Genomic DNA, 108,347 nt, shown 5'->3' with positions numbered 1-108,347 from the left:
CCTGTGCAATATTTCATTCATGTTGAACATGGGGACTTATTTAACAAAAAGAAAGGTTCTCTACGTTTTCACTGCGGATGACCAATTTAGACACCCATCAGAAAGAGTTATATTTGTGTGACGGGATTGCTTCCCTTAGAAAAACTTAGTAGATACTTAGTCAGCCGTAAGCGGTTGGCAAATTTTGGTTAATAAAGAATTGAATTCAAAAACGTCACATAATTGACATTCAAAACGTTCATTTTACTTCAAAGAAAATTACACTCTGTCATCCTAAGGCATCACAAATGAATCAAATTCGTGGCAGAATAGTTTCGAACTTGCATGTATACAGACTTAGCATTCGTATATGGGTTTTAAAAAATAATGTGTATACACGAATAAGTCAAAAGTTTAAAGACTTAGGAATTCTTACTAAGTTTCGCATTATGATTTTCTTGATCACTCATTCGATCAAGGTTATTCGACATTTGTCAAGATGACATGTGGTCTTAATAAAAGAGGTTATATATTTGTTCTACCGGTATGAGTGATTAATTATGGTTAAGCAGTTATTATGAAAGACACCAACAACAATATAATTGATTGTTTAATTGATTGATTGAGTTTTAACACCACTTTCAGCACTATTGTGTTATGTCGTGGCGGTCAGTTTTTTTTAGAGTGGAGGAAGACATTTGACCGAAGAGAACCAACGACCTTCGGAAGGAGAACTGATAATCCTAACCAATTAAGATTGGAGCCTAGCGCACCTGCCACATGCTGGATTCGAACTTACAACCTCAGTGTTGAAAAAAAAATAAAACTTTCACCTGGACATTGTTACAAATAAACATTATTTCGAAAATATATCAGTGATTTCATAAGAATAAAAATAAATGAACGCAAAAATTTTGATTCGAAAAATTGTTTGTCTATCAAAATACCATGGGAACTTTTCCCAACTTTCTATGATTATGTTTTGCCACTGGACGTTAAGTAACCAACAATCAATCAATCTATACATGCATATGTGCATTCAGTGTGTCAACGTAGTAATACTATCAATAACTGTGGTTTAGTTTAGACACTAAACACTGCATTTCATAGAAATATATAGATATTACGGAAAGAGATAATAGATAAAAAAATAATATTATTAAGTTATATTCTAACTTATGTATACTATTTTATATTCTTTAATCAATAAAATATTTGTAATGTTCAGAGCACATTGATAACATTATTTGTTCACATACCTGTTCTAACAACGTGAAATCCCTTCCGCGCGGTTGCCATTCGGTATTCGAGAATGAAAACTTGAAAGAATATCTAAACAGGCGGAAACCCATTTAAAATTAAATAAAAGGTAAAAGAAAAAGTTGTATATTTGAATTGTTTACATCTGTTTTTATGGGCTTGACCAGTTTAATAAAGATGCATAATTTAGGATTTTATGCATCTCATATAAGTGTATATACTTGAATTATAGTATGAACTTCGAGATATTTTCAAAATTTTAAATTTAAGACAAATTTTCATAAAACAGTCGATTGTGGCTGGTTCAAATCAAAGTGAATCTGTTTTGTTCATAGCTGAGACTACTATAACATGTGTTATATAAAGTAGTCTCAGTTCATAGGCATAAATTTCGTCGAAAAAAAGGATTACATAGATATAAGAAGATGTGTTATAAGTGCCAATGAGACAACTATACATCCAAGTCACAATTTGTAAAAGTAAACCATTACAGGTCAAAGTGCGATCTACAACAATGTATACATGTCAACTTTTATATATATAGGTAAAAAACGCAAATGTCTTGTCTTGTCAAATTTGTTCAGATCTATCAAAAGTATAGCACAAATGTCCGGATTATCTTTAACTGAGTTTTACTGTGCGTATTGTTGTGCGGTTTTTTTTCTTTCTACATTGGCTAGCAGTATAAGGGGAGGGTTGGGATCTTAAAAACATGTTGAACCCCGTCGCATTTTTACGCCTGTCCCAAGTCAGGAGCCTCTGGCCTTTGTTAGTCTTGTATGATTTTCAATTTTAGTTTTTTTGTGTATAATTCGTAGTTTAGTATGACGTCCATTATCACTGAACTGGTAATATATTTGTTTAGGGGCCAGCTGAACGACTACTCCGGGTGCGGGAGCTAGTTTCTCGCATTGAAGACCCATTGGTGGCATTAGGCTGTTGTCTCCTCTATGGTCGGGTTGTTGTCTTTTTGACACATTCCCCATTTCTATTACTAATTTTATTTAGTGTTTCGGGTAAAAAAGCACAAACGTTCTGCGTCCGATTGTCCCGCCTTGTCTCTCATAAGCAAGCAAATACTGTCTTTCACGGCAAATTTTGATGAAAAATCAACAAAATCCAGTGTTTTCAAAAACACAATGAACGGTTTCATAGGGGTGGGGGGCTGTATAATCTGACACAGAAAAGATTCAGTTTCATATACATCATTTTATGTTGGAATGTGTTCATTTTAGGTACAAATATGTTCTTTTTTTTAATAAATCCCATAGACTTGTGTTGCGCCTTTTGTGTTTTCTCATAAATTACTGCATATTTTATGTATGTTATTACAAGACAATATTTTATTTGAGTCTCACCTCTTATAAAACATTTACATAATATTACAATTTCAATTATAAAACAAGAGCCACTCTAATAAGAGTTATTAGAGACTTTAAAAATGGTATATACATTTACATATATACAACTCGTCTAAACTTCAACCCAACAATGTTAGATCTGTAAATTTGCTTTCGCATTTACATACATATATGTAAACACATAAAAATTACAGTGTTATTGAGATACTTAAATCACTTGGACAGACATGTAATTCTTTTTCGAATTTGTTCCATGTTTTGAAATTACAACAGATTGTTCACAGATTTTGAAGTAGACTTACAATTAATTACATTCACGATCCGATACCTGACCTTTCACGATCCGATCGCAATGTATGACCAATAACAACCTTTTAAAGGCATACGATACCGTTTTGATCCCATATTGACAGTTTGCTGACAATTTGCATGTAGGCTATTTTTTGCGGCCTGATTAAATCAAATATGTAATAAAAAAATATACCTTCATGTGGTACTTTTGGAGTAAAACGAGGTTGAAATTTTATATATTTGCTCAAAATTCGGATTTGTGGACGGTTTTTTCCCTTTCGACAGAAATACATGACTTGTTTGTTTTAAAAGATAAACACAAGCTGTTTGTTGTTAAATTATTTGTAAATTCTGTTTTATATAAATGTAGTTTAAATTTGTGCAATTTGTTTTTTCAAATAACTCATATTTATCAAATGTTCACGAATGTAAAAAAAAAACATCATTTTTTGCTGTATATTTATCTAATTTTCTAATTTAAAAAAATTGCACTATTTACGATTTCGTGAAAATTTGCACACACTATCTTCTTACGTAATCAAACCAAATGGAATTTTAAAAAAGAGGGGTCCATGAACTCGTTTTCAAGTTAAATAAGTTTGAATGATAAAAATCAGTCGAAAACTGAATCTTTTCCCGATAAGTCATAGAACTTTTGACTTCGCGAAAATAACAATTTACATTAGTAACGTCAATACCTCCTCTGTAACTGTAACGTATGCCCTTAAAGTTATTAACGTATTTTAATAAAGAAAAAGCCTAGTTTTGATTTGTAACTTAAATCTTATTGTTATGTTTCTGTTAGATTAAAAAGTCTGAGTGTACAAGAAAAGAACAACAAATCCTCAGTTTTGACAGGCTATTGATACAGTAGTTCAACCCGGCTTTAAGACTACTAGACCACAACACTATGAATAGAGATGTTAACATACTAGTCTTCAATAATAAACTGTACACCCTTAGCAATGGTGATTCGGACGACCCTCCTTCTTTTTTTTTTTTTTTTAACTCGGAATATAAATGACAATTAAAGACTTCTCAAGTTGATATTCAAATTAAGCGTTGAATATTAACGTCAGAGCGATCTGATCCTTCCAGACGTATCCATGCTGGCTTTGGACCTATCTCTTTTGTGTCTGAAAAAAAAATGTTATTTTGTTTTAAAAATCTGCAATCAATACAATTCTTTAAAAAGTAAAACCAACAACGTTATTTTTTTTACATGAGGCACCCATTGAAGATGGTCCTGACTTTAAGCAGGCACACGAATTTGTGTCATTGTTTAACTATTTTGGCTCGCCTGGCATAAAACGTGTGATGTGATTGCCAATGATCGAGACAACTCTCCGCCATAGACTGAATGACACAGAAGTTTACAACTATAGGTCCCCGTCACGGACTTCAACAATGCGCAAATGAAGCTATAAATGGCACAAAATAACAAATGAACAAAAAATTAAAATGAGAAAACTGATGACCTGATTTATGTACTAAACAATAAACAAAAACAAATATGATATACAGCAACACACTAAATGCTTCGGACTTGCAGCGATGGGATAGACACATACAAAATGGCAATATGCGGGTCATACAAAGCTTTTACACGTCTAACAGTGTATTTATACATCCCTACAACAAAAAAGACGCGTAGTACAGATCTGAGAGTATAATCGCAGTTTCTCACAGATAGTTCAAACCCAACTAGTAAGGCAACTCAGTAATAAAAAAAAGCATGCATCTAAAGACTAAAACCAATTTCAACCAAAAATAATGTTGGTAATAAACCGTGTGTTTTACCAACTTGGTTTAATCATGGTATAAATAAATTTGGTGTATTTACTGTCTTCTGATTGGTTAAAATTATTAGTTTTATTTTCAATGTTGTCAATTTTGAAGGGCTTTAGGCGACACGCCCACTCTGACGTTGTGCATGTATTCATACGCCAGCATGTGTGCACGTTGTTATTGTTAATATATATAATATAAAAAGTTCTTTGAGCTTTATTTTTGATAGAAATTTATTTATAATGAATGGCAATAATTTATTTTGATTTTATTGAACCATAAAACTAATTTTTGACTCTTCACATTTTACATAATCCGCTGTAAAATGTGAAGAGTCAAAAATTAGTTTTATGGTTCAATAAATTCAAAATAGATAATAGCCATTCATTAAATAGTAGTCATAGTAGATTTCAGCATATAACGCAACAAATGCTTGTGTTGTGATTACCCATTGTTTTAACTGTCAAGGAATTAAACAAAAAACACTCATTGTATGCAAGACACCATAAAGATCATTCAAACCAACATTATTTTTTATTTTTATTTTTTTAGTTGTCACTGAGAATTACAATCGTTGAAATACAACACATCAATTTTGAAACATACATACAACATGTACAATAGTATTAGCAATACATTTGAATATATATTTATTTATGACAAAAGACATTGTTGAAAATTCATTTTTTATATTTACATGAAAAGAGAACAAAAATATAAACTGAATACGGAAGAAAAGATTATAATTTGAGTTGAATGTTTATGTACCACTGTGTGGCACATGAGAATTGTTAAGTATTTAGTGAAAAAGCAGAGACTTTGTATACTAACTTTAGTATAGCATTGTATAGAAAGTTCCTGGAAAAAGGAAGAGGTTGAAAATATCCGGTAAGATTTTCAGTACATAATGAATTGTGCTATTAGATACAACAATGTATTATGTTAGTTGTGCCATAAGGATCTGTAACAAATAAACGACAAATTGAATTATAAAAATAATTCTTTAAATGCATTCCACATGGTATCTGGTACTAGTCCCAGATGGTATCAAAGTGCTCTTGTCTCTTATTTTTGAGTGCCCGGCATTATTTTTTCTAAACTGTAAATATAGTTTTGCATTTCTTTAATGGCCTTTTGAAAAACATCTGCTGTTGTATGTTTATTGTGTCATGTGTTTTATTGTTTGTCTGTTTGTCTGTTTTTCTTCTTTCATTTTTAGCCAGGCGTTGTCAGTTTATTTTCGAATTATGAGTTTGACTGTCCCTATTATATAGTTCGTCCCTCTTTTAGAACCTTCTCTACTGGCAAGCAAGCTGGACAACATAACTTATAATTATATGAATCTTTTTTGTAATTATTTGCTGCTTTTTTGATAGCAGAAATAACACTCATGTTATTCAAAAAGTTTACATGTCCAGTATCGTAACATTGCTGTAATAATTCAATGAAATAAAAAAAAATCTATTACATGTATACATCATGTACATATTGTAAACTGTAGAGCCAGTCTGTGATAAAACCATGCAAAATGGTCCAAATCCAAAATATTCCTATCAGACTGATATTTTGTATTTTAGATACCTTATATGTAATAACTATTTGTGCAAAATATTTTGAAAAAATATTCAGCCATTATTTGTGTATGACGAAGATTCGATAATTGTCTATTTCTGTACTGACAAATCGCCATTTCAAGCCTATTTTAGGGTATTTTGACCTGATTTGTTTTTGTTTTATAGAAAAAATACAGCTTAATGATAACACATATCTTAACTAACAACTTAAAATGAAAGGAAATTATGATAATTCAAAAAGTTGTGAGATTTCTCAATACCCCTACTAACAGGTTGAAATTGCATGGTTTTGAAAAAGTGCCGATTCAGCAAAATTTGTATATTTTTAAAGGCTTGAATCTTGTAAGATCATGTTTTATTTTCAATAAAATGTAATATTTCATGAAGCTTATATATTTATCTACAAAATGCAAGAAAATGGTGCTCGGCAAATGATACCTTCTTACGAGAAAATAATAATTAAAGATAGGCGTGATGGCCATTTTGCCGATTATTTGATTTTTTGATCTGTTTCATTAGAAACTTTTTAAAAGTATGTAATAGTCAAAATATAAGAAAAATAATGACTGAACTAATGTTTACTGGTTATATTAATTGAATAAACCAAGTTTAACTTAGTTTAAATTATAAAATATACTAAAGGAGTAAACCCGGGAAAACCGCTTTTTTGCATTTTTTGCCCCTAAACTGAGCATTTTTACCATATGTTTAAAATCTTAGCTTATTCAAAAGTAAATTACTTTAGTAACTTAAAATGGGCTGTTTTATTTACAATACTACGCACACTCATCAGGTAATATCATCATGAGTTCTTCACAATTTTAGCATTTTATAATAGTCTAGTTCTTAGACGCTTTTTTGTCTAAATTCAAAGTGGCCACAATTGAGTTCAGTCTTAAATTTTTAAAACATGTTGTATTTGATAATGATTCATAAAACTGTTTAACATATAAGAGATAGAGACTCAACATGAATGCAACACCTTGCAATTTAGACAAAAATACTATCATAAAAGTACTAAAAATTCTAAGCACGTCTCCTTCAGATGAAATCGGGGTATTTTCTTTTCTAAAATAGTATGAAAATGTAGACAAAATTGTACAAACTGCGCAGCCTTGTACATCCATGTTATCTATTTCCAGAAAAGAGGAAGATTTAATAGTTTTGTGAATTTCATAGAATTGTGCCTCTTACCTAGAAAAGTGCTATATTTTGTATATTGTGATAAAGCTTTATGTCAAATATAAAGAGACGACTCCTAGTAGTTCCTGATAAAACTGGAACTGAAATTTTGTGACGCTGACATGAACCAGTTCGTTATCCCTATGTCAACTCTGGGAGAACAGTGGACATAACAGTAATGTTAAGTTTCCTCCTAGAATGTAATCTCTAGCAATTTGAGGCTTGGGAATAAGACATGTAAAATACAGATGGCCTATTACTACCAGCTGAGACAAACCCAAATATTTCAAATTGCAATAAAATTTATTTCATAACCACATGTAATAACCAGATACTCCGCAGGGTGCAGCTTTATACGACCGCAGAGGTCGAACCCTGAACAGTTGGGGCAAAGTATGGACACAACATTTAAGCTTGATATAGCTCTGAATTTGGATTGTGATTAAATAGTTGACACAACAGAATGAGTGTGGTCTAAGAACTTAAACTTAAAAACTTTAAAAAATTTAATTTGACATTTACCTATTATGGTCCAATATCCAAAATCTAAATACATGGTTAGATTCAGCATATCATAGAACCCCAAGAATTCAATTTTTGATGCAATCAAATAATGTTCAATTTAAAACCCCATTAGACTTCAATGTGGACCAATTTGATAACCGGGCCCAAATATTAAAAATCTAAATACATGGTTAGATTCAGCATATTGAAGAACCCCATTTATTCAATTTTGTTGAAATCAAACAAAGTTTAATTTTGGACCCCGATTTGGACCAACTTGAAAACTGGGCCCATGATAAAAAAATCTTAGTACATTTTTAGATTCAGCATTATCAAAGAACCCCAAGAATTAAATTTTTGTTAAAATCAAAATAAGTTTAATTTTGGATCCTTTGGACCTTAATGTAAACCAATTTGAAAACAGGACCAAAAATTAAGAATCTAAATTCACTGTTAGATTTGGCATATCAAAGAACCCCAATAATTCATTTTTTGATGAAATCAAACAGTTTAATTTTGGACCCTTTTTGGCACCTAATTCCTAAACTGTTGGGACCAAAACTCCCAAAATCAATCCCAACCTTTCTTTTATGGTCATAAACCTTGTGTTTAAATTTACTTATACTAAAGTTATAGTGCGAAAACCAAATATCTTTGGATGACGACGACGATGTCAACGGCAACGTCATACCAATATACGACCAAAATTTTTCATATTTTGCGGTTGTATAAAAACAAATATACACAGATAAATGGTTAAAGTGTTGAGCAGACATACAATTACCCGGCCACGTCCACTTGTATTTTTGTCCATCTGATGAGTTAAGCCTTTTTCAACTGATTTTTATAATTCGTTCTTATGTTTTACTGTTATACCACTGTCCTAGGTTAGGGGGAGGGTTGGGATCCCCCGCTAACATATTTAACCCCGCTACATTATTTATGTATGTGCCTGTCCAAAGTCAGGAGCCTGTAATTCAGTGGTAGTCGTTTGTTTATGTGTAACATATGTGTTTTTCTTTCATTTTTTATATACATAAGGCCTTTAGTTTTCTCATTTAAATTGTTTTACATTGTCTTATCGGGGCCTTTTATAGCTGACTATGCGGTATGGGCTTTGCTTATTGTTTAAGGCCGTACGGTGACCTTTAGTTGTTAATGTCTGTGTCATTTTGGTCTCTTGTGGACAGTTGTCTCATTGGCAATCATACCACATCTTCTTTTTTATATTGTCATTAAAATGGTAAGATTTTACTGTTTATATACATGTAATATTATGGTGGTCTACCGTAAAGAAAAACGTGCAAAATGGTCTAAATACAAGTTTTTAGTCATGAACGAACATGTTGAAGGTATTAGCAAAAAAAAGTAAAAGTTTGATAGATCTGGAAAAAAAATTAACATAATAAAGTCATCAATATCTATTTTAACTAAATATTAAAGAATTTTGCAGCATCAGAATTTTTTTTGGATAAAAACAAGCATTCTGTGAGTAATACATAACAATACATAGTCCCCAACCCGTTACAAATTCATTGTAATGGAACAAAATTTTAACTTGATCTATAATTTGTCATGGTGTAAACTACATAAAAATATCGAGACAAAATCTTCAAGCAAAACAAAAAAAAACTTGTTGAATTCTGACTATCTAAGTGAATTTCCTATGTCCAAAGACCACAACTCTGCACACAAATATCAGACTGGAACAAAACTGAATCACTAAATACCAAAGAAAAGGAAAAACATTCAAAATGTCATTTTGTCTTTAAAAAAATGAGTTATTTCCGTTTGAACAGAAATCTTCTAATGAATAAGTATTTCATCAAAAATTTAATTCTAGAGAAAGGGCTTCAACTGAACAAAGAGAAAAGCTTAAAGCGTGAATAATGAATTCGACCTGTATCTTGTCATGATAAATCAATAAACCAAATATCAAATCAAAATCTACAAGCACAAAAAGTCTTGATTTGCCGAAATGACAGATAGACAGACTGACAGGCAGACAAATGCAGTGCAAACCTAAGTCCACATAGACGTTAGCCGTTAGGGGACTTAAAAATCAAAATCTCAAAGTATCAACAAACAGGAAAGAGATGTTCTTTGGAGAGGGAACATTCAAGATAATTTTGGAAAAGCTTTCGATTTTTGAAGAAGTAGGGTCACCTCAAATGTCTTTCTTTTATCTTTATCTAATCTGAGATGTAAATTAAAAACTTTTATATGGCACAATATATATGCACATATAAACTTTTTTCGTAGATGAAAAAAAATGGCCACATTTTTTACATACGCTCTTATAGACACAGATTTCGAATCTAGACACTCAATGAGTGATTGCCCCTATAATTGGTTGCATTCCAATCAAAAGTTTCAAAGAGGAAGATTTTTTGAAGTACAAGCATGTTCACAACTCTGTTTCATATAACAAGCTTTTTAAAAGACTGTCATCAATTGAAAGTATGTGAAAATCAGGTGCTCCGCAGGGCGCAGCTTTATACAACCGCAGTGGTTGGACCCTGAACAGTTGGGGCAAATTAAAGTTGGTCACAATGTTCAAGCTTGATGCTGTCTGAATTTGGATTGTGATTGCATTTTTGACAAAATAAAGGTTTTTGTTACAAAATAAATGTGGTCACAAAGATCAACAAATCTATTGCACAATACTGTGCAATTGAAGATTTCTTCTTGAAAATTTTCAAAATTTGAAATTTTCAAAATTTTGAAAAAAAAAGAAATCCCTCAAAAAATTGTTTACAAATCCCCCCTCCCCCATTTATTGAAACCCCCTTTAAGAAATAACCCTTAAACACAATCCAATCCTTTCCTTTTAAGTATAGAACCTTGTAGTACAATTACAGAGAGATCCATATACTTAAACCCAAGTTATTCTTTGGAAACTAGAAACATGCTTCTTTTTGGCCCTTTTTTGGCCCCTTATTCCTACATATTTTGGACAATTAATCCAAAACTAAATCCCAGCCTCCCCTTTGTTATATGGAGCATTGTGGTACAATTTGAGAGAGATCCATACAATTACACACAAGTTAGTGTCTTGAAACTAGAAAAATGCTTGTTTTTTGGCCCCTTTTTGGCCCTTAATTCCTAACTTTGAACCCTTGTCCCATTTAAATGAATCCAAACCTTCTACGTGTGATTTTAAACATTGTGATACAATATCAGAGCAATTGAAATACTTATACACAAGTTATTATCCTTAAACTATAAAATGCTTGTTTTGGGCCCCTTCTGGGCCCTTGATTCCTAAACGGTTGGGACCATCATCCCCAAAATCGATCCAAACCTTTCTTTTGTGGTATTGAACCTTCTGAAAAAAAATCATAAAGATCTATACACTTAAACTAAAGTTATTGTCCGGAATATAAGTCTACTTTGATCAGTTTTAGTTAAAATATTAAGGGGCAAAAACTATTACAATTAGTGCATTTTATAGATTTTTGGGAGCATTTTTTTACCAATTTCCCAATATTTGCCAGGCTAAATTTTTTTACTTGTCTTAGAACTGATATGCTCCTTTAAAAAAATCCTAAAAGTTGAAAAAAATAAATATGATCTTGAGAGAAAACACCTACTGAGTACATGTTCTACATGCAAGTTATCTAATACATCTGTTGCACGAACCTCTCGGGCAACCTGACAAAAGGTAAAAAAAATGTCAAAATGCATTTTTTCTTTTTTTTTATAATGTTATTTGCAAAATATAACAAGATAATGCTATATTTAAGAGATATATCAATTATTCAGACCTTTAAAAAGTACCTAAATATGGTGATATTTTTTGCATTTTTTTTTAATAATTCACAAATATGCAAATAAGGCTGTTAAATGAAAAATAGTGTGAATTTACAAAAAAATATTTTTTATCTTAACTCCTAAATACTCAAAGATTTTGGAAATATATATAATGTTGCCCAGTTATAACTACCAATTTGGACTAAATTTGAGATTTTGCATGGTTTTATGGCAGACTGGCTCTGTAGTGGCTTGAGAAATCATGACAGTCACTGAGGTACTAGTTCACAAAATGCCTCGCTTCATATTTTCATCGAACTATCACCAACTGACCATTACGGGCTATCGCGCTTAAATATGTAAATGACGATTATTTCACTCAAGTTATTCTAAAATATCTCAAAAACTTATATAAAAAAGATGTTGAGTGGTATAAGGCAGTGGCGTAGCTTGCATGTATGCTCAGATGCTCAAGCATCCACATCATTTTGACCAAAAAAATAAAATAGCAGACTTCAACTCAGAAGTATCCAAATGTATCAAGGCTGAGGTTAATATCCAGTCATTTTCGAAGCAGTATGCCTGCATGGTCTTTCATTCAGGATAAATTAGAATATGTAAACAAGATAGTCCAATCGCAGAATAGTGTTTCAAGTTAACTTTTGTTCGTCAAAAAAATCTACGTTATCGGCTAATTAAGGTAAGCGGAGAGGATGATGAAACGCAGACCCTTGGACATGTTTCTTCTGAAATTGAACCTAGTGAAGTGATGTCTTCTCATCTGACTATAGCAACTAACAACTAAAACACCATATCCTGACTCCTGATATCGTTTTTGTGACATGGTAAACGACGTGATAAAAAAAATCAATTTGTAATATACCGTGAAAATTCCTAGGCTTATGAATTCCCGTTTCTATCTAGGTTCAAATACTAGTTTTATTTTCAATTAAAGAAAAGGTCCATTGTTCCCCGTCATGCACATCACAAATGTTCATGTCATGTTTTATCTATCAAAGGGCAAGGAACAAGGGAATAACTAAAAAAGCACTTGTTTTCTTTTTCTTTTCTCTTTTCAATATCTTCAGAGAAATTAAAGCTTACAGCAAATGAAATGGGATTTCCATTACCATTTATATTTCAAAGGGTCATAACTGGTTAAAAATATTTGAATATTACTTATTTTTGAAAGTGTCAAAGACATTGCTGATGATATGAGTTTCACTTAATCTGACAAAAATTGTACACATGAGAGTGCTAACACGACCGGTTGGTCGGAGGCCCGGTATTTTTATGTCTCCTGCAACGCGTTTAGCTAAATACTAGTAATCAAAAATCAAAAACCTAAGGTTGTAGACGCAAATTCCTGGAAAGAAGAGTCACTTCAGTTCCTATATTCCGAAGTTCCTTAATTATACAAAAGTGCCGCTGTAATGGGGTCCGTTTTTGATATGTCAAATATAAAATTAGGTGGGAAACTTTTAAATGCAATATTCATGAATTAAATGAAGGTACTTTCGAGGAAACAATAAAATTCAGTTGAAAATATAAATATATGAAAAGGTGGGTATTTTGAATTTAAACAAAAATGTAACTAGTGTCGGATTCTGGGGGAGTACATGTGCTTAAATAAAAAATAATTTTCTGCATAAAAAGGTCCAAAAATTTTTAGCCTCGCTCCGCTCGGCGAAACATCCACATCATTTCAACCCTGGCTACGCCACTGTAAGGGAAGTAATCTCTTTTTGTTCAGACCGGAAGTGATTTGCATGTGGTTTCATCATCATACGGGACCGGTTAAAAAGGTAGTCACTGTCATACGTGCTCTACAGTAATAACAAACGTCAAGGAAAGCGATCATGGCTTCAACAGGCGGTAAGTGATAAAAGCAATAGTTTAAGACAACAAATTATTTGTTTATTTATATGAAGTTAAGAATAAAAATCACTCGTATCACTTAAAAAACAAGTCCATATTTTCGGCCCAAAATAATTAGTCCTAATAATTATGACGTCTTCGAAGGCTATTATAATTGTTTTCTTTGACGCCTTACTTCGACGTAAGCCGTCAAAGAAAAAAAAAATATAATAGCCCTTCAGGACGTCATAATTATTTGGACTACAAAATAATATAAGTCAGATATCTATGTCAGTTGAATATTAATGAATTGATATTCACTAATGCATAAATTTAATCACTAGATTTACAGGTTGGTAACATATGAGTAACTATTCCTCAAAAACGAGTCAAACATAATGTTATCATAATAAAAAGAAGATGTGGTATAATCTGATAATTGCTAATGACTGAATGAGACAACTCTCCACAAAAGATTAAATGACTAGGAAATTTGAAGAAACTCAAAGAATTATCAACTTTTTTTTTTACTGGAAACAATATGATGATCCTAACAATGTTTTACAAATCACATGAAAACAGACAGAAAAGAAAGAAAAAAAATTTGTGCAAATGCAGGAAAATATAAAAAAAAGTTAAAAAATAAAGAGTGAACAATTTTGAGTTCATTAGTACAAAATGTAGTAGATTGATTGATGTATTGTCTGTATTTTTTTATTTTATTGTTTTTTCTGTTACCTTTTTGAAAGAAGGGTCCAATTAAAAGATGTCCCCATATTTTTAATAATTGGACCCTTCTTTTAGAAGAAAAGTTGTTCCAAATATAACATTTCCATCAAACCACATAACTTTTCAGCAAAAAGGTGAAAATTATGCTCTAGACAAATAAAACACCTCTGTCCATAAACATGATAAACGATGTATAAATTTGGTGACCCAGAACATGATTATTTTATATTTTTAAATTTTAGAGGCAATTTATACATCTGAGACATTAGGTAATGATGAATCTGGTGATGGAACAGAGAGTAAGCCATACAAGACAGTAATACAGGTAAAATGATTAATGATTTAAAAATGGAAATGAAAGAAAGTCTTTGTTTAAAATTGTGTGTTTATATCTATGTTCTGGAGGTCAAAGGGATAAGTATTTTTCACAAATTATAAGTTTGTTCATTCCTTCACCAACATCTACAAGAACTTATTACTTCATTCAATGATAGTCTAAAAATGTTGTGCCTTAATCTTAAAAGTAATGTTTGTTTATTTTCAGGCAATGAGACATGCTGGAAAGGAACCATTTCCAACAATTATGGCAGATTGTGTGAAAGCAGAGGGAAAGGCAAGTTCATTGTCAGTTACAATATTATATTTCAATTAAATTCTTACTTACTGTGGATAAACAAACAAGTTTACATTTCTAGCTGAAGAGTAATAGATGTATATATATTTCTTAAAACCAAATATATGTACGTGTAGTCATTCATTTTGAGTCTTATCTTTACTATTAAAATTCAAAATAAAATTAACTCGTCTATATCAAACATTATGAAATATGATAGACCTGACTTTAGGACATGTCCAGGTATGATGCACATCACTCCATATCAAACATTATGAAATATAATAGATCTGACTTTAGGACATGTCCAGGTATGATGCACATCACTCCATATCAAACATTATGAAATATAATAGATCTGACTTTAGGACATGTCCAGGTATGATGCACATCACTCCATATCAAACATTATGAAATATAATAGATCTGACTTTAGGACATGTCCAGGTATGATGCACATCACTCCATATCAAACATTATGAAATATAATAGATCTGACTTTAGGACATGTCCAGGTATGATGCACATCACTCCATATCAAACATTATGAAATATAATAGATCTGACTTTAGGACATGTCCAGGTATGATGCACATCACTCCATATCAAACATTATGAAATATAATAGATCTGACTTTAGGACATGTCCAGGTATGATGCACATCACTCCATATCAAACATCATGAAATATAATAGATCTGACTTTAGGACATGTCCAGGTATGATGCACATCACTCCATATCAAACATTATGAAATATAATAGATCTGACTTTAGGACATGTCCAGGTATGATGCACATCACTCCATATCAAACATCATGAAATATAATAGATCTGACTTTAGGACATGTCCAGGTATGATGCACATCACTCCATATCAAACATTATGAAATATGATAGAACTGACTTTAGGACATGTCCAGGTATGATGCACATCACTCCATATCAAACATCATGAAATATAATAGATCTGACTTTAGGACATGTCCAGGTATGATGCACATCACTCCATATCAAACATTATGAAATATGATAGAACTGACTTTAGGACATGTCCAGGTATGATGCACATCACTCCATATCAAACATTATGAAATATAATAGATCTGACTTTAGGACATGTCCAGGTATGATGCACATCACTCCATATCAAACATTATGAAATATAATAGACCTGACTTTAGGACATGTCCAGGTATGATGCACATCACTCCATATCAAACATTATGAAATATAATAGACCTGACTTTAGGACATGTCCAGGTATGATGCACATCACTCCATATCAAACATGAAATATAATAGATCTGACTTTAGGACATGTCCAGGTATGATGCACATCACTCCATATCAAACATTATGAAATATGATAGAACTGACTTTAGGACATGTCCAGGTATGATGCACATCACTCCATATCAAACATTATGAAATATAATAGATCTGACTTTAGGACATGTCCAGGTATGATGCACATCACTCCATATCAAACATTATGAAATATGATAGAACTGACTTTAGGACATGTCCAGGTATGATGCACATCACTCCATATCAAACATCATGAAATATAATAGATCTGACTTTAGGACATGTCCAGGTATGATGCACATCACTCCATATCAAACATTATGAAATATAATAGACCTGACTTTAGGACATGTCCAGGTATGATGCACATCACTCCAGTATGCATTATGAAATATGATAGACCTGACTTTAGGACATGTCCAGGTATGATGCACATCACTCCATATCAAACATTATGAAATATAATAGATCTGACTTTAGGACATGTCCAGGTATAATGCACATCTTTAGTATGCATTATGAAATATGATAGACCTGACTTCAGGACATGTTCAGGTATGATGCACATTACTCCAGTATGATTTTCTTAATCAGTCTGTTGTTTTACATACATGTACATTTTGTCCTGGCAAAAAAATAACATTTCAGTTGGACAATATTTGTCAGTTTGTTGAAATTATTGTCAGATAACACAGCAGTATTTTGAAATGTTTGTTTACTAATAGTAATAAATGAGTACACCAAGGTTTATAAGACAGCAAGCCTGTAACAAATAAATTAATCATCACTGTAATAAATGAGTACACCAAGGTTTATAAGACAGCAAGCCTGTAACAAATAAATTAATCATCACTGTAATAAATGAGTACACCAAGGTTTATAAGACAGCAAGCCTGTAACAAATAAATTAATCATCACTGTAATAAATGAGTACACCAAGGTTTATAAGACAGCAAGCCTGTAACAAATAGATTAATCATCACTGTTATAAAAGTTTTCTCAACAAAAGGTGTTGTGTGCCTTAGTTTCAAACTTTGTTTGGTTCAAAGTATTTCTTTGGTACTTTAAGTCAATGAGGCACATGGATATACATGTAGCGCTGATTTCAAGTATACTATAGGATTAATTTCTTCATTTTCTTTTCATTATTCTAACAGCAGTTTGAGCCAGTATCAAAATCTCAGTTGAAGAAAGTAACAAAGATATGGCAAAGAGAACAAAACAAGTCTTCAGACAAAGAAAAAAGAGAGGTTTGTAACAATGGTTTATTATCTACATGTAGTTGTAATTTAACACAGTTCATGCTGTCCATAAATGGAATTAAGCTAACATTATATGTAAACTTTATGACAATTATATTCACTAATGGTCTTAACAGGTAACTAGTATAATCTTTTACATCATTAGTTATTATTAAATAATACCATTAAAACAGCCCTATACTACCACAACGGCATGTGTCATACTGGTGACATCGTCCTGGTTATATAAATTACGTGATCAATATTGCTTTTTCGGCCCGGTCCAATACGGACTGTCAATGAATCTTGAATTACATGTAAACATATATTGTGCATGTAATTCAGGATTCATTGCCAGTCCATATTGGAAATATTGGCCCTATATTCACATCATTGCAAGTCCGTATTGGAAAAATTGACCCTATATTCACATTTGATGTATGTAATACAGCATTTAGAACAAGTCTGTATTGAAAAAGTTGGATTATTTTATAAAAGTGTTATGGACTGGCTGTTTCTGTATTGGAACTGGTATAGATTCTCTGTCAGCTGTATTGACCCTCGACCCTATCAACATAATCAACAAAAAACTCGAGGGAAAAAAGAGGGAACAAAAAAGACAAACAACATCAGACAACTCATGGTACTCATGGATGGAGAGTCGTCTCATTGGCACTCAAACAACATCAGACAACTCATGGATGGAGAGTCGTCTCATTGGCACTCAAACCACATCTTCCTAAAGGTTAGACAAACAACATCAGACAACTCATGGTACTCATGGATGGAGAGTCGTCTCATTGGCACTCAAACCACATCTTCCTAAAGCTTAGACAAACAACATCAGACAACTCATGGTACTCATGGATGGAGAGTTGTCTCATTGGCACTTAAACCACATCTTCCTAAAGCTTGGTTCAGACACGAAATGTAGTAGACATTCCTAAGTTTTACCTTTACACAAGCCTCTCTTCCCCTATCTAAGACTGTCACACATGTTTGTAACTTGACTTTTTTTTTAATTATAAGTGAAAAAGATAAATGTTATGTATTTAACTGCTGCTTCTTTTTGTCAGATTGACTTATTTTATTTGTCCAAAATTGTCATACTGCATGTATATGTACATCTCTTTTTAGAAAGAAGATATGGAAAAAAGAATGAAGAATTTAGAGGAAGCTAAAGACATTAAAATTGCTCAAGATGCAAGTTTGCCAGCCCCCAAAAAGGTACTTTTTATTTCAGTTTTTAAGCTATCGTTGGTAATTTTTTTAACACAAATTTGTAAATGAGATTTTTTCATTTGAACAGAAATAGATTAATTTAGAAGTATTTCATTAAAAATAGAATTTTTGGGAGTTCTTTGATATGCCGATTTTAACAATGCATTTAGATTTTAGATATTAGACAATAAAAGGTAAATGTCAAATTTCAAATCTTTCAGATAAAGATTAGAGATACAGTTACAAACAGAAATACAAGAGTAAAAATTAGTGGCTGGGTACATCGATGTAGAAGACAAGGTAAAAAAAGTTTGTGGTGGTGATCTTTATTTTCAGTAAATCACATCTTGTTGTCTGAGCACAGTCATATTATATATTTTGATAAGACTTCTGTTTTAGCTTGAAATATATAGGTCTGATGTCATCATAAATGAGTAGTCATATAAATATCTCTTGTTTATTTTTATTTATAATAAATAATAAATTAGTTGGGTTTGTGTCTAATTAATTTGCTGTCTCAAAATATTAAATGATGATCATCCTTTATTTTGGCTGATCACAGTCCATTATTTCTTCAATTTGGCTGAGAAATTCTTATACTAAATGGTGTTTCTGGCACAAATAAGATACTATGAATTCTTATGACAATCACCTGTGGATAATATACTTTAATATAAGTTCTATAACTCTGTAGAGAATAGGGTAAATGTTTATCTGATATTTACTGTTTTGTTATTTTAAGGAAAAAATCTGATGTTTATAGTTTTAAGAGATGGAACAGGGTTTCTACAGTGTGTTTTATCTGATACATTGGTAAGAATAATTGTACATATACTTTTTATACCCCCGCTTTAAAAAAGGGGGGGTATACTGTTTTACCTCTGTCTGTCAGTCCGTCCGTCAGTCCGTCCATCAGTCCGTCCGACCATCAGTCCGTCAGTCAGTCCGTCCCATGAAACTTTCGTCACATTTTTCTCAGGAACTACACATCCACCCTTTCTGTAATTTGGTATCAACATTTATATATGTCAGCCATACCGTGTGATGCGTTTTCAGATTCATCACTTGACAACTTCCTGTTTACCGAACACTTGTCTGATTTTACACATGATAGCCAAGTTGAAAATTTTCGTCACATTTTTCTCAGGAACTACAATACAAGGATTTCTGAAATTTGGTTTCAGGATTTTTATAAGTCAGCTATACCGTGTGATGCGTTTTCAGATTCATCACTCGACAACTTTCTGTTTACCGAACACTTGCATATTTTTACACTATTAATATTATCCACTTGCGGCGGGGGTATCATCAGTGAGCAGTAGCTCGCAGTTTCACTTGTTAAAATTGTTTCAACTGCTTTGTTAGTATTAATGTTATTTATGATAATTTTTTAAAAAGAAAAGAATTTTCAGAAACACCATATAGAGGAAGCAGACACATCACAAAAGGCTTAAAAGATATTACATAATGATGAAGGAAAAACCTGTAATTATTTGTGTTCAGATTGTTTAAAGCAAAATAATTTGTTTACAAAATGCTTCAACACTTCTACGACATAAAATAATGTCAAATGTTTTTTACTAAGAATCAACAACCGCTTTCGGTGAGAAAATATAAATATGATTATTGTGTCATTGTTTGTAAGCTAATTTCTTTTTTTTTTCTTAGATAAATACCTTGTACATAACACTGTGGTGTAGACTGACAAGTAGAGAGTTTTAATCTGAACTCAAAAAACTTTTCATCAAACATCAAAGATTACTTTGTTGAAGATAATCTGTTAAATATAATAAATCTTATACTTGTATTACAGTGTCAGACATATGATGCTTTACTCCTTGCCACAGAGGCAGCTATTACTGTTAAATATAATAAATCTTATACCTGTATTACAGTGTCAAACATATGATGCCTTGCTACTTGCCACAGAGGCAGCTATAACTGTTTGGGGTGTCGTTCAAGAAGTTCCAGAAGGAAAGAATGTGAGTTTGCATCATAATGGAAATGTTATAAAGGTTGAATTTCAATAGAAAAATGACAAACTAATTTGTTTTAAGTGTTTTGTCTTGATGTGATATAGCCTTTTCGTCTAACTGCAATGTAAAACAAATACTTATCAAGTGGCGCAAAGTATATATTCATTATCACATGCGTTTGAGTTAATATATTAAGTTAGAATAAGCAAACTTATTTTTAGATTGCCTTTGCTATAATGAAATGTGTTTCTATTCATCAAATCATTTTTTGATGGTGATAATACATATTTGTCCAAAATATTTTGGTGTTCATTCTGAAATAAGACACTATTTATTGTAGGCTCCAGATGGACATGAATTGACAGCAGACTATTGGGAATTAGTTGGACCTTCTCCACCAGGTGGCGCTGATAACATACTCAATGAGGTAGCCATCTTTCTCTGTTCTCATTAAAGTAAAACCACAATAATCAGTATTATAACTATCTTAGAAGGATTGTATCAGTAAAAGTATGGCTGAAAATCTTAAATTGAAATAGTTAAAGTGCATTAAGTGAATGAGACTCAAGAAATGATACAAAATTTGATATATTTGTGCTACTGGACGTAATTAATTTCCATGGAAAAAAAAGATTTCCGTAAAGGGTTCAAAGTTGACTTAATAAGGTTTTGAATACAGGAGAGATGCAACTAATCGTCAGACCTAAGGGGCAGAATTTATGCAGGTCCGGCAAAACTTCTTGTTGTGCAGGACCTGATGACCGGCAATATTTTAGTCTGCTTGGATCAGCAAAAACTTAATTCCCCGTCGGTCCCTGCAGAGTATTTTGTTTATAAAATTGTGATTTTACAACCACGTTGCATGATTAAATAGAACAACATTCAAGGCTTCAATTACATAATAGAAATCGGGAGTTCTAACTGTTTTAATGATAAATATCATAGCCTGACACAACTTCCAAATATCCTTCCTTAAAAAATCAAAAGTAAACCCTTGGCAGTATAAATTTCAGTTTTGAAATCGTGTATGTTAATTTATTGAAATATTTATATCAAACGCAGTTGGTTAGCTGTAACAGATAATACACACCATTGGATTGAAAAATAATGTAACTTTGACCTCTGTAGCAGAGTTAAAAGATATATGGAGCACTGAATATTCACATTTCAGATCGTCAATTAAAGATTGTTTTATTTTTTAAACTTTTCTTTCAAATTTATTATTAGTTTTAATCAAGAAAAAATTAAAAACATTGCCTGACTGTACCTTAAGTTGAATATCTATATCCAAATTAAATTAATTAAGGCTGTAATCCATGATCACAAATTGAATGCTTTGTTTTCAATTGTTGAAAGCCATATGCTTTTTGGCGGGGAAAATCAGGAAACCCCCAGGAAACAGTTACATTTCATTGTTATTTATAGACAGTAAGAATTTCATTTTGATGAACTGCTAAGAATTATTCATGAAAAATTAACAATTTCTTAGGGTGAAACTGATAAAACATTAATACTCTACATCTAGGGATGTGTAAAATTGAAAAACAGATTATTTTGAGTAAAAATATAGGTCTGGCAGAAATGTGATGGGTCTGGCAAAACTTTGTACCCTTTAGGCCCCAATGTCTGAGAGAAAAAAAACTGTTTGCATCTCTGATACAGTTTAATGAACTATTATCTATAATTATAGGAAGCCCATGTAGATGTACAGTTAGACAACAGGCATATGATGATTAGGGGAGAAAACGTAAGTATTTCATATTCTCTGCGCCATATAAATGTGTATTACAGTTTTGATTTTCAAGTTAGTGTTCATTTAAAGATATTAAATTGTCATCAATTGAAATGAATGTGTATAGATACTAATATGAAACATGAAATTGCAAACGAAACCCTACTAACAGAGTTCTTTCCGCCATACAATTTTAGTTTAATAAGACAAGCACATGTTTTTCTAGGCAGTTGATGTATTTTATAAGCAGCTATATAAAGATATAACCACAGTTTGTCTTATAAGGGAAATAGATCATGTTTTTTATAATGAAATAGGTCATGTATATTGAAATCATTCTAACAAAGGCCATTTTGATTATGTTTACAGACATCAAGAGTGCTAAGAATGAGATCTGTGATAATGCATTGTTTTAGAGAATTTTATTTTGAGAAAGGATTTGTTGAGGTAAGTCATGGTACCCTGATAACAATTTGGTACATGCATTTTCTTATGAAGAAAATGGTGGATTAAACCTGGTTTTAAAGCTAGCTAAACCTCTCACTTGTATAACAGTCGCATCAAATTCCATTGTGTTGACAACGATGTGTGAACAAAACAAACAGAAGTAATACTGTGGATTCAGTAAACATGGCAATTTCGTGGATTCAGTAAACATGGCAATTTCGTGGATATTTAATTTCATGGTTTTGCCAAAGTCTGCATAAAAGCCTACAGAACATTTGTATTTCATTGTTCATTTTAACCACTAAATCAACAAATGTTGATATCCACAGTAGGTAAAAATGTCAAAAAATATTTGGTACAGCAGCAAACACTGCATTATAATCTGTAATCTTGAAGCACAAAATGGCATATAGACCAAGCATATTAGCAACATTTATGTAAAAAAAAATTGTAAGAAAACAAGAAATAATGCTGTGAAAACTAAAACAAAACACAAACTTGATATAAAGTAACTCACCATTATGCACTTAAAAAAAATATCAGCTAAATACCTACAGATACATGTATAAAAAATTAGTCCCACAGGGTCATAAAATGTCAGCTAAATACTTACAGATACATGTATAAAAAATAGTCCCACAGTGTCATAAAATGCTATGAAATCTCATTTCACAACAAATACAATATCAAATTTATGTATATCACTTTTACAATATTAGCTAGTAGTCACATAAAAGGGGATATGTAATCTTTGGTGAGTTCACACACAGTTGTAGCTATATAAAGAGTTCACTATTATATAATTTTAGGTAACACCTCCATCCCTTGTACAGACACAAGTAGAAGGAGGATCCACATTGTTTAAACTGGATTATTTTGGTGAAGAGGTAATTTAGATAACCGAGAAATTATTTTTGTTTACATCACTTAATTCTGGCCATGCGGTGATAAGAATAATATTGAGAATGATTATCATACTTCAGACTCAGATATCAACAAATTGAAATATCAGATTTGGTGTTTTGAGGCACAAATTTTGTACTCCAAGTAATGAGGAACATTTTATGACGGAGAGCATATGACATGATAATTTGAGAACTGTGTATGATAGATATAAGAAGATGCGGTATGAGTACCAATTTGTAAATAAAACCTTTAAAGTTCAAAGAAAGGATGAACATGATAGCATTGGTAGATATGATTAAGCTTGATGGAAGTGTCTGTTAGTTCCTAAATGTAGCTTCTAAAGATGTTACCAGATTAATATCTATATAACTAAGGAGTTCAAATTTTAGTTCTAATAAATTTTGTCCATTTGTGAAACTTTTTTTATCTAAAAAGGTATCATATAGTAATTGAAGGATAGCTATAGACAGTGTTTTTACTTTTAGGCGTATCTGACACAGACATCACAGTTATATTTAGAAACAGCTATACCAGCACTGGGTGATTGTTTCTGTTTCATGTGTGTTTTTACTTTTAGGCGTATCTGACACAGTCATCACAGTTATATTTAGAAACAGCTATACCAGCACTGGGTGATTGTTTCTGTTTCATGTGTGTTTTTACTTTTAGGCGTATCTGACACAGACATCACAGTTATATTTAGAAACAGCTATACCAGCATTGGGTGATTGTTTCTGTTTCGTGTGTGTTTTTACTTTAAGGCGTATCTGACACAGTCATCACAGTTATATTTAGAAACAGCTATACCAGCACTGGGTGATTGTTTCTGTATCATGTGTGTTTTTACTTTTAGGCGTATCTGACACAGTCGTCACAGTTATATTTAGAAACAGCTATACCAGCACTGGGTGATTGTTTCTGTTTCATGTGTGTTTTTACTTTAAGGCGTATCTGACACAGTCATCACAGTTATATTTAGAAACAGCTATACCAGCATTGGGTGATTGTTTCTGTATCATGTGTGTTTTTACTTTAAGGCGTATCTGACACAGTCATCACAGTTATATATAGAAACAGCTATACCAGCACTGGGTGATTGTTTCTGTATTATGTGTGTTTTTACTTTTAGGCGTATCTGACACAGTCATCACAGTTATATTTAGAAACAGCTATACCAGCACTGGGTGATTGTTTCTGTTTCATGTGTGTTTTTACTTTTAGGCGTATCTGACACAGTCATCACAGTTATATATAGAAACAGCTATACCAGCACTGGGTGATTGTTTCTGTATTATGTGTGTTTTTACTTTTAGGCGTATCTGACACAGTCATCACAGTTATATATAGAAACAGCTATACCAGCACTGGGTGATTGTTTCTGTATTATGTGTGTTTTTACTTTTAGGTGTATCTGACACAGTCATCACAGTTATATTTAGAAACAGCTATACCAGCACTGGGTGATTGTTTCTTTATCATGTGTGTTTTTACTTTTAGGCGTATCTGACACAGTCGTCACAGTTATATTTAGAAACAGCTATACCAGCACTGGGTGATTGTTTCTGTTTCATGTGTGTTTTTACTTTAAGGCGTATCTGACACAGTCATCACAGTTATATTTAGAAACAGCTATACCAGCACTGGGTGATTGTTTCTGTTTCATGTGTGTTTTTACTTTAAGGCGTATCTGACACAGTCATCACAGTTATATTTAGAAACAGCTATACCAGCACTGGGTGATTGTTTCTGTTTCATGTGTGTTTTTACTTTTAGGCGTATCTGACACAGACATCACAGTTATATTTAGAAACAGCTATACCAGCACTGGGTGATTGTTTCTGTTTCATGTGTGTTTTTACTTTTAGGCGTATCTGACACAGTCATCACAGTTATATTTAGAAACAGCTATACCAGCACTGGGTGATTGTTTCTGTTTCATGTGTGTTTTTACTTTTAGGCGTATCTGACACAGTCATCACAGTTATATTTAGAAACAGCTATACCAGCACTGGGTGATTGTTTCTTTATCATGTGTGTTTTTACTTTTAGGCGTATCTGACACAGTCGTCACAGTTATATTTAGAAACAGCTATACCAGCACTGGGTGATTGTTTCTGTTTCATGTGTGTTTTTACTTTTAGGCGTATCTGACACAGTCATCACAGTTATATTTAGAAACAGCTATACCAGCACTGGGTGATTGTTTCTGTTTCATGTGTGTTTTTACTTTAAGGCGTATCTGACACAGTCATCACAGTTATATTTAGAAACAGCTATACCAGCACTGGGTGATTGTTTCTTTATCATGTGTGTTTTTACTTTTAGGCGTATCTGACACAGTCGTCACAGTTATATTTAGAAACAGCTATACCAGCACTGGGTGATTGTTTCTGTTTCATGTGTGTTTTTACTTTTAGGCGTATCTGACACAGTCATCACAGTTATATTTAGAAACAGCTATACCAGCACTGGGTGATTGTTTCTGTATCATGTGTGTTTTTACTTTTAGGCGTATCTGACACAGTCGTCACAGTTATATTTAGAAACAGCTATACCAGCACTGGGTGATTGTTTCTTTATCATGTGTGTTTTTACTTTTAGGCGTATCTGACACAGTCATCACAGTTATATTTAGAAACAGCTATACCAGCACTGGGTGATTGTTTCTGTTTCATGTGTGTTTTTACTTTTAGGCGTATCTGACACAGTCGTCACAGTTATATTTAGAAACAGCTATACCAGCACTGGGTGATTGTTTCTTTATCATGTGTGTTTTTACTTTTAGGCGTATCTGACACAGTCGTCACAGTTATATTTAGAAACAGCTATACCAGCACTGGGTGATTGTTTCTGTTTCATGTGTGTTTTTACTTTTAGGCGTATCTGACACAGTCATCACAGTTATATTTAGAAACAGCTATACCAGCACTGGGTGATTGTTTCTTTATCATGTGTGTTTTTACTTTTAGGCGTATCTGACACAGTCGTCACAGTTATATTTAGAAACAGCTATACCAGCACTGGGTGATTGTTTCTGTTTCATGTGTGTTTTTACTTTAAGGCGTATCTGACACAGTCATCACAGTTATATTTAGAAACAGCTATACCAGCACTGGGTGATTGTTTCTGTATTATGTCATCGTTTAGAGCGGAACATTCTAGAACCAGAAGACATTTATCAGAGTAAGTGATTAAATACTTTGTTAACTGATGTATGGAAAGGCCCATTTTTGTACAACCACAAAAATGTTTTGGTCGTATATTTGTATGACGTTGGCGGCGTCGTCGTCCAAAGACATTTGGTTTTCGCACCAATTTTTCGTTGTATATTGCTATCACGTTGGCGTCGTCGTCGTCGTCGTCGTCGTCCGAATACTTTTAGTTTTCGCACTCTAACTTTAGTGAAAGTAAATAGAAATCTATGAAATGTTAACACAAGGTTTATGACCACAAAAGGAAGGTTGGGATTGATTTTGGGAGTTTTGGTCCCAACAGTTTAGGAATTAGGGGCTAAAAGGGTCCAAAATTAATCTTTGTTTGATTTCATCAAAATATGAATTATTGGGGTTCTTTGATATGCCAAATCTAACCATGTATTTAGATTCTTAATTTTAGGTCCTATTTTCAAATTGGTCTACATTAAGGTCCAAAGGGTCCCAAATTAAACATTATTTGATTTCATCAAAAATTGAATTCTTGGGGTACTATGATATGCTGAATCTAAGTATTTAGATATTGGATATTGGACCATAATAGGTAAATGTCCAATTTAAAAGTGTTAAGTTTATAAGTTTAAGTTCTTAGACCACATTCATTCTGTGTCAGAAACCTATGTTGTGTCAACTATTTAATCACAATCCAAATTCAGAGCTGTACCAAGCTTAAATGTTGTATTCATACTTGCCCAACTGTTCAAGGTTCGACCTCTGCGGTTGTATAAAGCTGTGCCCTGCGGAGCATCTGGTTTTCCATGAGAAATGACTGAAATAAATCTTTAATATCAGATCTGGCAGCAGGGTTTCCCCTGGGTCAATTATTTTTTTCGCCACCTCTTTCGCCAAAACAATATATTTTTCGCCAAGTAAGATATAACTATATTTTTCTTTAAAGATTTACCTTTTTTTCTTACACCCCACCCCCTTTTTCCCTTAAATGAGGTGATTTTGCCCAATTGTGTCTATGATTATTCTAGAGTCTTCATTTAATGAATAAACACTAAACATTTACTTTAAAACAACAGATTTTGTTTTTAACATAAAAGGGAAAAATATTCATTGTATTTTAAACAACTTTTCTAAATGAGGGGGCCACTATACTTTTAATAATAAAGAAGATATAAGTCCTGGAATACAACAAAATTAATGTCAGGTTTTGATTATATAATACCAGTATAGTTCATAGGGAAAGTTTCTTTAAAAGAAAAATATTGATGTGCCCTTTAATTTTGTACTAAGAAGTGGTTTTTACAACAAAACAAAAGCTTTTATCACATGATATTTTGATCCCTCATTTCATGTGTAGTCATAACATTGAAGGGCTACTCTCATTCAAGGGGTTGTTCCCAACCTTTTGGATAGATTTCTTCATAACGACAGGTTTCATTTTTTGACCATCGTAAATGAAAAAGTTGAGACGTAAAACTATGCTTGAAACACACGTGTCACTCAAACGACTTTAAAGTAGTCTCCCTAATCAAATACCTATATTAAAGTCAAAGGATAATTAAAGTTTTAAATCGGAGATTTTTCTTGTTTTTGAAAATTTTTCGTCACAACAACAGCTATCTTTTCTAAACTATCTTTAAAAAGAGAGGAGACGTCAAAAGTTTGCTTCAAACACGTGCGTCGTAAAGTGGTAAATAAATTCTGTATGTGACATTTAGCGGAAGACATTTAACCATATCATTTTGTCAAACAATTCAATCAACACCTTTATTAATTAGTCCTTTGTTGTTGATAGCTATAAAATGCAATCAGCTGATTATTGATTTTTTGTCCAAATCTTAATGATGTCAAGGTGAATTCCGAGAATTGTCTGATAGGTAAAGTCCGAGAAACTCGAAAAAAGAAAATAAACAAGATGGAGGAAAATAAATCGTTCTATATATTTCTTTCGCAAATGATGAATTTTTATCGCCACAATTATTATTTTTTCGCAAATTGCGAAAATGGCGTCCGTCAGCGGAAACCCTGTCTGGCAGTCACCCAAGGAGACCAGATTTTGGGCTAGGTGAATATATTTTGGCCTCCTCATTGCCCAGCTGGCAACTATCAAATATTTTGCGGTTAATCCCATTTCTATCCTTTCTTTACATCTTCAATGACAAAAATGAAACTCAAAATCTCATAGATAATTATCAAAATATCTAGTGTGTTGTCTTATTTTCAAATAAAAAGTAAGTGAAGAATATCTTGATCAACACTATTAGATTGGCTAGATTGATGTAAAATTTTCAAAGTGCTTAAATGTTCATAAAAGATATGATGGTAATATGAGACTCCATGGGTATAACTTACTTTTTAAATAACCCTTTAGAATGCCTTCTTGGAAAATAAAGTTTTTCATGTGAAATGTTTTGTTACAGGTACACTCATATAGAGGGTGAATTACCTTTCATAGATTTTGAGGATTTATTACAACATGTAGAAGACTTGATCTGTGGTGTGGTTGACAGAGTTATGGCATCACCATATGGGAAGATAGTAAGAGAACTTAACCCTGTAAGTCACATTTCATAAGAAATTGAGAGAACTTAACCCTGTAAGTCACATAAGATAGTGAGAGAACTTAACCCTGTAAGTCACATAAGATAGTGAGAGAACTTAACCCTGTAAGTCACATAAGATAGTGAGAGAACTTAACCCTGTAAGTCACATAAGATAGTGAGAGAACTTAACCCTGTAAGTCACATAAGATAGTAAGAGAACTTTATCCTGTAAGTCACATAAGATAGTGAGAGAACTTAACCCTGTAAGTCACATTTCATAAGAAATTGAGAGAACTTAATCCTGTAAGTCACATAAGATAGTGAGAGAACTTAACCCTGTAAGTCACATTTCATAAGATAGTGAGAGAACTTAACCCTGTAAGTCACATAAGATAGTGAGAGAACTTAACCCTGTAAGTCACATAAGATAGTGAGAGAACTTAACCCTGTAAGTCACATTTCATAAGATAGTGAGAGAACTTAACCCTGTAAGTCACATTTCATAAGATAGTGAGAGAACTTAACCCTGTAAGTCACATAAGATAGTGAGAGAACTTAACCCTGTAAGTCACATAAGATAGTGAGAGAACTTAACCCTGTAAGTCACATAAGATAGTGAGAGAACTTAACCCTGTAAGTCACATTTCATAAGATAGTGAGAGAACTTAACCCTGTAAGTCACATTGCATAAGATAGTGAGAGAACTTAACCCTGTAAGTCACATTTCATAAGATAGTGAGAGAACTTAACCCTGAAAGTCACATAAGATAGTGAGAGAACTTAACCCTGTAAGTCACATAAGATAGTGAGAGAACTTAACCCTGTAAGTCTTATAAGATAGTAAGAGAACTTAACCCTGTAAGTCACATAAGATAGTGAGAGAACTTAACCCTGTAAGTCACATAAGATAGTAAGAGAACTTAACCCTGTAAGTCACATAAGATAGTGAGAGAACTTAACCCTGTAAGTCACATTTCATAAGAAATTAAGAGAACTTAACCCTGTAAGTCACATTTCATAAGATAGTGAGAGAACTTAACCCTGTAAGTCACATTGCATAAGATAGTGAGAGAACTTAACCCTGTAAGTCACATAAGATAGTAAGAGAACTTAAACCTGTAAGTCACATAAGATAGTGAGAGAACTTAAACCTGTAAGTCACATAAGATAGTAAGAGAACTTAACCCTGTAAGTCACATAAGATAGTGAGAGAACTTAACCCTGTAAGTCACATAAGATAGTGAGAGAACTTAACCCTGTAAGTCACATTTCATAAGATAGTGAGAGAACTTAACCCTGTAAGTCACATAAGATAGTGAGAGAACTTAACCCTGTAAGTCACATAAGATAGTGAGAGAACTTAACCCTGTAAGTCACATAAGATAGTAAGAGAACTTAACCCTGTAAGTCACATATGATAGTGAGAGAATTTAACCCTGTAAGTCACATTTCATAAGATAGTTAGAGATCTTAACCCTGTAAGTCACATAAGATAATAAGAGAACTTAACCCTGTAAGTCACATTTCATAAGATAGTGAGAGAATTTAACCCTGTAAGTCACATTTCATAAGATAGTGAGAGAACTTAACCCTGTAAGTCACATAAGATAGTGAGAGAACTTAACCCTGTAAGTCACATTTCATAAGATAGTGAGAGAACTTAAGATAATGAGAGAACTTAACCCTGTAAGTCACATTTCATAAGAAATTGAGAGAACTTAAACCTGTAAGTCACATAAGATAGTGAGAGAACTTAACCCTGTAAGTCACATAAGATAGTGAGAGAACTTAACCCTGTAAGTCACATAAGATAGTGAGAGAACTTAACCCTGTAAGTCACATTTCATAAGATAGTGAGAGAACTTAACCCTGTAAGTCACATAAGATAGTGAGAGAACTTAACCCTGTAAGTCACATAAGATAGTGAGAGAACTTAACCCTGTAAGTCACATAAGATAGTGAGAGAACTTAACCCTGTAAGTCACATTTCATAAGATAGTGAGAGAACTTAACCCTGTAAGTCACATAAGATAGTGAGAGAACTTAACCCTGTAAGTCACATAAGATAGTGAGAGAACTTAACCCTGTAAGTCACATAAGATAGTGAGAGAACTTAACCCTGTAAGTCACATAAGATAGTAAGAGAACTTAACCCTGTAAGTCACATATGATAGTGAGAGAACTTAACCCTGTAAGTCACATTTCATAAGATAGTTAGAGATCTTAACCCTGTAAGTCACATAAGATAGTAAGAGAACTTAACCCTGTAAGTCACATTTCATAAGATAGTGAGAGAATTTAACCCTGTAAGTCACATTTCATAAGATAGTGAGAGAACTTAACCCTGTAAGTCACATAAGATAGTGAGAGAACTTAACCCTGTAAGTCACATTTCATAAGATAGTGAGAGAACTTAAGATAATGAGAGAACTTAACCCTGTAAGTCACATTTCATAAGAAATTGAGAGAACTTAAACCTGTAAGTCACATAAGATAGTGAGAGAACTTAACCCTGTAAGTCACATAAGATAGTGAGAGAACTTAACCCTGTAAGTCACATAAGATAGTGAGAGAACTTAACCCTGTAAGTCACATTTCATAAGATAGTGAGAGAACTTAACCCTGTAAGTCACATAAGATAGTGAGAGAACTTAACCCTGTAAGTCACATAAGATAGTGAGAGAACTTAACCCTGTAAGTCACATTTCATAAGATAGTGAGAGAACTTAACCCTGTAAGTCACATAAGATAGTGAGAGAACTTAACCCTGTAAGTCACATTTCATAAGATAGTGAGAGAACTTAACCCTGTAAGTCACATAAGATAGTGAGAGAACTTAAACCTGTAAGTCACATAAGATAGTGAGAGAACTTAACCCTGTAAGTCACATAAGATAGTGAGAGAACTTAACCCTGTAAGTCACATAAGATAGTGAGAGAACTTAACCCTGTAAGTCACATTTCATAAGATAGTGAGAGAACTTAACCCTGTAAGTCACATAAGATAGTGAGAGAACTTAAACCTGTAAGTCACATAAGATAGTGAGAGAACTTAACCCTGTAAGTCACATTTCATAAGATAGTGAGAGAACTTAACCCTGTAAGTCACATAAGATAGTGAGAGAACTTAAACCTGTAAGTCACATAAGATAGTGAGAGAACTTAACCCTGTAAGTCACATTTCATAAGATAGTGAGAGAACTTAACCCTGTAAGTCACATAAGATAGTGAGAGAACTTAAACCTGTAAGTCACATAAGATAGTGAGAGAACTTAACCCTGTAAGTCACATAAGATAGTGAGAGAACTTAACCCTGTAAGTCACATTTCATAAGATAGTGAGAGAACTTAACCCTGTAAGTCACATAAGATAGTGAGAGAACTTAACCCTGTAAGTCACATAAGATAGTGAGAGAACTTAACCCTGTAAGTCACATAAGATAGTGAGAGAACTTAACCCTGTAAGTCACATTTTATAAGATAGTGAGAGAACTTAACCCTGTAAGTCACATTTCATAAGATATTGAGAGAACTTAACCCTGTAAGTCACATTGCATAAGATAGTGAGAGAACTTAACCCTGTAAGTCACATTGCATAAGATAGTGAGAGAACTTAACCCTGTAAGTCACATAAGATAGTAAGAGAACTTAACCCTGTAAGTCACATAAGATAGTGAGAGAACTTAACCCTGCAAGTCACATAAGATAGTGAGAGAACTTAACCCTGTAAGTCACATTTCATAAGATAGTGAGAGAACTTAACCCTGTAAGTCACATAAGATAGTGAGAGAACTTAACCCTGTAAGTCACATAAGATAGTGAGAGAACTTAACCCTGTAAGTCACATAAGATAGTGAGAGAACTTAACCCTGTAAGTCACATTTCATAAGATAGTGAGAGAACTTAACCCTGTAAGTCACATAAGATAGTGAGAGAACTTAACCCTGTAAGTCACATAAGATAGTGAGAGAACTTAACCCTGTAAGTCACATAAGATAGTGAGAGAACTTAACCCTGTAAGTCACATAAGATAGTAAGAGAACTTTATCCTGTAAGTCACATAAGATAGTGAGAGAACTTAACCCTGTAAGTCACATTTCATAAGAAATTGAGAGAACTTAATCCTGTAAGTCACATAAGATAGTGAGAGAACTTAACCCTGTAAGTCACATTTCATAAGATAGTGAGAGAACTTAACCCTGTAAGTCACATAAGATAGTGAGAGAACTTAACCCTGTAAGTCACATAAGATAGTGAGAGAACTTAACCCTGTAAGTCACATAAGATAGTGAGAGAACTTAACCCTGTAAGTCACATTTCATAAGATAGTGAGAGAACTTAACCCTGTAAGTCACATAAGATAGTGAGAGAACTTAACCCTGTAAGTCACATAAGATAGTGAGAGAACTTAACCCTGTAAGTCACATAAGATAGTGAGAGAACTTAACCCTGTAAGTCACATTTCATAAGATAGTGAGAGAACTTAACCCTGTAAGTCACATTGCATAAGATAGTGAGAGAACTTAACCCTGTAAGTCACATTTCATAAGATAGTGAGAGAACTTAACCCTGAAAGTCACATAAGATAGTGAGAGAACTTAACCCTGTAAGTCACATAAGATAGTGAGAGAACTTAACCCTGTAAGTCTTATAAGATACTAAGAGAACTTAACCCTGTAAGTCACATAAGATAGTGAGAGAACTTAACCCTGTAAGTCACATAAGATAGTAAGAGAACTTAACCCTGTAAGTCACATAAGATAGTGAGAGAACTTAACCCTGTAAGTCACATTTCATAAGAAATTAAGAGAACTTAACCCTGTAAGTCACATTTCATAAGATAGTGAGAGAACTTAACCCTGTAAGTCACATTGCATAAGATAGTGAGAGAACTTAACCCTGTAAGTCACATAAGATAGTAAGAGAACTTAAACCTGTAAGTCACATAAGATAGTGAGAGAACTTAACCCTGTAAGTCACATAAGATAGTAAGAGAACTTAACCCTGTAAGTCACATAAGATAGTGAGAGAACTTAACCCTGTAAGTCACATAAGATAGTGAGAGAACTTAACCCTGTAAGTCACATTTCATAAGATAGTGAGAGAACTTAACCCTGTAAGTCACATAAGATAGTGAGAGAACTTAACCCTGTAAGTCACATAAGATAGTGAGAGAACTTAACCCTGTAAGTCACATAAGATAGTGAGAGAACTTAACCCTGTAAGTCACATAAGATAGTAAGAGAACTTAACCCTGTAAGTCACATATGATAGTGAGAGAACTTAACCCTGTAAGTCACATTTCATAAGATAGTTAGAGATCTTAACCCTGTAAGTCACATAAGATAGTAAGAGAACTTAACCCTGTAAGTCACATTTCATAAGATAGTGAGAGAATTTAACCCTGTAAGTCACATTTCATAAGATAGTGAGAGAACTTAACCCTGTAAGTCACATAAGATAGTGAGAGAACTTAACCCTGTAAGTCACATTTCATAAGATAGTGAGAGAACTTAAGATAATGAGAGAACTTAACCCTGTAAGTCACATTTCATAAGAAATTGAGAGAACTTAAACCTGTAAGTCACATAAGATAGTGAGAGAACTTAACCCTGTAAGTCACATAAGATAGTGAGAGAACTTAACCCTGTAAGTCACATAAGATAGTGAGAGAACTTAACCCTGTAAGTCACATTTCATAAGATAGTGAGAGAACTTAACCCTGTAAGTCACATAAGATAGTGAGAGAACTTAACCCTGTAAGTCACATAAGATAGTGAGAGAACTTAACCCTGTAAGTCACATAAGATAGTGAGAGAACTTAACCCTGTAAGTCACATTTCATAAGATAGTGAGAGAACTTAACCCTGTAAGTCACATAAGATAGTGAGAGAACTTAACCCTGTAAGTCACATAAGATAGTGAGAGAACTTAACCCTGTAAGTCACATAAGATAGTGAGAGAACTTAACCCTGTAAGTCACATAAGATAGTAAGAGAACTTAACCCTGTAAGTCACATATGATAGTGAGAGAACTTAACCCTGTAAGTCACATTTCATAAGATAGTTAGAGATCTTAACCCTGTAAGTCACATAAGATAGTAAGAGAACTTAACCCTGTAAGTCACATTTCATAAGATAGTGAGAGAATTTAACCCTGTAAGTCACATTTCATAAGATAGTGAGAGAACTTAACCCTGTAAGTCACATAAGATAGTGAGAGAACTTAACCCTGTAAGTCACATTTCATAAGATAGTGAGAGAACTTAAGATAATGAGAGAACTTAACCCTGTAAGTCACATTTCATAAGAAATTGAGAGAACTTAAACCTGTAAGTCACATAAGATAGTGAGAGAACTTAACCCTGTAAGTCACATAAGATAGTGAGAGAACTTAACCCTGTAAGTCACATAAGATAGTGAGAGAACTTAACCCTGTAAGTCACATTTCATAAGATAGTGAGAGAACTTAACCCTGTAAGTCACATAAGATAGTGAGAGAACTTAACCCTGTAAGTCACATAAGATAGTGAGAGAACTTAACCCTGTAAGTCACATTTCATAAGATAGTGAGAGAACTTAACCCTGTAAGTCACATAAGATAGTGAGAGAACTTAACCCTGTAAGTCACATTTCATAAGATAGTGAGAGAACTTAACCCTGTAAGTCACATAAGATAGTGAGAGAACTTAAACCTGTAAGTCACATAAGATAGTGAGAGAACTTAACCCTGTAAGTCACATAAGATAGTGAGAGAACTTAACCCTGTAAGTCACATAAGATAGTGAGAGAACTTAACCCTGTAAGTCACATTTCATAAGATAGTGAGAGAACTTAACCCTGTAAGTCACATAAGATAGTGAGAGAACTTAAACCTGTAAGTCACATAAGATAGTGAGAGAACTTAACCCTGTAAGTCACATTTCATAAGATAGTGAGAGAACTTAACCCTGTAAGTCACATAAGATAGTGAGAGAACTTAAACCTGTAAGTCACATAAGATAGTGAGAGAACTTAACCCTGTAAGTCACATAAGATAGTGAGAGAACTTAACCCTGTAAGTCACATAAGATAGTGAGAGAACTTAACCCTGTAAGTCACATTTCATAAGATAGTGAGAGAACTTAACCCTGTAAGTCACATAAGATAGTGAGAGAACTTAACCCTGTAAGTCACATAAGATAGTGAGAGAACTTAACCCTGTAAGTCACATAAGATAGTGAGAGAACTTAACCCTGTAAGTCACATAAGATAGTAAGAGAACTTAACCCTGTAAGTCACATATGATAGTGAGAGAACTTAACCCTGTAAGTCACATTTCATAAGATAGTTAGAGATCTTAACCCTGTAAGTCACATAAGATAGTAAGAGAACTTAACCCTGTAAGTCACATTTCATAAGATAGTGAGAGAATTTAACCCTGTAAGTCACATTTCATAAGATAGTGAGAGAACTTAACCCTGTAAGTCACATAAGATAGTGAGAGAACTTAACCCTGTAAGTCACATTTCATAAGATAGTGAGAGAACTTAAGATAATGAGAGAACTTAACCCTGTAAGTCACATTTCATAAGAAATTGAGAGAACTTAAACCTGTAAGTCACATAAGATAGTGAGAGAACTTAACCCTGTAAGTCACATAAGATAGTGAGAGAACTTAACCCTGTAAGTCACATAAGATAGTGAGAGAACTTAACCCTGTAAGTCACATTTCATAAGATAGTGAGAGAACTTAACCCTGTAAGTCACATAAGATAGTGAGAGAACTTAACCCTGTAAGTCACATAAGATAGTGAGAGAACTTAACCCTGTAAGTCACATTTCATAAGATAGTGAGAGAACTTAACCCTGTAAGTCACATAAGATAGTGAGAGAACTTAACCCTGTAAGTCACATTTCATAAGATAGTGAGAGAACTTAACCCTGTAAGTCACATAAGATAGTGAGAGAACTTAAACCTGTAAGTCACATAAGATAGTGAGAGAACTTAACCCTGTAAGTCACATAAGATAGTGAGAGAACTTAACCCTGTAAGTCACATAAGATAGTGAGAGAACTTAACCCTGTAAGTCACATTTCATAAGATAGTGAGAGAACTTAACCCTGTAAGTCACATAAGATAGTGAGAGAACTTAAACCTGTAAGTCACATAAGATAGTGAGAGAACTTAACCCTGTAAGTCACATTTCATAAGATAGTGAGAGAACTTAACCCTGTAAGTCACATAAGATAGTGAGAGAACTTAAACCTGTAAGTCACATAAGATAGTGAGAGAACTTAACCCTGTAAGTCACATTTCATAAGATAGTGAGAGAACTTAACCCTGTAAGTCACATAAGATAGTGAGAGAACTTAAACCTGTAAGTCACATAAGATAGTGAGAGAACTTAACCCTGTAAGTCACATAAGATAGTGAGAGAACTTAACCCTGTAAGTCACATTTCATAAGATAGTGAGAGAACTTAACCCTGTAAGTCACATAAGATAGTGAGAGAACTTAACCCTGTAAGTCACATAAGATAGTGAGAGAACTTAACCCTGTAAGTCACATAAGATAGTGAGAGAACTTAACCCTGTAAGTCACATTTTATAAGATAGTGAGAGAACTTAACCCTGTAAGTCACATTTCATAAGATATTGAGAGAACTTAACCCTGTAAGTCACATTGCATAAGATAGTGAGAGAACTTAACCCTGTAAGTCACATTGCATAAGATAGTGAGAGAACTTAACCCTGTAAGTCACATAAGATAGTAAGAGAACTTAACCCTGTAAGTCACATAAGATAGTGAGAGAACTTAACCCTGCAAGTCACATAAGATAGTGAGAGAACTTAACCCTGTAAGTCACATTTCATAAGATAGTGAGAGAACTTAACCCTGTAAGTCACATAAGATAGTGAGAGAACTTAACCCTGTAAGTCACATAAGATAGTGAGAGAACTTAACCCTGTAAGTCACATAAGATAGTGAGAGAACTTAACCCTGTAAGTCACATTTCATAAGATAGTGAGAGAACTTAACCCTGTAAGTCACATAAGATAGTGAGAGAACTTAACCCTGTAAGTCACATTTCATAAGATAGTGAGAGAACTTAACCCTGTAAGTCACATTTCATAAGATAGTGAGAGAACTTAACCCTGTAAGTCGCATTTCATAAGATAGTGAGAGAACTTAACCCTGTAAGTCGCATTATATATTTGTTGATGATGTATAGATATAAGAAGATGTGTTGTGAGTGCCAATGAGACACCTCTCTATCCAAGTCACAATTTGTTAAAAGTAAACAATTATAGCACAAAGTATGGTCTTCAACAAAGAGCCTTGGCTCACATCGAACAGCAAGCCTGAAAGGGCCTTTAACATAACGAGTAAAAACCATTCAAACAGGAAAACCAATGGTCTAATCTAAATCTAAATGAGAAATACTTATGAGCCACATCAACAAATGACAACTATTGAATATCAGATTCCTGACTTAGGAAAGATGCAATCAAATGCAGCAGGTTTAAACGTTTTAATAGGTACCTACTTTCTTGTATGTTCTGTCATTATAATTGTGTGGTGAAATTGATGTATACACAAAGATATTAGTGAAATGAACAAAGGAGTAGGTCCGGTAAGGACTCATTTTGGCCTCAAATTTCAGTTTCATCTGACGAAAGATTTTGACCACTTTTTAAACACTTAAGTGTCTATTTCACTTGATTCAATTAGTTTATGTGAAAGATTTTAACTGATTAAGTCATTAAAAACGATCCGATTGAAGCTCAAATATGAAAATCTCTCAAATATGCCAAAAAACGTCACTTTTCAGGTTGTTTTTGTCAAAAATGAAAGTGGCCGCATCCGTGTTCATCCACAACCTTTAAATATGTTATGTATTATCATAAAATACAACTTACATTGCAATATTAAGGATGAACACGAATGCGGCCACTTTCGTTTTACACGGAAACCGTCTAAAATTTAACTAAAATGATAGAATTTTGAAGATTTCAGTAATTTAGCATGACTTGATGGTGCTACAACCCGATATAAGTGCATTGTATTGTCAAAAACAGCCCATATTTATGTAGCAGAAGCATTCATCTGTCCAATAAATAACTAAAAGTTTACATTTTAACAATTTTGTAAAACTGTTATATTTTTGGGAAAAAAAGGGGCCTTACCGGACCTACTCCTTTAAAACTTATGCAAAGAATCTCAAGTGTAGTCAAAGTGATCATATTGTTATAGACATGTACTGTACTGTAGAATAAAATATAATTGTTATAATAGATTTTATATAAATGGACCTAAAACTTAATTATATTTTCCTAGCATGAAATGTAGGGCAAAATGACTCTAACAGAGATAATGAGATGATTCTTAGACAGAATAATAAAGAATTTCTATGGTGATGGGTGTCTGACCATTTTACCAAACACTTTCATTGAAGTTCATTTGGCTTGTTTAATTTTCATAAAATTTTGACAAAACATTTACTTTGTTCCTTTGACAATCTAAGTATTTAAAAAAACTTGAACCACACGCTTCATGGGAATATTTTCATTGTATATATAGCAGTTTACTAATACCAAATTTGATCATTGAAAAGCTTGATATTTGCTTAATAATTTAATGTGATTAAAACATTTAGCTGATTTTTACAGTGTTTTCCCCTGTAGTGTCATGTACCACCTTGAACAAACCCAAAGGATGAAACACAAATGTATTTACATGCAAAAATAAGTGTGAATTTAGATACTCTAGCTACCTTTGTTGCAGGTCATAGATATTTTTATGTGAAGTAAATCTATTGTATCGAACAATATATTTTTCAGGACTTTCAACCACCCAAGAGACCATTTATGAGAATGAAATATGTTGATGCTATAGAATATTTGAGGAACAACAACATCAAGAAGGAGGATGACACATTTTATGAATTTGGAGATGTAAGAATTTAATCTTTAAAACTTTTGTTTTAGTAATGGCAGACTTTAGATTCAAGAAAAGATTAGAATTACAGAAAAAATACAGCTTACCATCAGCATGATTTAATTGATTTTGAGACACAACAAAACTTAATAGAAATGATATAAACACTGTAATGATAATTTAAGACTAACTTGTGTTAGTGACCACAGTTGATGACACTTTTATGAGTCTCATTGTTGAATACTGTAAACAATGCACTGATCAACATCCATAGGACAAAGAAAATTTGACAACAATTTACATAGCAAGGGAAAATGTGTTATGATTGCCAGTAAGAAAACTTTCCACTAACAACTAAATAATGTAATCAGCTACATATATGCCTTAAATATATAAATATGAGATTTTCATCTTATTTATCTGAAATGGTAGAAAGGTTGTTTTTGAGAGTGTAATTTATAAATATCTTTCAAAATAAAATACAGTTTACAAAACTTCCCCTTGTTAACAATTACAGGTATTAATGCCCATACTCCTTTACATAAGACTGTTGAATATACCAATATCCAATCAAACTTCCTACTGACCACAGAACTGTACATATAAGTGTATATTTTCTAGGATATTCCAGAAGCACCTGAGAGAAAGATGACAGACAAGATCAATCTACCTATCTTCCTGACACATTTCCCAACAGAAATTAAATCATTTTATATGCAGCGCTGTAAAGATGACCCTAGAGTTACTGAATCTGTAAGTAATATATTACTATTATTTTAACGAAAAAGGTATTCAGCCTCTTTTTATACGACCCCGGTTGTATATTGGTATCACGTTGTCGTCAGTGTCGTCCGAAGACGGATGGTTTCCGGATAATAACTTAAGTATAAGTAAATAGAAATCAATAAAATTTTAACACAATGTTTATAACCACACAGGGAGGTTGGGATTGATTTTGGGTATTATTGTCACATCGGTTTAGGAATTAGGGGTCCAAAGGAGCCGAAAACATGCATTTATCTAGTTTCAGGACAATAAGATGTGTATAAGTATTTCGATTACTCTGAAATTCTACCACAAGTTTGGGATTTATTTAAAGGGTTATGGGGCAAACAGTCTAGGAATTAAGGGCCAAAAAGGGGCCAAAAACAAGCATTTTTGAAGTTTCGGGACTATAACTTATGTTTAACTGTATGGATCTCTCTGACATTGTACCACAAGGTTCCATATAATGAAGGGAAGGCTTGGTGTCAGTTTGGGGTTAATATCCCTGAACATTTAGGAATGGGGGGCAAAAAAAGGGCCAAAAAGAAGCATTTTTCTAGTTTACAGACAATAACTTGTGTTTAAGGTGGTATGGGAGTCTAAAATAAAAATGATAGAATTTGTCCATACTTTCTCGCTACATTGAAGACCTGTTGGTGACCCTCTGCTGTTGTTTTTTATTTGGTCGGGTTGTTGTCTCTTTGACACATTCCCCATTTCCATTCTCAATTTTATTTGCCAAAACGTAGTATCTATTGATATATGTTGAAAAATATAATAAAAATAATAGGTCACCGTGCATTTTCTCAAGCTACAGGACGTGACAAAATGACAAATTTTGTATGGATTATACAGAAAAAAACACCATTTTGTGATTAGAAACTAAACAAAATGATAGAATTGTTAAATACTTAAGGAAAAGATAGCTTTCAGATAATGCTTTGAGAGTATCAAAAGAAAAGATAGGGTCACCGTACGTTTTTTCCGGCTAAAATACAAAATAGGAAAATTTCATGTAGAATCCTTCAGAAAATGCACTGTTTTAGAGTTACCTCCCCTTGAAATGCCATTAAAAAATATTAAAAACAACCCAAACTAATCAATATTTGCAAACATATTAATATTTGTAAGTTATATTCTTATAAATTGGTTCTTTAAAATGAAAATTCACATTAAATATCTGCATTTCTGCATCACATTTTGCTAACTTGATAGAAAATATGGACCTTTGGTTCTCTGTTTTTTACAATCCAAGATGGAGGAAGACACCCATACCACCTTAAATGTATGGATCTCTCTGAAATTATACTACAAGGTTTCTTACTACAAAGGAAAGGCTGGAATTGAGTTTTGGGGTTCTTGCTCCAACGGGGGTTTCAGTAAGTGAGGGGCCAAATAAGGGGCCCAAATTAGCATTTTTGTAGTTGTCAGTCAATAACTTGTGTGTAAGTGTATAAATCTCTCTGAAATTATACCACAAGTTTTCATACTACAAAGGGATGGTTCTTCAAATAATTTTTTGGGATTTATATTCAACAGCATAGTGTATTGCTCAAAAGCTAAAGTCCATTATACCTCATTCATTCTGTGTCAAAAACCTTTGCTGTGTCAACTATTTAATCACAATCCAAATTCAGAGCTGTATCAGGCTTGAATGTTGTGTCCATGCTTGCCCCAACTGTTCAGGGTTCGACCTCTGCAGTCGTATAAAGCTGTGCCCTGTGGAGCATCTGGTTGGCACTTGTTATAAGAATCACAAATCATTACAAACTGGCCAAACAGATTTTTCAGTTGTTTAATAATATTTTAAATTTGTGATATATGTTAGTAATACATATGTATTTTATCTTACAAATTTGCCAATTGCCTTCAAACTTCTTCAGTTAAAAAAAAGTGCAAATTAAAAATCCAGCTTAGCATGTTTGTCTAGTAAAGAATAGATTACAAATGCATGTACTGAATGCCAATGGACATTAAAACCAACTAAGTATTCCATGATCTTTAATATATATATGTAAAAATTCTTTGATGAAAATGGTTGTTGTTTTAATGAATAAATCTCATCCAGAAACCATTTGATTAGGGAAAGAGTTTTCAGAACTTAGGCTCATACCATTTTTTTTTTATTGAATTCCATGTAATAGTTCAAAAGTGACAATGATCTAATATTTTAAATCAATCTGCTTGGTAGTCTTGTGGTAGAAATGGTTGAAATGTAGATTTAATGAGAAATTGAATAATGTTTATACACTGATCTATTAATAAACTCACCATACATGTATAAGATACCAGGATTTGATTGAGAACACAGACGTTCATTTCATATGCAAAAGACTAACATATATGAGATGAGAAAGCCAAGTTAAGTACAAATATGAAGAGCATTGTAGAACATGGGTTTTACCAAATGTTGTTGGAACATATTGTCCTAGATGTGTTTTTGGTTATTTGTGTCAATAGGTCGCTGTCTCACAGTTTTGAGAGTCCTTGGTTCCAATCTTAGCAAGGTCAAACCAATGACTCTAACTTGGCATCTACTGCTTCTCTAGGTAACTTGCAAGGTTCAGGTGTAAGTCTTTGCAGTGTGAAATATCTTCCTGTGATGCTTCAAAGAACACTTTATTTTGAACTATTAAAATAAAATAGAAAGATTTTTTGTTAAACTTGAATTCATTGAATAATTTGTTAAAAAAAATGGTTTTGTGTAATAACAGAAGATGCAGAAAATGAACTAGTACTTTTTTTTTTATACAGGTAGATGTATTAATGCCTGGAGTAGAAAATTAACTAGTATTATTTTTATTATACAGGTAGATGTATTAATGCCTGGAGTAGAAAATTAACTAGTATTATTTTTATTATACAGGTAGACGTATTAATGCCTGGAGTAGAAAATTAACTTGTATTATTTTTATTATACAGGTAGATGTATTAATGCCTGGAGTAGAAAATAAACTAGTATTATTTTTATTATACAGGTAGATGTATTAATGCCTGGAGTAGAAAATTAACTAGTATTATTTTTATTATACAGGTAGACGTATTAATGCCTGGAGTAGAAAATTAACTAGTATTATTTTTATTATACAGATAGACGTATTAATGCCTGGAGTAGAAAATTAACTAGTATTATTTTTATTATACAGGTAGACGTATTAATGCCTGGAGTAGAAAATTATCTAGTATTATTTTTATTATACAGGTAGATGTATTAATGCCTGGAGTAGAAAATTAACTAGTATTATTTTTATTATACAGATAGATGTATTAATGCCTGGAGTAGAAAATTAACTTGTATTATTTTTATTATACAGGTAGATGTATTAATGCCTGGAGTAGAATATTAACTAGTATTATTTTTATTATACAGGTAGATGTATTAATGCCTGGAGTAGGGGAGATAACAGGAGGTTCTATGAGGATTTGGCATGAACAAGAACTCCAGGAAGGTTTCAAACGAGAAGGAATAGATCCTAAACCTTATTATTGGTATCTAGACCAGGTAATAACTTTAATAGTACTGATTTTATAATTTTGAGATAATTGCATTGAAGGCAGACATATTATTTTAACAAAGAAATATTTGAAGGAAGCAAAGAGTATGATGGTTGGATTTCTTTATTTTCCCGTTATAACATAACAGAAAAACTCACTGAAGTCTCTCTACATATAACATAACAGAAAAACTCACTGAGGCTCTCTACATATAACATAACTGAAAAACTCACTGAAGGCGCTCTACATCAAGAATAACATTACAGAAAAACTCACTGAAGGTTCTCTACATCAAGAATAACATTACAGAAAAACTCACTGAAGGCTCTCTACATCAAGAATAACATTACAGAAAAACTCACTGAAGTCTCTCTACATCAAGAATTTCGAAATAATGAAAGGACACCATTTATCATTTGTAAACAAGGGCCTCATGTGAACTTATGCCATTAATTTGTGTTCTTTGTTGTTGTAAACTATGTCAAGAATCTTTTCTGAGTTCTTTGTTGTCGTAAACTATGTCAAGAATCTTTTCTGAGTTCTTTGTTGTCGTAAACTATGTCAAGAATCTTTTCTGAGTTCTTTGTTGTCGTAAACTATGTCAACAATCTTTTTTGAGTTCTTTGTTGTCGTAAACTATGTCAAGAATCTTTTCTGAGTTCTTTGTTTTCGTAAACTATGTCAAGAATCTTTTCTGAGTTCTTTGTTTTCGTAAACTATGTCAAGAATCTTTTCTGAGTTCTTTGTTGTCGTAAACTATGTCAAGAATCTTTTCTGAGTTCTTTGTTGTCGTAAACTATGTCAAGAATCTTTTCTGAGTTCTTTGTTGTCGTAAACTATGTCAAGAATCTTTTCTGAGTTCTTTGTTTTCGTAAACTATGTCAAGAATCTTTTCTTAGTTCTTTGTTTTCGTAAACTATGTCAAGAATTTTTTCTGAGTTCTTTGTTGTCATAAACTATGTCAAGAATCTTTTATGAAACTACTGGCCCATATACCTAAACATTTTTCACACATTTTCAGACCTTTCTCTCACCTAAATGCATTTATATCTATAGATATACCTTTTTCAATTCAATTAAAGTTTTATTTAGAGTAAATATTCAATATACTACATGAACACAAGCTCTAGTGAGCTTTTCAAATCAACTGAATAAAAAAATATATACACACATAATAAAGTCATGAAAACAACACAATTTTAAACATAGTGCATGGTAAGATACCATAGAAGACATATAAAAGTTAAAAGCATATTAAAATGATTAAGCACTTAAAACATAGCACAAGTTGATAAGTTTGCACAAATCTGTTTACAATTGTGTCTGGTTTTATTTCAACAGCTTCTAAAGTACAGGATTTGTTTTATTTCAGAGAAAGTATGGAACCTGTCCTCATGGTGGTTATGGACTAGGATTGGAGAGATTTATTTGTTGGTTGCTCAAAATAGACCATATAAGAGATGTGGTACTATACCCTAGGTTTACAGAGAGATGTAAACCCTGAAGAAATGACAGTTAAACTAGTAGACTTCAGAATAAACTTATTTATTTGTCAAAATGGTGCAATTTTTTAAACCACTTACATACTTTCTTTAATATTGATCTGTTTTATCTTTAGTGCTTAAAGTAATAATTATAGTCATAAATTTACAAATGCCAATGTCGGGTTTTTACTTTAATTATTTTCAGTAGCGGAAATAAAATTGGCATTAAGATTGAGTCTCAAAGAATTTGTCAAGATCATGCAAATAAAAATATAAATTTAGATATTGATGTTCTACAATTAGAAAAAGGAATTTAGGACTAGTATTCCACTTTCTTTTCATTATACCCCACGAAATGTATATTGTTTTTGACCCATCCCTCTGTCTGTCTGTCAGTCTTGTTTTTGTCATCATAACAGAATTTCATGAATCTTTGTAGATAATAAGTAGTATTATGAAGATGTGCATGTCAACAGGAAATTATGATTCAAAATTTTTTCTAGGAGATATGCCCTTTGGACTTTAATTTTTAGCTCACCTGGCCCAAAGGGCCAAGTGAGCTTTTCCCATCACTTGGCGTCCGTCGTCCGTCGTCTGTCGTCCGTCGTCGTCGTTAACTTTTACAAAAATCTTCTCCTCTGAAACTACTGGGCCAAATTACACCAAACTTGGCCAAAATCATCATTGGGGTATCTAGTTTAAAAAATGTGTCCGGTGACCCGGCCAACCATCCAAGATGGCCGCCATGGCTAAAAATAGAACATAGGGGTAAAATGCAGTTTTTGGCTTATAACTCAAAAACCAAAGCATTTAGAGCAAATCTGACAAGGGGTAAACTTGTGTAACAGGTCAAGATCTATCTGCCCTGAAATTTTCAGATAAATCGGATAACCTGTTGTTGGGTTGCTGCCCCTGAATTAGTAATTTTAAGGAAATTTTGCTGTTTTTGGTTATTATCTTGAATATTATTATAGATAGAGATAAACTGTAACAGCAATAATGTTCAGCAAAGTAATATTTACAAATAAGTCAACATGACCGAAATGGTCAGTTGACCCCTTTAGGAGTTATTGCCCTTTATAGTCAATTTTTAACCATTTTTCGTAAATCTTAGTTATCTTTTACAAAAATCTTCTCCTCTGAAACTACTTGGCCAAATCAATCCAAACTTGGCCACAACCATCTTTGGGGTATGTAGTTTGAAAAATGTGTCCAGTGACCCAGCCATCCAATCAAGATGGCCACCATGGCTAAAAATAGAACCTTGGGTAAAATGCAGTTTTTGGCTTATAACTCAAAAACCAAAGCATTTAGAGTAAATCTGACATGAGGTAAATTTGTTTATCAGGTCAAGATCTACCTGCCCTGAAATTTTCAGATGAATTGGACAACCTGGTTTTGGGTTGCTGCCCCAGAATAAGTAATTTTAATGAAATTTTGTTGTTTTTGGTTATTATCTTGAATATTATTATAGATAGAGATAAACTGTAAACAGCAATAATGTTCAGCAAAAAAAGATTTACAAATAAGTCAACATGACCGAAATGGTCAGTTGACCCCTTTAGGAGTTATTGCCCTTTATAGTCAATTTTTAACCATTTTTCGTAAATCTTAGTAATCTTTTACATCTTCTCCTCTGAAACTACTTGGCCAAATTACACCAAACTTGGCCAAAATCATCATTGGGGTATCTTGTTTAAAAAATGTGTCCGGTGACCCGGCCAACCATCCAAGATGGCCGCCATGGCTAAAAATAGAACATAGGGGTAAAATGCAGTTTTGGGCTTATAACTCAAAAACCAAAGCATTTAGAGCAAATCTGACAAGGGGTAAAATTGTGTAACAGGTCAAGATCTATCTGCCTTGAAATTTTCAGATAAATCGGATAACCTTTTGTTGGGTTGCTGCCCCTGAATTAGTAATTTTAAGGAAATTTTGCTGTTTTTGGTTATTATCTTGAATATTGTTATAGATAGAGATAACTTGTAAACAGCAATAATGTTCAGCTAAATAAGATCTAGAAATAAGTCAACATGACCAAAATCGTCAGTTGACCCCTTAAGGAGTTGTTGCCCATTTTATTCAATTTTTAACAATTTTCACTAATTTGGTAAATTTTTGTAAATTTTTACAAAATATTTTTCACTGTATCTAAAGGTCCAAGTTTATTATAGATAGAGAAAATTCTAAGTACCAAGAATGTTCAGTAAAGTAAGATCTACAAACACATCACTATCAGCAAAACACAATTTTGTCATGAATCCATCTGTGTCCTTTGTTTAATATGCACATAGACCAAGGTGAGCGACACAGGCTCTTTAGAGCCTCTAGTTTGCCTTAATGTACTTGTGCAAGTTTTTCATAGCAACTCCTTTGAATCTACACAACAGAATTTCATGAAACTTTGTCATAACAAGAGTGCATATTCTGAAATGTCTCTCCTGTTTTTAACTTATCATTGAATTTATGTTAGAAGTCGAACATGAAGGTTTACTATAAGTATCACATTATAAACTAAACATCATTAATGTTCTATGATAATGAGGTTAATGTCAGAAGAAACCGTCCCAATAGACATGTACACCTTACAATCATCCCATACACCCAATATAGTTAAACCTGCTACTTATAGTATCCAATATACTGAGAAAATTAGGAAAAACAAGAATGTGTCCCCAGTACACAGATGCCCCACTCACACTATCATTTTCTATGTTCAGTGGACCTTGAAATTGGTGTACAAACTCTAATTTGACATTAAAATGAGAAATATCATATCACAGGGAACATGTGTACTAAGTTTCAAGTTGATTGGACTTCAACTTCATCAAAAACTTTAAGCAAAACTTTAAGCAGGACAGACAGACAGACGACCGACCGAACGGACGAAGAGACGAACTAACAGACGCACGGACCAGAAAACATAAGGCCCTTCTATTGTAGGTGTCAACTGCAAGACCAACCTGTACACCTTACAATTATTCCATACATCAAATAAAGCTGACCACCATAAATTTAGGTCATGGTCAGATGATATTGGCTGGACAGACATACACACCTTACAACAATTTCATACACCAAATATAGTTGTCCCATTGCTTACAATACTTGAAATTATCAAAACACAAAAAACATAATTGACCAATAAGCCATGAAAATGAGGTCAAGGTCAGATGAAACCTACCAGACTAAATTGCTACAATCATTCTATACACCACATTTAATTGACCTACTGCTTATAGTATATGAGAAATGGACCTAATCACTGATCCATGAAATGAGGTTGAGGTCAGGTGAAACCAGCCTGACGTAAACAGTGTTTATATATCATAACTCCTTCGCTATGCCTGTGTCTGTTGTGATGTTTTAGATTTAAATGAACTCTCAGATCTTTACTTAGTGTCTTTATTTTGTTGGGATGTACAAGTACTTGGCCACGTCCACTCGTGTTCTTGTTAGGTGTATTTCATTTTGTTACGATCTGATGAGTAAAGCCTTTTTCAACATATTTTTATGTCCCATTTATTGGCATTATGTTTTCTGGTCTGCATCCGTTTGTTTGTTCAGCTTCAGGGTAAAGTTTTTAGTCAGGGTAGTTTTTGATGAAGTTGAAGTCCAATCAACTTGAAACTTACTTAACATGTTCCCTATGATATGATCTATCTAATTTTAATGCCAAATTATAGATTTTATCCGATTTTCATGGTCCACTGAACATAGAAAATGATAGTGCCGATGGGGCATCCGTGTACTGACACATTCTTGTTTAAAGTTTGTTCTTATGTTAAAATTGAGAATGGAAATGGGGAATGTGCCAAAAAGACAACAACCCGACCATAGAAAAAAACAACAGTAGAAGGTCACCAACAGGTCTTCAATGTATCGAGAAATTCCCGCACCCTGAGGCGTCCTTCAACTGGCCCCTAAACAAATATATACTAGCTCAGTGATAATGAACGCCATACTAATTTCCAAATTGTACACAAGAAACTAAAATTAAAATAATACAAGACTAACAAAGGCCAGAGGCTCCTGACTTGGGACAGGCGCAAAAATGCGGCGAGTTAAACATGTTTGTGAGGTCTCAACCCTCCCCCTATACCTCTAGCCAATGTAAACCAGATGCTCCGCAGGGCGTAGCTTTATACGACCGCAGAGGTTGAACCCTGAACGGTTGGGGCAAGTATGGACACAACATTCAAGCTGGATTCAGCTCTAAATTTGGATTGTGATTAAATAGTTGACACAGCATAGGTTTCTGACACAGAATGAATGTGTTCTAATGAACTTTAAATTTTTGTTTTCTCTTAGAGCAATTCACTATGCTGTTGAATATTAATCCTCTCAAAAAAATGTTTGAAGAAATTTTCTTTTTTATTTATGAAATTTCAAATGAGAAAAATTGAACCCAATTCTTTTAACACACCCCCCTTTCCCTTATTCCAAAACTAATCTCAATTAAAATTTCTAATGGAGTTTGCAACAATAACTACTCATTTAAATACATCATGAAATATTAAGATGTAAAAAAACTGCTTGTTATCACTGAATGGTAAAGATTATTTTAATTTATCAGTTGGTAGTAAAAAGTGAATATACATTGTATATTGTATATAACAAAGATTTAAGTTGATTCTGGACAAAGAAAGATAACTCCAATTAAAAAAAAATCTTGCTATTGCACAATATTTTGCAATTAGATATTTCTTGCTTACTATTCTGGACAAAGAAAGATAACTCTAATTAAAAAAAAATTTGCTATTTCACAATATTGTGCAATTAGATATTTCTTGCCATTGCGCAATACTGTGCAATTGAAAAGACTTGCTATTGCACAATACTTAATATAATAATTTTAGATCCTGATTTGGACCAACTTGAAAACTGGGCCCATAATAAAAAATCTAAGTACATTTTTGGATTCAGCATATCAAAGAACCCCAAGATTTCAATTTTTGTTAAAATCAGACTAAGTTTAATTTTGGACCCTTTGGACTTTAGTGTAGACCAATTTGAAAACAGGACCAAAAATGAAGAATCTACATACACAGTTAGATTTGGTATATCAAAGAACCCCATTTATTCAATTTTTGATGAAATCAAACAAAGTTTAATTTTGGACCCCGATTTGGACCAACTTGAAAACTGGGCCAATAATCAAGAATCTAAGTACATTTTTAGATTCAGCATATCAAAGAACCTAACTGATTCATTTTTTGTCAAAATCAAACTAAGTTTAATTTTGGACCCTTTGGACCTTAATGTAGACCAATTTGAAAACGGGACCAAAAGTTAAGAATCTACATACACAGTCATGACAGTTAGATTCGGCATATCAAAGAACCCCAATTATTCAATTTTGATGAAATCAAACAAAGTTTAATTTTGGACCCTTTGGGCCCCTTATTCTGTTGGGACCAAAACTCCCAAAATCAATACCAACCTTCCTTTTATGGTCATAAACCTTGTGTTTAAATTTCATAGATTTCTATTTACTTATACAAACGTTATGGTGCGAAAACCAAGAAAAATGCTTATTTGGGTCCCTTTTTGGCCCCTAATTCCTAAACTGTTGGGACCTAAACTCCCAAAGTCAATACCAACCTTCCTTTTGTAGTCATTAACATTGTGTTTAAATTTCATTGATTTCTATTTACTTAAACTAAAGTTATTGTGCGAAAACCAAGAATAATGCTTATTTGGGCCCTTTTTTGGCCCCTAATTCCTAAACTGTTGAAACCAAAACTCCCAAAATCAATCCCAACCGTTCTTTTGTGGTCATAAACCTTGTGTCAAAATTTCATAGATTTCTATTAACTTAAACTAAAGTTATAGTGTGAAAACCAAGAAAATGCTTATTTGGGCCCTTTTTGGCCCCTAATTCCTAAAATGTTGGGACCAAAACTCCCAAAATCAATACCAACCTTCCTTTTGTGGTCATAAACCTTGTGTTAAAATTTCATAGATTTCCATTCACTTTTACTAAAGTTAGAGTGCGAAAAACTAAAAGTATTCGGACGACGACGCCAACGTGATAGCAATATACGACGAAAATTTTTTCAAATTTTGCGGTCGTATAAAAAGTAAACGCATAACAATACGCACATTAAAATTCAGTTCAAGAGAAGTCTGTGTCTGATGTCAGAAGATGTAAGCAAAGAAAATAAACAAAATGACAATAATACATAAATAACAACAGACTACTAGCAGTTAACTGACATGCCAGCTCCAGACTTCAATTAAACTGACTGAAAGATTATGATTTCATCATATGAACATCAGGCACAATCCTTCCCGTTAGGGGTTTAGTATCATACCATCATAACATATATGAGAAGAACATAACCCGTGTCATGCCAACAACTGGTTTTTGAATAAATGTGTTTAGTTCCAATGCAAAGACCCTATAAGTGAATCAATATTAACGCCAAAATATGCAATCTTTAATGACCTGACAACAGTATCGTAACTATATCCCTTCTTAATAAGTCTATTCAAAGGTTTTGTTTAGTTTTTGAGGTGAATACTGACACCTTTGTGCTTTATAAAGAATATTTCCATAAAAAATTTGATGTGAAATACCTGAACGTATAAGAAGTCTGCATGTTGAGCTATATTTACGAATGATGTCCATATACCGATGATAAAATTTAGTAAATGTTTTGACTAGTTTGTGATATCGAAAACCCTGGTGTAATAATTTTTCAGTTATACATAAATTTCTCTCGTTAAAATCTAAAACATTGTTACATACAGGAGCGAATCGTACAAGTTGAGATATATAAACACCGTAAGATGGTGACAAGGGAACGTCACCATCTAAAAATGGATAATTAACGATGGGAAATGAAAAATCATCTCTTTTATCATAAATTTTAGTATTCAGCTTTCCATTAGTGATATAGATATCAAGATCGAGGAAAGGGCAGTGGTCATTGTTAGTATTAGCTTTATTTAAAGTAAGTTCAACAGGATAAATTTCTTTAATATACATACTGAAGTCGTCATTATTCTGAATGTGCCTGTCCCTAGTCATACGCCTGTAATTCAGTGGTTGTCGTTTCATGCTGTGTTACATATCTTTTTGTTCATCATTTTGTACAAACAAGAGTGCACAGGCTGAAATGTCTCGCCTTTTTTACTAATCATTGATATTATGTTGATAGTCTTAAATATAAAGCTTTATTACAACTGTCACATAAACTTAACATTAACCAAAAAAACTAAACATTGCTCAACGAACCATGAAAATGAGGTCAAGGTCAGATGAACCATGCCAGGCAGACATGTACAGCTAACAATTCTTCCATACAACAAATATAGTAGACCTATTGCTTATAGTGTAAGAAAAACAGACAAAAACACAAAATCTGAACACTGAGCAATGAACCGTGAAAATGAGGTCAGGGTCAAATAAAATCTGTGCGACTGTCATATAGATCATAAAATATTTCCATACACCAAATATAGCTGACCTATTGCATAAAGTATTAGAAAAATAGGCCAAAACTCAAAAACGTTACTTTGACCACTGAACCATGAAAATGAGGTCAAGGTCAGATGACCCCTGCCAGCTAGACATGTACACCTTACAATCATTCCTTACACCAAATATAGTAGACCTATTGCATTCAGTATAAGAAAAACTGACCAAAACACAAAAACTGAACTATAACCACTGGACTATGATAATGAAATCAAGGTCAGATGACACCTGCCAGTTGGACAGTACACCTTACAGTACTTCCATACACCAAATAAACTACACCTATTGCTTATAGTATTCTAGATATGGACTTGACCACCAAAACTTAACCTTGTTCACTGATCCATGAAATGAGGTTGAGGTTAAGTGAAAACTGTTTGAGGGGCATGAGGACCTTGCAAGGTACGCACATACTAAATATAGTTATCCTATTACTTATAATAAGAGAGAATTTAACATTACAAAAAATCTTGACTTTTTTTTCTCAAGTAGTCACTGAACCATGAAAATGAGGTCAAGGACCTTGGACATGTAACTGACAGAAACTTCGTAACAGGAGGCATCCATATACAAAGTATGAAATATCCAGGTCTTCCACCTTCTAAAATATAAAGCTTTTAAGAAGTTAGCTAATGCCGCCGTCGGATCACTATCAATATGTCGAGCCTAAGTCGCAGGCTCGACAAAATAAGGCCGTTAGATTTCTAGTCTGAATAATTACAATTGTCATTGCAAGGTCTTAAAAGCTGTATGAACATTGTTCATTGTTGAAGGCTGAACAGTGACCTGTAGTTGTTAAATTCTGTAACATTTGGTTTCTTGTCTCATTGACAATCATACCTAATCTTTTTTATATGAAGGCGTTGCAAGGAACCCATATACCAAATAAAGTAATCTTAATCCTTATAAGAATGATATTCACATGACAATATCCTAAATAATTGTAAGAAGCCGCTGAACAGAAACTTTATAACATAAGGTATCTGCATACAAGGTATGAAACATTTAGGTCTTGTTCTTTCAAAAATATAAAGCTTTATACAAATAGTTTTCTAGGCTGCCCTAATGAGCTAGTAATAACTTTATAAAATTGAGAATGGAAATGGGGATTGTGTCAAAGAGACAACCTGACCATAGAAAAAAGAACAGCAGAAGGTCTTCAATGCAGCTAGAAACTCCGCACCCAGAGGTGTCGATCAGCTGGCCCCTAAACAAATATATGTATGTCTCCCATACTGTGACTTATTGTAGGTGATAATAAACAGCTGCACCATTAGCTCATGATATGCCCTTCGTCTTGTGTGATGCAATAATCATGAATATTTTCTGAGATACAGTGCAACATGTGAATTTTTTTTTTTACAAAAAACTCAATAACTCTAAAATAAAATTTTGAATCATCACCAAAAAATATACAGATCTTTAGATTAATATAATTAAGAAGTGTGTAAAGTTTAAAGCAATAATCATAAATCATTTAAGAGATATGGCGTGACATGTGAAAACTCACCCACCTTTTTTACAAAAAAACTCAATTACTCTAAAATAGAATTTTGAATCATCACCAAAAAGTATACAGATCTTTAGATTAAAATAATTAAGAAATGTGTGAAGTTTAAAGCAATAATCAGAAATTGTTTTTGAGACACAGTGCGACATGTGAAAAATACATACCCCTGTTTTATTTATAAAGTCCTGTAACTCAAAAAGTTAAAATCCTATTATCACCAAAAAGTATACAGATTGTTTGACCATCATAAGAAACAACTATCTTAAGTTTCATGAAATTTGGATAAGCGGTTCTCAAGTTACGGTGCGACATGTGGAGGCCGGACAGACAGACGTCGGAAATTTGTATACCATAATACGTGCCGTCAAAATTTTGACGGGCGTATAAAAACAGGCAATTGCATCTCCTTTTTTCAAGCAATACACATGGTAGACTGCAGTGAAAAGTTGTTACTGTTTTAATTTTGAAATTCAAATTTTATTATTCAGTGAGAATATATAGTTTATGCGTCTACTTTTTCACAAAATTTAGGTAAAATACTTCTAATAAATATATGGAATAAGAAAAACAAATAACATGTTTCACATAATTTATAATGTGTTTCACTGGTCTATGACAAAATATTTCAGATTCTAGAAACAAGTAGAAACATTTAATAAATAAAATAACCAACAAGAATTACAAAATTTCTATTAAACCAATTCATTTTTACAGCTGACAACAGCTTAATAACCAAAGTAGTAAGTTATCTTGATGACACCCTCAAACTACCATAAAGTACTGTAAACAAAACTTGCATTCATCAAGTAATCAGAAAATCAATATTTTTTCAATGTTCCTTGCACACATACTTTTTATCTCTTTCTATAAAAAAACTTCTCATATGTCTTAGTTGATGTCTAGTAAATAGAGAGTAAAATCCTCTCTGATAGTGATGGAGATATTATCTGGCTTGATAGAGTAGCTATCTGACAGGTGCTTGTTTTAATTCACATAAAGCTGTATGCAGTACCTCCTAAGAAAGATCGTTTTGGAGCAGGTACAGGCATCATACCAGGCATCCCTCCTCCTCCTCCTTTGTTTACTGCCCCTCCTCTAGTTGATGAAGCAGCACCTGCAGACTTCTTTTTAGCGGACTTATTACCTCCCTTGAACTTCCACTGACTAAAGCCACCCCCACCAGATTTACCTGCTGAGGAAGCACCTGTTGCTTTACCTCTCCCCCTTCCACTAGCTCCTCCTCTCTTCTTTCCATATTTACCCTGAAAATATTGGTTTTATATAATTTAAACACATGTATATCAATATTAACGCTCATAAAACAATTAGCATGCTAATTATCAAGAGTTCAAATTCATATCAAACATAAAATGAATAAATTTTTGTTGTAAATTAACTTTGAAATTCTAGTTTCATTCCAAGACGTTTAAGAATAAAATGGGAGAATTCAAATATTTCTTTAATAAATAAGTGATTTTGAATTTGAATCATTTTTCATGCATCTTAAATAGGCCCCAAAATGCATCATTTATCATTCTGCCCATTATACAGTGGATGGACATTTATTGAATAAGTATTGGTAAACAGATAGTAGATGCTGATAGATCCTTACAGTTCATCACTGTAAAACCTGCAAACCAAATATTAAGTCATTCTGTTCAGTGCATACCCATTAGTTCCTTGGGGGGAAAAAATGCTTAATTCAACATATTGAAAAATTCAAAGTATGGGAATATTAATTTTATGTTTTACAATTAACAGCAATTGCTGACCTCTCTCCATTTTATTGGTGTCAGGTTGAAGTGTGATATTGAAAAAAATCATATAATCTCTATATACATATCCAGCAATAACCAGTTTATGTGAATAATAAATATGCATGGCTTTGTATTAGATTTACTAGGCAAAGTCACATTTTAATCATTATAGCTCAGAAAATAATACTTTTATTTCAATATTAAAGAAGTGAATACCTGGCAAATTCAAAGGATGTAGATTAAAGTAAAATCAAGTTCATGGCCATGTGATAAATGCCATATGAAGCAATACTAGTTACAATGTAGGAAGGAACCAACAGAATCATAATAACATGAAAGTCAGGGTCAGATGACCATTGCTGGCCAACTTGGTCTCAGCATAAAATAATCTTAAAACTGATTAACTTTAAGCAGTGACAAGATATAAATGTTGTTTAAATTATTGCTGCAGCCACAAGAAAATTCATAAGACAAAAATACTTTACATTATTTACCTTTTTGAAACCTCCTTTCTTTTTGGTTGATGATTGTGAACTTGATTCATCAACAAAATAAGGGGAAGACCACTCTGGTGGTAACGCCTCCTCCTCTTTTCTGGCTGAATATATTGTTTCTTCAATACCTGAAAAATAATGTATATCAAACATTGAATACAAGTATTAAAAACATTTTCTGTTTCATGGTTCCTAAAATAAATAAACAGCTTTATCAGGAAAGCAAGATATAGCTATCCATAGTTCATTTTGTAGTTAATTGTTTCAACAATAAAATGGAATATTGAAGAAGGCTTCAAATAATGTTAATATATATTATAAGAATATTAGACTATTTTTATTTCCCAAATTACAGGTCCCATAAAGTGCATATAATCAGGTGCAATTGATTTACATAATTGGTAACAACAACAATAATAGTTCCATGTAAATATAAATTTAGTATATATGCATTGGTCAGAATCAGAGTCAAAAACCACATATATATTGTGAATAAAAGAATAAAATTACATTATATGCATAAATTATAATAATTGTTAGAAATGTATTGAAATTTTGTTTGTTTGTTTGTTCAAAAAACGCCCTCTTGAACAAAAGATCATTATTTGACTGTCGATTTATTATCATTTAAAAGGGAGTTTTTAATTATTTGCCCATTTTATGACAGGCATATAAAACTTGGGTTTTTTTTATGCTGCAAGTTCCAAGACCAACCTATATCTTACCCACTTAACCAATTGAGGAATGCAAAACAAGCACTCTTGGTTTAGGACATATTATTTTGTTGTGATTCTAAAAGCATATAGTAGACTCTTCTAATCTCAAGTCAGCTGGACCATAGGACATTTCAACTCAAAAGAATACTGGAAGTTTGACAGACCAAGGGACACAACTCTTGCATGGCTTGGTCCAGCTTAATAGAATCCAGATGAATATGGGAAGGTGATCAATATTCTGGTCTGAGATCATTGTATTTGCATGTAATCCATCTAAATCCCAGACATCATGGAAGGTGATCGATATTCTGGTCTGAGATCATTGTATTTGCATGTAATCCATCTAAATCCCAGACGTCATGGAAGGTGATCGATATTCTGGTCTGAGATCATTGTATTTGCATGTAATCCATCTAAATCCCAGACGTCATGGAAGGTGATCCATATTCTGGTCTGAGATCATTGTATTTGCATGTAATCCATCTAAATCCCAGACGTCATGTTATGATATGTGTACTGTATTGTTTGGAGATAAATAAGTCAATTAAAATGCTTTTGTTAACCGTAAGACCCTAAATTGGTTCAGGTCAAACAGCCTGATCTATACACCTTATCGCTTTTTGGAAATCTGTCCCACTTGACCTGAGAATCTACCCGCTTGAACTTTTGACATCATTGTCAAAATTTGACTGGAACTTTTGTGATGTCCAGTAATGGCAGACAAATAGCAATCATCACCCAATCAATCAAAGTATAACAATAAACTTACTGTCAATCATGCACTTATAATTCCTTGTAATATCTAAGAATCTCTCTGCTTTGTATTTGGTGACCTTTGCCCTTGGCATATTGTCTATTCCCGTCACCATTTCATCCACTGTTGTGGGTGTTCTCTCAGCCATTTGTCGTAAACAATTGGTTGGAAATATCATCACAAAGTTTCTAACAGCATATTCAGCAGCTGAAAAACAAAAAAATAATGTTACCACATTTTTTGGATAGACTGCAACATTGTAAAGAAGAGCACATGTAATCATAGATGATGCATTTAAAATGATTAATTGATTAATTGGTGTTTAATGCCACTTTCTACACTATTGTGCTATTTAAAATGGAAATAAAATAAAACTTTTAGATTGCCTCAGCTAATCAATATAACAGAACAATATGAAACTTCTATGCAATGTAATTATGTAGAAATGAAGGTGTATAGTTCAAATCATGGTTAAGAATGACAAATTCTTGCCCATTCCTAAATCAACCAGGTGCTCCGCAGGGCGCAGCTTTATACGACCGCAGAGGTCGAACCCTGAACAGTTGGGGCAAGTATGGACAAAACATTCAAGCATGATACAGCTCTGAATTTGGATTGTGATCAAATTTTTGACATTACATGGGTTTTTTTTACACAAAACAAATGCCAAGATTTTACAAATCAATTAAAGATTTCTTCTTCAAACTTTTTAAATCTAAAATTAAATAGTTGACACAGCATAGGTTTCTGACACAGAATGAATGTGGTCTAATGAACTTAAAAGGTTTTTTTTGCCTTTGAGCAAATCACTATGCTGTTGAATATTAATCCTCTCAAAAAAATGTTTGAAGAAATTTTCTTTTTATTTATGAAATCTGAAATGAGAAAAATTTAACCCCCCCCCCCTTTTTTTTCACATCCCCGTTTCCCTTTTTCAAAACTGATATCAATTCAAATTTCTAATGGAGTTTGCAACAATAACTACTCATTTAAATACATCATAAAATATTAAGATGTAAAAAAACTGCCTGTTATCACTGAATGGTAAAGATTATTTAAATTTATCAGTTGGTAGTAAAAAGTGTATATACATTGTATATTGTATATAACAAAGATTTAAGTTGATTCTGGACAAAGAAAGATAACTCCAATTAAAAAAAAAATCTTGCTATTGCACAATATTGTGCAATAGGATATTTCTTGCTTACTATTCTGGACAAAGAAAGATAACTCTAATTAAAAAAAAATTTGCTATTTCACAATATTGTGCAATTAGATATTTCTTGCCATTGCACAATACTGTGCAATTGAAAAGACTTGCTATTGCACAATACTTAATATAATAATTTTAGATCCTGATTTGGACCAACTTGAAAACTGGGCCCATAATAAAAAATCTAAGTACATGTTTAGATTCAGCATATCAAAGAGGCCCAAGAATTCAATTTTTGTTAAAATCAAACTTAGTTTAATTTTGGACCCTTTGGACTTTAATGTAGAATTTGAAATTTGAAAACAGGACCAAAAATGAAGAATCTACATACACAGTTAGATTTGGCATATCAAAGAACCCCAAGGATTCAATTTTTGATGAAATCAAACAAAGTTTAATTTTGGACCCTTTGGACCTTAATGTAGACCAATTTGAAAACTGGACCAAAAAACTTCAATAATCAAGAATCTAAGTACATTTTTAGATTCAACATATCAAAGAACCCAACCGATTCATTTTTTGTCAAAATCAAACTTAGTTTAATTTTGGACCCTTTGGACCTTAATGTAGACCAACCCTTTGGGCCCCTTTTTCCTAAATTGTTGGGACCAAAACTCCCAAAATTAATACCAACCTTCCTTTTATGGTCATAAGCCTTGTGTTTAAATTTCATAGATTTGTATTTACTTATACTAACATTATAGTGCGAAAACCAAGAAAAATGCTTATTTGGGTCCCTTTTTGGCCCCTAATTCCTAAACTGTTGGGTCCTAAACTCCCAAAATCAATACCAACCTTCCTTTTGTGGCCATAAACATTGTGTTTAAATTTCATAGATTTCTATTTACTTAACCTAAGGTTATTGTGCAAAAACCAAGAAAAATGCTTATTTGGGCCCTTTATTGGCCCCTTATTCCTAAATTATTGAAACCAAAACTCCCAAAATCAATCCCAATCTTTCTTTTGTGGTCATAAACCTTGTGTCAAAATTTCATAGATTTCTATTAACTTAAACTAAAGTTATGGTGCGAAAACCAAGAAAATGCTTATTTGGGCCCTTTTTGGCCCCTTATTCCTAAAATGTTGGGACCAAAACTCCCAAAATCAATACCAACCTTCCTTTTATGGTCATAAACCTTGTGTTAAAATTTCATAGATTTCTATTCACTTTTACTAAAGTTAGAGTGCGAAAAACTAAAAGTATTCGGACGCCAGACGACGACGACGACGACGACGACGACGACGACGCCGACGCCAACGTGATAGCAATATACGACGAAAATTTTTTCAAAATTTGCGGTCGTATAAAAACTTGTTGATTCATGCACACAGAAAGTTTGTACATGTATTTAAAAACTCAGACAGCATAAAAAGTTAGTCTTTTTAAGTATAAGTATTTATTGCCAACATGTGGCAATGTGTATTTCTACAATAAACATAATCTATTGTTTTGCACTATTTTTAATGTACATCTTGTTGTTTTGATCTCAATTTTAAGTGATATTCCTTATTAGTTATGATAAACTTTCATATCTTGCAAAACTCGCAACATTTGACTTTACATGTATGATCTGTTTAGTTTTAACCATACGAAGTAAATCCATTTAATTGGACCATTTGAAAATCACATATAATATATTCTGCACATGTATTGTCCAAATATTTATATGGCGATTAAATATCAAAAACTCATTCTCTGTAAGCTTCAAAATGAATTGGTCACAACTATCCTCAAAAGTTTGATATTTCTGTAAGCATATATTGTACCTTTTTAACATAAGTCTAGTTATGTATCACACAGATTTTCATACTATCAAAGAAATTTCTTTAGCTGAAGTATAACAATAGACATACCAATTTCCTTTGCCATTTCCACCAATTCATCATAGCACTTGTCAATCAAGTTCTGTTTCTCACTGACTGGTTCTCTGCCAATCTTAGCCACCTCAGTTCTTCTACCGCCTCCCTGGATAGGTAGCTCTACCTGGAAATAGGAAAGCATCATTGTACATTGAAGTCAGCGTCGTCCGAAGACGGATTGTTTCCAGATAATAACTTTTGAATAAGTAAAAAGAAATCAATAAAATTTTAACACAATGTTTATAACCACAAAAGAAGAAAGCTTGGGATTGATTTTGGGGTTTATGGTCCCAAAGGTTTAGGAATTAGGGGCCCAAAGGAGCCAAAAACGGCATTTATCAAGTTTCAGGATAAAAAGTTATGTATTAGTATTTCAATTGTTCTGAAATTGTACCACAATGTTTAATACCATAAGTAGAAGGTTGGGATTTATTTTGAAGGGTTATTGGGCAAATAGTCTAGGAATTAAGGGCCAAAAAGGGGCCAAAACAAGCATTTTTCTAGTTTCAAGACAATAACTTGTGTGTAACTGTATGGATCTCTCTAACATTGAACCACAAGTTTTCATATAACACAGGGAAGGCTGGGATTCAGTTGGGGGTTAATTTTCCCGAATATGTAGGAATAAGGGGCCAAAAAAGGGCCAAAATGAAGCATTTTTCTAGTTTACAGACAATAACTTGTGTTTAAGTGCATGGATCTCTATAAATTTTTACAAGTTTTCAAAAACCACTAAAGGAAGGTCCCAATAGATTAGGAATAAGGGGCCAAAAAGGGGGCCCAAAATTATAATCTTTGTAGTTTTCAAACAATAACTTATGTTTAAGTGTATGAATCTCTCTGAAATTAAACCACAAGTTTCCATACCATGAAGGGATGGTTAGTATTGACTTAGGGGGTTTATGACTCAAAATGTTTCAGAATTAGGGGCAAAAAGGGGGAAAAACTAGGTATTTCTGGTCAATGGACAATTAAGACAATTTAAAAGCAGGGTAAGGGAGGTAATTCTAAAACATTTAGCATACAATGTTGGGTATGTTCAATTTACCTCCCTTACACTACTTGTATATTATGTATAAAGAAATGTCAGGTTTTGAACTAATTGCAAAAAAAGGGGGATGGTAGTTGTTTTCAATTTTTTTCCTTCAAATTTCTCAAATTCCAAATTTTTGAAAAGTTAAAAGAAGAAATCTTAAATTGAACAATATTGTGCAATAGATTTGCAAGATCTTGACATTTGTTTTGTGTCAGAAACTCATGTTATGTCAAAAATTTGATCGCAATCCAAATTCAGAGATGTATTGAGCTTGAATGTTATGTCCAGTTATATCGTGACTGGAGCGCCCCCCCCCCCCCCCCCCCCCCCCCCTTTAGGTCAGTTTAAGGGGCCCCCTTATGAAAAGTTCTGGATCCGCCACTGATAACTTTTATCTATTCAGCTAAATATTAAACCCTGATCTTTTCAGTAGTTCAAGTCATCTTCAGTAAACTTATTTTGTATGAATAGGTTGTACCTACTGATAAAAGGTTGCAATAAACAACTAACAAACATTTGGGCTTCTATAGGGACTATAATAAAATTTTCATTCACTGCAGTCATATAAACTTGATCTTTTGGTTTATGATTTGCTGAAATATCAATTCTTTTTAAAAAAGCACTATTTAAGCATTCAATCCTCCTTTGAAATGTAAAGGGTACGTACCAATCAATGTAAATTAATGCATACCAACCAACTGTTCAAACACCATAAGTCATTTGTCTGCTCCACTTTGACAATGTTCTGTTTTATAAAATCAACAATTAATTAAAAAAAAATTTAGTCAATTTTTGTTGTTTTTTTAATCAAATAATTAAAAAGCAGATGCAATATGCCATTAAAAGTATAAGGTTGCATGAAACTTTCATGAAAATACACTATGCCCCCTGAAAAATAAAAGTATTTTTTCTTCTATTTAAATGTGAGTACCTTTATCTTATTATACATGACATCATTAGCTTTCTTTCCCATCCTGATATAACAGGCAGCTGTGTCAGCAGCAGTGATCTGTAGGTCCTCGGCCAGTATAGATTCTATCACTAGTTTCCTCAATAATCTCTCTGCATCACCTCGGCTGTAACTTTTACCACGACCATGTAAACTTATCTTGTCGTGTCCAGCATCACAAATTCTTGATGTCTTTGCTCCTGTAAATTCAACAAATAGTTTATTTTATTACATGTATATTTTATTTTAATACCCGATGTAAAATTCAGTAAGTTGACCAATTATCTATGAAATGAAAAGACAATTTATTGTATCATTGTTTATCAGTTAGATAAACTTTGTTCCTGAATCTTCATTATCATGTTTTTGTGCTGATGAAATATAGCTATACAGTATCGCTTTTTTTAATGTTGGGACCAAGGACTAATATGCAGTTTTTCAACAAAATGCTACTTGGACCAAATTTTTAGACTTTGATTAACAACTTACAATAGAGCTCTGTGCAATAAGGTTTGAGAAAAAAGTTCATGTTTTTTTTTTAAGCAGCACTTTTCTGTGGTTGACATTGGTTGTTTTAATTGTTTAGTTTAAATAAGGCCATTGTTTTTTTCTCCTCATCTACAAGGAGTTTTGAGATTGAAGTGAAGACATATGAACAAAACAATGCAGTTATAACTGTAACAACATGCCATCAACCTCACTAAGAGAATGAAACAATTCCTACCTCTAAATATCTCCACAAAATGTAACAATGTATAATTATTAGATCTCCTGTTTCCACCACTGGTCAGGTCTTTCACAGCTTTAATGATTTCTTTCACATCTTCTGTTACATCTCTTATTGTAAATGAACCCTGTTAAAAATTACAGCAGATTACATAAAGTGTGTAGGTAAAGGTAATATGTGTGGTTAGCTTGCTTGCTAGCTGAACTGTGAAGTCATAATTAGGTTATGTAAGATAGATCCAGGTCCGTAACTAGGGTTCGAATTCAGGGGAAGCAGGGGTTTGGGGGCCGCCAATTGAGGAAGGGGGTTTGGAGGAACATCCCCCCCCCCCCCCGGTTTCTTCTTGGTAAAATGGCTTAAAATAACCCGTATTCCTTCGATTTCCTTACTTTTAGGGACATCAGTATTGCTTGAACCTGGAAGCATTTTTTATGCAAAAACAAGCTGTCTGAGCCTGAGATTGCTACTCGGGGTAAACCAAGGCCCCGTCTTGATGACCTATAATTATTAACATTAAATACATTGTGACCGCCGATTTTTCTCTCTCAGTGAAATGTCTAAAAATAACCTGTTTCCTTCGATTTCCTTACTTTAAGAAACACATCAGTTTTGCTGGATCCTGGAAGCAATTTTTATGCAAACAATTAGTATTTGTATTTAAAGATAATTTTGTTAGAAATCAAACTGGTAAGTTTAAAAAAAAAACATATAAAGCAAGATCATAGAACGCAAGATTTTTTTTTATCGAGGACCTTGAATTTCAATATCATTGTAAGTTGAACAGACATGTATATAACTACAACCAGGGACTTTCTATACTAAGTATATACTTAGTATAGAAAGTCCCTGCTACAACGAATGGGAGTGTTTAACTACTAAGGCATTGACCATAATGTTCTCATACGATCGGGTGACGTTAAAAAAACGATCCAACAGCTGATTCAGCCGGTAACGAATTTCCGATATCATAAAAGATTCACAATACGAGGGGAACTTCCTCTGCTTAATTGAGCCCCTAAATGAGTGTGAATAGTTAAGTTTTATCTAAAATTGTCGAAAGCAAAGTTTCATATGTGTTCTCGTACGAATATATACTGAATAACAGACAGACGGCCACACAAAAAAATAAATAAAACTATACTGAAACGGTTAACTTTCGATCAAAAATCCGGAAAATGACAGATATATATCACGTATCATGATAACACTGTTAAAACTTAACTTGTGTTGTTTATAATATAAATTCAAGTTATTCGTGTACATATTTCATTTTATTACTTCCAAAAAAAATGGTGTAGAAAATTCAGGGGAGGCAGTTGCCTCCCCTGCCTCATAGGTAGTTACGGCCCTGAGATCAGTTATCTGTCGGACTAGTCTACTCTTAAAGGAGGGTAATAACTTAATAATGACTTCTTATATTAAATCAAACTCAATTACTGTAAGTCAGTTTTGTTCAATGAATGTCAAGACTTCAAAAGGAAAATTCAAGTACAAGGGTCATAGACAAATAAGTGTGATGATTGTGACAGTTTGATACATATTTCCAATGTTTATGATTTTTTTTTCATTCTATGCAGATTAAATGTGACTACTGTGGATTAATTTGGTTTTTGATGGGGAATCAATATTCACTGGATTGAAGAATCTTGCATTTTGTGGATATTTGATTTCGTCGTTTTAACAATCTCTACATGCAAAGCCTATGAAAAATATGTAATTCGTTAAATATTTGAATTATAGTTCACTTGTTCCCACCAAACCAAATAAAATTGGTATCCAACATATAATAATAAATCTACAGTATAACTATATATATATATAAAAAAAGAAGATGTGGTATAATCGTCAATGAGACAATTCTCCACAAGAGACCAAAATAACACAGAAATTAACAACTATAGGTCACTGTACGGCCTTCAACAATGAGCAAAGCCCATACTGTATAATCAGCTATAACAGGCCCTGAAATGACAATGTAAAACAATTCAAACCAGAAAACTAACGGCCTTATTTATGTTAAAAAAATGACCGAAAAACAAATATTTAACACATAAACAAACAACAACCACTGAATTACAGGCTCCTGACTTGGGACAGGCATATACACATCTTACTTTAGATACACAGTTATCACAGATGGATCCTCTAAAGCTGTCACAAGTCTCCCTGTCAAAGTCGTGTTCTCCAAAGTAATGTAGAAGCTGAGCTCTCCTACAATCAGCCACGTTCTCACAATACTGAACCATCCTGAACAAGTTATCTATATGGACCTTCTTAGAATCCCAGTTAGCATTTTTATCCACTAAAATAAAGGAGTCATTATTATGAATATACTGCATTAATACTAAATCTTGTAATACTATAAGAAACATCTGAATACTCAATATGTGGAACAAATGGTGTAGAATTTGTAAAGGGTTCCACAAACACATGGGTTTAACATGTGATTGCTGTTGTCAGCATAAAAGTGCAATGTTGACTGTAAATAGTGAGTGGATTTAACAGTAGAATACAAATTTTAAAAAAAATCAATCTCCTTCTTAAGGCGAAGCAATTTTCTGATCTTGACCATTTTTATCTATGAAGTTTGTAAAGTAATTGATGTGTAAAAAATCTTGCACCTCCGACTGTAGCTGCTTGTTAACCATATACAACTGAGTCTCATAATATTGGTAAAATCCTCCTAAATAAGCTTTTAAAAGGAGACTATACTTACTGTCCATAATCCTCCTAAGTCTTTTGACATCCTGGTAATTATAGTATAATATACAATGAGCCATCAGTCCATCTCTACCTGCTCTTCCTGCTTCTTGATAGTACCCCTCTACTGACTTGGGGAGGGAGTAGTGGATGACAAATCTAACATCTGATTTATCTATACCCATACCAAAGGCAATGGTGGCACATATAACCTATAAAACCATTGCAGTATAGTATCTGTTTAAATATAGCATTGAGTCAGATGAGCTAAAATCAGCATTTCTCAACTGAAACTTGCATTACCTTTTAACATGTCGATAGATCACATTGTCTTTTCAGTAAGATAAGCAACAGTCCTTCATTTATAAAAACATTGAGATGTCTAAGATCTTTCAAAATATAATAACTGCCAATATGTGATTAGCATTTGTTTTAGTACAAGGATTTGCTGCTTTTATTTTACAAAACAGAAACTGAATATTAAATACCTTGCATCTGTACCCTTTCAGCCATGACTCCTGTACTGTAATACGTTCTCCGTCACTCAAACCAGCATGATATGAAACAGCCTGTATCCCTGCTTTCATTAAGTTACCAGCTACTGTATCACACTCATTTCTGAAATAATGGGTCACAACAAACATTCAAAATTAGCATCTAAGAACATCAACTTAATAAGTACTGTCAAATAATAATAAGTAAAGAAATCACTTGTTTTACTAGCAACACACAATCAACTGCATTTCAATTAAAATATTTACAAATGTATTTTAATAAAAAAAACCAACACAAACTTTAACTAAAAGTGTTGCCTTGGAGACATCCAGGCTGATTCAATAAGTTTCAAGAATGCAATGAAAATAAAGTTTTCACACACCAAGAACAGGTTTATAGCATCTAAAGTATTTATTTAAACATGTTTATGAATATATAGCAAATTTAACTTTAATGTAATTACCTTGATAAACAATAAACAATTCCACATTTTCCAGGAAACCTTTCTTTGATATTTTTAATTATATCAGCAGTTAATGTGGATGGTTTCTTTGGCATCACAGAGAACTTTAAGTTAGGTCTGTTAAAACTCTGAACAAACCTTTATAAATGATAACTACATATAAATAAATACAGCAACAGTTTTTTTTAAGAGGAATATTAGTTTTTCATTCAAAGATATTTCTGTCCCTTTCTTGAGATTATTTCAATTGTTAGTGTTCATTTTCATTGCATTTTCAATAGCTTGTGTTCCTTGTCATAACATTTCAAATAGTGTGTGTTCCTTGGCATTATATTTTTTATAGTGTGTATTCCTTTTCATTACATTTGTAAAAGTATATGTTCCTTTTCATTACATTTGTAAAAGTTTCTGTTCATTTTCATTTCATTTGTAATAGTTTGTGTTCCTTGTTATTTCATTTGTAATGGTTTGTGTTCCTTGTCATTTCATTTGCAATAGTTTGTGTTCCTTGTCATTTCATTTGTAACAGTTTGTGTTCCTTTTCATTACATTTGTAATAGTTTCTGTTCCTTTTCATTTCATTTGTAATAGTTTGTGTTCCTTGTCATTTCATTTGTAATAGTTTGTGTTCCTTGTCATTTCATTTGTAATAGTTTGTGTTCCTTGTCATTTCATTTGTAATAGTTTCTGTTCATTGCCATTACATTTGTAATAGTTTGTGTTCCTTGTCATTTCATTTGTAATAGTTTGTGTTCCTTGTCATTTCATTTGTAATAGTTTGTGTTCCTTGTCATTTCATTTGTAATAGTTTGTGTTCATTGCCATTACATTTGTAATAGTTTGTGTTCCTTGTCATTTCATTTGTAATAGTTTGTGTTCCTTGTCATTTCATTTGTAATAGTTTGTGTTCCTTGTCATTTCATTTGTAATAGTTTCTGTTCATTGCCATTACATTTGTAATAGTTTGTGTTCCTTGTCATTTCATTTGTAATAGTTTCTGTTCATTGTCATTACATTTGTAATAGTTTGTGTTCCTTGTCATTTCATTTGTAATAGTTTCAGTTCCTTTCTATTACATTTGTATTAATTTCTGTTCCATTTCATTACATTTGTTATAGTGTGTATTCCTTTTCATTACATTTGTTAGTTTGTGTTCCTTGTCATTACACTTGTAATAGTTTCTGTTCCTTTATACTACATTAATATCACTTTGTGTTCCATATCATTAAATTTGTAATTGTTTCTGTTCCTTTTAATTACATCTTGAATATATATACATGTTTTCTATCTGGAGTAAAATTTTCCTCACCATTTAGGATTTCTCATTCCCAGTTGATGTATGATATCCTTTCTAACTCTAGGGGTAGCTGTGGCTGTCAAGGCCATCACAGGAACTCCAGGAAATCTCAGTTTTAACATATTCAGTTTCTTGTAATCAGGGCGGAAGTCATGCCCCCACTGTCAATAAGAATGTTCATATTATAGCACTTGATCAAAAACATTTTGATATTGAAATCTTAGACTCTTATTTCTTTGTCTATTTTGTACACATAAATTTCATAACAGTTATTGTAATACAAAATTTTGAAGCTAAAGTATCAAAGATGATCTTAAGGAGAATTAGAACTCTTTGATCTAATTGGAACTCTTTGACCTAATAAGAACTCTTTGATCTAATTAAAACTCACTGTATAACACTGAGGAATCATAAGGAAGTTCACTCTTGTTATTGAGTTTTTGCCAGACATTCAGAATCATCTGGTTTTATTAAAATGTTCACTAACCCCTATTTTTTTCCATAATTTTTTTAAATATAGTTTTAAAAGCCATATTGGAAAATCTTATAAAATCCTTGTTATATTTTTGTTTTTGAAAAGAAAATGATGCCAATGTGAAATGTATGAAAAATCTAGAGAGAATTATTTCTTGCCAAATTTTAAATGGCTTATATCTTGAAATTAAGCACATGAACCCTTCATTTTTTTCGGCGTAATTAGTATCTATTTATATACTATTAATTTAAAACAATCTTTTAAAGCAACTTGTTATTTTGAAACAAAGTAGTGAACATCCTTATTTGAAATATAATCATAGAATTTGATAACCCTGTTTATATTGTATATCTTTATATGTATATATATCCTACATTTGTATTAATCATTCTGCTCTGTATGAGTGTCAGATTGACCGTAAACTTTTCTTATTCTTATTGAATCAAAGTGTAAAACAAGATTTGTTAGTTTGCACTTAAAATATTCTTCCTAAATAACAACTTAATAATCTTTTTTGACTGATAAATAACAATTTGTATATTAAACCTTCAAATTGAAATCAACTCTATTAATTATTTCAGTATACCTGACTGACACAGTGAGCCTCATCTATTACAAATCTGGACAATTGTCCTCTCTGGTGAAGATTCTCAAAACAACTCAAAAGTTTATTGCTGGCAGATATCTGTGGGAAAAAACCCTGATCTAAACATTTGTAACAGTGTACATAAATAATTTTAACATTCAAAACAAATATCAAAAGAATTTGAACTTTATTTTATCTGGTTAAGACAAATAATTCTATGCCAAGTAAATATATATGAACCTTTTGATTCTTAAAAAAAGAAATGTCTTATTTTATCTTATCTGATAAGCACAAACCATTATTGACAGCAGTAAAAATAATAAATCATTTAACAGCTAGCAGCAATATGGAATATAATTTGAACTTCACTGACCACAGTGACAATAAAAGTATAGCCTTCATTACTTAACAGAACTTGATCTAACCTTTTCAGGGGTAACATACAACAATGTAAGTTCTGGTTTTCTACAATGAAGTTTCTTGTACATAAAGGCTGTTTGTTGTTCGTCTAAGTCTGATGATAACTGTCCAGCAGGAATCTACAATATTTGAACAAATATAAATTAAGTCTTTATGAATTATTTGATACCAGTCTTGCACAGGCATCTGGAAATATGGGAATGAACCAATCTGACATAGATTTTCAGATATACTTTTATAATAAAGACAAAAATTATTCAACACCATATTTTAGGTCATTCATAATAACTATCTGTATTTGACAATATAAAATGTAGTTACTGCTCAGTTCGTGTATCAACCCACCTAATGTCACTTTGCATGTACATATGAGTAAATCTTTGATACTACTATTAAAATATGCTGAATTCCAGAACTGTACCTATACTTAAAATTCTTTAAAACATGCATATTTGACAGTTGAAGAAATTATACCTAATAAAATCAATATGCACTGACACAGATTGCGGATTATTATTACTCAGCAATTTTAAAGTATTTGGCAAACATAAATTTGAAGAGAAAAGAACCTGAAACACATTAAATGGTACATCATGTTCACATAATGTTCACATGAAGCAGGATAAAATATTTCAGAAAGCTCTTATTAGTAGTACCCTTAAATAATTGTAATCTTATCTACTTGTTTTTCAAAATCCATTACCTGTATGTTTTCAAGAATCTACAATAAATATAATTTGGACTTATTTTACAAACCTCCATTGAGTTGAGACGTGTGACCTGATCCTGTATCAATGCTTTAAGTGGTGATATAATTATGGACACACCACCAGTGACAAGAGCAGGTAACTGGTAACATAAACTTTTACCACCACCTGTAGGCATGAGTATAAAACAATCATTTCCCAGTAACGCAGCATTGATGGCCGCCAGCTGATTCTGTCTGAAGGATCTGAGACCAAACACAGTAGTGAATATCTTCATCATGTCCTTACAATGAGGGAAGTTACAGTTATCAAACACTTTGTTTTCATCATCTCTCTTCTTCTGGGCACTCTTCTGAGCTGGAACTGGCGGAGCTGAGGAGAGATAAAAGAAAGTCAATACGGTACTCACAAACTTCTGAGCTGGAACTTGTGGAGCTGAGGAGAGATAAAATAAAGTCAATACGGTACTCACAAACTTCTGAGCTGGAACTGGGGGAGCTGAGGAGAGATAAAAGAAAGTCAATACCGTACTCACAAACTTCTGAGCTGGAACTGGAGGAGCTGAGGAGAGATAAAAGAAAGTCAATACGGTAATCACAAACTTCTGAGCTGGAACTGGCGGAGCTGAGGAGAGATAAAAGAAAGTCAATACCGTACTCACAAACTTCTGAGCTGGAACTGGCGGAGCTGAGGAGAGATAAAAGAAAGTCAATACCGTACTCACAAACTTCTGAGCTGGAACTGGCGGAGCTGAGGAGAGATAAAAGAAAGTCAATACCGTACTCACAAACTTCTGAGCTGGAACTGGCGGAGCTGAGGAGAGATAAAAGAAAGTCAATACGGTACTCACAAACTTCTGAGCTGGAACTGGCGGAGCTGAGGAGAGATAAAAGAAAGTCAAAACCGTACTCACAAACTTCTGAGCTGGAACTGGCAGAGCTGAGGAGAGATAAAAGAAAGTCAATACGGTACTCACAAACTTCTGAGCTGGAACTGGCGGAGCTGAGGAGAGATAAAAGAAAGTCAATACGGGACTCACAAACTTCTGAGCTGGAACTGGCGGAGCTGAGGAGAGATAAAAGAAAGTCAAAACCGTACTCACAAACTTCTGAGCTGGAACTGGCGGAGCTGAGGAGAGATAAAAGAAAGTCAATACGGTACTCACAAACTTCTGAGCTGGAACTGGCGGAGCTGAGGAGAGATAAAAGAAAGCCAATACGGTACTCACAAACTTCTGAGCTGGAACTGGCGGAGCTGAGGAGAGATAAAAGAAAGTCAATACGGTACTCACAAACTTCTGAGCTGGAACTGGCGGAGCTGAGGAGAGATAAAAGAAAGTCAATACCGTACTCACAAACTTCTGAGCTGGAACTGGCGGAGCTGAGGAGAGATAAAAGAAAGTCAATACGGTACTCACAAACTTCTGAGCTGGAACTGGCGGAGCTGAGGAGAGATAAAAGAAAGTCAATACCGTACTCACAAACTTCTGAGCTGGAACTGGGGAAGCTGAGGAGAGATAAAAGAAAGTCAATACGGTACTCACAAACTTCTGAGCTGGAACTGGCGGAGCTGAAGAGAGATAAAAGAAAGTCAATACCGTACTCACAAACTTCTGAGCTGGAACTGGAGGAGCTGAGGAGAGATAAAAGAAAGTCAATACGGTAATCACAAACTTCTGAGCTGGAACTGGCGGAGCTGAGGAGAGATAAAAGAAAGTCAATACCGTACTCACAAACTTCTGAGCTGGAACTGGGGAAGCTGAGGAGAGATAAAAGAAAGTCAATACGGTACTCACAAACTTCTGAGCTGGAACTGGTGGAGCTGAGGAGAGATAAAAGAAAGTCAATATGGTACTCACAAACTTCTGAGCTGGAACTGGCGGAGCTGAGAAGAGATAAAAGAAAGTCAATACTTACAAACAATTCAAACTGAGGCTGTGTAGAAAAAAAATACCATATGGGTGGATTAGTACAGCTCATAAATTTATACCAAACTAAGTCTAAGCCAAGGTAATGCAAGACTAATATAGTAATTCTTTGTGGCTCAAATACAATTCTATTTTAGTCTGTGTAGAAAAAAAACATATGGTTGGAACTCTTCACTCCATACATTTATACACACAACTAAGTATAAGCCAAAGTAATGCAAGACTTATATATTTTTTCTTTGTGACTCAAATACAATTCTATTCTAAATTGTGCAGAAAAATACCATATGATTGGGACACTTCAGCCCATAAATGTATACCGAACAAGTCTTTGCCCAAACAATGCAACACTAATATAATACTTCTCTGTGGCTCTTGTACAAGTAATACTAGGTGAATCAAATATGAATAACTAAAAAAGAACCCAACCCATCTTACCATATAAAAAAGGTTACACATTCAGTGAAATATTTGTATCGCATTAAGCTGAAATAATAACATTAGATGTATGTTTCATTATAATACGTTATTCTGATTGACTAAACTCTCGCATTATTCCTTAAGCAATTGCATTACACAAAAAAACTTATCATGCATGATGACACAAGGTCCCACAACAAAGTGCACAGGTAAATTAAATAACTAGAGGCTCTAAAGAGCCTGTGTCGCTCACCTTGGTCTATGTGCATATTAAACAAAGGACACAAATGGATTCATGACAAAATTGTATTTTGGTGATGGTGATGTGTTTGAAGTTCTTACTTTACTGAACGATTTTGCTCCTTACAATTATATCTATAATGAACTTTGCCCATTAGTAACAGAGAACTATATTTGGTAAAAATTTACATAAATTTACCAAATTAATGAAAATTGTTAAAAATTGACTATAAAGGGCAATAACTCCTTAAGGGGTCAATTGACCATTTAGGTCATGTTGACTTATTTGTAGATCTTACTTTGCTGAACATTATTGCTGTTTACAGTTTATCGCTATCTATAATAGTATTCAAGATAACCAAAAACGGCAAAATTTCTTTAAAAATTACCAATTGGAGGGCAGCAACCCAACAACCAGTTGTCCAATTCATCTGAAAAATTCAGGGCAGATAGATATTGACTTGATTAACAATTTAACTTCTTGTCAGATTTGCTCTAGATGCTTTGGTTTCATAGTTATAAGCCAGAAACTGCATTTTACCCCTATGTTCTATTTTTAGCCGTGGTGGCCATCTTGGTTGAATGGCCAGGTCATCGGACACATTTTTCAAACTAGATACCCCAAAGATGATTGTGGCCTAGTAGTTTCAGTGGAGATTTTGTAAAAGATTACTTAAATTTATGAAAAATGGTTAAAGATTGACTATAAAGGGCAATAACTCCTAAACGGGTCAACTGACCATTTTGGTCATGCTGACTTATTTGTAGATCTTACTTTGCTGAACATTATTGCTGTTTACAATTTATCTCTATCTATAATAATATTCAAGATAATAACAAAAAACAGCAAAATTTCCTCAAAATTACCAATTCAGGGGCAGCAACCCAACAACCCATTGACCGATTCATCTGAAAATTTCAGGGCAGATAGATCTTGACCTGATAAACATTTATATTCCCATGTCAGATTTCCTCAAAATGCTTTGGTTTTTGAGTTATAAGCCAAAAACTGCATTTTACCCCTATGTTCTATTTTTAGCGGTGGCGGCCATCTTGGTTGGTTGACCAGGTCACGCCACACATTTTTTAAACTAGATACTCCAAAGATGATTGTGGCCAAGTTTGAATTAATTTAACCCAGTAGTTTCAGAGGAGAAGCTTTTTGTAAAAGATTACTTTAATTTACGAAAAATGGTTAAAAATTGACTATAAAGGGCAATAACTCCTAAACCGGTCAACTGACCATTTTGGTCATGTTGACTTATTTGTAGATCTTACTTTGCTGAACATTATTGCTGTTTACAGTTTATCTCTATCTATAATAATATTCAAGATTATAACCAAAAACAGCAAAATTTCCTCAAAATTACCAATTCAGGGGCAGCAACCCAACAACCCATTGACCGATTCATCTGAAAATTTCAGAGAAGATAGATCTTGACCTGATAAACATTTTTATCCCATGTCAGATTTCCTCAAAATGCTTTGTTTTTTGAGTCATAAGCCAAAAACTGCATTTTACCCCTATGTTCTATTTTTAGCGGTGGCGGCCATCTTGGTTGGTTGACCAGGTCACGCCACACATTTTTTAAACTAGATACCCCAAAGATGATTGTGGCCAAGTTTGAATTAATTTGGCCCAGTAGTTTCAGAGGAGAAGATTTTTGTAAAAGATTACTTTAATTTACGAAAAATGGTTAAAAATTGACTATAAAGGGCAATAACTCCTAAACAGGTCAACTGACCATTTTGGTCATGTTGACTTATTTGTAGATCTTACTTTGCTGAACATTATTGCTGTTTACAGTTTATCTCTATCTATAATAATATTCAAGATAATAACAAACTAGAGGCTCTAAAGAGCCTGTGTCGCTCACCTTGGTCTTGTGCATATTAAACAATGGACACGGATAAATTCATGACATAATTGTGTTTAGGTGATAGTGATGTGTTTGTAGATCTTACTTTACTGAAAATTCTTGTTGCTACAATTATCTCTGTCTATAATGAACTTGGCCCAGTAATTACAGTGGAAAATATTTTCTACAAATTTACAAAAATTTATGAAAAATGTTAAAAATTAACTATAATGGGCAATAACTCCTTAAGGGGTCAATTGACTATTTTACCAATTCAGGACAGTAACCTAACAACGGGTTGTCCGATCCATGTGAAAACATCAGGGCATATAGATCTTGACCTGATAAACAATTAAACCCTGTCAGATTTTCTCTTAATGCTCATGTTTTTGAGTTATAAGCCAAAAACTGCATTTTACCCCTATGTTCTATTATTAGCCGTGGCAGCCATTTTGGTTGATTGGCCAGGTCACGCCACACATTTTTTTAACAAATTACCCCAATGATGATTGTGGCAAAGTTTAGTTTAATTTGGCCCAGTAGTTTCAGAGAAGAAGATTTTTGTAAAAGATTACTAAGATTTACGAAAAAATGGTTAAAAATTGACTATAAAGGGCTATAACTCCTTCAGGGGTCAACTGACCCTTTTGGTCATGCTGACCTATTTGTTGAACATTATTGCTGTTTACAGTTTATCTCTATCTATAATAATATTCAAGATAATAACCAAAAACAGCAAAATTTCCTTAAAATTACCAATTCAGGGGCAGCAACCCAACAACAGGTTGTCCGATTCATCTGAAAATTTCAGGACAGATAGATCTTGACCTGATAAACACTTTTACTGCATTTCAGATTTGCTCTAAATGCTTTGGTTTTTGAGTTATAAGCCAAAAACTGCATTTTACCCCTATGTTCTATTTTTAGCCATGGCAGCCATCTTGGTTGGTTGGCCGGGTCACGCCACACATTTTTTAAACTAGATATCCCAAAGATGATTGTGGCCAAGTTTGGATTAATTTGGCGCAGTAGTTTCAGAGGAGAAGATTTTTGTAAAAGATTACTAAGATTTACGAAAAACGGTTAAAAATTGACTAAAAAGGTCAATAACTCCTAAAGGGGTCAACTGACCATTTTGGTCATGTTGACTTATTTGTATATCTTACTTTGCTGAACATTATTGCTGTTTACAGTTTATCTCTATCTATAATAATATTCAAGATAATAGCCAAAAACAGCAAAAATTCCCTAAAATTACCAGTTCAGGGGCAGCAACCCAATAACGTGTTGTCGGATTCATTTGAAAATTTGAGGGCAGATAGATCTTGACCTGATAAACAATTTTACCCCATGTCAGATTTGCTCTAAATGCTTTGGTTTTTGAGTTATAAGCCAAAAACTGCATTTTACCCCTATGTTCTATTTTTAGCCATGGCGGCCATCTGTGTTGGTTGGCCGGGTCACGCCACACATTTTTTAAACTAGATACCCCAATGATGATTGTGGCCAAGTTTGGTTTAATTTGGCCCAGTAGTTTCAGAGGAGAAGATTTTTGTAAAAGTTAACGACGACGGACGACGACGGACGACGACGACGACGCCGACGACGCCGGACGCCGGACGCCAAGTGATGGGAAAAGCTCACTTGGCCCTTCGGGCCAGGTGAGCTAAAAACAGCAAAATTTCCTCAAAATTACCAATTCAGGGGCAGCAACCCAACAACCGATTGACCGATTCATCTGAAAATTTCAGGGCAGATAGATCTTAACCTGATAAACATTTTTACCCCATGTCAGATTTGCTCTAAATGCTTTGGTTTTTGAGTTATAAGCCAAAAACTGCATTTTACCCCTATGTTCTATTTTTAGCCGTGGCGGTCATCTTGGTTGGTTGACCGGGTCACGCCACACATTTTTAAAACTAGATACCCCAATAATGATTGTGGCCAAGTTTGGTTTGATTTGGCCCAGTAGTTTCAGAGGAGAAGATTTTTGTAAAAGTTAACGACGACAGACGACGACGACGGACGACGGACGACGGACGAAGACGACGGACGCCGGACGCAAAGTGATGGGAATAGCTCACTTGGCCCTTCGGGCCAGGTGAGCTAAAAACTTGATAAAAATCGTGTTTTCATGATCCTAGCTAAAAAATGTAATTATAAGTATTGAATGCTTCTTTTTGTAACTTCATAGGGTTGTAAAAGCGTTGACCGTGCACACTTTTTTAGAATGAAGCACGGAATACAAAATGTACTTTGGTCAACGCTTTTACACCCCAATGAAGTTACAAAAAGAAGCATTCAATTCTTAAATAAACTTACTTTCATATTTTGATGTCGAAGAGGTATTAGGTGAAATTCTATTTGAAAAGTTTGGTGTTACATCCAATAAACCTGAAAGTGGAAAAGACAAAAGATTGACAATCAAAATAAATAACTTGTATATCATTATTAACATTGTAGCTGGTGCATGCTATGTACTTTTCTTTGTAGTATCACTAAGCAAGTTTCAACTCTTGAATCTCATTCCAAAAATAGCAAAATTTGTAACAAACATAAATGTTGGAAAAAGACAGAAAAGGTGAATGATATATAGCCCCTACTGTATCACATCCCAGGTTTGTTTAAAAAGGTTTGACTGTATCACATACCAGGTTTGTTTAAAAATGTCTGACTGTATCACATACCAGGTTTGTTTTGTCTGTTAGGTGTTACTATTCTTGGTAAATCCATTTCTTCTGTGAATTCATCATCAAAGTCTTCTACAGCAAACAAATCATCATCAGAGAAGTTTGTATCAAAGTCATTATTGTTCTTAATCATTGGTCCAACTGAACAATCCTTTTTATCTGGCACATGTTCTGATATCCTGTACCCAAAGTCTATGTCATCATCCATTGGCTGAGGTTGAGAGGAATTAAACAAAGCATAACTTTCAAAGTCTGAGGTATTTGATTTCAAAACATTAGCAGCATTTTTGTTAAAATTGAACACAGGACTAGCAAAGTTACTTCCCTTTGTGTGGTTTTCTGTTAGATGTGAGAAGCTTGTCATAGGTGAGTTCTTACTGACAGAGGAAATGTAACTGGCATGGGATTGTGTCATTGGAGCATCTGCTTCAAAGAAACTCTCACCACAAGTAAAAGGTGAAGTTATCACAGACGAGGAAAAACCGGACACCTTTTTGGACTGAATTGATCTTATTGATGATGGATTCAATGAGTTATAAGGAGTTGAGGTAGATGATATATTTCTAGGTGAAAGCAATGATGGACTAGTTGATCTTGGAAAAGATGAACTCTTCTTGGAATCTCTATTTCCAGGCAGACTAGACTTCTGGGTAACAAATTTACAAGTTTCCTCCACAGATGACTGGTCTGTTATCTTCTTTCTACAAAATTAATGTTGGTACTACAAATCTTCTGTTACAGATGGTATCATGTCGGGGGATATTTATTCATGATGGAAGATACTGTGAATTCATTTAGTTTTGTGGGTACCAATTTCGGTGGATTAAAAAAAAAAAGGTCTTTTCGTTGATATTTTGATTTCATGGTTTTACAAAAGTGTACATACAAGTCTATAGAAAACTTATACATCTGACATTGAACATATTATTTAATGGACAACCTCTATCCAGGAAAAATGGTAAATATGGTGAATAATAAATCCAAAAAAGTTTTTTTTTTCCTTTTTTCACAGTTAAGCACAAAATAATCAAACAATCATTATACAAACTGTACTTCAAAGATAAATTGATGTTTTCACTTGGAAGTTTGATATCAAAATGCTTTTGTTCATCTACTATATCATAGCAATATCAAAGAATGTTAAAGGTCTTTGTATTAAATGATTAGAGTTCCTACCTTAATGCTAACAAGGTTTGGAGCCTGGAATAATCCTGCCATACCATAGACATCAGATCATTGGTACTAACTTTTCCTATTATACTACAGATCTCATCCATCGTTTTTAATAGTACTGTTACCCTTTCAACTTTTTCTTCTTCTGATGACTAAAAAATAGAAAATCAGACACTAAAGTTTAACATGTGTTTCAGCATATTATTAAAAAAAACCTCATTTCTTTGTAGTTATTATGTCTGTAAGATATTTCTAAAAATGTCAATAAGACTGATTTTTTTACTTTTGTATCTATGTTGACACAAATCAGGGGCTCAATTTTATTACAAAAAGTGCCATTAAAAAGTGTTTTGATTGAGATGACCTTTATTTCATTTGTTTGACATGATGGTTTTCCCCTATTGCATTCATGCTAAAAGAGGGGCATTGCATTTGCGCCAATTTTTGAAAATTACAATCTTTCATTTTTTTCGCCACAAGTTTATTTTTCATTTGCACCATAAAATAAAAACTTCATTTGCACCATTTTACAGGTAATTCATAAAAGATATAAGGGAAAAGTATTAATTGCTCAAAAAAGGTTTGTCTTTACAGTATTCCCCCCTGGATAACTGAGCGAGTTCATTGCCATAATCATTTCTGAAGCTGAGAGTCACTAAGGTTTATATAGTGTTCACACATGTTCGAGGGGTCAAGATGGACATTTTCAATTTAGACATAAACCATTGTGTAAACAGAAGAATTAATTCTGTAATTTTTGATGAGTACACATTTAGATCATTAGATCATATGTTCTGAAAAATGGAGATAAGTCGTTTAGTGGTACCACAAATGATATAAAACCTTGCAAAGCCAGTATAACATCTAACATGGACTGCGGGACTATCTTTTGGATCAATATGGTATGCACATTAGAGGGGGGATTTTCCAGACATGAATACATCAGGATTGTCGCTTACAAGTTTTGTGCCAGGATTATTAGACTTATAACTTTACTATTGTGCATCATGCTTAGAACTGTCCCAATGTTTTACTCCAGTAAAAAGTGCATTCTTTTATGTTTTATATTAGGTTTTATGATCACGTTGATTTATAACAGTTTATGTTTAAGCAAGATTTCAACATTACTTGTATGGTTTAATGTTGACTGATTTCTGAGGAATATGTTTAATGATGCAAACCAAATACGGCCTTTATTATCAAAAGTCTTTTCTAAATATATATTTTATACTATTTACCTGTGACATTGGCGCAAATGACAGGTTTTATTTTGGCGCAAATGAAATGCCAATTGGCGCAAGAGCAAAGCACCGGCAAAAAGGTATTACTTCACCATTCAAAGCTTACACACTATTTTCTTAGTTACTTCAAACTTTTATTGTCATTCTTCCATTTTAATATCCCTGTAAACAACATTCACTACTGTTTACTTGTTTTTTCTATATATTACACCCAATGAATCTACTTACATTTGATTTATTCTGATACTGGATAGAATAGTTTGATGTAATTTCAATTCTTGGTTTATCTGGTTCTACAATAAAATTCTAATTAATTATTCTTTCACATTCATATATAAATATAATAATTATAATCTTCAGTTTTCAACATATTTGATAACTACCACGAATGACCTTTACCTTTGTCAAAAGTTACATGTGACCTGCTAACTGATCTTACTCCCCTCAGAATCTATTATCTATTAAATAAAACAGTCTTTAAATAGCTGACTATGCAGTATGGGCTTTGCTCATTGTTGAAGGCTGTACGGTGACCTATAGCTGTTAATATCTGTGTCATTTAGTCTGGCTTAAATTAAAATATTGTTTGTTTGCCCTTTACCGACCGACCCTATATATTTGTTCCGCCTGAAAATCTTTTATTTGTATTTACCAGCAAGATTTTATTTTATTTTATTTGTTCATTCCTACCAAAAATCTTTTATTTGTATTTCACGCTCAAAACTTTTTTTACCGGAATCCTCAGGTTTTTATTTTCCCGTATAAGGTCTAGTCCGTTTGGTATCATGTGAGGGTTTGACATGAATACTTGCATTTGGAGTTTCAAAGCATTTGTTTGAAATTGATGTTGAAAGCTTTGAAATCATGATATGACGAACGTTACTCTGTGTCTTTATACTTGAAGAGCAGGGTTCGTTCAAAAAAAGTTCATCCAATACAAAATTATCCACGTGTGTACAAATTATTTTGTAAACGGATATTGTATCCTATGTAGGGATGGCCTTTGCCTTTGGTGATCTGAAGATCAGGATGATTATGTTAACGATGCCTTCGGCCAGCATTGCTATATTATCTATATATCTGATATGAACCAAAAGTCTGTAAAGTAGAGAATATTTGGCAGTAAAATCGCCAAGTTTTTCCATACAATGAACAGATCATTTATAAATGCGATGTAAAATACATGACAATTGAGTTTCAGGTCTTGTAGCATTTTTATAGGAAACACAGGCACACTTGAAAATTCAAACACTCTAGGGACTTTTTTTACTAGTAATGCATGTCTCCCCGGACATATTTTACCAGGACAAATTTATCTCTTACAGAAACTTTTAGGTCGAGGTAAGTGAACAAGGTACGTAGTACAGAATATTAGTGTAAGATAAAACACTTAAAAGTTCTAGGCATATAAACGTTGAAAATATGCTGCACAGCCCTATATTTTGATATTTTAAACAAAATAGTAGTGCATATGAATTAACTTCACATTCTTCATGATAATTTTTTTTCAAAACTTCCTGGGACTATTATATTATACTAATAGTCCCAGAAACTTATTAGTAAAAGCATACTTAAAAACAAAAGCAATACAGACAAAATGATATCATGCAGATTTTGTATCTTTAAAATAAAATATTTTACATACCTGCCTACCCTGTTTCAAAACATAGGGTCGGAAAAGGGCAAACAAACAATATTTTAATTTAGGCCTCTCTTGTGGAGAGTCATTGGCAATCATACCACTTCTTCTTATATCTATTATAATTTTATAGATACAATAAGTTTCCTAAATACCATTTATCACATGATGATCGTTGATTCCTGAAGTAAATTCATCCATCTGTGTTTCTTCGTCACTATCTGTAATTGGTAGTGTCCGTCTTCTCTTTGTCTGTTGTTCAACAACACTATTTGTTCTCTTTTCTGTGGAGGGTCTCTAAACAATAGAAGACTTCAAAATACATATAAGGTCAAAGTGTTCTCCTCTGAAATATCTTGAATCATCTTGGCTAACAGGGAATTACAAAATACCATCTTGTTTCTAGAAATTAGAGCATCTGTTTAGCTGAAGAAATGCATATTACAATAGTGAATTGTGCTCTTGTGTTAAAGAATAAGCTAGTTATATTTTGAGATATGAAAGTGGTAAAGCTTATATATTTTCTCCAATCCTTTCCAAAACCAAATCATACAATACAAATTCATGGTAATTTAATGAACATATGAACATGTGTATAATTAATCTCTAGCGAATGGTCCCTAAACCAAACATTAGAATTTTTAAAACAATTTGTGAATCCAGTTTCAACAATTATAAACAAGACTAAATGAGTATAATTTTTACATTATAACCCATCATTAGAAATGATTTTACCTTTAATTCATCATGAAACATTAAAAAAAAATGTAATGTATATATAATTTTAGATTAACCATAATAAAAAAATCTTCAAATTTTAATTGATTCCTCCATACTATTCTGATTAAAACAATGCCTTACCTGTGATGACAATAATCCATCACTTTTCCTCATCAACGTTGGAGATACTGAAAAATAACATCACAGCAAATAAGTTTTCCAGTACATACAATATATATGTATTTTATAAGTGTTCAGAATTTGAACTATGAGCCTGAATTGCTAGCTGAAATATTTAACCCAGAATTTCCAAAGAAATGACTTTAGCTTGACTTTCTTTGTTTTTTAAAGGGCAGTCAGGATTAATATATAAAAACTTGCATAAATATACTACTACTTTTAATTTGATATAGCATTGGCCAAGCAGTGTATGACAAGATGCATAAATTAAGACTTCCTTTTAGTTGTGACTGGTAACTATTGTCATTTCCTTTAATCTTAATAGACATTGATGATAACAATTAGTGTCTTCCAAGTGTTAATGCAGTCAAGTTTCAAAAAGGTTAGAAAATTAGTTAATCCTGAGAATGCCCCTTCAGCCATGCTTTCTATTAAGTTAGAAAGAAATAAAGAGGCTTGTAGAAGACCTTTTATATAAAATTCCTTCTTATTTTGGTTTTTGACCAAGTAGTTTTAACTCAAGAGACAAAATGGTTCCCATTTCAGCTAATTGGAAGACTTTCTCCCAGAATCTCATGTTATATGGGAGTTAACAAGAAAATAAGAAATTTTAACTGTCAGACAATTTTTTTATTTTAATATGACATGTAAAAATTTCAAAGAAAAAATACAAAGACTGATAGAAACTCTCTCCAAAATTATAATTTCTGTACAATTCTTATCACCTAAATCTCACCAACAATCTAATTCCCCTGTACAAACCTGGCATATCAAAGTCTGTGAGGTCATCATCATCATCGTCATCTGATTCTCCAAACATACTTATGACTGTATTGTCATGTGCCACATTCTGATTGGTCATTAACAGAGGAGAAATCTCTTTCCTTTTAGTTCCCATGCATGGAGCAATAGGGGCAACCTTTACAGGAGCACTGAAAAATTATAAATACAAGAGTTAAAATTGAGAATGGAAATGGTGAATATGTCAAAGAGACAACAACCAGACCAAAGAGCAGACAAAAGGTGAAGGCCAACAATGGGTCTTCAACACAGATCTTACACCTGTAAGCCTTCACAGTTCCTCAGCTGGCCCCTAAATAAAATAGTGTACTAGTTCAGTCAAAATAGACATCACACTAAACTGCACAGTTGTCTGCATAATTACATATCATTCAAGTAGGAAAATAACCAAGAGTGTGTAAGATCAAAGTCAACAAATTGCATTCATGGCCATGACAATTCATACACTTATCATTTAATTCAAAGGTAACACAATTGTCCTAGTGATAAATCTTAATGAACAACACCATGAAATACAGTGAAATAATCTCCATGGAAATTGGATGTCACAATGCTTTTTTATCTGCATAACAAAAGTTCTCGACTTGATCTGACATAATCACAATTTTAACAAAGAGTCCAGCAACAAGTATATCATGAATCTTGTGGCATAAATAAGTATGAGTTATGCTTATTCCCTGTTTATACCATACTGACAACTGGAGTGGAATTTCTAATGGCCAAGCTCACATGTCAAAAACATGTCACCCTACCCATACACATAACAAATTATCACAACTCAGAACCAACATATGACCAACCAGTCTAAGCTCTTACTCCTACATGAGATGAGCTACATGGAGGAGCAGCTAGCACCAATGATCTGGTTTGACACAGATGCTATTGAAACACAGGACCTCTAACACTGTAGACTGTGGTACAGGTATTTCTTATTGTTGATGGCCATATGGTTACCTATAGTTATTAACTTCTGTCATTTGATCTCCGGTGGAGAGTTTCCGCAATCAAACAATGTCTTCTTAGTTTCATATTACAAGACCACCTAGGCACAATGATAATTAAATTTCAAAGTTCGTTTTGAACTTGGTGCATCAATTATTATTTACTCTAATTTCAATTATATTCATTGACTTATAAAGTGTTTATGATGTCAGATACAAATAAAATTTACGTGATCCTAATTACGTTTTTCCATCTTCTGTATAGTCGCCGTCAACCGTCAATTAAAATTGGCACAATGTTTTTGGTTGAAAATTTTTAAACTAACAACCACATTCACTCAAGATGACGTTTTTCATTTAGCGGAATCAAATATCATTAAAAAATCAACTACTGTCCTACCATTTATTGTGTTTGCACTGTATAATCCTGACCTTCACATAATCCAAGATTATTTTGTAGGGTGGAATCCGACATTGTTATAACCTGAAGTGTTGCCGTGGGGTTCCACATGCTGTCTATTTTCTTGTGCCTCTCAGAGCTTTTCATCATGTTTATGTAAATCAGGGATCCTTATAGAAACCAAGATGGCGATTTTACAATGTAAATAATCTTGAAAAAGGTGAAGGTCAGGATTATACAGTGCAAACACAATAAAAGGTAGGACAGGTAGGACAGTAGTGGATATTTGGACTGGATATTTCTCCCGCTTATTGAAAAACATCATCTCAAGTGAACGCCGTTGATATTTAACAAAATTTTGACAAAAATCATGGTGCCAATTTTACGTGACGGTGACTATACCTTATTAACAATGTTATCATATAAATTAAGCAGCTATTTTTCTGCTTTTAATTCTGTCACATTATTATTCAAGGCCCTTTCATAGCCTACGTATACTATTTATATGTTGTTTTTTTCTATTAACTGTTGAAAGCCTTATTATATAGCTTACAGTTGCCAATAATTGCTTACATTCACATCATTTGAACATATTTGAATAATTGTCATATTGGCAAACTGACCCCAAGTGACATCTACTTAAATTCATATATAAATTTACACAGTAACAGCTCAAAATAAATTAGAAAAAAATACCTGTGAGGGGCTACCGTTGCAACAGGTTTATCTGGCTTACTCTTGGCAAAACTTGTTATAGATGTCTGTAATTTATTTTTCTGAAAAATAATATCAATATTTAAACTTTAAATCAAAGCATTGAAGTACATGAAGTACAGGAGAGGTAGTTTCTGTCTAAACTCAATCAAATTTTGACTTCTATTTTTCCATCCTTATTTAATGGAATCGTACAAGACAGGAGACTATAAGCATGATAAGTCAAAGTCAGACAACTTTTTTTCCAATTTACCAAATTTCAGGCTTTTATTTCCTATGCAATACACAAGCATGCAAGTGTCTTTTTTTTTAACAAGTGCAAGACAAGACCATTACGATAGCAAATCGCGAAATAATTTCCAAACAACTGAGAACCAAGTGAATTCCCAAGGGATACCCCTCCCCAGCAATACTATGTATTATTGAATTAGATAAATTCAATTATCTTTTCTTTAACATATAGGACCAGGACTACTGCTGATTTATTTATTTTAGTTGATAATATTTTTTGTGGAATGAGGAATTATTATATGTTCCAGGATATTTAATATCATTGTCTTGCTAAAATCTGCATATAAGCCTATGGTATTTGTATAATCATTGAACATGTTGAATTTTTGAATTCATGATTCAACTTAATCCACGAAATACACGAAAATAGGTATACCAGGAATAGTAAAGAACCGACAGTATATTTCTTTGGGGACATCATCAGGTATTGATAACAACATGAACAACCTACCAAGGATTTGCTTTGAACAGCTGTATTATAAACTCCTTCGTTCTGCTTGGATGATCTAAAGGTGGATGGAGGTATATCAAAGTCATCATCAATATCATTAACTGTGATTGGATAATTCTTCAGTGTCTGTGGTGGTGCACTGTAGAAACTTTTTGATTGGTTGTTTGAAGCCACTGGTGGTACTCTTGTAGCATGTGTAGATATATCTGATTCCCCATGACTGGTGGTTTTAGAGAAAGTTACTGAATCAGTTCTCTTGTTCAGACTCAAAGAAGTACCTGGCTTTTTAAACTTGAAACTTCTGTCAATAAAAGTATCAAATATTAAAATTCAGAGCAAATCTTTTGACTATAATCTCAGTATACATCCATATGCATGTTCATCTTCAATTCACTGTATTTTAAGTTAAAATACATGCAAAACTTCAGTCTTACTTGGCTTTTATTTTCCAAACAAAAGGATTGCATGAGAAAAAGAAAGACTTTGAAAACTGATTTGGATAACTACAATCAGTTTTCAAATCACGAAGATAATAATGCTTTCTAATTTGATAAGTAAATAAATGTGATTATAAAAATCAGTGTTCTAGGATTCCCATTACCCGTTACCCGGGGTAAGTGGATTAGGACAACGGGTAAGTCATTTTTTAGCCTTTGTCACCCGGTGGTAAGTCAATTTTCAAGTTCGGGGAAGCCGAAAAACTCTTGAAATTTCCCGGTCCTCTTCAATTTTCCCATATCTGCTTTTTATTTTTATTAAATCACGAGAAAAAACTTTGATAAAAGATCGAAGATTTTGTCGATGTCTATCGGCGCTTTTATTCAAGCACTCGTTTACTAGGTGTAATCAAGCGCAAAAGAGACCACATTCTTCTCCTATCATTCTAAAAGTCGGTCACGGTGTCGGTAAAATCGGAAAATCCGGATTGATAACTGGTGCTTGAATCGGGACATAAACGATTTTTTTTTCTTGTCATCGGAGGAAAATAAACTTACAGTTGCATTTATTATAGCTCTTAATAAATGACATAGTAATAACTATAACATATTTGTCAAATTTAGTAAGAAATCGTTTTTTTTAAATTTTGTATAAAATTCAATCGTATCCGAATCCAGCTTTGTTCAGACAAACTTCACAACATATAATTTAAAGCATGTCATAAAAGTTTTTTGAGCGGCCCCCAGACCCCCGGCCATAAGGGCGACGAGCTTTAGCTCGCCGCAGCGGATGGCGCTTTGCGCTGTCTGCATTGGTTGGCGGATTTAACTTTTAAATGTGGGTAAGTAATTTTTATATTGATCTTACCCGTGGTAAGTCAAGGTGCCAAAAAAATCCTAGAACACTGTAAAAATAGGACAATTTGGTATGATTGCCAATAAGAGACAGAGACAACTCTCCACAAGACCACCGTCTTCCGTCTGGTGATGAGGACAGACGTGTTTTCTTCAGAAAGACTCTAGTGAATGTCTCTGTAACCTTTGGCAGTTCCTGATGGTTGGGGTTTCCTTGTACACCTCTGATAACAACATTCCACTTACGCCCCATATTTCTAGCTTCAATCGTTCAGTTTGTTCCTTTTCAATCAAACTCTCTAGATTTGGAATGTGTGTGTTGTGAATTGCATGTAGTTCAGAGTTCATGAATTCATTGTGTTTTCTATGTGATCAACCCTTCTTTCCATCTCAGTTTGTTTTGTCTTCAACATTTCAACTTCATTATTGATGTGCAAAACACTGCAATGTCCTCAAAGTACTTACATTTATACGACAGGGGTGTATTACTTGAGTTGCTCATTGTGCTCGTGTGGCGGGAAGGAGTTCAAATAGAATCCATTTTCAAACACTAAATTAAATGAAAGTCACCAAATAAACAACAGTTGTTGGTACACCGATGAATAAAGAAGTGTTCTTACTTATCAGTTTTCAAATTCTTAATGTAGTTGATAGAGGGTAATACATATATATATATATATATATGAGTCTGAAAGATTGTGTAACAATACCGATAAATAGATGGAAAACAAAACACTAAAAAGTGTTGAATATCATTGCACAAAGATGGAAAAACTGAACAGATGATATAAATTATACAATAATATATATATATACACTAGCTACATAAATGTATTTTCTTTGTCTTAACATACATGTACCTTTTTGTAGCTTCAGCACTCATCTTCTAATATTTTGTTTCTTCATTTGTTTCTCTGTATAAAAAAAATTAACAAGTTATTCATTAATTCCTTTCTTTTTTCGAAGGAAATTTAAAAGGGAACATTTGAATCTATGTCTGCTTTAAAAATTCTTCATTTCAGGCAGTACTTATCAGTGGTTTAAATGTACTGAGCACTACCTCTAAACCAGAGACCAGTCTCATTCTCAAACAAAATACCCAAAATTGTATATTGAAATGAAATATATTTAACTTTTTAATATGTTTCTAGTTCCTGCCACACCTATATGTATATGTAGCTTTCCAAGCTGCACAGGTTTGTCTTAATACATGTTCATTGTTGTACTCAGATTAAATTGTGTGTTGTAAACTTGCAATACATGTATTGGCAAAAAGGATGTGATGATGAACTGTCATTTGACTGTAAATTATACATGAAGTAACACAATCATTATCAGATACATGCATGTAGATTTTTTTATGGCAGAATTGCTGTTAAATACATTTTTTTACTTATGGCATATTACACTTACCAAAACTCGATTACAAAATTATTAAACACAAAAGCAATAAAAAGGGTTTGAACATGTAGGAGCGAATGGACTTTGAGTGTGAATGGGCTTTGGGTGCAAATGTGTAGGGTGCGAAAGTGAAAGGGGAAAACTGACCAAGATTCAAACTGACAAAATAACTGTGTAGAATGGTAAAGGACTTATCAGGTTTTGTCAGCGTTTCTGCACTAATTGAGTTCGGCAACGGACTAATCACGCTTTGTTTCCAGACAGTGTGACAGAAAATGAGCCAAATAGATGAAAAGAAGTCGTAAGTGTTTATGTTTATATGATCACGGATGGCACGCATGATCTAAGTTTGCAAAATTTTTCATTTTGCTTCGGTAACACTCATGGCTTTTTTCACACTTAACAGGACAACCGGCCGAACACAGCAAATAATGGTGCGGTTTCTGTTTAAATATATATACAGTATATTAGAATGTGGACTTTTAGTGCTCCATTATTTTATGCAAAATACATATTAGAACCACTTGTGTGCATTCAAAAACAAAAAATATTATATATAAAAGCTTTTTAAAATTGCTTGGCAGCGGACTAATCAGGTTTCCCTAAATTGACGTGTTTTTTGGCATCAAACTGTTTGGGGTATATTGAGCACATGTACAGGACTTATTGCGTTTTTATTTTTTTACCAGGGTAAAAAGGAAAAAGATCCTGTCCAGCCTATGGCTAAACAAACCAAACCGGAGGCGATCTTGTGAAACTTTGTTTTTTTCTGGTACGCTCATAGAGAATAATTAAGTGCAAAATACATAAAAACATTAAAACATTTCATCTGATAACCTCAAGATGAGTTGATTCTTCTAATGACATCATATTCGAAATGAGCAACACTCAATAAGGGACCATTATAGAAGCGTCACTGTCAGTATTTATTTTTAATTGGGGAGCATTAGGACCACAATTAGCATCACAATTTTGGGGGTTGAAACCCAATATTCCCATCAACCCAGCTTTAGTCTTAGGAATGTATGTGTCGAACAAATCAATAACAATACAAAACAATCTACAATATATACTTTATAGTACCGTCAATTACTAGCACATCTTTAACATGTTTAAAGAAAAGTAAAACTTTTATTAAAATGGAAAAGGGGACTTCCGACTATGAAAGTGAGTTGGAAGTTCCAACTATTTTTGTGGATTAATAAATTATATTATTGTGTGATGTGTGATTAATGTATAAAGAAAGAAGTGTTGATGAACAACCCAGGCAGAGTAAACACATAGACTGACTGAGAAGATATGAGTCTTCGTATTCATTTGGCACAAAAAGTCCAGTGCCAATAACACAAAAAGTCTGGTGCCATAAATTTTCCAAATTAACCATCATTTACATGTAAGACCTTAATAGTGAATGGAACAGTTCTGAAAGGAAAAATGTCTACATTTAATGAATAATTAACAAAAATTTACTTGGAAAAGAAAACAGCATGCTTACAACACGCTTCAATTTGACATCTTTCCATGAAAAATGTTTGTTTCCAAGTTCGGGTACCACGTAGGTGGAAACAATTTGAAATATATCGTATCTTCCCATGAATATATGATTAGATATCCAGCAAAATAAATAATTTCCCCATTCCGTGACATTAAGCTTATTTGGAAATGTCAATTCTGCTTTAATACAAGTCAAAAGAAATAACTACTTAGACCAAATATTGTCATTTCAAATCGTGATAAGTCCATTGCAAAACTCTATTAGTGAGGAAACACTGAAAAAAAACCAATAAGTCTGTTACCATTCTACACCATGAATATATTATGTCGAAACATATGAAATCAGTTTATTCAGAGACTGACTCAGGTCATTCAGAGACTAATTTCAGGTAATTTATACATGTACCATGATGTCCCAAATCCAAGTTGTATACATTAGCGACATAAAATCACCAGAGTGACCTAAATACAGAGAGATTATAGTGTCAAGTTGACACTCACTAAATCACTAAAGACTTAAGAGACACTTGAAGAGTGTAAAACTACTGTTATTTTATGAATAAAAAGAAATGACACATTGAGTTAATTTAAAGGTTAAAAAAAAAAATTGTCAACAAAAAAAAATCTAACACAAAAAAATATTTAGAAAAAAGGGGGATACACTCCCCAAGGCTAAGACACTCATCTTCTTAAAATGTAGAATTATCGAAACCATAATATATTTCTTAGTCATTAATGGAAAGTTTTACCCTCTACAATCAAACAGAATAACTATACAAGCATTTACTTGGCTTCTCTTTGCTGTTCTGTTGTTTATTTCTCGCGCCGTTCATTTGTGCAAAATACAATGCTCTAGTCGAATCCATGACAAGTCGCCCCACTGGCAAGTCGCCCCACTCCTAGTCGCCCCACTTTTTCACCAACTCGCCCCACTTTAAAAAAAACCGACCCAACCTGGATCACCAACTCGCCCCACTTTTTAAAAAATCGCCCCACTTGTGAAATGTGTTAAATCCCGTTAATATTACTCCTGAAAACTCGCCCCACTGAATGGAAAACGATAAAATCTAGATTAACATATTATTAACCAGGATGAATGTAGTAAAGCCAACTCGCCCCACTCATGGAAAAAGATGTTATCCCGTTGTATATAACTTAAATTCCGTAAATATTACTCCTGCCAACTCGCCCCACTTATAGAAAACGATAATATCTAGATTAATATATTATTAACCAGGATTAATGTATTAATGCCAACTCGCCCCACTTATGGAAAAAAGATGTTATTCCGTGAATATTACTCCTACCAACTCGCCCCACTTGAAAGAAAACGATAATATCTAGATTTATATCATGTTATTAACCAGGATGAATGTAGTAATGCCAACTCGCCCCACTTATGGAAAAAGATGTTATCCCGTTGTATATAAGTTAAATTCCGTAAATATTACTCCTGCCAACTCGCCCCACTTATGGAAAAAGATGTTATCCCGTTGTATATAAGTTAAATTCCGTAAATATTACTCCTGCCAACTCGCCCCACTTATGGAAAAAGATGTTATCCCGTTGTATATAAGTTAAATTCCGTAAATATTACTCCTGCCAACTCGCCCCACTTATTTGCTATCCCATTGAAAACCTTATAGAAACTTCTTATATTATTCCTTTTTTTTAATATAGCAGTAAGAAGTGAGTATTAATATTTCGGTAACGGGAATGTCAACTAGCCCCACTTATGAATAGTACAAGTATGAATAGAGTTAAAGGCTACAAACTAGCCCCACTTACGAATAAAATAATTAAACTTAAACTAAAATTTTTAAGTGGGGCGAGTTTTATATTTTAATTTTATATCTAAATATTACCGTTTTCCATTAAGTGGGGCGAGTAGGCAGGAGTAAGTATTTAACATGTGGGGCGATTTTTTAAAAAGTGGGGCGAGTTGGTGAAAAAGTGGGGCGACTAGGTGTGGGGCGACTTGCCAGTGGGGCGACTTGTCCTGCTTCCCTCTAGTCAGATTGTTTCTTTTGAGGCTGGTTATGACTAAATACACAATTAAAAATTATCAACAACAACGCACAAATAAGAATAATTAAGTAAAAGTAAACTTAAAATATAACTTGGAATAGTACACTATCAATATATATTTTAAAAGACTTGTTTATAATAATTAGACCTATATAAGATTTTTTTTTCTCATAAATTATAAATTTATAAATTTGGCATTTTTGTAGATCTTGTCCTGCTGATTATTCTTGCTGTTCCAAGTTTCTCTTTGCATGTCTATAATATATTTGTAAGATAATAAACAAAAGTTTAAAACATATATAAAAATAATTTAAAAACTTTGTTATTGTAATAACACATATAAAGAGTCGAATGAGAATTTACTGGTTTACAAAGTAATAAGTAGATATTGACATTCTAATTATTTTGCTCTGTGACGTGTCAGATGTACTTTTTCCTTGATAGTTATTTTTGTTTTAATAAAATGGGATTCATTCATTATTGAACTTGAAATGAATGGCCTTTTAGTCTATAGCATTGTAATAAAATGTGAATTTCTGTCGCCATTTTATTGGCGGTAGCGGGGCCTATAAAAAATTGTATTCATTCTGAGACTACTATGGACTACTATATGGGTTATTTTCAAAAAATGTCGAATTTTGAAATTGAAAAATATATCAAAAGTTACTTATTCAAACAACCCTCTACACAAGGACGTATATTGTATGTTAGTTATACGTCTTTGCTCTACATAAGCCAATCAAAAGAAACAGTACTTTAAGAACAACATATTAAAAGTTGCAATCTTTATAATGTCATACAAGAATATCTTGAAACATTTTTTGATCGGTGGTACAATATTTTGTCTATCCTGTTACCATTTTCAAAAGAAATTTTGGGTTATCAAGAAAAGGTTTAGATAAAATGTAAAGCTTGTTTTACGTAGCCAATTAGATTGTTTTCAAGAGAATAAACTTCTATATATATTCATTATGTAAAATAATAGATTATTTGCCAATTTTCCAGGTTGTACTGAAAAATGCCTCTAAAAATTGGTTTTCAAAGGTTCGGTAAAAATTACCACCAGTAATGCAAGTCTAAGATAGCCTGCAATTTATATTGTTCGTTTTTTTTCACCCTTTCAAATAAACTCAACATCAAGTAAATCCCTCATAAGTTAGTTTACTTTTCTCTTTATTTCATTGGTAACATATATCACTATATATAAAAGTCTATCCTGTTACCGATATCAGTATTGCACCTGCAAATGCTTATTAATTGAGAAGATTAAGACGCTATAACCTTAAGATGAGTTCAAACAACGAAATATTTCATTCGTTTTGCACCTTTATGTTAAGATAAAAAAAAATAACGACGTTTTGTCTACAATTGTCTATCCTGTTACTGTAACCATAGCAACCATAGTAACAGGATAGACATAACAGGATAGACACATTTCTTCGTTTTTTATTGCTGTTGTGAAATAACTACTGCCTTTGGTGAAGTGATTATGGTGTTCTATTGTGAATTTGGTTTCCTACACGTTATTGCACTTTTCACAAGCATACTGTTGGTGTAATTAATCAAAAACAGCATAGACATGAAAAAAGTACACTCTATTTTTTTCACTAAATGACTTGAAATTTCTTTTCTCTACACTGTCGTTCAAGAAACGAGGCGTTTTACAATGTAAAGATTACTTTGCACTTTTGAAATCAACACTGACTGATTCAATATTCATAGGGAGAATAATTTAACGGCTGATTTAAGTAGCGGTGACAGGATGGACATGAACCTGTAACGGTTTATTTCTTCCTCTGTGATATTTTATCCTGAGGATAATTTGTCCCGGTAATTTTTTTCCAGGCATGGTATTTCACAGGTTGATTTTTTCCAGAGGAGTGCAAATCTATCTGTGTTGTGCGGATATTATGAACCGTTATATATTTGCCGTACTATATTTCACAGAACCGTGTGAAATAGAGTCCCATTAACTACTATGTAAGTTACTCAAAATCAATATATACCTGACTATAATTATAAAATGTGTCAGAAAGGTAGACCAAATTTGCATAATTTATCAAAGGGAGGCAATTATAAGCAATTTATATTTTAAAGACATTAATATAATATATTTCTGAATCTATTTTATAGCGAAATTTTTATTTGAATCTTATTTTTTATATATTCATTTATATAAAAAGATGACTTACAACTTGATTTAATAAGACAGATAACATTTCACAGGTAAAAACTATCCAGCTGTTAAACATGCTATTATTCCAATATATTGTTATGCTATGATTTATCTGATTTCCATGTAAACTACATCTCTGTCCCCAGACACAACTATTTATATAGTTAATAATATCATCATAATCAAATTCTTCTATTTCTGTTAACAGTAGCAATATGCAACTATATTTCTACCTTACTTTTAAATTTATATTTGTACTGAGATCTGAAAACAACTCACTTTTACATGAATTTCACTAACCTTATTATTTAATCATGATATTATTTTCACAATTACGATCTTTGAAATTACTTCTGATTTTCTTCCCCATGTTTCATGATAATTTTCTTTTTAAAAGGATGATATTGACTTGAATATTTCATGAAATTTTTTCAAGGATAATTTGTGAAATTATTTCCCATTATGATATATATTTTTTTTAACAATTTCACTTTATTTCAAATACACTATTATTATTTCATTGTATTTTTAAAGGAATTTTTTTTCTTCTAATAACCATTCAATAAGTTAACTACCCAGATAGAATTTCACGGCAAAGGATAAAATATCCCAGGGAAATAGATTCCTCCGGATAAAAAAATAACAACAACTACTGTGACATTTTTTCCTCCGGTCAAATTTCACCCGGATATAATTTTGCTTTACAAGGGCACACAAATACCCCCAAAATCGGACTTAAATGCAGTTTAATCTTATCGAAATAGATGTAAGGTGTGTTTATTATTAATGTTCTGAATCATAAATCCGACAAGCTTTCATTTAAACCATTACATCTGAAATTGCCATTAAAAATAAAAAAAAATTAGCATGAGTGTACTGAAAATTCTATATTTTTTGAAAATGACCCATTATATACGTCATATACACATATATGTCTCTGCATAAAGTAAGGGCTTTTGTTATAAATTGTTATGGACATGGCTGAGTCTTAATTGTTTAAACTCTATTTTCTACAGTCAAGAAACCAAGGATTTGTTTAGCCTTAGTATACAAATCCTTGAAGAAACCAATGCTATTTAGTACATTAAAATTTACAGAAGTTCTATTTCCCATATCTGTAATAAATCTAACAGATTTATTTTGAAATATTTGTAACTTATTTTTCAACTTTTTACACAAACCAAGGATTTGTATACAAATCCTTGCACAAACAAGTATGGCTCAATTATACATAAAGTTTTTCTAGAGTTTTCAGAGTATTAACATTGGTTTGTTCGACATAATTTGTGTGAATTATAGTTATTGTTGAATGGAGTATTGGTTATTGATTATAGAATTTGCAATCTTGACTTATTGTAATTATGATACTCATTGACTGTGTGGTGGTTATGTAGTTACTAGTTGTATTTTAACATTTTTTAATTGAAATTTTCGGTTTTTTACATTTATTAAGTAAGTTGGGCTACTACATTCTTTCAATCAGTACGACCTTAGTGTGTCACTTCGTTATTTTCCAATGAATTGGATTTTTGTTGTATTATAATTAGTTCTCTGAAAGAACAAGCGGTTGACACCTTTATTCATCCGAATGGTTCAACTTCCTTTTCCGGTTTAGAATCCATCGGTTCGTAATGTTTTCATGCCTATATTTTTAAATCTGAAGTAATCCTCTCTAAAAAAAAGAATACTTATTAAATTATCTTTTTTAAACGAAACAACAATTAGTAAGTGAAAGAGTTCATAAAATGTAACAACGTTTGCATAGACAATTTTACAGTAGGAAGGGCAAATAACACAATAATCTTTCACTTTCATGTTGAGAGTTCCATTTGGGGACTGAAATTCCTGTAGTTATTATGCATGTCTGAAAATGATGCCATATGCTAGTCTGTTTAAAATTTACTAGACAGTACATAATCTATATGACATTGAACATGGGGAGTCCTATATATTTATTATGAGAACTATAAATGTCCACTAAAATGCCCATACATTTCATTTGTATTTTTTTTGTTTTCTGAAAAAAACTGTTCATACTAATTTTGTAAATTAGACAACAATGCATAACACCTTGTTCAGGTGAATTGGTTTTAAGTAAATTTTGTGGTGCTAAATGCATTATTCATTCACTGAAAAGGGGAGCATGTTCTATAGTCTCATTGATCTATAAATATCTCTCAAGTAAAATGTATAAGTGTCATTTGTAAGAAAAGGCTCCAAGTTTATTGATTGATAATAACTCTTTTATATGTGCCCATGTCATCACCAGATGGAACATTTAGTGTTACCCTTGGCCTAATCACTACAGTCTTCACACTTAAATTTTACAGGTACAAGTCATGTGGACTTGTGGTTTTAAAATTATACAAGTCCTTTGATTATTTTACAAGTTCCCACAATACACTATCACTGGTGAGCTGCACGGCAAATTTGTTAGGGGGGTCCCGGGGCATACCCCACCCCCCAATTTTTTTTTAGAGAAATTAGATGTAAAATCCTGCATTCCGGTAATAAAAGCAATATGTTTAATTCAAGAGAAATATTTGCATCTCTTGTGCGCTTTTTTTTCATGGATTAAATACTGATTTTAATGAGCTATCATCACCAAAGACAAAAAGAGCGCACCAACTTCCTAAAAATCTACAAGCCCCGTCGGGCCTCCAAGGAACAACATTAAACAAGTCCATGGCCGATTTTACTGGCCGGGACTGTCAGACTTGTGTCTAAAATCAAAGACTGCCAGTAGTCTCAGATTACTCTGATGCCCAATGGCAATTTGCCAGACAAGCAGAGTTATCTTTGACAGTCCGTGTTTACATGCCTCTTTGGAACTTTTTGTTTCCCTCAACCAAATGTTATGAAACTTGTACTCAAGCTTGTTACCTGAAAACACCTTTTACTGTTCTCAAGTTGTGCCCCTTTATAAAGTTGTATGGAAGTGGAGACATCATGTTGGTTCCATTGACTCGTTTTCATTTATTTTACATCACTACTGCAGTTGTTGAATTGTGACCATTGAGACTGTGAATGATTTAATAGAAACATTCCTGAATTTATTAATTCATTACTTTTGGTAATTATACTGCTATACTATATTTCAGAAATGGCTGTTCGATACCAGATGGCCATTGGCCTTAACAAAGGCCATAAAGTAACAAAAGTTGACAGCAACCCAAGAAAGGCTAAACCTTCATACAGAAAAGGTGTAAGTACATTCTAAACATGATTTTGTTTGAGGCAATAATAAGTACATTGTATATTTAATAAAATGTTATCAAATCTTCATCATTTATGGAAAAAAGGTAATTTAAAAGACGGAAGATGGAATTGCTATATATTAATGTCTTTATTTTAACATTTTATATTTTACAATTGTCAAACATGCCACGATGACGTAAATGACCTATCTAACTTAGGCAAAAGTAAGGGTGTTCAACTGTTACTGGTCTACATTTGTACCAACACTTACATTTTGTATTTAATGACCAGCTCTGATCTTAATGGCAAATGAAAACACAAAATAATTTGTAATTTTCAGTGTAATGGTAAATAGCTCTATTTGTTAATATCATATTCCAAAATTGATGATGTGAAATAAGCTTTTCCTGAGTTGCCAATATTTGACTTCATGATAATCCTGTTACCTAATAAATGTTGAGCGTGTCCATTTTGGGAGCCTGTTGTTAGACTGCTTCTGAGTAATCTGGTGAATATATATATATTTTTTTAATCGTTATTTCAGAGAGCCACAAAGCATGCCAAATTTGTAAGAGATTTAGTCAGAGAAATTGCTGGTTTTGCCCCATATGAAAAAAGAATGCAGGAATTGTTGAGAATTTCAAAAGATAAAAGGGCATTGAAATTCGCAAAAAGGAGGGTAAGTTTAATATATTGATATATATTTGTTAGTTCATAATTTTACACCGTATTAAAATTATAATATCATATTGGTGCATGTTTAAAATCTCTTGGGCTGGGTTTGAGTTATTTGACCTTTTACAACATTGTAATTGACGGGAAATACAAGGATTGCTGGTGATCAAATATGAAAATGTTGATTTAATCTGGTCATACCAGAGTTTCCCCTGGGTCAATTATTTTTTTCGCCACCTCTTTTGCCAAAACAATATATTTTTCGCCACTTTCTTATTTTTTTCGGCAAGTAACATAAATATATTTTTCGTTTAAAATTTACCTTTCTTTCTACCCCCCATCCCCCCTCCCCATGTTTTGATCATATAATACCACTATATAGTTCGTAGTAGGGACATTTTCCTTAAAAGAAAAATACTGATGTACCCTTTGTACTAAGAAGTGGTTTTTAAAGCAATTGCTTTTATGCCGTCGCGTATGGCCATCTTTGTGACCCAGATCAGAGACTCCGCCCAGATCAAGCCATAGTATTTTGTTAAACAGGCTCCTGGTCAGTCATTCTTTAACACCTATGTATGTTTTCTAATGCAATACATAGCTTGAAACTTTAAAAAAAAGTTAGTGGATTTAAGAAGTTTCAGAATATGTTCTTGTAGATGTATTTTTGTATTTAAAGGGTCAACCGTTTGACTATCAAATAACATAGAAGTCCGAGTGAAAAAAAGTACATTTTTATAAATGCGATTCCGTTTTCCGCCGTTCGTACGATGTTTCAACAAAATATGGATTCATTTCAGTTGTTGATTTAGTATTGAAAATTTAACTGAATTATCTCCTAATAAATACGGTTTTTTATGTTTAATTTGTGTTTCTTTAAGAGGTCAGGTGCTCTTGTTCATTCATAAAATTATCGTTCATTCATACATTTATCGTAAAATCAAAATCACTACACAGGTTAATGCGTAGTGTCAAATTATTACCTGTAATCTAAAAATAGACAAACTTTATTTGCGCAAATAATTTAGCGGAACGAAACCCTTGTTGAAAACACATAACAATAAGTTCGTTTTCCTTTTCTGTCAAAACTCCGTAATATTTATCGATCACCTTACTAATGAAATGGACCCGTCCAAACGTAGTAGATGCCAAGTCGGTCCAGATGAAGAGATATTTACAATTTGGAATTTTCTAGTTTATTAATACATAGATTGAAAAAAAGTACGTCTTTTTAAATATCATGATCAAAACTGGGTTTGCATAACAAATGTCAGATGAAACCATTATCCTCGTCTTTTCAGTGAACAAGTCTACTACGTTTGTTGACACTCGACGGTCCACCGTGTTAGCAATTTTATTTCACATGTTTTCGAAATATTGAAGATCATTTTTCGCAATGTTTCCTGAAAATTGATAAATATCAAAGCAACGTAGAGCTGTTTGTTCTTGTTCGTATAATAAAATTGAGAATGGAAATGGGGAATTTGTCAAAGAGACAACAACCCGACCATAGAAAAACATACAACAGCAGAATTAAGGTCACCAACAGGTCTTCAATGCAGCGAAAAATTCCCGCACCCGGAGGCGTCCTTCAGCTGGCCCCTATACAATATATATACTAGTTCAGTGATAACGATTTAATGTCATGTTTGTCTGTGATGACCCCCCTTTTCGGGATTGCATGAGAATTGTAGTTATCTCGTACCCACATGCACTTGTTTCTATCCATAGGAAGGTCGACTATCCATATAAAACTATTTATATGGATAATCGACCTTCCTATGGATAGAAACAAGTAAAACTATTTATATGGATAATCGACCTTCCTATGGATAGAAACAAGTGCCTGTGCTCGTACCGCATCAGAAGGACACATATTCAACTGAGCAATAATGTTTGGAACTTAGTTTTAAAAATGATGACAAAGTAACATTATGAAAATATTTTTATTAAGCTGAAATATACATTTATTCTTTACATGTTTATGTCTTGTAAGATATTTTATTTCTTTCCCGTTTTTTAACATTTGCGTCTGGAAAGTTGAAATGTTTTAACTTAATCATTTGTGTTAATGGTTAAATATAAATTAATAATGAAAATTGTTAAAATTAAATCAATAAAGGAAATTATTGCCAAGGAAGTTACAAACACTACCAGGGGATAATCCATGATGATTTCTTTTTGAGTTATATGTTTCAGCACATGTATATTTGACCCAACTTTAGCCTGGTAAACGTGTTGTCTCCTTGTGAAATATAAAACATATTAAAAATGACTTTCTGCTAAAGTCTTTTATTTATATAAAGTTAAAACCTTCTTACTTTTAACTAGACAACACTCATGTCAGGTTTAATTCTTGTATATATGTGGATGAAAAATAAAAGTCCCCAAACATTAACATGACAGCAATTGCTTTTACAGCCTTTAAGGCTTTGATTACAACAAAACAAAAGCTTGTATCACATGAAATTGATCCCTCATTTCATGTGTAGTCATTACATTGAAGGGTTACTCTCATTCGAGGTGTTGTTCTTAACCTTTTTGATGGATTTCTTCATAACGACCGTTTACTTTTCTTGACCATCGTAAATGAAAAAGTTGAGATGTAAAACTATGCTTGAAACACGTGTGTCACTAAAACGACTTTAAAGTAGTCTCCCTAATCAACAACCTATATTAAAGTCAAAGGATAATTTAATTTTTAAATCAGAGATTTTTCTTGCTTTTGAACATTTTTCGTCAAAACAACAGCTTTCTTTTCTAAACTATCTTTCAAAGGAAAGGAGACATCAAAAGTTTGCTTCAAACACGTGCGTCACAAAGTGGTAAATAAATTATGTATGTGACATTTACCGGAAGATATTTAACCATATGATTTAGTCAACAATTCAATCAACACCTTTATTAATTAGTCCTTTGTTGTCGATAGGTATAAAATGCAATCAGCTGATTATTGATTTTCTGTCCAAATCTTAATGACAAAATTGTGTTTTTTGGAGGGGTGGGCTAACCTTCGAGGTCTGAAACAAGGAGTTATGAGACTTAAACTTGTACTGTTAACACAATGGCATATAACGACTGATCGTATTTATAATCAAAATACATGTACGCCAAGGAAACGACAACTTCCAGTTGCAAGTTCAAAATCTGAAAAAAAATCGGATTTATTTTTAATTTTGAAGCACATAACCTTCTTTTAACTGATGAATCTAGATCGGTTTCACATCGACCTTACAACTGTTGTGATAAATGGGTTCACTGGGGTCCAATCTACATGTAAACTACAGTTGGATGCATTTATTAGCATCTCTCAGACTTCCAGGTAGAGAAGAAGAACAGAAAAATGTCAAAATTGAGGCTTTTTGCACATGAGGACCAACTTTGGGGCAAATTCCTGCCCATCCTTCCCTGCCTCCTCATCCCAACCACCCCACCCCGTGATCCACTATCTTAAGATTTAATGCAATCAGTATGCATCAGCATCAGGGTACAGCTTATTTGCATATTTTTGCAAATACTCAATATTTAGACAATTTCTGAAAACAATTCAGCATGACAAGGGTTAAGACATCACTACTCTCATAAAACCTTTATTATTAATAATTCCAATAAAATGCACTACAAATTGTGTCAATATATAGATACAAATATTTCAGTCTCTGGGAATACAAATGTAGATGTTGGGTATATGACGATTAAAAAAAATGACAAGCAAAGATTTTAGAATATCAACCATATTGAAGTTTACTGCTGACTAATGCAGATTTAAGTCCAGGATTTAATTTTGCAATCTTGAAACAATGAACAGTTTATTTGATGGCTTGAATAAAGCCAAAGAAATATAAGGGACCAAAAGTACCAGAGAAAGTATTTCATTTTAATAAAAGGTTCTTTGTACATGTATAATATGCTATAAGGTATCTTATTTGCAGAAGGATATTTGGTCCAATCAAATCTACCTAAGGGGTTGCTTCTTTCCTATTTGTTCCACCAAGCCGATAGACTTGAGCAAACTATAAAGATTTGATTCTTAGTAAGAGAAAAATAAAAGTGACATATAGTTCAATTATATGCTTTATTTTTACAGTTAGGAACTCACTTCAGAGGAAAGAAGAAGAGGGAAGAAATGCAATCCGTCTTACAGAAGATGAGGAAAGCTCAACAACATAAATAAACTGCAAATAAAGGAATAAAAAAATCTGATGGTTTTGTTGCCAATGCTGACAGCATCCCTTTTATTCTTTATTTGGCTTATCAGGACAATTGGTTATAGTCCCTCATAAACTCTTTAAATTGTCACAGTTGATTGAAAGTTTGGGTCAAAATTTGCTAGTTTCCGCATTTCTTTTATGATTTTATTTGTCAATTATTGGAAAAGATACTTTTGAAACAATGTACATGTCTGAAGTCCGCACCCATTTTATGATCCACCTTAGTTCAAACACTCATTGTACAACCAATCTGTGTCATCTTTTCAAAAACCATAGAGACCAGCATTCAACTTTTGCTTTTAAAGAGCTAGTAAAGATGATGAAGTTAAGTGTGTCTTATTTTATAAGTCCCCTACAGATGAGGTTGAAGGGGACTTTAAGTTTGCACTGTGTCTGTCTTTCCATCTAACAGATCAGTTTTCCACACTTGTTTTCTTTGTGTTTGAAGGTATTGATATGAATTTTGGTATATACTTTTATCATGACAAGTTACAGATCAAGTTTAAATTATGTTATGGTCCTTGGACTTGGAAAATTAACTCAAATAATCAGTTTTCAACACTTTTCTTTGTCATGCTTGAAGATATTGACTTCACATTTGTTATATAGTTTACACCATAACAAAGTTATAGATCAAGTTAGCATTTTGTTCCAGCACAACAAATTCTTAACCTGTAGGGGACTAGGTATAATATTGCCATGCAATACTCTCAGAATGCTTTTTACCTCATTGAAATATCTACAATTGGCCTGGAATCTGTTTATATATGTGGGGTAAGTGTAGTGATCTAATTGATATTTTCCCTGTGTAATGTGTATTATGTTAAATGACAAAACACATTTGTTACAATTGGGCGACTTTTTCAACATGCAGTAAGCAGTTCTTTGGGAACCAACTGCTCCTGTTTGTTGAATTCTTTAATACATATAAGACAGATTAGAATTTCTAGGGAGGTGCTATCATCATCCTTCCACAAAACAGATGATATACTTGCCCTAAAGTTTGGTGATTATGTACTCGTCAATCCAACCAAACTTGGGATAAAGGTTATCAGAATGTGAGTTTTAATCATTGTGATAATAACCCTGTCCCATTTTTTCGCAATAATAAAAACATTGCAATAATTTCTAAATTTACAGTAATATTGGTAGAAATTGACAAGTTAAGAGACAAACTAGACGAGAAAAGAAAGTTTTAAGCTTTCCAATTGTGAATTTTACATGATCTGCTTAATATATATAGACTATACAAGACCTAGATTACGTAAAGAATTGGCAACAGAAATAGTCCCTATACTTACAATCATCTCTCAAACATCAATTGACACCATGTGTGTCCATAGTTTACTTTGAAAAAGAGTATTGTGTTGTCTCTGTTAACAATGTTGTTCGTTGTAACTTTTAGTTTTGCAATGTCTGTGCTGTCCTACCAATCACAGTTTATTAAAGTTTGGACATTTCTCTGTTCTGGAAAAATTGTCTATTTTAATTTCATGTCATGTTTTAGAGTAAGAAAATAGGGTGGTTAACAGGTTTGGTAGATGTTTTTGCGTCGAGTCCAACTTCTTTAAGGTTCATCTGAAGGAATTGAAAAATATAACCGTTTTTACACCCAAAAATCTACTATGAGTTTACATTACGGAAGTAAGATATAAAAAAAAGATTTGGTATGATTACCAATGAGACCACATATGGCCTTCAACAATGACCAAAGCCCTTACCGCATAGACCGCTATGATATGCCCCGAATGGACTAATGTAAAATAATTGGAACGCATAATTCTAATGCAACAACGTTTGTAACGTTCATTTTGATTGGATAACGTCACTTTCTTGCATGACATCAATTGACAATTGATGCTATGGGACGCAAGCGCAGACGGCATATGCCAGATTTTAAATACGTTTTAACGTTGTTTTCTGTCGGTTTCATTACAATGTTGTATTTTAAGCTCCGACAGCATCAATTTGGGATTTGGTGGTCGCAAATACCCGTTGACTGTCTCCGCTAACGGTCGCCAGTAAACTTAATTTGCGACCATCAAATCCCCAATTGATGCCGTCGGAGCTTAAAATACAATACAGTTATCTCCTAACTAACAGCCTAATTATGTAAACAAAAATGAACGAAAAACAAATATGTAACCCATCAGCAAACGTCAACCACTGCATTACAGGCTACTGACTTGGGGACAGACACGCATACATACAGAATGTGTCGGGGTTTACACCACGGTGGTGTTACTTTATTTTTAGTGGTGCGAGTGTGCCGAAAAACAGGGTCGCTTTTTCAAACCATGCTGGTTAGAACAGGGTCGATTTTTCATGCCCTGCTGGTAAGAACAGGGTCCCTTTTTCACCGTGTATCATCGTACAGATATAGGTACTAACCAAGCGGGCGTGAGCGATTTTGATCTTACACGGTAACGAAAATCTTTGTTTTGTTCCCATAATAGCAATGTGTACTTCAATCTAAACATAATTGTTGTTTTAAGAAATGATTTGGTCATAGGTTGCTGATTAGAGATGTCTCATTATTTTCCCAAAACAAGAGGGATTACTAAAACAGTGTAAAAGCATGTGCAAATACTTGTCAAAGAAGTTGGCCCTCGTCTCGTCCGATATAATTCTATATTCATTGAAACTCTTTTTCTGATGGAAGGTCAATGTGTGTGTGTAATGAGTATAGCTGTTTCAATAATTGGCATTGAAATCTTTCATACATATGTTATTATTCGATATTTTATCCCTAAAGAAGCGTTGTGTACTGTGTTTAGCTGACCACATAAATTCTTATGTACGGTGCATAGTTAAGTTGTTGTACACCGTACATAAAAACTTTATTTTCATACTCGTTTATTATCCAAAAAGTTTTAAGGAATAAGTAATCACAGGTAGGTTTATGATTGGTAACTATTACTTTTGCCCCGTATTAGGTTTCTTTCAGCTAAAACATGTAAATGTTTCAACAACTGTATCGAAATTGAAAGTTGGTGTTGACATTCACAACTATTTGTGCATGTACAAGTTAAGTGTTCTTATTAGAATATCAAAAGTTGTTTTATGAATAGGAAAAATCGATGCGAAAATTATTTGGGAGCAGGAATTTCAAATGTTGAGAAATTTACATTGAATATTGATGAAGCAAAACAAAGATTTTCGTTAACGTGTAAGGTCAAAATCGATCATGCCCGCATGGTTAGTACCTATATCCGGTGTACTGATTACATACGGTGTTTTTCATGCCCTGCTGATTAGAACAAGGTCGCTTTTTCTTTCTCTGCTGATGAGAACAGGGTCTTTTTTAAACAAAAAAAAGTATTTGTCTAGTACATGATCGCTTATTAAACTGTTTAAGATACAGTCTATAGCAGCATCTATTTTATACAGTCTAGGACACGGTATACATTTTCTGAACGTGTCTAGAACAGGGTATGTTTTTCAATATTTCTGTTTAGAACGGGGTTATGATTTGGCAAGTGCTGTCGGCACAGTTACACCTGGAAGGAGTCAGTAAGCCCTCTTCCCCCTGGATTAACAATGTTAGCGAGGTGATATGTCTCACTCACCTGGGACAGCTTATATTCAGGTTTCGTTTTGGGAAGCCAATTGTTCTATTGGCTTTGATGCAGACGTTGTTTAAATGGTCCTACCATTTCAGTGTGAATGTGAAGCCTAGGTATTTGGCGCTTTTGATCGGTTCTTAAGAGTGATCATGTCAGTCAGGATTCTAATTCGTCAAAATTATCTCCCCATTACGCCAGTTAATTTTAACAATAGTAGAAATGGAAGCCTTTCAGTGGCGGATCCAGAGGGGGGTTCCGGGGGTCCGCACCCCTCCTTTATTTTGGCCGATCAATGCATTTGAATCGGGACATATGTTTGCACCCCCCCTGCACCCCCCTTTGCCCTGGGCTAGCACCCCCCCTTTCGAAAATTCCTGCATCCGCCACTGCCTTTGTAGGGATGCGCTGCCAATTTTGCTCTTTAAACCGATAAATCTATCCGCATAGCAGTGCACCATTAAAAGATCTTAATACTATCCTTATATATATATATGTCAGTTGTATTTTAAAAGACAAATGTATCTACTAGCTAATGAGCATCGGTTAATGATCTTGTCTGCATTTATTCAACTTAAAACTATTGTCTAATCGGTTGTCAGGTGGAATTTTTGAAAATTCATAAACATTTAAAAAAATTCTAATTAAATATTTCGGGAAAGGGCAGACTAGATTTTTTTAGTAGTTGAAGACTATAAATCTTAGTTATCACACACAAACAAATAGTTTTTATTTCGATGATATGCATTTTCATCATCCAACTTGAAAGACTGTCGTCAAGTACTTTTAGTAAAAAAAAATAGCTATTCGAGCTACTCTGTTATTTCACTTGACCCATATATTTCATTATAAAGTCAACCTGTAGCTTTAATATATAAAATGATA

The 108,347-nt window shown here is 33.1% G+C and overlaps 3 protein-coding genes and 1 long non-coding RNA gene across 9 annotated transcripts; 2 read left to right on the top strand and 2 right to left on the bottom strand.

Moving 5' to 3' along the window:
• The first annotated feature begins 13,436 nt into the window (after positions 1-13,436).
• LOC139521655 (asparagine--tRNA ligase, cytoplasmic-like) lies at positions 13,437-46,378 on the top strand. 2 transcript variants are annotated; one of them, XM_071315145.1, is made up of 19 exons: positions 13,437-13,567; positions 14,521-14,603; positions 14,823-14,891; positions 17,360-17,452; positions 18,581-18,670; positions 18,886-18,964; positions 19,407-19,477; positions 20,478-20,485; positions 20,568-20,646; positions 20,981-21,067; positions 22,331-22,387; positions 22,742-22,819; positions 23,629-23,706; positions 26,787-26,908; positions 29,310-29,445; positions 40,255-40,368; positions 40,973-41,104; positions 44,487-44,618; positions 45,984-46,378. In XM_071315145.1, exons 1-19 carry the CDS (start codon positions 13,552-13,554, stop codon positions 46,113-46,115), a joined length of 1,656 nt encoding a protein of 551 aa, XP_071171246.1. In that variant the 5' UTR covers positions 13,437-13,551; the 3' UTR covers positions 46,116-46,378. The 2 variants fall into 2 exon arrangements, with proteins under 2 accessions (XP_071171246.1, XP_071171245.1); XM_071315144.1 differs by lacking the exon at positions 20,478-20,485 and having other exon boundaries at positions 20,560-20,646.
• Positions 46,379-55,663: 9,285 nt separating this feature from the next.
• On the bottom strand, positions 55,664-92,474 carry LOC139521653 (recQ-like DNA helicase BLM). Of its 4 annotated transcripts, none has more exons than XM_071315140.1 (26): positions 92,402-92,472; positions 89,580-89,633; positions 87,428-87,728; positions 86,668-86,747; positions 84,592-84,761; positions 83,791-83,837; positions 83,085-83,226; positions 81,519-81,583; positions 80,053-80,201; positions 78,874-79,577; positions 78,509-78,580; positions 72,902-73,624; positions 71,790-72,805; positions 71,039-71,152; positions 70,614-70,712; positions 69,565-69,713; positions 68,256-68,393; positions 67,786-67,915; positions 67,314-67,509; positions 66,712-66,899; positions 64,595-64,724; positions 63,853-64,070; positions 61,880-62,009; positions 58,828-59,019; positions 57,343-57,470; positions 55,664-56,353 (listed from the first exon to the last, which is right to left on the bottom strand). In XM_071315140.1, the coding sequence occupies exons 2-26, from the start codon at positions 89,600-89,602 to the stop codon at positions 56,081-56,083; spliced, it is 5,577 nt and encodes a 1,858-aa protein (XP_071171241.1). In that variant the 5' UTR covers positions 89,603-89,633; positions 92,402-92,472; the 3' UTR covers positions 55,664-56,080. The 4 variants fall into 4 exon arrangements, with proteins under 4 accessions (XP_071171241.1, XP_071171242.1, XP_071171244.1 ...); XM_071315141.1 differs by having other exon boundaries at positions 72,902-73,561; XM_071315143.1 differs by lacking the exon at positions 72,902-73,624 and having other exon boundaries at positions 71,790-72,112; positions 92,364-92,474.
• Positions 92,475-97,358: 4,884 nt separating this feature from the next.
• LOC139521651 (large ribosomal subunit protein eL36-like) lies at positions 97,359-103,886 on the top strand. Of its 2 annotated transcripts, none has more exons than XM_071315139.1 (4): positions 97,359-97,442; positions 98,920-99,023; positions 99,561-99,695; positions 103,776-103,886. In XM_071315139.1, exons 2-4 carry the CDS (start codon positions 98,922-98,924, stop codon positions 103,860-103,862), a joined length of 324 nt encoding a protein of 107 aa, XP_071171240.1. In that variant the 5' UTR covers positions 97,359-97,442; positions 98,920-98,921; the 3' UTR covers positions 103,863-103,886. The 2 variants fall into 2 exon arrangements, with proteins under 2 accessions (XP_071171240.1, XP_071171239.1); XM_071315138.1 differs by lacking the exon at positions 97,359-97,442 and adding an exon at positions 97,677-97,704.
• On the bottom strand, positions 100,133-101,603 carry LOC139521652 (uncharacterized). The gene is made up of 2 exons (XR_011664038.1): positions 101,511-101,603; positions 100,133-101,463 (listed from the first exon to the last, which is right to left on the bottom strand). It is a non-coding gene; the product is annotated as an uncharacterized lncRNA (long non-coding RNA).
• Positions 103,887-108,347: the final 4,461 nt, after the last annotated feature.

The sequence above is a fragment of the Mytilus edulis genome, chromosome 4, assembly GCF_963676685.1.
Source record: "Mytilus edulis chromosome 4, xbMytEdul2.2, whole genome shotgun sequence".
Classification (NCBI taxonomy): Eukaryota; Metazoa; Mollusca; class Bivalvia; order Mytilida; family Mytilidae; genus Mytilus; species Mytilus edulis.
The sequence above is the reverse complement of the archived record's forward strand: the minus strand, read 5'-3'. Positions and strand labels throughout refer to the sequence as shown.

Excerpts from the sequence above, each read along its gene's own strand:
- LOC139521655 (XM_071315144.1), top strand. Across the intron at positions 18,965-19,406 it reads ACATCGATGTAGAAGACAAG|GAAAAAATCTGATGTTTATA; the intron begins GTAAAAAAAGTT and ends TGTTATTTTAAG. Across the intron at positions 41,105-44,486 it reads ACCCTAGAGTTACTGAATCT|GTAGATGTATTAATGCCTGG; the intron begins GTAAGTAATATA and ends TTTATTATACAG.
- LOC139521653 (XM_071315140.1), bottom strand. The coding sequence starts at position 89,602 with ATGAGTGCTGAAGCTACAAAAAG. Across the intron at positions 67,916-68,255 it reads ATTGTTTATTGTTTATCAAG|AAATGAGTGTGATACAGTAG; the intron begins GTAATTACATTA and ends CCATTATTTCAG. Across the intron at positions 66,900-67,313 it reads ACTTAGGAGGATTATGGACA|TGGATAAAAATGCTAACTGG; the intron begins GTAAGTATAGTC and ends CCTTTATTTTAG.
- LOC139521651 (XM_071315138.1), top strand. Across the intron at positions 99,024-99,560 it reads AACCTTCATACAGAAAAGGT|AGAGCCACAAAGCATGCCAA; the intron begins GTAAGTACATTC and ends TCGTTATTTCAG. Across the intron at positions 99,696-103,775 it reads TGAAATTCGCAAAAAGGAGG|TTAGGAACTCACTTCAGAGG; the intron begins GTAAGTTTAATA and ends TTATTTTTACAG.